At 37.8% G+C, this 102,554-nt stretch overlaps 3 protein-coding genes across 5 annotated transcripts; 1 reads left to right on the top strand and 2 right to left on the bottom strand.

The window, feature by feature from the left end:
• Window positions 1-4,013: 4,013 nt before the first annotated feature.
• On the bottom strand, window positions 4,014-11,504 carry NSA2 (NSA2 ribosome biogenesis factor). The gene is made up of 6 exons (XM_007486532.3): window positions 11,255-11,504; window positions 9,709-9,896; window positions 9,454-9,604; window positions 8,611-8,790; window positions 7,100-7,292; window positions 4,014-4,477 (listed from the first exon to the last, which is right to left on the bottom strand). Exons 1-6 carry the CDS (start codon window positions 11,255-11,257, stop codon window positions 4,410-4,412), a joined length of 783 nt encoding a protein of 260 aa, XP_007486594.1. The 5' UTR covers window positions 11,258-11,504; the 3' UTR covers window positions 4,014-4,409.
• Window positions 11,505-11,508: 4 nt separating this feature from the next.
• On the top strand, window positions 11,509-67,548 carry GFM2 (GTP dependent ribosome recycling factor mitochondrial 2). Of its 3 annotated transcripts, XM_007486529.3 has the most exons (21): window positions 11,509-11,663; window positions 15,418-15,507; window positions 17,717-17,801; window positions 23,827-23,875; window positions 24,339-24,436; window positions 25,951-26,076; window positions 26,188-26,276; window positions 32,676-32,764; window positions 36,938-36,998; window positions 37,133-37,318; window positions 39,524-39,604; window positions 42,101-42,249; window positions 43,050-43,190; window positions 43,269-43,368; window positions 46,278-46,467; window positions 48,492-48,568; window positions 50,337-50,475; window positions 50,830-51,015; window positions 51,238-51,353; window positions 52,814-52,996; window positions 66,341-67,548. In XM_007486529.3, the coding sequence occupies exons 2-21, from the start codon at window positions 15,442-15,444 to the stop codon at window positions 66,467-66,469; spliced, it is 2,340 nt and encodes a 779-aa protein (XP_007486591.2). In that variant the 5' UTR covers window positions 11,509-11,663; window positions 15,418-15,441; the 3' UTR covers window positions 66,470-67,548. The 3 variants fall into 3 exon arrangements, with proteins under 3 accessions (XP_007486591.2, XP_007486593.2, XP_056680733.1); XM_007486531.3 differs by lacking the exons at window positions 11,509-11,663; window positions 15,418-15,507; window positions 17,717-17,801 and adding an exon at window positions 17,860-18,045; XM_056824755.1 differs by lacking the exons at window positions 11,509-11,663; window positions 15,418-15,507; window positions 17,717-17,801 and adding an exon at window positions 21,953-22,297.
• A 1,558-nt stretch (window positions 67,549-69,106) lies between these two features.
• HEXB (hexosaminidase subunit beta) lies at window positions 69,107-102,141 on the bottom strand. The gene is made up of 14 exons (XM_001368205.4): window positions 99,244-102,141; window positions 95,034-95,182; window positions 88,331-88,396; window positions 86,847-86,893; window positions 85,814-85,924; window positions 83,418-83,519; window positions 81,600-81,729; window positions 79,615-79,795; window positions 77,910-77,996; window positions 76,159-76,231; window positions 73,003-73,180; window positions 70,457-70,547; window positions 70,096-70,200; window positions 69,107-69,285 (listed from the first exon to the last, which is right to left on the bottom strand). Exons 1-14 carry the CDS (start codon window positions 99,489-99,491, stop codon window positions 69,237-69,239), a joined length of 1,617 nt encoding a protein of 538 aa, XP_001368242.3. The 5' UTR covers window positions 99,492-102,141; the 3' UTR covers window positions 69,107-69,236.
• Between the last annotated feature and the right edge of the window lie 413 nt (window positions 102,142-102,554).

The raw sequence follows: 102,554 nt of genomic DNA, 5'->3' as shown, positions 1-102,554 counted from the left end.
TAATGCCTTTCATCATCTGATTCCAACCTACCTTCTTAGGTTAAGAGTTAGATAATTCTCTGGATGGGAGCTCTTCCCTTTGGGAGGATGCAGTATGACGTGAGCTATTTGTATGCAGAAACTGGCTCAGCCTGAAGAAAACACTAGACAAGATGTATAACAAGACCTTTTAGAAGAGAGTCCTTGAAAGCCCATTCAAATAAAATGGCCATACATCACTCCCTTTCATACATTTTAACAGTCCAGCCAAACTTGCCTTCTTATCCCTCTTCATATTTGCCATTTTATCTCCTACCACTGCCCCTTTGCACAGGTCTGGTCTCTTCCCCATGCTTGGGTGACCTGCCTTCCAAGGCTTGGCTCAACTGCTATGGGGTGTGTCCATGTCCCTGTTCCCCTGCCCCTGCTATTACTTCACTATATAATGGTCTAAGAAACTGCTGTGATTGTTTCATAGTGTATATGGTTCATAGAAACTATAATACTCTTCTATTTGGCGTATTAGGATTAGTATTTAGAACAGCGAGTCTCAGACTTTCTCAGTGAGGGAGCTGGTAATAATACTGACAATGCTTGCTATAAGACAAGAATTTATTTGATAATGTTCACTATAGGAGAGGTATATGCATCCACACATGGCTAATTAAGGCCTTTCTCCCCTTGTTAGGATCTTGAGGTATTGCAAATTTAATAGAGGTAACATTCATATCTAGAATATCAAGGGGAAAAGCCATAAACTATCCCAGAAGACCTTTCCAGTCTCTCCATCTGCTTCCTAGCTATTGCTAGATTGTCAGTGTGAACATTTACACCTCAGAAATGCTGCACATCAGGACTTGATTTATTGTTTTGTTGATTTCATAGGCTTAAGTGATGGAGAAAATGTTAATAGTGCATATTAAGGTGTATCAGACTAGTTTCCCTCCCTAGAGACCCTGTTAGTTAAAACATTTTATCAGCTAATAAGTATTTCTTTTTTTCCTGTCTCTAGTGTAGATACTGGGTTATCACATAATTGCTCATTTGGAGAGGTATTCCCTCCCAAATGGAGGCATTGAAATGGTAAGGATAAAACTTATCACACTTCATTTCAAAACTCAAACTCACAGAAAACTTTTATTCGAATTGTATAGTATAGCCATAATTTACCCTCTTTTCTCCAAATGACATTGTATTTCTCTTGCATATACCACTAGAGATTCTCAATCTGTTTTCTACTTGGTCTGGACTCTCATTTAATTTTTAACATGTTGGAGACATAAAGTGTGGTAGAATTTTATTCCTTAGTACCAGATTTTTTAAAACTCTTATCTTCTGTCTCAGAATTAGTTCTAAGACAGAAAAACAGAAAGGGCTTAGGTAATTTAGGTTAAGGAACTTGTTCAGGGTGACACAGCTAGAAAGTGACTGAGGCCATATTTGAACCCAGACCTCCCATCTCCAGGCCTGATCCTCTATTCACTGTGCTACCTAGCTGCCCCATTTAGCACATTTAAGACATCTGAAAAAAGGTATGTCATAGGACTAATATCTTCTAATTTTATCCTTTCTCCCTATTTTTTCCCTAAAAAGCCACAAAACCAAGGCTCAAGATTAAGTCAGTTGCATCTCCACACTCTGCCCTACTGACCAGATGTTTGGTCCTGTGAACTTTAGATTTACTCCACCCTTCTTAGTCTAACAAAACAGGAATATCTACACCCCTACTTAAGGATTAAGTATTGAGAAGGATGGCCTATGACAGATGTGCTAGCAAATGACAAAACAGAAACAACTGACAGACCCCCGGGCTGTCCTAAGTGTAAAAATGGAGATTTGAACCCCAGACTTCAATTCCCAGAAGTCCTTGGTAGTTCCCAGAATTACCTAAAATCTCACCTGAGGTCCTCACCTGGGCAGAGAACAAAATGGGTATCTAAACTGACTCTCCGTCTACTTTGGCTCTCTCTCTGCTACCACTTCTAGCACATGCTTCTCTCTACCTAGCAGGCAGGATGTTATGAGTAGGTTGCACATGCTTTTCTTACTCTGTTCTTTTAAAATTCTAATAATACTTAATAAACCTCATAAAATATAATACTTTTAGCAGAGAATCTAATTTAAATGTTACATAAGTCAAGCTTAAACTACCATTGGTACATGTGAGACGCAGGAAAAAGATGTAAAAACAGTTTATATGTTTCACATCACTTCCTCTTGGCCTCTTTTTGTGGAGAGGTGGCTCTGGCAGCAGTATGCTGAGCGTCTTGGCATCTTGGTGTGGCAGCAGCTATTGTCCAGGTTTGGCAGTGAGAGTCCTTGATACACTACTGGGGAAGCTTAGTAACCTAGTTCAGGTGAGGTGTCTTCTCCAAGCTCTCGCAGAGTTTTAGGTTGATTTTTTTCTTCTTTACCTTCCAAAATACTATCCTCTTAGGAAAGCCTCTAATCTTCTGAAAAGACCTCATGGTGGTCTTTGAACTCCCCCTGGCACAGGCCAAGCGGGAGAAATCCTATACTCTTTCCCTCTCTCTTCTCCTTAATTCCCTCCCTCTCTATTAATTAAACCACCATAAATTTCCAAAATGACTTGGGTATTTTATTTGGAATATTCCCTGACAACCAATTAAATTTAGATGAAGTCACAACCCTAAAATTTCCCCTTACAGTCCACCATAGCTAAATGTTACTGTATCTTTGTCAAAATACTCTTTTCTATTTTAGGACCAAGTAAATCTATTTTTAACTGTTGAATTAACTAGTTGTCTCATCTTGTTCGAACAGGAGCCTAAACTGAACCTGAGGAATGCTCTAATGGGGGAGGATATGAAATGTCTGGAATAAATCATGGTCATTTCTACTCAAAAAAGGGAACAAAATATCTCTTGCACATCTGTCCACTTTTCTCCTAAAAAGATTTACATACCTCTCAAGAGCCTCCTTATTAGAAGAGAATAAGCCAGCTTCCACAAATGTTATCTTACAACAGACCATATTTTTAAAAAAAACCCCAAACCCTTACCTTCCATCTTGGAGTCAATATTGTGTATTGGCTCCAAGGCAGAAGAGTGGTAAGGGCTAGGCAATGGGGGTTAAGTGACTTGCCCAGGGTCACATAGCTGGGAAGTGTCTGAGGCCAGATTTGAATCTAGGACCTCCCATCTCTAGACCTGGCTCTCAATCCACTCAGCTATCCAGCTGCCCCCCTCCCCCACCCCCCCATATTTTTATTCTCACGCAGCTGGCTAAAAGGTTCAGAGAATTCTGCTGTGCTTAAAGTATATGTTGACTTAATTAATTTGGAGGAAATCAACAAATTATAGAGTCCATTTCATTACCTCTTCATCTGCTACAAATGTTGATATAAAAGCTGTATTTAGTTAGTCTTTTGCAAGTACTCATTATAAGCTCTGCCATAAAGATTGACCAAGCAAGCATCCCATAAAATTTTTCTTGTTGCCATTGAATGGACACTATTCCCAATACTTCCTTTTGTACACTAGTTTCATTGAGAGCATGTTCATCTGTGAAGATGAACATGACTTGGGCCATCTATTTAGCATTTCAGAGTGGTCAATGGATGGTAATCTCATCCAACAGTTGTTTGTAGATGGTGTTTCTTTGCCTGTCACCCCTCCCCCCCTTCCAAACTGAGGGATTTTAATGTGTTGTCATAGGTAAATAATGCAATGAATAAAATGAAAAGAATTAGGAGTAGGTGCATTGTCTTTTGTCCTATGAGGCTTTTTCTTTGTAGCAGGGATGAATCTATACATCTTAACCCCTTTCCTGCCTCCTTAGCTTATACTTCATGATATGGTCTGCAAACCATGAAAAAAGAAAAAACTATCTGGTCACTTTTGATTTTTATCTTTTCAATTATCTTTTAAGACTTGCTTTAAGGAGCAAAAAAATAGTATCAATTTAATTTTAATTATCCATTCATTTAGACTGGCCTAAAGATTCCTTTTTTTCACTGGAGTCTTTAAGAGGTCAGAAAAACACTGACAAAATGAAGACAAATAACACGCTACTTCTGAGAGGATTTCACTGTATTCAACTGTGGTCAGTTTTACAAGCATTTTTTTTTAAATTACCAATCCAAAATGCAAAAAAGTCACATAAAAAATAGAAAAGGGTCTCATCTTTTTTCTAGAAATTGTGCTCAATTATCAATAAGAGTATTTAAACTTCAAATTAACCACCAATCAAAAAATCTAATGTGTAGAACTGGGTCTTTTTAATAGCCAATATACAATATAATAAATAGAATTTACTTAAGAGACAGTAGACCTCATTTATAATCAGGTTTGGTGGAATGTTATGTTCTCTGACTGTTCTCCATAGTAACAGACCTATTGTGATTTTCTTGATATACTGTAGAGTCTTGAATAATTAGCAAAAATGTAGAACTCCATTCGATCAGTCAATCAAACAAGCAGGACAGCATTTATGCATCCATCATTTTCTGGATTATTGGTAACCTGTGCGTACTTTCCTAAAAAAAAAAAAAGTGAGGAATAATTAGTAATATCTAATAAATCAATAAGGGCAGCTAGGTGGTACAGTGGAGAGTGTCCTGGGCCTAAAGTCAGAAAGGCTCATCTTCCTAAATTTAAATCTGACACAGACTAGCTATGACACCCTGGGCAAGTCACTTAAACCTTTTGCCTTAGTCTCCTCATTTATGAAATGAGCTGGAGAAGAAAATGGCAAACCATTCTAGTATCTCTGTTAAGAAAATCCTAAATGAGGTCACAAAGAGTCAGATACAACTTAAAATGACTGAATAATAACCAATAAATTACTAACTTTAGTCTGTAATATAAAAGGTTTTTTAGTTGTAGCTTAAGCATTCAAACACAGATATTACCAAATAAGGATGAACTTATATCTATTTCTTTAAAATAGCAGATACTTAAAAAATAAATTAGTAAGAGAGCATAAGTTAGTTTTAATGATTGAATTAACAGGGCTCAGACGTTTTAAAGAGAGATCCTTTTCTTTTCCAGCTTGTGGGAATTTGTTTGCTATCGCTGTGAGGGTCTTAATTTGGGGAGCACTTTAAAAAGAGAAATGTTTCTGGAAGGGAGCACTTTAAAAAGAGAAATGTTTCTGGAAGTTTGTTTTTTAAAGCAAATTTTAAGTCTTACAAATTGCATGGTATTTGAAACAAAGCCCTCATTTAAAAAAACTATCCAATGTTATATCATGTTTTGAATAATTAAAGGTTGTGAGTTAATCCAAAGAGGACTGGAGATCCCTCAGATTTCGACTCATTTAGTGTTATAAAGTATCAAGCACAAAGGAGGTAGGAAGAAAGAAAGTGGTTGGCTCATGTAGCAAGAACAAGGAGTAATGAATTGATAGCCTGTTTGTTCAGTTCAGACCCTCTGAAGTCAAGATCCAGAGGACAATTACCCACCCCTGAACTTCCTAGGATGTTGGAGAGCCTTTATAGCTAAAAGTACATTGACAAAAGCATTACAGAGGGAATATCATAATCTATCAAAATAATAGGTCTATCTAGATGTTAAGATTTAGAATGTCTACTTAAGTCACTTTTATGCTTTCTTCACAACAACTCTTTGAGGTATAAGGTAGAAATATCTCTCTTTTCCAGATTAAGGAAGTGAAGCTCAAAGAAGCTGACTATACCAGTCAGGATTCAAATCCAAGCCACCCAGAGTAATCATTACCAAACCGTCATGCCTTTTTTAGTTACAAAATATTTGAGCATAAAGCTATTTGTTATAATAGCTTCAGTAAGTGTAGAAAGAACATGCTTATCGGACTAACTTAAAAATAATCTGGGTGATGAGAGGAGGACAAAGTAGAAAGCTTAATTTTCCCTTCTAGGTCCAAGGTATTGTGAAGATTAAATTAACTCCCCTGCCCATTTTAAGATTTAATCACCAAAAGTAAAAACACCTCATTCAAATTTGAGTGGGGGAGGTCTATGACCCACATGTGCAATAGATGGGTGATGTATCAGAATCAAACTGACCACCCCATGGCAGTTCTAAGAAAAGCTTCAACTGTAATTGGTAGATGTAAAAGTGGAGGAAGGCACAGGAAGTGATGCAAGAGAAAGTGTCTTTAAAAGGGAGATACAACTTCCTTTGGGATCTTCGACTTCTTCTGGAGTTCTCAGTTTGAGTTGGAGGCTGGTGAAGAATCTGCTGATTGGACCTGAGACCTTTCCTGGTGAGACATTCTTAAATCTCTCCCTTTGGAGTGACATGTTGTGAGTGAAAAAGCTGACTCCTTTCCTGGATTTTCTGAAAAACTAACCTCAAGAGAGACCTATCCTCTTGAGAGAGGCTCCCTGCATTCCCAAGTCCTTGGCTACAAGGGCCAAGGGCCAAGGCCCCTCTGACTAAGGACTAATTAGTTCTGCCTGTTTTTGAGCCAGGGGTCAGAGCAAAATACTTAGTGCTTAGGCTAGATATCTTACCCTATCCTTTCTCTGATTTCTTATTTCACTCTTTCTATATTTTGTAAATAAATTGTTAAATAAAACTCGCTGGAATTAATTAAATTCCTGGAGACCCTATTCTTAAATAACCCAGTTCAACCTTTTATAAAAATCCCCCTTTCTTCCCCTAACAGTACCTTTCCTTTTGTTAATAAACAAAACAAGTACTGATCTAGATATTTCAAGTTTTCCTGCTGACTTCATAAAAAGTTTAGTTATATTTATAATTAGATGATTAAGTAACACTTGTTTCTTTCTAAAATATCTGTTTAAAAAGTAATCAAGTTTTTTTGAATTAAAGAAATGTCTTATTTTTGGCAATCATTTACTTTTGGTAAATAAATTCCAATGTAGCTATAATATTATTTAAAAAAAAATTAAGTCATTCCTTTCGAATAGTACCTTCTACCAAGAAACCTTTCTTTCTGAGCTGCTGAACTTAGAATATGAATATAATTTTTATAGAAAAGGAATTCATTAGTCTTCTTTGTGGATGTGATACAAATTTAATAAAAATCAAATCCACTCCAGTGAGCAATGAAAAAAAATACTAGTTGCTGCTTTTTTTAAATGTCAGATTTCATATGATTATATTCAAATTATAGATCACTAGGAAATATCAATATCACGAATCATACTTACCCCAGATAACTTTGCCTCCTTGTGTCACAAGGCCCAGCTCACTCACATTCACCTCAATGACAGTACCTTTGGTAATGACACCCAAAGTTGTATATAGTGGGGATGAGGGATTCTTCTTCACACCAAGTATGGGTAGGCAAAAAGTGGCTTTAAGTTCAGGGTGAGTTACATGAGCCTTTTTAAAGCGCAAACCCTGTTAAAAATAAAAGTGTTAGTTGCTAATTTCCAACTACCTAAATTATTTTTGCAATATTTGTATAGTCAAAAGATTGTGAAGGTAATAAAACTCAGTTAAATAAAGAACATATTCTCACAAAACTGCCCGCACCAAAAATGTGTATCTTTTGTCTCAGACACAGTAAACTATCAGAAATTTGCTAGAAAGCTATATCAAATGAAGGACTATCTATGAGAGAGTTTAGAAAGATATAAAAATCTATAATATCATTACCTGTAGTTACAATGTACTTTTCTCTCTTCTACATATAAAAAGGTATCAGCCAAATATTCTTTACATTACACTCAAAAGATAAGAATTATGTTTGACCTTTGCTTGTTGCTCTACAAATATGTTTGGAAGAGATAATAGCCTAGTGGGTATACATTAGCATAGAGTGAAATACTTTTGTCATCTCCACAGCTATTGATAGGTCATATAATTAGTTAATGTACCAAACTGGCTCTCTCCCATTATTTATGCTGGGGAAAATTAGGCTAAAAATGTTATTTCAAGTATTATAATTCATCAAACCACTTATTCGTTTATAGTAATCTTACATCTTTTCAAAAATTACATGTTAAAACTTAAAAGTTTTTTCTCTGGCATTTATATGAAATGTTTCTTCTGAAAGAGTGGTTTAAAATTTTTATAGTGAATAATTTCAGGAAAGTAATCTGCAATAAAGAAGCTAAAGCAGAAATAATACAGAGAAGCTAAACAGACTCCTGGAAAGGCTGAGTTACTAAGTCATTTATTTAAATTATAGAACTATGGCTTTTTTCTTATTAATTCAAACAAGATTTTTGCCTCCTAAGGGCCACTAAGGGCAAAGAAATTTAAACAGATATTGTAAAAAACCCATCCACCTCATTTATTATCTTCTTTACCTTAACAATCTTATTTTTCTGGGTTTGCATTACTTTACATTATAGTCCTGGAACAATGGCATCGATTTTCTTTTCTTTTTGTAAAGATATTTTTACCAATTATATGTAATGACAATTTTCCAAATAAGTTTTCTGAAGTTACGTTTCAAACTGTTTCCTTCCTTCCCTCCTTTCCCTCTTCTCAGAGCTGGTAAGCAATTTGACCTGGGTTATACATGTATTATCATCCAAAACATTTCCATGTTGTTCATTTTTGTAAGAGAATACTCACATAAAACCAAAACTCCAAAATAAAAAACCAAATAAACCTAAAGTAAAAAATTGTATGCTTTGATCTAAGGACTCCAACAGTTCTTTCTGATGGCATCAATCTTTAAGTCAGGAAATTCTTGCAAATGACTTACCATTGGTCTAATAAATCTTTCATATTTTGGTGGTTTTCGAGTAAAGCCATCCCCAACAAAGCAGACTTTAGTAACCATTCTCTTCCAAGCCTTCTTCTTCCTCTTTCCTGTACGAATAACCTTTAATACTTCTGTTTCTCCCTGGGCACGAACCTTTGGCAAGGGCACTTCCCATTTACCCTAAAAAAATGCATACAAACCACAGTTAACAAAATAGACTTTTGATCCAAATGCTAATTAAAATAATGAGTTTATACAGTTACTTGAAGTTTACTTTTTAAATAGAATTATTCGTTCACTCCTCAGTAATTTTTTGAAGATAAATGTATTATTCCCACTTTACAGATGAGGAAAGATTCAGAAAGATTAATGACTTGGACAAAAGTCACATGGTCAGTAAATCATAAAAGCAGGAGGCTAATCTTTTGCTTCTACACCTCACACCAACCCTACCAAAACACAACAATTCACTGGTTTCCCTGCCAATTTGTTCTTATCTCTCAAAAGCTACACATTTTTACCATAACAGAAAGGTCAATTGTAGTTCTATTAAGGGACTTTTATCTAAGCATTAGTCTGTCAAAGACCAAAGAAACTCATCACTAAGTTGGCCATACAAACTCTCAAAGACTATCCATTTGCACTGGCATATGAATATGAACAGAATCATGTATCTTTTAAGAAAGGATTGGGCCCTTCTAACTAACCATTTAATTTCAAATCAATTTGGAAAACTATAAAATATGCCTTATTAACTTTGACAAAACTAGCCAGGAATATTTCTCATAAAAGCATTTAAACAAAGGAAAAAAAAAGGATATCCTAAGAAATACCATTACTTACAGCTTTTTCTTTTCGTTTTTGTTTAATCATGTTGGAAAGGACTTTGGCTCGGGATTGTCCTTCTCTGTCCAGAAGATATGCAGGCACTGCTCCTTGGGGAGTTTTTTCATCATTCTTTTGCTTGGTATTTCTCTTTTCGTGCATCTTGATACTATATAAAAAGTCCAGAAAAAAAATCACCTTAAATTATTATCCTTCAAAAGTTAATCCAATACTTGGTAATTACAAATAGAGCAAATAAATGAATATACTCACGTCTTTTTCATTTGAATCTTCTCAGCATGACGTTGTTTATGGTAAAGTTTGGCCTTTAGACCTATCATTTTCTTTGCTTTCTTTGAACGTTCATGAGCCTCACGGCTTTCCTTCTTTCTCTTTTTCTCATGGTAATCCAAGCGGTAGCCATACCGCTTTCGGTGTAACTCTATGTATTCGTTCTGTGGCTATAAGACACAAAAGGTATAAAATACTTTAAAAAAGCATCTGTTTAAAGAATAACCTCCCAAATAAATGCTTTCTTTTATATAGACCATAAGCTGAGAAAAAAATCTACCCTAGCTGAAAGCTATTACTTATATTTGCAAATACTCATAGTATTTAAATCCACACATTCCTGCAAAAAGACAAAATTAGTTATTTTTTACATAGGATACTATCAGGAAATAGTTTGTCTTCTTTAGTCTCTCAACACATCATGTTTGATAAAAGTAATTAGCAAATACCATATTGATTCAGAGAGATTAAAATAAACTAATTTCATTTTATGGACAGGACAGATGCTCAAAACTTAAATTAATATGCTGTCATGAATCAAATGGGAAACTACAGCCAGAGAAATGTAACCTGATGGTTCCTTAATACCTTTTACTTTCCATTTAAGGAAGAAAATGAAGTTAGACGAATAATTCTGATGCAGTTATCAAAGCTTGTTTCACGAGAATGAAGTTATCTAGCTCAGGGAGTTTGAATGGAGGTTTGACACTAAGTAAGAATATCACTGGCCATCAGTCTCCTCATTTTTTTCCACCACAACCATTCTCACCTTTTCCCTGGACTGATTGTTCTCTATCCAGTCTTTTCCCTCTACCAGCCATCCTCCACACAGCTACCAAATTAATATTCCCAGAAGTCTGAACAAGGCTCATCTGCTCAAGAAGCTCCAGTGGCTTCTTGTCACCTCTTGGATAAAACATAAAACCCCTATTTGGCATTCAAACCCCATAACAATCCGGGTCCGGAAGATTTTTGCTGGCTGATCACACATTTTTCTGATTACTGCATATTCCAACCAACCTGTCCTACAAGACATTCAATGTCAAGCCTCCGAGTCTTTACAAAGGCTCAGGTTCTCCCTCCAGGGCTCAGCTCTGGTACCACATCCCAGAAGGCCCCTACTAAACAAATCTGTCTGTTTTATTGGGCTCAGATCATATATTGTATATCCCAGCCCTACCCTATGTAAAGCTTAAGCTCCGAAAGGGCAGGGATGATATCTTACGCCTCTCTTGATATTCACAGAGCCCAGCACCGTGCCAGAGACACAGGAAGCGTTTAATAAGGGTCTGTAATCTTAATCTTACTCTTCAATTCTAAGAACATTCAGGGAGGATCGGGTGGAAAGGAACCATAGCTCGCGCGGACCTCTCCCTTCCTCCCCCTTTCCGGATAAACACGGCTCGGTCAGACCTCACGCCTGGAGGTGGGGAGGAAGGGGTCTCTGCTCCTCACCACACTTTCCAGGCGACCGGTGCAAGGACTCTGCCCACTCCTTGAACTCTTCTAAGTGTCTCGACCCGCTTACCATGACGACAGCAGCGTGCCAGTCAAGAGGCCGCTGAAATTGCTCCCCAAATTAAGACCCTCCAACGATAGCAAACGAATTCCCACGAGTCGGAAAAGAAAAGGGTCTCTCTTTAAAAAGTCCGAACCCAACTCGAAGCCTCGGCACTTCGGTTCCGCTTCGCTCCGCCTTCCCTTCCCCAGGGCTTATCACTTCGCACTAGAGGGAGGCCTGGCGGAAGTCGCTGGTGGCCACATTTGGCTGTTGCGCCGCTGTGGCCGGAAATTAAGAGTACCGACTTCCGGCTTTTGACATGAGTAGAACCCGGGAAACATTTCCGGAACTGTTTAGCGGAGTGTCTGACACTAGTAGCGGCTGACTGATCCCCAGTCCTGCCGCATTTTGGCTCCAACGGGTGGCTGTCTTTCAGGTGGGTCCTGGGGTCTCTTTTCTCCCGAAGAGAACGTAGGACTTAGTGGTCGATTCACGGAGTCCACTTTTGTACCCGCTCTGATATCGTAAGCGCTCTGAGGGCAGGAACCCGGGTACCCCGGTCGGTTCTGTGCTTTGCATCTCCCCCAACACCCTATAAGGCCCTTAATAAATGTTTGTAGATTGACGTTGAATGAATGAAATTGAATAAGAGAGGTTGCTTTCTCTGAATCAACCAACTAGCAAATATTATGCTCTTTCTGTGTGCCAGGCATTGTGCTAGGTCAGTGAGGGAGACCACATGCACATGAAAGATGATATGCATCATTAATATAAAGTCACGAAATACATATATAAGCGAAGTGGTTATGCAAGATGGTTTGAGAGGAAGGGCACCAACTGTTGGACTCTAGGGGCAGAGTTTGGAAAGTTTTAATGCAGAAGGTGATGCCAAAATTTCATAAATCTTAAATAGAAGAACTCTGAGGTGAAGGGAGGGAGGGAGTGGATTCCAGGCATGGGACTCATCTAATGCAAAAACCTGGGGATGAGAGATAGACTGTTGTGGGTGAGGAGCAGAGAAAAGCCCAGTTTGGCCAAATCTGGGGAATAGTTTTCAGTGAGGTAGGAAGGATAGGTTATAACTTTCTTTACCTGTCAAATAATTTATATTTATTTCATTCTAGAGACAATAGGAAATCACTAGAGTTGACTTATCTCCCTTTAGATTGTGAGGTGCTTGGAAGCAAGGATTCTTTGCTTTTCTCTATCCAGTGTTTAGTTTAGCACAGTGCTAGGCACATAGGAGCTTAATAAATGCTTCTTGACCTGAGTAAGGAGTCACATACCCCATTTTTTTTTTTAACTCAAAAGGTGGTGACAGCAGCTAAAAGGTTGGTCAGAGATCAAAAATGTTTCAGGAGGGGATATTCTATTTAAAATTTTTTTTATTTAATTGATTAAGAAAATTTTTCCATGGTTACATGATTCATGTTCTTTCCCTCCCCTCACAGCAAATGCTCAATTCCACTATTTTGTGTGTGTGTGTGTGTGTGTGTGTGTGTGTGTGTGTGTGTTTTAATAAAACCTTACCTTCCGGCCAGGCAATGGGGGTCAAGTGACTTGCCCAGGGTCACAGAGCTAGGAAGTGTCTGAGGCCAAATTTGAACCTAGGACCTCCTGTCTCTTCTAGGAGGTCCACTAAATCTCAATCCACTGAGACACCCAACTGCCCCCTCCACTGGGCTTTACATGTGTCATTGATCAAGACCTATTTCCATATTATTGATATTTGCACTAGGTGATTGTTTAGGGTCAAATCCCCAATCATATCTCCATTGACTCATGCGATCAAGCAGTTGTTTTTCTTCTGTTTCTACTACAGTTTCTTCTCTGAATGTAGATAGCATCCCTTCTCATAAGTCCCTCAGAATTGTCCTGGATCAGTGCATTGCTGCTAGTAGAGAAGTACACTGCATTCGATTGTGTCACAGTGTATCTGTCTCTGTGTATAAGGTTCTTCAGGAACATGTTCTAGATGCAAAAGGCTGCTGACAGAGCTGGCAAACTCTGACATGGAAAATAATTCATTTCTCAATATATGCCGAGGGAATTCAGGCTCTAAACTGCTAAGATCACAGCATATCACTTAAATATATTTCTATTTTTATTGCTTTTAGAAAAGAGAACAGCATTCAGTTAGGATGGTGATAGCTGAAAATAAAGAAAAATAGATAATAGATTTGGTCCATAGTCAAGAAAGTAAATGTTTTTCAGGGCACATTGACTTTCAGACCATTTACAGTACTGGCTGTAATAAACTGCCTTCTAGTGGCCTAAAGTAAGCAGTGCACATCAGGGGGGAAAATGACAATCCCATCCAGGAGACCATTCATATTGGAAATGTTTCTGTTTTTATTATACCAATTCTTTTTTTTTAAAATTCAAAGATATTCTATTTTCCCAATTACATGTAATAACACTTTTCAGCATGCATTTTCCAAAATTATAAGATCCAAATTGTCTCCCTTTCTCCTTTTCCTCTCTCAGAGATCTTAAGCAATTTGATCTGCGTTGTACATGTATTATTATGCAAAATATAGTCCCATATAGGTCACTGTTGTAATAGAATACTCATATAAAAATCAAACCCCCAAAGAAAACTGTAAATAAACTAATTGAAAGATAGTATGCTTTGATCTGCATCTGACCCCAACAATTCTTTCTGTGGAAGTGGATAGCTTTCTTTGTCAAAATTCCCTCAGAATTTTTCCTGATCATTGTATTGCTGAGAGTAGCTAAGTTTTTCACAGTTGATCATTATGTAATATTGCTGTTACTATGTACTATTACACCAGTTCTTAACCTATACTCGAGCTTGTCTTATTCTTTCTCTTCAGATTTCAGAAGCTATGGTTTAATTAATTTATAGTATGTGATTTGAAGTATAATTCAATTAATTCTCTGTTCTAAATTCTATTCTAAATATGACACTGTGGATAAAAAGATAATTTTTTTTTAAAGAACCCACCACCACATTATCTACCCTCAGAGAATTTACCTTTTTTTTGAGGAATGCAATAATTTTGATCACTACAAAATACATCAATAGGCAAAGTAAATGCAAAGTAAGTTTGGGGAGATGGAGAGGCACCAAATTCTTGAAATTGGGAGAGGCCTCATGGTGTTTGAACTGCAGCTTAAAAGGAGCTAGGGATTCCACGAGAAAAAGATGAGAAAGCAGCACATACCAGGCATGGGGGACAACCCATACAGAGGAAAAGCCAATAATATTATATTAGTGGAACAGCTGGTAGATCAGTTTGACCCAACAGGGTATGGGAAGGGAAGTAATGTAAGTTCAGAACATGGGTTGGAATTAGAGTGTGAGGGACTTTAAATGCCAAATAAAAATTTGTATTTTGTTCTAGATGTAGTAGAGAGTTGCTGAACTTACATATTGAGCAGGGGAGTGGTATGGTTAGACCTGTGCTCTAAGAATACTAATTTGACAGATGTGTGGAACAGGGATTGTAGAAGGATGAAACTGGAGGCAGGAAGCACAATTAGAAAGCCATTATGAAAAGCAGAAGGGACTGATGGCTTTAGTGGATATATAACCAAAAAGGCTTGGTTTTTAACTGAATAAGGGAGGATAAAGAGAATGAAAAGTTGAATATGCCTCAGAACATAAGCTTAAATGACTAGAAGGATGGTTGTCCTCAAGAAAAGGAAAGAAATGTTAACACTTATATGAATTTTCTTCTATTTTTTTCATATTCATACAGAACAATTGAATCCTAATCATCAGTTTCTTATTTTATTTTACTATTTCAGCCAGAGATGGAGGAAGGAATTTGGTTATAAAAGATAGAAAGTAACTACTCACTCTGCTTTAGTGTATATGGTATTCTATATGTATTAGTTATTCTAACATTTTCATGAATATTTTGGCTATCATTTTTTCTTCAGCCTAAATTATTTTACTATGTTTTTAGTTAGAGCACAAACCTCTACTTTTAAGATTTTGTTTCAGATAAGGCATTTAGTTTTTGAGGATGAGGGGGGAGTGGTTAACTAAGAACTAAATATATGTTTTTTCATTTTTAGGTAGAAATTTGATTTCTAATTAAATTTTTGTTAAGAAAAACTATTTTCCTTATTCAGCAAAATACCTAAATATCACAATGTCTAAATTCCATAATTTAAGTATGAAAATTTTAAATCTATCATTGTGTTATTTTATTTTTCAGTGAATAACTATAGTTAATAGGACCATGATGTTGACAAAAATAAGGAAATTTATAGTGACTCATCAAAAAGTTTCCAGTTTGCATCTTGATGTAAGTTTTTACCATTCTAAATATTTGCTTTTAAATATTTACATAGCATCATAGAATTAAGGCTGGAAAGGGACCTTAGAGGCCATCCTCCTTTTTGTAAATGAAGAACTGAAGTCCAAAGAAGTTAAGTATTATTTATAAAACATTTAGTTTGTAATTCTTGTTCAGTCATCCGACTCTTTGGGTTCCCATTTGGGGTTTTCTTGGTAAAGATAATGGAGTGGTTTTTCCATTTTTCCTTCTCCAGCTTATTTTACAGAAGAAGAAACTGAGGCAAACAGTTAAGTGACTTGCCCTGGGTCACACAGGTTTGAGACCACATTTGAACTCAGGACTCCATGCTTGGCCACTCTATTCACTGTCCTACCTTGGTCCCTTATATACAATTTAGTACTTGAACCAAAATTACTTAATATAAAATGTTTTTACACACACAAACCAGCGTATCAAATTTACTGCCTAGATAGTGATGTCATCTTATTGTACACCAGAATACTTTAAGGACTATCGTATAAAAAAGTTTCAAAGCAAAGTTAATTATTAAAATTTATTGAAATAACTGAAAAAGACTTATGTAGCAAAATTGTATCTTTGTGGAACACAGAAAGAACAATTGTATGGACTGTATTCATATTGAGCTAGGATGCTGATTTAATTTGCTTCCCTTATTAGGATGTGAGGTTTTCCATATGTAAAAAAACTGTCTTATTTGAGAATAATTGGTGACTGTTGACTTGATGTATAGGCTGTGATAGCATTCAGTGAATATTTTAACTTTCTGCTAGTTGAAAAACTCAGAATCTAGTTATGCACTGACTGTTTCAAAATCTTCCCACTTTTCTTTTCTTCCCTCAAATCATTAGGACATGCTGAAAAAAGTTTATTTTTTCCTTAAGTTAATAATTAGTTAAAAGCTTGGTCAGAGTTTCCTTCTTAGATTAATTGTAGAATCATAAATTTAGAGTGAAAAGGAGATATTGGAAACCCCAAATCCTTCATTTTATAGAAAAGACAACTGAGAGATTAAATGACTTGCTCAAGATCACACTTCAAATAATGGTAGTTGTATTTGAACCCAGGTCTTCTGACTTCAAGTCCTGTATCCTCTGTTTTAATTGGCCTTGTGTTCAAATTTATCTCTGTGACTTACCACTATCGTGACCTGGAACAAGACTTCAGCTTCAGCTAGGTTTTACTTTCTTCCTGTCCTGAGGATGTTATTTTTGTGGTAACAATTGATTTCATAGAAGAAATTTCATCCTTTAATTCATTTTCAGACTATCTTTTTAGAATAATTTGCTAGCTTCAATGATACAGGAATTTTATTTATTTGCTTATTTTATAACAAATAGCTTTGGTCTTGATCCATTCACACACACAAAAAAAAATCCTTAGTTCCTTAACTTCTTTGATCTTTAGTTATCTGTTAACATGAAGGATTTGGACTAGCTGGACTCTGTGAGCCCTTCTTGCTCTATGATTTTATTACTTTAAATAGAAAAACTGTAGAAGATACAGAGATGTGTTCTAAGATATTAGAAAAGTGAGATTATGGCACAAATATGCCATTAAACATTAGTTAAAATTCAATAAAATATGCTAGCAAGCTTTAAATATGCATTGAGGAAGTCTTGGGACTGAAAAAAATGCAATAAATGTTGTAGAACAGTAGTTTCAAACTTAAAAACAGATCTTGAAGCTGACTGTTGACTTACAAAACCACAAATTAACACTACGTTGTCTTGAAAGAATTATTAAGCATTTCATAATTATGTTTTAATCTGGTTCAGAAGGAACTTGGCCAGTTTGGCACCTCTGTTATAGGTGACTGGGATGTTCTAGGCCCTAGACGAAGCTAGTGAAGATACTCAATAATTTGTTGACAGCTATAGTCATCCAATTCCCCTTCTTCCCCCCAAGCCTCCCAGAATGATCCTTCCTAGAACATATTTGGGTAAGAATACCTTCCTTTCTCTAAGTCATCTTAAAAGACAATATGAGGCTTGTCTTCTACCTCAGCTTCATTTGTAGTGATTTTATATTGTCAATTTCAGAAAAGTTAGGAGTCCTTTCTTATAGGATTTAACAGAAATGTGAAGGACTAGATTGTCCCCAGGCAAAACATGCAGAAAAAGAAAATATGAAGGAATGTTTGCTTTTTTAAAAGTGTGTTTCGATAAAACAAGCTTCTAATATTTTATTTCCTCAGCATATGTGTTCTTGTAGATCAAGAGTGCTTTTAAAGAGATTAATATCACGCGTTTTTCTTGGAAGAAATTATAATTCCTTACCAGGTATGGGTTTTGATTACATCTCACTTTGTATTAACTTTTTTTTTCTACTTTTTACATTTCTCTCTTACCTTTGTGAAGTCCTTGAGAGCAGGTACTATGTTTTATTTTACTCCTTGTATCTCCCTTACCCTGTAACATTGTGCTCTGTATATATATATTCCAGAAATGTTTGTTGACAATGAAGTATATAGCCCTGCTCGGGTTGAGGTTTAAGGTGACTTCTGAGGGCCTTTCAAACTTTGAGGTAATTATTCTTGCATTTATTACCAAAAATGAGCCCTTTATTTTTAGGAAAGATATTTTTCATTTATCCCATGCCTTGAGATCATAGAGATGGTAGCAGATAGAAAAGTCCTTAAGAAGAACAAGAAAAGGGATACTGCAGGGAGAAAGCTGTGATCTCCTTTGCCAGGGAATCTCAGAGAAATCAAAAAGAGTTAGGGAATATAAATATAACCAAATGAGACTTTGAGATCTGCTATAGATTTCTGTCTACCAGGAGGTTAGACATGCTGTAAAATATTAACTTCTTTTTCTTAAGACAAATAACCTTTATACTCTTTCTAACCTTTATACTCTTTCAGGCATATTGTGACTTAGCTAAAGAAATAGAGTAGAAATAGAGCTTCTGGTAGCTGGAGACTATACTAATATTAATGCAGTCTTAAGATTACATTAGGATTTCTGTTAACAAGTTGAGCTTATAGTCAGCAAAAATACCTTTTAATTTTTTTAAGTCTTTTTATGTTAAATCTTTTAAAAGTATTTTTAAAAATTCTTTTTATATGCCATATTACATATATCCCTTATACAGAACCCCCTTCTCCCAACTGATCAACAACAACAAAAAATCAAATTATATAATAAAACCCTCGTCCTAAATATACATAGTATAGCAAGGTCATGCCCCAAAATGTATGCCACTTCATGCATTTTTAAGTTCATTATCTCTCTGGCAGTAAGTAAATGATATAATTTCCCCTTCAGGCTTCTGGACTCCTGGTTTATCATTGCATTGATCAGAGTTCTAAAGTATTTTAGAGTGGATTTTCTAGATCATGTCTTCATATAAAAATTATTCTCCCATTTCTGATCACTTTACTCTGTTCATAGGTACCTTCCCTATTTCCTCTGAAATTGTCAATTTCATAATTTCTTTTTTTTTAAACATTATTTTATTTGGTCATTTTCAAACATTATTCATTGGAGACAGAGATCATTTTCTTCCCCTCCCCCCATCCCATAGCCGATGCACGATTCCACTGGGTATCACATGTGTTCATGATTCGAACCCATTTCCATGTTGTTGGTATTTGCATTAGAGTGTTCATTTAGAATCTCTCCTCAGACATGTCCCCTCAACCCTGTAGTCAAGCAGTTGCTTTTCCTTGGTGTTTTTACTCCCACAGTTTGTCCTCTGCTTGTGGATAGTGTTTTTTCTCCTAGATCCCTGCAGATTGTTCAGGGACATTGCATTGACACTAATGGAGAAATCCATTATGTTCAATTGTACCACAGTGTATCAGTCTCTGTGTACAATGTTTTCCTGGTTCTGCCCCTTTCGCTCTGCATCACTTTCTGGAGGTTATTCCAGACTCCATGGAATTCCTCCACTTCATTATTCCTTTGAGCACAATAGTATTCCATCACCAACATATACCACAATTTGTTCAGTCATTCTCCAATTGGAGAGCATCCCCTTGTTTTCCAATTTTTGGCCACCACAAAGAGTGCAGCTATGAATATTCTTGTACAAGTCTTTTTCCTTATTATCTCTTTGGAGTACAAACCCAGCAGTGCTATGGCTGGATCAAAGGGCAGACAGTCTTTTATCGCCCTTTGGGTATAGTTCCAAATTGCCCTCCAGAATGGTTGGATCAGTTCACAATACCACCAGCAGTGAATTAATGTCCCTACTTTGCCACATCCCCTCCAGCATTCATTACTTTCCTTTGCTGTCATGTTAGCCAGTCTGCTAGGTGTGAGGTGATACCTCAGAGTTGTTTTGATTTGTATCTCTCTGATTATAAGATATGTAGAACACTTTTTCATGTGCTTATTAATAGTTTTGATTTCTTTAGCTGAAAACTGCCTATTCATGTCCCTTGCCCATTTATCAATTGGAGAATGGCTTGATTTTTTGTACAATTGATCTAGCTCTTTGTAAATTTGAGTAATTAAACCTTTGTCAGAGGTTTTTATGAAGATTGTTTCCCAATTTGTTGCTTCCCTTCTGATTTTAGTTATATTGGTTTTGTTTATACAAAAACTTTTTAATTTGATGTAGTCAAAATTATTTATTTTACATTTTGTGACTTTTTCTAAGTCTTGCTTGGTTTTAAAATCTTTCCCTTCCCAAAGGTCTGACATGTATACTATTCTGTGTTCACCTAATTTACTTATAGTTTCCTTCTTTATGTTCAAGTCATTCACCCATTCTGAATTTATCTTGGTATAGGGTGTGAGGTGTTATTACCCCAAGTCTATTCCACTGATCATCCTTTTTGTCTCTTAGCCAGTACCAAATTGTTTTGATGTCCGCTGCTTTATAATATAGTTTGAGATCTGGGACTGCAAGGCCTCCTTCCTTTGTGTTTTTTTTTCATTATTTTCCTGGATATCCTTGATCCTTTGTTCTTCCAAATGAACTTTGTTATGGTTTTTTCTAAATCAGTAAAAAAATTTTTTGGAAGTTCAATGGGTATGGCAATAAATAAGTTTGGGTAGGATGGTCATTTTTATTATATTGGTTCGTCCTACCCATGAGCAGTTAATGTTTTTCCAATTGCTCAAGTCTAGTTTTAGTTGTGTGGAGAGTGTTTTGTAGTTCCTGTGTTTGTCTCAGGAGTTAGATTCCTAAGTATTTTATTTTGTCTAAGGTGATTTTGAATGGGATTTCTCTTTCTAATTAATTTCATAATTTCTTATTAAATAATATTTCATTTTGCTTATGCTACAATTTATCCATTTTCAAATACAAGGACAACTCCTTAGTTTAAATTTTTGGTTACCATTAAAAGAGTTGCTCTAAATATTTTTGTAGCGTGTAGACCTTTTCTTTCTTTTTTTGGTCTCATTGTGGTATGATTCTACTACTTGTATAGCTAGGTCAAAAGGTATGCACAATTTGGCAACTTTTGGAATGTAGTTCCAAACTGCTTTCCTGAACTAACTCCATTAACAATGAATTAATTGTATTTATCTTCCCAGTAGGTTTTCTCATTTGTCATCTGCCAATCTGATGGTTGTAAGGTGAAATCTCAAAGTTGCTTTAATTTGTAATTCCCTAATTATTAGTGATTTATAACTTTTAAAAATATGATTGTTGGACAGCTATATCTTGCATTACATAGAGCACCAGGTCTGGTGTTAGAAAGAAAACCTTATTTCAAACCCTGGACATTTATTAGCTGTGTGACCCAGGACAAGGCCTAACCCCTGTTTGCCTCCATTTTCTCATTTGTAAATTGGCGATAAAAATGGCACCTATAAATGAGATCATTGTAAAGCACTTAGCAAAGTGCCTGGCACATAGAAAGTACTATGTAAATTTAATTTTTTGATACTTTGGATTCTTAAGAAAACTTCTGTTCCTATTCTTTGGCCATTTATGTACTGGGGAATAAGTCTTAGTCTTGGAAATTTGATTCAATTCCTGATATTTCTTAGATTATGATCTTTTTCAGAGAAACTTTACAGTAAATATTTTCCCCATTTACCTCTTTTCCTTCTAATTTTAACAATATTAGATTTGTTTGTGAAAGAATTTAAAAAATTTTATATCATCGAAATCATCCCTCTTATCTTGTGTGATCCTGTCACTTGTTTTAACATGAGCTTTCTCCAATCCATAAAGAGAATTCCTTTCTTACTCCTCTGATTTGTTTTTGATAGAACCTTTTATATCTAGGTTGAATATCTATTGGAGCTTATCTTTGTATGCTTTTTGATTTTCACAGATAGGTCCATTTGTTCCTCTGCTTCCTAGTATTACTAATAAAAATGAATGTTTGGATCTTTTCCCATCTATTGATACGATCACATATTATTGATATAATTTGTTATTTATGATTTTTTCTTATATTATCTTATGTTAACTTTGATGTCTATAATAATAAAGGTTATTATGAGCACTGAATAAAGTTACTTTAGTTACTTTTTCTTTTTCTCTTAAACCCAACTGAACTTTTCAAGAAACAAATTATTACAGCTCTTTTTCTAATGATACCTTTAGCATTAACCTAGGAGGCAACATCTAAAGAATGAATGAATGGATTTCGATATAACAGAAGATATCATAAGCAAATTAGAAGAACAAGGAAAATATTACCTATCAGATTTATGGATTGGAGAGGAATTTATGAGTAAACAAGAGACAGAGAGCATTGTGAGATGTAAAATAGATATAATTTTGAGTACATTAGACTGAAAAGTTTTTGTACATAAATATTATACAACAAATGTTGCCAAGATTAGCAGGAAAGCAGAAAATTGAGGTGAGGAACTTTCTTAATAGACAATATCTCATATATAGGTATCATGTCAAAAACATGTAGTTAACTGTCAAATTTATGGGAATAAGAGTCATCCCCCAATTGATAAATGGACAAAAGAAATGAACAGACAGTGTTTGGATGGATAAATCAAAGTCATATATAGGTCCACAGGGATAAAAAGCTCTAAATTTCTACTGATTGGGGAAATGCAAATCAAAACAATTCTGAGGTATCATCTCATTTATCAGATTGGCTAAAATGACAATTGTTGGAGGAAATGTGGAAAAGTGGGGACAATAATACATTGTTGGTGGAACTGTAAACTGATACAGCCATTTTGGAGATTAATTTGGAATTACAATCAGAAAACTCTAAAACTGTATATCCTTAGACCCAGCAATACCATTGCTAGGTCTGTTTCCCAGGGAGATTAGGAAAAAATGGAAAATAATCTATATGTTCCAAAATATTTATAACAGATGTCTTTGTGATCGAATACTACTGCACTGTAAGAAACGATGAGCTGATTATTTTTTTTAAATTTGGAAAAAACTACATGAAATAATTAATAGTGAAATGAGTAGAACCAAAAAATCATTATATTCAGCTATTGATTTACTATTTGAAGAATAATTTGTGAATATTTGCCTCCAGAGAATGAATTGAGAAATGGAAACATAAAAGACAATCTATATAATTTGCTGGATGATGCCTTTTCTGATGTGGGGAAAAGGGGGAGGGTGGATTAAATAAATAAAATATTTCCCCAAAAAAGAATTAATGAATGAAATGTTTATTAAATTCTTATTATATACAGAATATTGGCCTAAGCCTTGTGGTTAGAAATAAAAAGCAGGACAGCTTCTGCCCTGAAGGACCTTGGCAGTTGCAGGGCCTGATGGTCAGTGGCGGGATTTGGGGTGGGGTGAGTGTGGTGATGGTGCTGCTATTTAACAAATCTGGAGCTCAGAAGGGAGGCAGTAACCCTGGCACAAATTATCTTTAGTTTTTCCTTCCTGGTGTCTTGATGGTTCAGCTAAACTTCCTCATCTGTCCTGTCAGTAGGGTTGGTTGACATGAAGATGCTGATTGCACACTAGGACCTTTCAGCTCTTCATTTTCAGTTTTCATTATAAATAATAGGACTGTGTCTAGAGTTTAGTGGAAACAGAGTACAAATATTAGTGAATCAATAGTTTCATGTTTAATTGCTTCAGTTCTGTAGATGCAAGATGTAAAAGTTGTAAGACCATAGGCTTAATATGTACTTGTTTTTTCACATAACTTTGATTTTTTTTAAAGAAATACTGAGATAAACATGTTTTGTTATTTGTTTTTTTCCTCTTTTTTGATTGCATGAGAAATTCTAGTTACTTGAAAGCTTGGGCTTAGTTGAGTTTTCCTTGTATTTAACTTTATTTGGAACTGACTAGACCTATTGCAGAGTAATTTTTTTGCAAATTTCTTATAGAAATCAAAATTCCTAATTTTATTTCTTTTGCCTTTTCTCCTCCTTTTTTGTATAATAGAAAATGATGTCAAATCTCTACGCTCCATCATCAACCCTCCTATATCTAAGTAAGTAATTTCATACATATCACCTGCTTTTTATGTTCATTTTAATTTGTGAAGCTTTTTCTACTCTGTTAATTTAGAGAATGCTATTTTTCTCTCAATACCTTAATTTTAATTATGAAGCACAAAATACATGATATTTTTTCAATATTTTAGCAGCTTTTTTATGATAGTTTTTATCTATCATTTTTATAGTTAGGAGTAATGTAAAAGTATAAAAAAGTTTCCTTTTTTATGCTAATTACTGTCACCCTGATTATACAAATAGTCCCAAATACTATAACATTTCATGATTAAATACACATCACTGCTATATCAAGCATGAAGCACTTTAGAAATATGTTTATTCCTTATTTGCAATTCCGCTAAAGGCATTCAAATCACTTATTTTAATTAATATGTTTACTCATTAAATTAATTCGTGTATTACCTAAAATATATATATGTATATTTTTCCTTTAAACAGAATTCGTAATATTGGAATTATGGCTCACATTGATGCAGGCAAAACCACAACTACAGAAAGAATATTGTATTATTCTGGATACATTAGATCTTTGGGAGGTGAGAATTGTTTTCCTATCACCATTAATTTATATAAAAAGAAAAGTAGTATTGAAAAACATTTTGATGAAGAAATGTAATAGATGGCCTTTCATCCTGCCATGAAAATATTAAGTATATGGTTGTTTCCCTGAGGTATTGATATGTTTTTATCCTTCCTCTAAGTTCCAGAACCTTGACATTGTATTGGACTTAAAGTAATATTTTTACAAAAGAAAAAAAAATCCAGAAATTAAAAATTGTGGTTTTTTTTCTTTACATTTCAGTATTTCCATTGCATTCAGCATCTCAAATGTATGCTTCAGTCATTTGAGTTTCTCACACAAATCTCCTACATAACATGTGGCACAGCTGACACTGTGTGCACTGCTATGCCTTTCTTCCCACTGAATAATTGGCTACAATCATCTTTACCCATTTGATGAATATGAGAGAAACATCAAAGTTGTTTTATTTTGTGTCTCTCCTTTTGCTGGTGATTTACAGCACTTTTTTTCACACAGTTGTTGATATTTTGCATTTCTTTTTTCTGAAAACATTTGTATCCTTTAACCACTTAGCTGCTGAGGAATAACTGGCTATATAGTCATATCAATTCCAATTACATTTATCATGGTTATCATGGGAAGAAAAGTGAACAAGCATTTATTAAGTGCCACCACTGTGCTAAACAAAGATGATCTCATTTGATCCTGGACAACAACCTACCTGGGAGATAGGTGCTGTTGTTAATCTTCATTTCACAGTTGAGGAAATTGAAGGAGATAGGTTAAATACCAGTTAGGAATTGTCTGATATTTGATTTGATCTCATTTTGTCCTTACTCCACACCATGTGTTATATCCACTGTGCCATCTAACTGCCTTGGATCAGATTTTTATCAGAATATTTGAGGCAATGATTTTTCCACTTGACAATTTAAAAGTCTGGCTGAATTTGATTTTGTTCACGGAAAGGTTTTTAAGTGTATGTGATTGAAATTATGTTTTCCTCCATTTAATTAATTAAACCAGGTTTTCATGGCTTGAAAATTATATTTATATAATCTTTTATTGATGCTGTTCTCTAAAGTAGCTTAAACTATAGGTATACCTTCCACATTACAGGGGTTAGTAGTGTAGTGCTGCCACAATCCAGAAAATCTTGAGCAAAATTTTTTGGCTCTCCCTTCATAGAAGAAATCTAATTTTTTTTCTTATATGAAGTATTTACAGTGAAAGAAAGTGTGTGTATTTATGATATTAAAAGATAAAATATGTTAACATTATGCAGTACTACACATGTATTTCATGCATTTCTGAGTTTCTAAACTTTTTCTTTGTCATCTGCTGGTCTTCGGATGTTATATGTGGCTTCTACAAAACTCGAAAAATTTCCATTTAATTTCTTGTACCTACTATGATATCAAAACTGAGATGGGGAAAAATCATGATGTGGAAGGGATATCTGTATTTTGTTATGAGAATGCAAAAAATTATTGACTAATTTGATATTTCTGTCTTTTTTTTGGGAAGATGTTGATGATGGGGACACAGTGACAGATTTTATGGCCCAAGAGCGAGAAAGAGGTATTACTATTCAGTCAGCTGCTGTCACATTTGATTGGAAGGGGTACAGAGTTAATCTCATTGATACACCAGGTATAGTACAATTGATACATTGATATGCCAGGTATAGCAGTTATAACAATGTATAGATATGTTACTAATTTCTGTTACACTTTAAAAATTTTATTTATAATTTTTCATTAGGTCATGTGGACTTCACTTTAGAAGTTGAACGCTGTCTAAGAGTATTGGATGGTGCAGTAGCTGTATTTGATGCTTCAGCAGGGGTAGAGGTAAAAAATATAACCAAAATAAATAGAGATTATTGCAATACTAAATAAATTAATGGCTCAGAAATGTTTAGTATTATTTTTTATTTGTGATAGCTCATGTAAATCAAAGTGTAGAATAATTTAATTCTTGTATTTAGTCTTAGATAGAATTTATTAATAATTTTTAAAATAAAATACCATTCTGTAGGAAATGTAAAGTTTAATTTAATGGAGCATGCTTGGCTATGTTAAATTATACATAATTATTTTAATTTATTATTTCTCACATTTAGATTTTAAAAATATACTCACTATGGATCCTCTTCTCCATTCTCTGTCTAAATAGTTCCTTTATTTATGTACAGTTTGAAAGCTACTTTATTTCTTCCTTCTTTGTTAATGTGACCTTTAACCTGTGAATGATTTAAGAGATACTATTGCCTTTAAGCTTCCAATAAAAACCTTCTGTGACATACATTGATTTTTACCTATCATTTAAAGTCCACTCCAGCTACTATCTCCCCAAGAAAGTTTTCCTGTTCTAGTCAGTGATGACCTTATTTGTTAAAGACTTCATACACGGAGAAAACTTGACTACTCTCAGCAATAAAGTGATCTGGGACAATCCTGAGAGACTAATAATGGGGAAGACTATCCACCTCCAAAGAAAGAACTGTTGGAGTTGTCTTTCACATTAGTGCATTTATGGTTTTATTTTGGGGGTTTGGTTATGTATGAATTGTGCTCTTTAGACAATGACCAATATAGAAGTATATTTTGCATGGCAATTAAAATAGAATTTAAAAAAATGTCATACATGGAGTAGTTAGGGAGCATTGTGGATTGAGAGCAGGCCTGGAATCAGGGGGATCTGGGTTTAAATTAGGCCTCAGACACTTCCTAGTTATGTGACCTTGGGCAAGTTACTTAATCCTCATTGCCTAGTTGTTACTGCTCTTCTTTCTTAGTATTAATACTTAGTATCTTACTTAGTACTGATTCTAAAACAGAAGGTAAATGTTTAAAAAAAAAAAGATTTCTTGCATCACTGTGCATTCCATTGAAAAGAAGACTGGACTTTTGAGTTTGAGTAGTGAGCCTTACTTTCCACATCTGTAAAATGAGGAAGTAAATCTTTCCCCTGCACATCTGACAGAGCTATTGAGAGGATGAGATGATACAGCATATGAAAAATACATTAAATGTAAACTGGGGATTTTTTGGTGCTCTTTTCTTCTCTGTATGACCTTATGTTTTGCCCCAAGATAGGCTTCGTGTTCCCCCAGTATGTAAAAATAGACTCGAATCCAGGACTTCAATCCCCAGAATCCTTGCTCCACTTCCTCAGAATGCTTTGTAATATCACTGAATTCTCACCTGGGCCAAGATCGAGAAGGGGTATTTAACCTGATTGGAAAGGCTCTTTGCTTCCCTGTTTTCCGCTTGCAAGCAGATGTGGCTCTTTTCATAATGTAGGTGAGGTTGTGTCTAGGCCTCTCTCTGGCCTAGTCATGTGCTTTCTTATCCTGTATTTTCTTTAATCCTTAATCTTTAATAAACCTCATAAAAATATAATACTCCTTACAGAGAGAAACTAATTTCTACCTGCCTCAGTTTCCTAAAATTTTAATCTTTAAAGTAGAATATAACATCTTTAACAGAAGTAATTATTTTTTCTTTTAAAAGAAAACCTCATTATAGCTTCATTTTCATAGTGCCTCCATTTCCAAATAAACACTCCTCTCATCTTCCCAGAGAGCCATCCTTTGTGACAAAGAAGGAAGAGGGAAAAACCATCCAATCAGAACATCCACCCAGTGTAGATAATATGTGCAGTGACCACCCTTGTCATCCCTACTTCCACAAACAAAGGAGCAGGTGTATTTTCTCTTTTTTTGGGAGGAGAGGCAACTTCCTTGTTTCTGTCTTTGTGATCCTGGCATACCCTGTGAACATGGTGGACACTTAACAATTAAAGTGAAAGTTGCCTGAAACTAGAAGAGAGTTGATTTACCAACTATTGACTTTTTTGGTGTTGTCTGAGGCATTTCACTTTAAAAATAAATAAAATATTATTGCTATCTTTTGCTTTCATATAACTTACATTTCCTCCATATATCTTTTCCTTCTGCTAGAGAGCCACAACTTAGCTGACTTTAGAGTTGGGAGGGACCTCTGAAGTCATCTCATCCAATCTGTTCATTTTACAGATGAGGAAACTGAGGCTCAGAAAGACAGAATAACTTGCTCAATGTCACACAGATAGTAAGAGGGAGAGGTAGAATTTGAACTCAGATCCTTTGATTCCAGAGACAGTGCTTTTTCCACTCTACTTCCAGTCTTCCTATCAGTTTTCCTTTGTCATCACTCTATATGTGCCCAATGTTTTCTTATTAAAGAGACCCATTTTATTGCCTACATGGTCTTTGCCTAGATTTTGTGATGTGCTTGAATAAGAGATATCTTGTTCTATGATGTATCCTATCTTAAGGTACTAATAGGGGAAGCATTCTCTGGATTTTTTTTTTCTGTATATATTTTAGTTGTCTCTATTATGCTTTTAGCACTAAAAGGAGTTGTTTATGTGTGGCTTCAGGCTTTAATGAACAACAATGGTTTAATGGTATCTGCAGCCCTAAAGCTTTATGATAATCCCACACCCAGTACTTTTTAGAGTGGAATTTAGTGTTCACACTAAAAGAGGAGAAAAACATAAGTGCTGATATTTGTAATATAGGTTTTATGTTGTACATTTTCTTTAAAAGAAAACAAAAATCATGCCAACTAAACTTGGTATGAAAATAAGATTTTTTTTAGAATCTGTAATTTCTATAGAGTATGTGAAAACTCCTTCATAAATGCAGGACTCTTATTTCTATGTACCTGAAAATCTCAGACAGTTGCTGAAGGTACTGAGAAGTTAAATAATGTGTCAGTTCTGAGACTTGAACCTAGGCCTTCCTCACTCAAAGCCGGACTGTCTTTTCCGAATACCACATTGACTGTCTTGAGAAAATATAATCTCTAATTCAACTTTCTGTTATTCATTCCATCTGGCACTCCAGATCCTATAAAAATCTTGCCATCAGGCAGTATGAGGAATACCTTTCCTTCAGGTACTAAACATGTGCTGGCCACAGAGCAAAGAGTAACCTACAAGAATATAATATAGCTTAATAGACAGAATAGTATTAGATTAGCAATCTAGTTCTAAATAGAGTGTTTAAGCCTATCCATATATTAACTTATCAGAAAATAGAAAACAAATTAGTCACCTTAGGAAAGCAATAGAACTCTTGGGAAAAGACTTGTGATTTTGCAAATATGGTATTTGAATATGGAAGAATAGATTCCTTCCCAAATGAATATCAGTTTACTCCTTTAGGAGCAATATAGTCTCTTAAATTTGAAAGTTAAGGTAAACTGAGAGACAGTGGTTAAAGCATGATCAGTCTATAGTTCGGCTAGCAGTAACCAATAAATTGGTTCTCTGGGCTCTCAAAGATCCTGAGGTAGGGCTTACTAGCTTTCATACAGATTTGAGAAATACCAAATTGGGTAGGTGAAGAAGACAGTGTGATTGGTTACAGGATAGCTAGCATCATAGGGGTGGGGAAGACACACAAGGAAAGAGGGCTAGCACCCACATGGTGCCAGTAACCACCTTTCTCCAACAGTTAAGAATTGTTAGTTGTTATATGGGATCCATCCTCATCTTGTAATCTTTGCTAGAGGACTAAAACTACCTGACTTGTTCTCTCCTTGAAAGAGTTAAAAACTTACCTAATTAAACAAAGACAGGCAAGCACTGGTGACATATATTTTGGGGATGGTAACAAGTTGAGCTTAACAAAAGTATCCCAGAAGTATCTTGGAGTACCAATATGGGAGACAACTTTTCTTTGAAACAAACTTTATTTTTTTCTTTTCTTTTTTTAATTTTTATTTGGTCATTTCCAAACATTATTCATTGGAAACAAAGATCATTTTCTTTTCTTCCCTCCCCCCTCCCACCACCTCTCCCACAGCCGACGCGCAATTCCACTGGGTATCACATGTGTTCTTGATTCAAACCCATTTCCATGTTGTTGGTATTTGCATTAGAGTGTTCATTTAGAGTCTCTCCTCAGTCATATTCCCTCCACCCCTGTAGTCAGGCAGTTGCTTTTCATCGGTGTTTTTACTTCCACGGTTTATCCTCTGCTTGTGGATAGTGTTTTTTAGATCCCTGCAGATTGTTCAGAGACATTACATTGCCACTAATGGAGAAGTCCATTACATTCGATTGTACCACAATGTATCCGCCTCTGTGTACAATGTTTCCCTGGTTCTGCTCCTTTCGCTCTGCATCACTTCCTGGAGGTTCCAGTCTACATGGAATTCCTCCACTTTATTATTCCTTTTAGCACAATAGTATTCCATCACCAACATACCACAATTTGTTCAGCCATTCCCTAATTGAAGGGCATCCCCTCATTTTCCAATTTTTGGCCACCACAAAGAATGCAGCTATGAATATTCTTGTACAAGTCTTTTTCCTTATTATCTCTTTGGGGTACAAGCCCAGCAGTGCTATGACTGGATCAAAGGGTAGACAGTCTTTTATTGCCCTTTGGGCATAGTTCCAAATTGCCCTCCAGAATGGCTGGATTAATTCACAACTCCACCAGCAATGAATTAGTGTCCCAACTTTGCCACACCCCCTCCAGCATTCATTACTTTCCATAGCTGTTATGTTAGCCAATCTGCTAGGTGTGAGGTGATAGCTCAGAGTTGTTTTGATTTGCATCTCTCTGATTATAAGAGATGTAGAACACTTCTTCATGTGCTTATTAATAGTTTTGATTTCTTTATCTGAGAACTGCCTATCCATTTCCCTTGCCCATTTATCAATTGGAGAATGGCTTGATTTTTTGTACAATTGATTTAGCTCTTTATAAATATGAGTAATTAAATCTTTGTCAGAGGTTTTTATGAAGATTGTTTCCCAATTTGTTGCTTCCCTTCTGATTTTAGTTATATTGGTTTTGTTTGTACAAAAACTTTTTAATTTGATGTAGTCAAAATTATTTATTTTACATTTTGTGTCTCTTTCTAAGTCTTGTTTGGTTTTAAAATCTTTCCCTTCCCAAAGGTCTGACATGTGTACTATTCTGTGTCCGCCTAATTTACTTATAGTTTCCTTCTTTATGTTCAAGTCATTCACCCATTCTGCATTTATCTTGGTGTAGGGTGTGAGGTGTTGATCCAAACCTCTCCCACACTGTCTTCCAATTTTCCCAGCAGTTTTTATCGAATAATGGATTTTTGTCCCAAAAGCTGGGATCTTTGGGTTTGTCATATACTGTCTTGCTGAGATATTTACGCCAAGTCTATTCCACTGATCCTCCTTTCTGTCTCTTAGCCAGTACCAAATTGTTTTGATAACCACTGCTTTATAGTAGAGTTTGAGATCTGGGACTGCAAGTCCTCCTTCCTTTGCATTTTTTTTCATGATTTCCCTGTATATCCTTGATCTTTTGTTCTTCCAAATGAACTTTGTTATGGTTTTTTCTAATTCAGTAAAGAAGTTTTTTGGTAGTTCAATGGATATGGCACTAAATAAGTAAATTAATTTGGGTAGGATTGTCATTTTTATTATGTTAGCTCATCCCACCCATGAGCAATCAATGTTTTTCCAATTGTTTAGATCTAGTTTTAGCTGTGTGGAAAGTGTTTTGTAGTTGTGTTCATATAGTTCCTGTGTTTGTCTCAGCAGATAGATTCCTAAGTATTTTATATTGTCTAGGGTGATTTTGAATGGTATTTCACTCTCTAATTCTTGCTGCTGAAATGGGTTAGAGATATATAGAAATGCTGATGACTTATGTGGGTTTATTTTGTATCCTGCAACTTTGCTAAAGTTGTTGATTATTTCGAGTAACTTTTTGGTTGATTCTCTAGGATTCCTTAAGTCTAACTTTATTTTTTAAACCCTTACCTTTCATCTTAGAATCAATTCTATGCATTGGTTCCAAAGCAGAACAAAAATAAAGACTAGGCAAAGAGGTTAAGTAATTTGTCCAGGGTTACACAGCTAAGAAGTTTCTAAGGCCATAGGGCTTCTTGTCTATAGGCCTTTAAATTAACCCAGAAAGTTAATTCCTGAGCTCAACTCAAGGATGGAGTAAGGTAACTAGATAGATACAGACTCAATTATAAAATTATTACAGCATAAAATCAGTTACATTGTACAATCAATACAGAAATCAATATGACAGAAACTTGAGATATTAATTTCGATCTTTTCAGTTCAGTGTAAGAAATGAGCTTAATTCTGTGTTAAAATTTATGATTACTATTGCATGATAAAGTGCATGTATAGTAACAAATGTTTATTGTTGTAAAATATGTTTACATTTTTTATTATCTTTGTCTTAGGCACAGACTCTAACAGTATGGAGACAAGCTGATAAACACTCTGTGCCCCGAATCTGTTTTTTAAATAAGATGGACAAAACTGGAGCAAGGTACTGGAAATGTTTGTATTTTGTTTGTTAAAAGGAGAAAATTATTTGGGCCTTTAATGAAGTAGAACTGAAAGTCATAATCTGAACTGTTTAACTGTTCTGGAGATCAAAATCTATATGCCTTCTGATAATATTTTTTATCTTGTCTCATAAGCAGTATTGCAAGCAATCCGAGACAAATAATATTTTTTTGTGAGTGAATAGCTTAATAGAGCTGTTGGTAGCAATCCCTGCTGATAGTGAAGTGGGTAGCTAGCCGACTTGCCAGTTTTTTTTTTTAATATAAACATTTGGTCCCTGCAGAATGATTGAAGACACTTTGGCTATCTTTGTTTCTGGAGGCAGAGAGTGAAATACTATTCCTTTTTCTGCCATCCTAATTAGCTGTGAGAGGAGTTAGATACTTCTGTTATTCCTCCTCTCGTTAGCTCTGATTGGTTAATATAAATATAGAGGAAATGAGCTGGTTTTGTATATAGATGTTAAGAAATGCACACAGAAAATCAATTGAGTTTAATGTCGGGACATAGCAATAAAACAGAGTAATAGTTGAAAGTCATTGCTTACAACTGTAAATTTCAAAGGAGAAAGAGAGAATAATTCTAGAAAAACCTAAAGATTTTAGAAAAACTGAGTTCAGGAGAGAACACTTTAGAATAAGAAGAGATGAAGGATTTAGAGGTTATAGATCAAAGAATGGAAGGCAGCAGTAGCTTAAGAGATTTGACCTAAAAGTCAAGGAAAAACGGAATATAGTTTAAGAAGATTATGCAGACAGAATTAAGGGAAATTTCTGAATGGGATTTAAGGTAGATGAAGAAAGCTGTTCCCCCTGTGAATCATGGAGCAAATCTGAGGCTTAGGCAGAAAGGACTTTATTTCCTTAGTGGCCAAAAAGAGCCAAAGTGAATATCAAACTTAGATCTCCTTGGATATAGTTTGTATACCAAATCATCTCTACTTTGTGTAGATGTAATAGGGAAGAAGAGGAGGGGAAAGGTCTTAGGGGTACATATGGAAGAAGGGGAACCTTCATCTCCCCTGCTTAGCAACTGCTTAAAACAGCAGCAAAACTATGACAAATCATCTTTCACAGACAGACCTCAGGAAAATCTTGACTTGAAAGTGGAAGGTGTGATAGTTGATTAGGAGTAATGTGTATAAAACTACATGTTAGAGATGCTTTAAGAAATTTATGACAGGGAGCAGCTAGGTGGCTCAGTGGATAGAGAATCAGGCTTGGAGCTGGGAGGACCTGGGTTCACATTTGGTTTCTGATACTTCCTAGTTATGTGGCAAGTCATTTAACTCCCATTGCCCAGCCCTTACCACTCTTCTGCCTTGGAACCAATACTTAGTATTGATTCTAAGACAGGAGGTAAAGGTTTAAGAAAGAAAAGAGAAGAAAAGACAAGGAAAGGAAAGAAATTTATGACATAAAGGAAGATCTAGAAATCCTTGCATTATATTACAAATATATATGTGGTTATTTAGTTACAGCCAAGTCAAATCAGGCACATTTATATGTTGTATTTCTGAATGATCTTTTCTACAATTAATAGATTTTCTCTCTCTTTTTTTTTCCTTTGTTTTTATTTAGAATATTTTTTCTTGGTTACATGATTCATGATCCCTCCCCTTGCCTTCCCCCTTCCAGAGCTGACAAGCAATTTCACTGGGTTATACATGTATCATTGTTCAACTTCTGTTTCTGTGTTACTCATATTTGCAGTAGAATGATTTTTTAGCATCAACACTTTAATCATATCCTATTGAACTACATGATTGATTATATGTTTTTCTTCTGCATTTCTATTCCCACTGTTCTTTCTCTGGATGAGGATAGCATTCTTTCTCATAAGTTCCTTTGGATTGTCCTGGGTCCTTACGTTGTTGCTAATAGAGAAGTCCATTACATTCGATTGTACAACAATGTGTCAGTCTCTGTGTACAATGTTCTCCTGGTTCTGTTCCTTTCACTCTGCATCACTTCCTGGAGGTTGTTCCAGTACACATGAAATTCCTCCAGTTCATCATTCCTTTCAGCTTAATAGTATTCCATCACCAACATATACCACAATTTGTTCAGCCATTCCCCTATCGATGGACACCCCCTTATTTTCCAATTTTTTGCCACCACAAAGAGCACAGCTATAAATATTTTTGTACAAGTCTTTTTCCTAATTATCTCTTTGGTAGCAGTGCTATGACTGGATCAAAGGGTAGGCATTCTTTTAAAGCCCTTTGGGCATAGTTCCAAATTGCCTTCTGTAATGGTTGGACTGAAATTGATAGATTTTTTAAAATAGTTTTTGTTTCTATTCATTAATCATATTAACATAAGAGTCTTTCTAAAAGGTTTATGCCAAAATTATTTTGGGATCCTGAGATGTTGATTCCACTGATTCCTAACTCCTAAGAAGAGGAGATCAAATGTCTACATCCCAGTAGGAGTTCGAGTGGGAGATGGAAGAGAGGTGACAGATGATATGGCAATAAAAATGGACCTAAATGCTAACATATCTATATGCCATAGGTTGCCAGTCTCTTACTAAGTGAAAATTGTGTTTGTCTGAGGCTGCTTTATAATAAAAGGTGTCTGAAATTAATAAATGCCAAGACAAAACTGATAGATATTACCTTTGTGTTCATGAAATTTGAGACTACTCTCTCACTTCTCTTTGACATTTATTGTATCTCCTCTTTAAAAGTCACAAGGCTACAAAAATAGAACAGAAAATTTCTAAAAAGAACCATACCTCTTTGTCATCATTGCAGACTAGAGGAGATCTGGACTGAGCAGCTATCATATGAGAGATGGCCTTTGAGTTAATTTTTGAAGAACCTCAGATTTCAACAGGCAGTTATAGAGAACAAGGACATTCCAGGCTTTGGGAATTGCTTGATCAAAGGCATGAAGATAAGAAATTATTTTGTCTGTACACATGGAACAAAGAAGTGTGAGATAAGGCTGGAAGGTAGGGTGTACTAAACTGGATAGAGCCTTGGATGCCAAGTTAAGGAGTTTAAACCTTATTGTTTATGCAGTCAGGAGCCATAGATGCATTTTGAGTAGAGAAGTATTAGGATCAATCTTTTGTAAATAAGAAACATTAATTCATCAGTGATGTGAAATAGAAATTAGAGGGAGGAAGACTGGTGAGGAGATTCTATAAGAAAACCATGAAGTTTCATTCTTTAGATGTCATCATTATGCTGAGGAAAGTGATGGTTTCTAGAGTCCAAAGATGTGGGCTTGAGTTTTAATTCTACTGGTTTTTTTATTTAAAATTTTATATTATTTTTATTCATACATCTTGTTATTATGTCACATTCATTTCTGAAAGTATCCTTTCCTCATCTACCAAAAGATGGTTCAGCTGGCTCTATTGTTTCTATGACCCTAGGCAAGCAACTTAACTTTTATTAACCTCAATTTTCTCATCTGTAAAATGAAGATTTGAGTATATGACCTCTTAGATCCTAAGTGGTGGTGATTGGGTATAGGAAGATTATTCAAAAGGATGTCCTTTTAAACCACACTGCCTCCCTTGAAAACTTAGATTTTGAGGTCATCTACTTCAGCCCCTGTTTTTTTATTTTAATTTTTAAAAAATCTCTTCCCTTGTTTCTTAGTATCAACTCTAAGACAGAAGAACAGCATGGGCTATGCAGTTGTAGTTAAATGACTTGCCCAAGGTCACACAGCAAGGAAGTGTCTGAGGCAGGATTTGAACCCAGGTCCTTCTGACTCCAGGCCTGGCACTCAATCCACTCTGCTTCTTAGTTGTCCCTCTAGTATTTTTTTGATTAAAAAAAAAAATACCCTTGCCTTATCTTAGAATCAATACTGTGTATTGGTTCCAAGGCAGAAGAGTGGTAAGGGCTAGGCAATGGGAGTCAAGTGACTTGCCCAGGGACACACAGCTAGGAAGTGTCTGAGGTCAGATTTGAATCTAGGACCTCCCATCTCTAGGCTGGCTCTGAATCCACAGAGCCACCCAGCTGCCCTTTTGTATGTTTTTTTTTTTAAAGGAAGTTAGGGAACATGGAACAGAAGCAGAAAATTATAGATTACTACAATTGTGGGTGAATGAAATTTTTAAAAATTAGTTTGAACTGAGTTTACAGATTATGTAACCTTTTTCTTTATGACTATTTTACCTCCTACAGTTTTAACTATGCTATTGAAAGCATCAGAGAAAAGCTGAAGACAAAACCTTTGCTTTTACAGGTAAATTGGTTGACTTAATAGCAACAGATTATTAAAATAACATTGGGGGCACATTTCTGTGGAAGCCCTGTGCTACACACCTCTGTAGTCCTAATTGAATGATAATTTAATTATGTTAATTTTCTTGCTTGCAGTTGCCAATTGGTGAAGCAAAAGCTTTCAAAGGACTAGTTGATGTAGTGACTAAGGAAAAAATTATTTGGAACCCTGTATCTAATTCCAATGATGGAAAACACTTTGTGAGAGAGCCTCTTACAGAAATAAATGATCCTGAATTGCTGAAGGAGGCCACGGAAGCAAGAAATGCCCTGATTGAACAAGTAAAGTAAATTAAGTTATAAGGAATATTCAGGAACTTTTAAAGCCTTTACTTCATAATTATGAGAGAGAAGAAATGCAGTTTAGGTTGTCTTCACTTGTAGAATTTAAATAAGCAGGATTGCTGATATTTATAGTGTCAGCATGCAAAGAGCAAAACATACTGCTCAAGCAAAGACTAGTTATATGTCTCATCAGTTTATTTAAGTTAGTGAGCCTGTACTTTCAACTCTCCAGCAAGGAAATAAGGTCTAGATCTATGCTTTGAACTTATTTTTTCATTAATTGTTTTTTTTGGTTAACTTCACAGCTATTGGTAAAATTTGTCATTTTCAAAGACGTTAATAGTAATCAAGACTCATGCTTTAAATATTTGAAGAGTAAATTTTGTATTTTTTTCTCTAACAAAATGTTTTTAATTGCAATGTGTAGAGAGATTAAAAAATATTTATTGATTATGTTTTATATATTGCCCTGATCTCCCAGAAGCTTATGGGGGAGCAATAAAATATTTATTGTGTGCTGCAGAAAACAAATACTTGAGAAGGAAAAGATCGAGTTAATTAACATTGACTAAATGTCAATTTTGATGCTAGCAGTGGTGTAGTAATAGAGATTAGTTCCTGTCATAGTTATCAGTGCTACAAAGACTCATACTCCCTCTCCACTCAAGCTATTTGATTGAGAATTTTTTAAGTTCACCCTTTGAACATCAGTTATTTTATCATACAGCTGAAGCATTTTCCTTCTATTTCACAGACTATATAAACCAATTAATTTTCATGTCTCTTTTATATTTATCAACAACCGTTTGCTAACCACTCACATCATCTGAAAGATTTTCCTTTAATTCAGATCATGGTGAGATATTTATGTTTTGTTTTATTGTTTCTTTTTTTTTAATGCAGTATAACTTTGCTTATTTAATTACCTGGGGAAATATGGGGAAATACCTGGGAAGACATTCAAAATATATTAGAATACATAAAAATTTTAAAACAAAACCCATCATTATAGCTTTTCACAAAAAAAAAATCCTTAAACAGTTCCCTTAACTTTTAATACTAAAGCTACCATTTGGAGTACCTTTTATTCTTCTCTTAAAAAAAAACCCAACAACCCGTATATTCCAACTTAGAATCAGTACTGTGTATTGGTTCCAAGGCAAAAGAGTGGTAAAGTCTAGGCAATGGGGGTTAAGTGATTTACCCAGGGTCCCACAGCTAGGAAGTATCTGAGGTCAAAATTTAATGTAGGACCTCCCATCTCTAGGCCTGGCTTACTGAGCTACCTAGCTGCCCCCACTTTTTATTTTCTAGGTTTTTGCAAATAACCTTTAGGTATCAGGATTTGGCTAACCATGAGCTCAGGAAATCAATAATAATGGATCTCAATTTTAATTCTCTTTGTTTTCCTGGTTTCTTATCCTTTTCCTTAATTAGTTTTGATATGAAGATGCATATCCATCTATAATAATTTTCATATATAAATAAACTAATAGACTAGCAAAGCTAAACAGCATTTGGGAACTATTACAAAGAAATTGTCAGGTACTAGAAACAACTATTTGCAATTTTGAGTGTAGTGGCTAGAACTTGGAATTTGGAATCAGAAGAGTTTGTTGTGAATATATGGCCTTGAACAACCAAGTGATTGAACTAATATTTCTCAGTTTTACTTATATATAAAATGAAGATGTAAGACAAACTGACTCCCACGGTCCTTTCTGTTGTTGTTGTTGAATTGTGTCCAACTCTTTGTAACCTGATGGACTTGTCCATGGGGTTTTCTTGGCAGTGATAATGAATTGATTTTCCATTTCCTTCTCTAGTGTATATTCCTTTTACAGATGAGGAACCCATGCAAACAAGAGTTAAACGACTTGCCCAGGGTCACACAATTATTAAGTGTCTAAGGCCAGATTTGGTCCAAGATCTTCCTGAGTCAAGGCCTGGTGCCCTTTTCTGTGTCACTGAGCTGTCCCTTCTAGTTCTGAGTTAATAATCCTATAACAGAGTTAATACACTAAAAGTTTATTATTCTGTTAAGTATCTAACATGGCTATTTACTGTTTTACTTTTATTGCATTGGAGCCTATATTTATTACAACAAATTTCTTTTCTCTCCTTGGTAATATTACATTTTTATTATATTTATATATAAGTAATATAACTTGATCACTGTATACCAATTCATTTCTTTTATAGATTGCAGATTTGGATGACGAGTTTGCTGACCTAGTTTTAGGAGAGTTCATTGAAAATTTTGATTTATTACCATCTGAAAAGGTAAAATACATCATTTATTTGTTGTGATTGATTAGACTTAGCTTTATTTCTTTGTGTGCTAATTTCTTGTATGTTGCATAATCACAACCAACATTTATCAACTGAACACTCAAAATGAAAGTACTGCTTATAAACTTAAAGGATGATGATGAACTACTGTAATATATGTGTGTGTGTGTATATATATATATATATATATGTATATATATATATATATATATATATGTTTTTTTTTTAAACCCTTAACCTTCCATCTTGGAATTAATACTATGTATACCAATCCAAGACAGAAGAGTGGTAAGGGCTAGGCAATGGGGATCAAGTGACTGGCCCAGGGTCACACAACTAGGAAGTGTCTGAGGTCACATTTGAACCCAAGACCTCCCATCTCTAGGCCTGACTCTCAATCCACTGAGCCACCCAGCTGCCCCCTGTACTTTATATATTGAATTGTTGAATTGTTGGATATTAGAAGTTGAGCTTTTAGGATCATGCAAGCTCTGAGGTAAGAGATAGTGTCTTATTCATTTTTCTCTTTTGCAAAACACCTGCACAGTGCATTGCACATAATAATTGTTAAATAAACATTTGTAAAGTACTAGGCCTAGAATCAAGAGACATGGGTTCTGATTCTAGTCCTGACTGGAAAGATATGTGTAACTATGATCCTTGTTTTCTTCGTCTATATAAAAAGGAGGATGATAATGCTTGTACTGATTACCTTATGCTGAGAAAAGCATTTTATAAACCTTAGAGGTCCATATGAGTGCAATTTTAATAAAAAATTTTAGATTAAATATTTTATGAAGCCTTTGCAACTTTTCCCTTTTGAAATCATTTAACTTTAAAGATTCAGGAAGAAATCTCAAAAATAAATTCATCCCAGTAAATTAATTACTGGGTTTTCAGGCTAATGTTATAATGATTTTTCATTTAATACTTATTCTGAAGATTTTAAAATCTAAATTTGTTGCTGCTTTATGTATTTTTTTAATTAGCTGAACACAAGGATAGAGAATCATGCTGTTTTAATCAGTAATGATGTGAACAAATTTCATTAAGTTTCCTCTTTGCTCTGCTTCATCAGGTGTTCTTCCTGTGAGTTTGGCATCCTTAGTGTTCCTTGCTCATAGTTTCCTAAAATCAGAAGTTGTCAAGAACTGTTTTTGAAATAGTAATTTGTAAAATGAGGAATCAAGATGAACTCATAATAGAATAATTGATTTATAGCTGAAAGGTATATGAAATAGGTCTAAAGATATCAAACATGCAGCCACAAATACTCCCAAGTATGGCTGAACCAAATTTAAAAGTATTTTTTTATTCAATTAAATTATTTTAAATTATTTAAGAAAATAAATAAAAATAAAATAAAACATAAAAGATGTTAATATGTGGTTTTCTTAGTCAATATGTGGCCCACAGGAATTTTTATGCGTGATTTAATAGCTCTCATTTCTGTTTGAGTTTGGTATCATTGACCTAGTCCATTTGTGTTTCAAAGATTGAATCTAGGTTTCCAGATGGGAAAGAATATCTTTAATTCAGTTTTGAATTATGAGAAATTGGAGGATTATAGAGAAAATGTTTTTATTATTTCTAAGTAATGTCACATGTAATGATTTATTTCTAGTATCTTTTAAATTCTTAAAGTTAGCTATATTTTTTTCTTCATTTTGGGTTGTTGTGGCTTTTAAAAAAATATGGGTAGTTACTTAGGTTAGGAGAAATAGAGTCTTTGTTCTGTTCATTTATTCTATATTTTATTTCAAAGAATTCCAATGATTTATATTTTATTCTTTTAAAAATTATGAAATAGAAAATCATGAACAAACAGGCTTATTTCCATGAACAGAGGAGGCCAGAAAATGGGAATTGTATGTGCTATGAATCCTCTGTGTACAACTTGCTTCTTTTACTAATATACATTAAACTTAACACATTCGAACAATATTTTCCTGCTTGTCTGAGTCCTCTCCAAATATCACTCTGGATTGTGTTTGGGTATTTTTAAATGTTTCATCAATATTCTTTTTTTTTTCCCCTCTCTTGAATTTTTTCTCTCACTTTCACTAATCCCCTGCTGTATCTTCCAACTGGCAAATTAAAGCCCATCCATTTCACAAAGTCAAGCAAAAGAAGAGGGAGCTAGATGGCACAGTGAATAGAGTGCCAAACCCAAAGTCAAGATGACTCTTGTTCCTGAGTTCAAATCCAGCCTCAAATATTCACTAGCTGTATAATCCAGAGCAAATTATTTCATCCTGTTTTACTCCGAGTGAAGATCCTCCAGAATCTGCCCCTAAAACCCGAAATGGGGTCATGCAGAATTGGACACAACTGCAAAATGATTCAACATTATCAAAATGAAGCAAGATATATTTATATTTGAATATTTTGTCTGGAAATGGTTCATTGTGAAAAGCATATGAATAAATCAAAACTAAGGCTTTGCTATTTTGAGAACAAACTGCTTGTTTTGTATAACCTTTGCAGTTATACCCTGCAATACGTAGAGTGACTGTGGCTCAGAAAGCTGTCCCTGTGCTCTGTGGAAGTGCCCTAAAGAATAAAGGAATTCAACCCTTATTAGATGCCATTACTATGTATTTGCCATCTCCTGATGAACGCAGTGATGAATTTCTGTAAGTAAAAATGAAAGTATATTTTAATTGTTTGACTTGGAAGAAACAAATGAAAAATGGTAGTTTATTTTGAACTTTAGTTAATAAAATTACTATTTCTAAGCTAAAAAAAATCAATATAGTCATAACATTTTAGAACTAGAAGGAATCATCCTATCTAATCACTATAATTCAAAGATGAGGAAAATAAAGAAACAATGAATATTGAAAGGAATAAGAGCAAGAATACATGCATGCTTTATCAACACTATTGATTGGTTGAAGTAGGTTACAAAGTATATTGTCAAAGATTAGTTGCTTGAGAAAAGTGGTATCTTAGACATTCTTAGGACATGTACAATTTGATAAAGAGATGAACTAGTAATGTATGGGAAAATATGGTAGCATCCATGAAATACCTAAATGCTTCCAGTGTGATACAAAGGAAGGGGCACTGACTGGAATCAAAAGAATCAAGTTCAAATCCCACTACTCATATCACCTTTTCCCATGCACCATTTCTTCATCTATAAAAAAAGAGGATTGAACTAGATGCCTCTGTGGTCCCATCCCACCCTTTGTAATTAATGGGAGGAGCATCATATTGGTAATAAATGGTAAAGAATCTTACATACATGTTAGGAAGAACAGCAATGAATAGTGCTCTTTATTATTTGCAACAAGAAGTCTTCGGTCATATTGATGAATAAAATAGAGGGGATAATGGTACAAATTGGAGAATATCTGTAAAATCTGACTGTTAGCAAACTTTAAGTCATATGGAGGATTTTTGAAGTCTGTTTATTGCTTTTATTTTATAGGCAGTGGTATAAGGATGATTTGTGTGCCTTGGCATTTAAAGTTCTCCATGACAAACAGCGTGGGCCTTTAGTTTTCGTGCGAGTTTATTCTGGGACGATGAAACCTCAATCAGCCGTCCATAACATTAATGGAAACTGCACGTGAGTGAAATCTCTGATTGCTTGCTAAAGCCATGTTGATTTTGAAGTATAATATTAACATAAATCATTTACTTACAGGGAGAGAATAAGTCGCTTACTCTTGCCTTTTGCTGACCAGCATATAGAAATTCCTTCTCTGACAGCAGGCAATATTGCACTAACTGTTGGACTTAAACAGGTAGGTAAATGAATAGTTCTTTCAGAAAAAAATGTCTTCCTACAGTAACTGTAAATATTTGATGAATTGTATTTACCTTGAATTTACATAAAATGTTAAAAACTAGTGTTTTTCATTCCTAAAATTTAGTTTCTAAAATTAAAATGTATAAGACCATATTGGTGAGCTGCTTTTAAAATAAAATTCGGGGCTGAAGAAATAGTGCACATTTTTATTGTTAATTTTGATTAGCTTTATTGCTTCATCTGTATGTTCTTTAAGTGAGATTTCCAGGTAAGCTAAATTTTAAAAAATTATAGTTATCTTTTTAGCTTTTAGCTGAACAACTATTCTGTATAATAGACAATAAAAGTGTATAACGTATGAATGACCATTTTTTGAGTACTTCACTAAAACATTTGTATAATCGTCCCTTGTCCCCAGTATTATTGATTTCAGGGAAATAAAAAGTTCATATTAAAAGACACTTCCGTAGCAGCCTTGGATAGGGTCCAATTTTAATACTGTTACAAAAAGGCATCAGTAATGGCATCCTTTTGTGGCATCCTGTACATATCACTAATACTACACAGTATTTAGTCTTTGATGAACCATTGAAATCTCTTGGCAGGGTGGTATAAATAAACATAAATGAGAGCTCTCACCTTTGAAATATAATTGGGGAAAAGCCATTCCATGCAGAATAGTAGCTGTTTCTGCTGATTCTGGGGACCAAAGTAATCCTCTACATAATAAAAACAGGTACATATTGTTAAAAGTTTTGTTGAAGTGATAAACATGAATTCTGATTTCAGCCTTCTCCATTCCCTATTGTCCCTGTATCTGTAAATGGCACCATTATCTTTAGTCACCTTTGCTGGCAGTCATGGAGCCTTTCTCCCATAGGACACTACAGTTCTGTCTCCCTGACTCATTACTTAACTACCTCCTCTTTACTATTCATCCCCCATTGCTACCACCCTACTTTATGCCCTTTGTTTACATTTATGGCCAATTGTTGTTGTTTAGTCATTAGGTTGTGTCTGTCTCTACATAACTCCCTGGACTTTTGTCCATGGGAATTTTTTGGCAAAGATACTGGAGTGATTTGACGTTTCCTTCCCCAATATACCCTCATTTTATGGATGAAGAACTGAGGCAAATAGGGTTTAAATAATTTACCCAGGGTCACACAGCTAGTAAGTGTTTAAGACCAGATTTTAAATCAGGTCTTCCTGACTCTAAGCCAGTAGACTACTTAGCTGCCTCTATGCCCTTATTACCTTTGCTCTAAATTTTTACAGTAATTTTTCACACTTTTAACTTGGTTTCCTATATCCAGCCTCTTTCTTTTGTCCATCCTACACACAGGGGCCTGATTAAGCTTTCTATTAGATAGATCTCTTCATTTTGTTCAGAATCTTTGTCTCTAAAGCATATTTTGCACATTCCCTTTTCTTATAACTCTAACTAGATTGGCATATTCTTTGAGGGCATGGATCAGGTGCTAATAAATATCTGTTGAAAGGATAAGTACTAAACTTTCTTTTTCATGTAAGTCAAGTTTTTACTGGCTTACTAGTGTAAGAGAAGGAAGTCATATTCAACATGCAAAAGAACAATCCAAGTGGGGGAGGAGCAAGAAAGAGAATTCTGGGAAAAAACAGAAGAGCTGAGAAGATTCAAATCAGTTACTTCACTTCTCTTTGGGAACTCCTAAAGGGTAGTTGGTCTTAGAGAAATCTCTAAGCAGAAGGACCTTCTGAGCACTGACTGCCCTCTCTGTGAACCCAAACCCCTTGGATCCAGCTGATGAGAAAAGGAGTGGATAGGACTTTTATTATAAAGCCATCCATCCAAAGAAGATCTTCCTCTCTATCCCCTAAAGTCTGTCCATGAAATTTATACTACAACCTGGGTAGATAGAAGTCAAGAGAGCTCTCACAACTGACTAGGAGGGTCAGGCAAGCAGCCTGACCCTTCAGGATTTGGAGAGGAGGTCAGTTTTTAGCCTTAGGGATCTCCTATTTCCTCTTCCTTACCCAATAATCCTATTTACCCTATCTTGTGTGTATCCCTTTAGAATAAATAGTTATTCCTTAGATCAAATGCCTGCCTTATAATACCTGGGGAGAGAGTCCTGAAGCTTGGGGGGGGGAGAACTATACTTTCTCCACAAGGAAGAAGAATCATTTTCAGTCCTTGACTACATTCAACCCAGTCTCTGAAGAGATACACTCTGTAATTCTGAAGACAACTAGTGCAGGTTTTACTAAGGAAAGAGAAGGGAGGAACAATCTCTCCACCTTCTTGCTGCATTCCATATCTCTCACTCTCTAGCTTCAAGTAAACGTAGTGGGTGGCTCCATTTCCCCATCTATTATGCTAGTTAGGGGCAGGATTTCAAGGAAGAGAGACAACATTCACATTCAAATATGACTCTGGGCTTTATTGATGATATACAAACCAATATTAGTAAATGTACTTGATCTGATAAGAAAACATATACCTTCCACTTTGTTACCACCCATTTGGTTTCTATCTTTGTCTAGTTCAGGGAACTGAAACTTCACATTTAATTGTTCCCAGGGAGTTAGAGCTGTCCTTAGATGGCCTTGACCACAAGATAGCCCACAGAGGTTAGAGATTGTGTAGTTTTCCAGTGAACTAGATAAAAGAATCTGGAACCTTTTGCAAATGTGCTAACCTAGAATATACTTCAAACATAGCAGTTGTGAATAGATCAGATGAAGCTAAACACAAGGATTAGCAGAAATTCTTTCACAGGCTATACTCATGAATGAATGTCAGTTAAACATTCTAGACATATGTATCTGCCTGTTGTTCTTCCCCATCTTTGGGTAAAGGTGCCTAATCCAGTAAGCCTACAGCATTAAGTCCTGCTACATTATATTTTGGTTATTTTACAGACTTCCACTGGAGATACCATTGTTTCATCCAAGGCCTCAGCATTGGCAGCAACCCGTCGAGCTGGAAAAAATGAAGGAAAGATGGACAGAAAAAACACAGAAACAGGGAGCTTTTTATTGGCAGGGGTAGAGATACCAGAACCCGTCTTCTTTTGTACCATAGAACCCCCTTCAGTAGCCAAACAGCCAGGTACAAAAGGAATGATAATTATTGTGAAACACAATTTCTTATATAGATTTAGATACGATGTGGCTGTAAATGTTTCCACATATAAAACAAATTTGCATCTGAATTTTCTTGGGATTAGTCTTTTTTATTTAAACTTGGCCAACTATTTTACTCATTTGATTATTTTGAACCTGTGTTTTAAAAAATCTTTATGGCTGGTTTTTCTATTTTTGCTTTTGTGTAGTATTCTCCATACAGTGATGGGCAGATGGGCCAAGACTTCTCTTTAAAGATAATGGCCTGGCAATTCCTGAAGCCCTGTTTATTTCACTGACCATTAAACAGTCCACAAAAATCCTACAAGTCTCATATTAGATTGGTTTGTAATTGTCTTGTTGATCCTTTTTCAGAATATAGTGCAAAATATTTTTTGCAGGGTCACTAGTACACCTTAATAGGCCATTAGAATAAGACTTGAGAAAATGCTGATGATGGAAATAATATATGACACCGGGGCAGTGGGTAATGAGCCAGGCCTGGAGCAGGAGGTCTTGTGTTCAAATGTTGCCTCAGATATTTCTTAGCTGTAAGACTCTGGGGAAAGTCAACTAACCACAGTTGCCTTTACTGCTCTTCTGCCTGGGAACCAATATTTAATATTGATTCTAAGACAGAAGGTAGAGGTTTATATATGTACATATATATGTATAATATATATGACACTTGGTGCTTTCAGGTTTACAAAGTGTATTAACATACATTATTTTATTTGAACTGCTTATGAACCCTACTAGATACTATAAGCAGTTTTAGTTTATTAATTTTATGATCTTTAATAATACTATTTAGCATCATTTGCTTGATTCAGAAAGCTAAATTTTATATACTAATGCATATCTACATTTTGCAACATATTTTCTTTACAAATGTTCACGTTTTGTATAATTATATTAGAATGTAAGTTCTCTGAGGGCAAAAACTATGCTTATTCAATCTTATATCCTCTGTAGCAGCTAGCACAGATTGTAGATTGTTAGAATTGGAAAAGGCTTTAGAGATCAGATTATCCAGTCTTTTTTAAAAAAATAGATGAGAAAACTGAGCCAAGAAACATGGTATCAGTGATAATAATTGGGTCTATGTATGTCTTTCAGAATAATCAAACTAAGTGACTGTATACTTACTCTGATTACAATACCACTGCTCAAAATATTTTAGAAACGTTTTTAATGGAACTGCCTAAAGAACTAGTATATAAACCATATATGAATCAGTCTTGATAATTTATATCAATTTATTTTATTTTCCCAGATGGTTAGGTCCAGATTCCAAGTTTTACATAAGCATTATTATTTGATATTTGTTAAGTACTTACAACATAATATAGAATTTAATTCAATAATTATTTGTGAAGTTTCTGTTAAATGCAAAGCCATGGGTTGGTTTTTAAGGAAGATACCTAGGTAAGATACACAGAAGCCTTTCATTTTTGCATCATTGAGGAACTACTTGAAAGAGCATTTGGTGAGGGGTACCTGGTAGCACAGTGGATTGAGAGCCAAGCCTGGAATCAGAAGGACCTGGGTTAAAATCTGACCTCATACCTCCTAGCTGTGTGTCCTTGGGCAAGTCACTTAACACCAGTTGACTAGTTCTTACTATTCTTCTTTCTTAGAATTGATACTAAGAGATGAGGGTTTAAAAAAAAAAAGTAATTGGTGAGGTTAGTTTAGTTCATTGTGAGTTAGTTATACAACTTCTACTTGAACCACACTATGAAAAGAGACACAGAAATTTTCCTTGTAAAGGTAAAAGGCATTTCTTATTAATTCCTTTGAAATATAATATCACTTCATTGTAGCATGCAAATTTGCTTTAAATAGTTTATATCCTACAACTACTGTCTCTTTCTAATTTAGCTTTGATCATTTTTACTCTTAGAACTTTTCTTTGACTCACTTTCACATTTTTTTGCATGTCTGTCTTGAATGAGTTATTTTTGTATATATCTCATGAAATGTTAATATTTACCTATCTGTACATAGAATTGGATCGAGCTTTGAACTGCCTTCAGCGTGAAGATCCTAGTTTAAAAGTGCGGTTAGATCCTGACTCTGGACAAGTAAGGATTTATAAGTTTCAATTTTTTAAAAATTCCACATAAATGATGATTTTTATAGATGTTTGCAAAAAAAAAAAGTGTATATGTGAAAAACATGTATGGCTCTGCCATACTGAAAGGTAAAAGGAGTTTTATTCCTTTGCCTTTTTTTTTAAACCCTTACCTTCCATCTTGGAATCAATACTGTGTATTAGTTCCAAGGCAGAAGAGTGGTAATGGTTAGGCAGTGGGGGTTAAGTGACTTGCTCAGGGTCACACAGCTAGGAAGTGTCTGAGGTCAGATTTGAACCCAGGATTTCTGTCTCTGGACCTGGCTCTCAATCCACTGAACCACCCAGCTGCTCCCATTCCTTTGCTTTTTAAATTGTAAATTCCTGCTTATTCTGTTTCTTGGTTAGGTATTAAAACATATTTTCTTAAATCTTTGGGAGAGCTAATTCTTCTCATCTGTACAGGATATTTTCCCAGTAGAACATAAACTTCTTGAAAACAGGGACTTATATTTTTGTCTTTTTTTTTTCACAGTGCCTACTTGGCACATAAACACTTAATATATGCTTGTCAATTGGGATTAAATGACTTGCCTAGGGTTACCCAGCTAGGAAGAGGCTGAGGCCAGATTTGAACAGGACCTCCTGTCTCTGGACCTGGTTCTCAATCCACTGAGCCACCTAGTTGCCCCTGGACTAATCAGTCTTGCTCATTTAGCATCACAGCTTGTTTTTGGTTTTGTTTGCTAAATAAAAATGATATTGTTCACCTTTGATCACTTATCTAATTCAACAGATATATCTCCAAATGACCTTTGGCTGTTGACAAAATCAAAGCCATCCTCCACAGTTGAAGATCCATCATTATTTTGAATAAGATAGTCAAAATAATATGCTGTAAACTCTGAAGGTAGTTTGAAAACAGGAGTTCCAAAATCATTTTGAATTGCATCCCAAGATTGCTCATTTTAAAGAAATAACACTTTCTTAGATATATCAGTTCTGTTTTGGGGTTTTTTGTGTTTTAAGAATAATCATACCTCATATTATAAACTTTCTTTTATTTGCATTATCTTTTTGGTATATATCTTCTTTTCCTTCTGGTTTTGTAATTTGGGGAAGCTTTGTATTATAGTTAAAAGTGGACTGGCCTTTAAAGTTAGTATTTTTGTGACCTGATAATTTCTTCTAGCCTTAGTTTCCTCACCATAAAAATGAGGAAAATACTGTCCCTACATAGCAGATTCGTTGTAAAAATTTTTTTGGTTAACCACGAAGCTCTATGTATGTGAGAAAGGAAAGAAGCTACGACTGTGCCAGCTTATGGAAACTCACTGCTCTAACAACATAGCTCAAACTTAAGTATAAGTCCTAGAGAGTCATCTGAGGAACACAGAACTTGTGTCTTGCCTAGTGTCACAGTGATAATTTTATCTGTTGAAGAAAATTCAAATTCAGCTAATGTTAAAAGCCATTTTAGTGTTAATTGGAATGCACATACACATATACACCTACATACTCTATTTTCATTTTCCAAGTTCTTGAAATGTATTTTAAAATTCTGTTTTATATTCAAAATTCTTGTTGCCATATTTGACAAAAGAGAACGGAGCTAATGAGATAGTGTTGTAAGTATCCCCGCCCTATTGTGCCTTTTCCAAATATTTCCCTCAGGACAGTGTAATAAAAGAAGCTAAGTCATTTCCCAAATAGTGTGGCATGTGTTCTCTGAAGCCATCATCCTGGTTCTTGAATCTTGGATTTTTTCTTTTAATCAGACTATTCTCTGTGGTATGGGGGAGCTGCATATTGAGATCATTAATGACCGCATCAAGAGGGAATATGGAGTTGAGACATTTCTCGGTCCTCTACAAATAGCATATAGAGAAACCATCCTAAACTCAAGCCGTGCCACAGGTACCAAAAAAAATTGTAACACATTGTTTCTTCTTGTATTTCCAGGAATGATGTCCAGATACTTTATAGTCACGTAGGCAGAATCTCTACTACAGACAAATTACACTTGAACCAGCCAGCCAGTAGATGTCTGTAGGTAGTCAAGTTTTAGAAAGTAGGCAACAGCTTTTTAAGGGGGGCTTACCTAGTGCAGCCCTTGTGACTTGTGGGAGTGATGTATGTGCTATTCTTTTGTCCCAACAAATGCTGTATGAAAGACAATGTCCAGTTTGAGGAACACTAATTTGTAAAATGGTAGCTTCCCTTAGGTTACATCTCTTCACTTCAGTAAGTATTTGCTCTGTTTGGTTACAGATACGTTGGATAGAACGCTAGGAGAAAAAAGACATTTAGTGACTGTGGAACTGGAAGTAAGGCCATTTATAAAAGAAAAATCCGAAGTAACCCCTATTATTGAATATGCTGAAAATATCAAGGAAGAACTTCTGCAAGAATTTCGAGAGGCCATTGAAAATGGAATTCATAGTGCATACCTGCAAGGTAGAGTTTGTAAATTAGAGTAGACATTAGCATCCCTCTTACTTTTTTTCATCTCTCTCCTCTGTCTCTGTCTCTCTTTCACTCTCTTCCCCTCGTGGAAATAAATTTCATTGTAGTCTCCATTTCAATGTTTTGCCTTTTGTGACTCGTTACTTCTCACATCCCAGGGATATAAAACAGAACAAATTAAAAGCTAAAATATTCCTGTTTTTCCCTGTCCAGGACCATTGCTTGGATTCCCAGTTCAAGATGTTGCAGTTACTCTCTGTTCATTGACACTTCACCCTGGCACCTCCACAACAATGGTTTCTGCCTGTGTCTCACGTTGTATGCAAAAGGTATAAAAATGTTGTCCTTGGCACTTGAAGGTGACCTTACTCAGTATTATTAATCAAGCGTTGCTAGACCTCTTAGACCCATCCCTCTTAAGCATCATATAAAGCACCTTAGGAATGTTTAACATCATTGGTGCTACTCCATAATTTCATTTTAAAAGGTATAGAATCTTGATGGAAGCTGTGAAGCAGATTGAACATGATATTTTTTTCAGACTGGAGCCAGAGAGCCAGGTTTCCATGTAAATATAGATAATGGATATTCTCCCAGAGATTCAGGACAGGATTGGTGGGATTGACATTCTGCTAGGCTTAGTCTCCCTAGTAGCAGGGACTATAAGTGCCCCACCAAGCCCAGTAGAATTTTGCTTTATTTTGCTTTTTGGACTTCTTTTGCTTATCAAAGAAAGCCATTAAATGAAAGAAAGTCATTAGATGACTTGGTATTGAAATGGAACCTATAAGAAGGATATATTTAAAGTAGTTTCTATGTGCAAAGCAAGCCTAAAAAGGCAAACTGCATATCTCTGGATAAAGTTGATTCTGCTGATAGGCTGCCTCTACAATTACCTCACCAGTTCATTTGATTTGAAGATAACATGTTGTCTTCAATGTTTACTTGGGCCCCAAAAGAAAATTTAATTCTTGCTAATGAACTTTAATTAGTTACCTTCAACTTCTTCCTTTACTTGTTGTGTCTCTTCATATGACCCCAGATCTTCTACCATCATCCATGCCTTTTTTTTTTAACTTTTACCTTCTGTCTTATGGGGGTTAAATGACTTGCCCAGGGTCAAATAGCTAGGAGACCAGCTTTGAACCCTGGACGTCCCATACCTAGGCTTGGTCTATGCCCCTGTATACTTCTTTTTTATGTTCTTCTGCTAGCCTCTTCAGAGCAATGGCATTGCTTAAGGAAGTTCTATATAGCTTGGCAATCAGGGCAAGATTTATTTGTAAATAAAAATCATTTTTCGCTACTATGAGCCTTTTCTATTTTAACCCTTCATTTCCTTCCATGCTTAAAGGCTGATGTTAGGCCTCTGATTGTACATATAACCATAATGGACAGTCTTCCTGGAAATGCAGGTCTTAAATTTGACAGTGGGACGGAAAATGTCTAATTGCCCTATGCCTTAGTTTTACCATTTGTTTAGGCTACCCCTTCTCATTATGATGTTGTGGAGATGAAATACAATAATGTATGAAAATACATTTTATTTTTGGAAGAAAGATTTCAACTTTGATTGAGCATGGTAATAAAAGTATTTCTTATTTGTAGACAAAGGAATCTTGTGCAAGAGGCATGAGCCCATGTGGTCTGTTAAGATAATTATGTTTGTGTTCAGATTTGTTGTTGTTCTTTGGATACCTTTATGAGAAATCAGTATTTAGTTTTGTTTAAATTCTATGCTTTAAAGAATTTTATTTCATTGGAATGTCTTTAATATCTTCATTCTTAGGCTTTAAAGAAAGCTGACAAACAGGTTTTAGAACCCCTAATGAACCTAGAAGTTACAGTGACCGGAGACTACCTCAGTTCTGTCTTGGCTGATCTTGCCCAGAGAAGAGGCAGCATTCAGGAAATCCAGAGTCGGCAAGATAACAGAGTTGTTGTTGGATCAGTGCCCTTAGCAGAAATGATGGTATGAACTGTTTTGTTATTGGAAATTTCATGTACTTTGGGTATCATTTAATCTGAGGAATGTGAATATATTCGAACAGAACAAGAAAAACTGTAATTGGAAGAAAAGTCAGAGTCTTTATTAAGAGAAAGCACACGAGTTTCAACAAGTAGAGAGCAGTAGTGTCACTTGGGTTTTAGTGATAGAGAAACTATAGATATAGCAACTGGGAGGCAACTATTAGATCCTATCTGAATATAAGGGAGGGCAAAATATATCTCAAAAGTGAAAGATGCCAGCTCAGGGAACTCTAAACTATTCACTGGTTCATAGATTTAAAGCAGGAAATAACTTTAAAGTATATTGTGCAGGGTCAGGTAGGTGGTTCAATAGATAGAGAGCCAGGCCTAGAGACAGGAAGTCCTAAGCTCAAAACTGGCGTCAGACACTTATTTGCTATGTGGCCTTGGGCCAGTCATTTAACCCCAGAATTCATTGGCCCTGGAACTGATACTTAGTATCAATTTTAAGATAGAAAATAAGAGTTAAAAAATAATCATCTAGTTCAGCTCTTTCAGTAAGTCAGCAAACATTTTTTAGTGTCCAACTATATGTCAGGCACAGTGCCCCAGGCATTAGAGATACAGACAAAAGTGGAAATGGTTCCTGTAAATGCAATATAATTTAGGGGGAAAGACCTAGCAGTTGAGAGGGGACAGGGATCAGGAAAGAGGGTGGTGCTTGAAGGGACAGCATCCCAGACATTGGGCTCTGGTTTGTGAGAAGGCTTGTCCCTCTTGAGCTTCAAAATCAGATGGTTTTTGTTTGTTTTTTTAATATGAAGCACCTCAGACTTTTTAAACATCATTGGTGCTACTCCAAGATTTCATTGTAAAAGGCATAAGAGCTTGATGGGTATTGTGAAACAGAACATGATATTTATTTTAAAGGGTAACCAACGGGTCCTGTGACTGTGACAAACACAGGTATTGGGCATTCTCCCAGAGATTTAGGACACATGGTGCTTAAAGTGAATGTTGAAGGAAAGTGAGGATTCTGAGAAGTGAAGGTAAGGAGGGAGTCCATTCAGGCCTGGGAGACAGCCAGTACAAAGACTCAGAGATAAGAGAGAAGGTGCTGTGATTGAGGAACAACACAAAGGACAATTTGACATGACTGTGAGATGCACAAAGGGGACTAATAAACAAGGTTGGAAAGGTAGGTTGGGGCCTGTTTGGGAAGAGCCTTAAATGAAAAATAGGGAGCCATTTTAATTTGTGTAGGGGAGTGACTTAGTCAGATTTGCACTCTGGGAATATCACCTTGGCATCTGTGTGAAGAATGGATTGAAGAGTAGAGAGACTTGAGGCAGAAATACAACTCTTAGGCTTTTGCAACATTCAAGACCAGAGATGGAGTCTGAACTTACATGATAGCTTTGTGAATGGAGAAAAGAGGGTGAATAGGTGAGAGAGAGGAGGTAGAAACAACAAAATTGGGCAACTGAGTGAATTAAAGTGGGTTGAGAGAATAAGGAATTGAAGGTGACCACCAGTATTATAAACCTGGGTGACTGGAATGATGGTGGAACCTCAACAGAAATAAGTTCAGAAAGTTTTAGTCATGTAGAGTTTGAGAGGTCTTTCTGAACATCCAATTTGAAATGACCAGCAGTCATTTGGTGATATGAGATGCTCTCAGGAGAGAGCACAAATCCAATCATGCTTCACCCCTACTCTGTAAACTCCCAATTGCCTCCAGGATCATATATAAAATTCTCTGCTTGGCATTCAAAGCCCTCATAATCTAACCCTCTCCTACCTTCTCATACCTTACTCCTACACACTGACAGTGACATTGACCTTCTGGGTGTTCCATGAACAAGACAATCCATATCTTAGCTCCAGACATTCTCTCTGCTTAGAATGCTCTCCCTTCTCTGCTCTGACTACCATGACTTCTGGCTTTCCAACTAAAATCCTACCTCTTGCATGTAGCCTTCCCCAACACCTTTTAATTCCAGTGACTTCCCTCTTGTTAATTATCCTATTTACCACATATATAGCCTGTTTGCACATATTTGTTTGCTTATTGTCTCTCCTGTTTCATATATTAGGAGCTCCTTGAGGGCAAGGACTGTCTTTTGCCTTTTTTGGATCCCAACTGCACAGAGTAGGTGCCTAATAAATGCATTTTTACTGATTGACAGTGTAGAGAGTGAAAAAAAGAAAGTCAATGAATATTGATAACTTTTTCCAAGGGTTTGGCTGAGGAAGAGATGGGAGATAGAAGACAATTAGCTTTTAGGGGTGGTCTAATGAAGATATTTTAAATTGGAATTTGGTCTACCAAATGAGAAAACAGAGGCCCAGAAAAGTGACTTGACCAAGAATCACACAGGTAGGAAGTAGTAAAATTTGGATTTGGGTCCAGGTGCTCTGACTCCCTGACTGCCTTCCTATGTTGTCATTGTTCTCTATGACCTCATTTGGAGGTTACTTTCTTAGCAAAGATATTGGAGTGGTTTGCTATTTCCTTCTTTATCTCATTTTAAAGATGAGGAAATGGAGGTAAATAGGATTAAGTGACTTGCCCTGGACCACATAGTTAGTAAATGTCTGAGATTGGATTTTTAGGTGAGTCCAAGCCCTATCCACTTTGTCACCTAACTTCCCCCATCTAAGGTTTTCCTGCCATCCTCTAGGACCGTGGTGGCAAACCTATGGCACACATGCCAGAGGGGACACTCAGAGCCCTCTCTGTGGGCATGTGTGCAGTTGTCCCAGCACAGAGTTCACCATAGTTTATTACTGGAAAGCTAGAGGGACCTGGGGCAGGCTGCTCCCCTCCCCCTCTCCATACCCACCTGAGGACATTCCTTACATTACCCACCCCTCTAAAAGTTACCATCACTGCCCTGGGGTTGCTCCATTGTCAGCATTTGAGAGACCCTCTTTTTTTCTGATTAGACTTTGACTTGGGGCTAGCACCACAGGCACATGGTCATTTCTTCCCCTCACTGAGCTATAGCTTTTCTTTATGTTGGTTGCTTTTACTTCCCTTGACTCCCTTCCCCTCGAGAGAATTCTTATTTGTCCTCCGAAGTACTAGTAGGCAAAAAACTGCACACACAGTCTGTCTGACAGTGTGTACCACCCTTTGAGGTTCTGAACTGTCTCTTCTGCCCCAAGAGGTAGGCATGCTTTAGTAGCCTAGTAGCTTTAGTAGCCCTCCAGAGACAAGATTGATCATTGTGTTAGGGAATATTCCAGTGGCTGTCTTGGGTTATTGTCAGTGGGTAGTTTGCCAGTTCTGCTACCATCACAGGACTTGACCCTCTGGCTCCCTCTTGTGGCATCTCCCTGCCACTATCTCTCTTCTCCAAAGTACCCTCCAAGAGAGTTTAGTTTACTGGAAAAGATCCATACTTTTCTGTCTTCCTCAACCTGCTTCTTCAGAATAACACAAGATGTTTTTGTAAAGTGTTCATAAATATTGACTATTAAACTAAAGCAAGTTACCTTGGGAGTTGAGGAGTCCCCTTTATATACTTTGGTTTCCTATGTGAGAAAGACTGTTTCATTGAATTTTCTCTTTCCTTTTTGTATGGCCTTACACTCACCTAATATACCCACCTAGGAGATCTTAATTGCTGTTTACTCAGTTTTGACCTAGTTGTAACAACTAGTTCTGCTCTTATTAGCAAAGTTAGTATTTCCATCTTAACATTCTAGACCTGTATCTGGCTTCATCTTTTTGGGAGGTCCTATGACTTCAAGATAGACTACTGTGACCCCTTTCTGAGGCTGGTATCCCCATGTCATAGGTTGGGCTCTCATTCCCAAATGATCTTTCCCTTCTAGTTCTAATTCTCATCCCCTTTTGACCTTTTTGGGCAGCTAAATGGTACAGTGGATAGAGTGCCAGCTCTGAAATCAAGAAGACTCATCTTCCTGAGATCAAATTTGGTCTCAGACATTTACTAGCTTTATGACCATGGACAATTTAGTTAACTCTGTTTATTTACCGTAGTTCCTCATCTATAAAAATGACCCAGAAAAGGAGATGGCAAACCATTCCAGTGTCTTTGCCAAGAAACTCCCAAATGGAGTCATGAAGACTCAGGAAAGTCTGAATAACAAACAATAAGAGCAGCAAAATGACCAAATTCCTGTTTTTAGGATTTCCTGGCTACCAGCTTAATGGGTAAAGTTTAGAGGTAAAATAATTCTGGTATTAGCAATGAGTAACTTCTGTTTTGTTTGAAGTTCTTTAGCTTATTTTACCTTTTTTCCTTTCTACACATTTCTGAGTTATGCTTTCTGCCCTTGTGGAGGCATATCAAGTTATTCTTTTGATTAATGAAAAATATTAATAAGTATTTCCCCAGTCAAAAGTATTTTCCAAACTTATGTGAATGAAAGAAACCTTATCAGTATTTAAAGTGCTAGAAAAACAATACCCTCTGTTAAATCCTTTTGCCCCCTTTTCAAAAGTCTAACCATTTTCTATTGGGAAATAATAAACAACCAAGTGACTACCATCTCAGAAAATGTGAGAGTAGTAATCAGAAATACCTCTAGGGCACCTAGGTAGAGTGGATAGAGCACTGGAGTCAAGAAGACTTGTATTCATATTTGGCTCCAGATACTTTCCAACTATGTGACTCTGGGCAAGTCATTTAACTTCAGTTGCCTAGTCCATACCTCTCTTCTGTCTTAGAATTAATATTAGACAGAAGGTAAGGGTATTTTTTTAAGAAAAGGAAAAGAAAAAAATACTTTAATCTTATTACTACCTGTCTCTACTATTGACTAGGTTGAATGGTGTAGGAAATTATTTTCTAGAATGCAGACATTTTAAGTACCTCTTGCTCTGTTTAAAGCAAACTTAAAATTTTTTTTCTTGTTTATTGATATTCCATTTACATATTCTTTTTCTTTTGCTAATAGACTTCTTTTATTTTTTTCAAGTTATATGTAGAAATAATTTTTTACAATTGTTTTCTCATATTTTGCTATTCAGATTCTCTCCCTCCCTCCCCAAGGCAATAAATGGTCTGTAATAGCTTATGCAAGGGCTTTCATGAGTATATATTTCCATATTTCCCATGCCATGACAAAAGACACAGATCACATATACATTGAAAAAAAACTCATGAAGGAAATAGTGAAAGATGGCATGCTTTGATCTGTAATCAGATTCCAACAGTTCTTTTGTGGCTTTGGACAGCATTTTTGGATGCCAAAGTCCTTTGTTTTGCTGATAATAGTTTAGTCTTTTATAGTTGAGCATTATACAATATTTCTGTTACTGTTCTCTTGGTTCTGCTCACTTCACTTTACATATAAATCTTTCTGAGTTTTTCTGAACTGTTTGTCATTTTTAATTGTGTAGTAGTATTCCATTGCAACCATATAACACAACTTGTTCAGCTTTTCCCCAAGTGATGGACAACCCCTCAGTTTCCAGTTCTTTGCCACTATGAAGAACTGCTAAAAATATTTTTGTACAAGTAAGTCCTTTCCCCCCATCTCTCATCTCTTTGTGATACAGACCCAGTAGTGGTATTGCTGGGTCAGAGGGTATGTATAGTTTTATGGCCCTGTGGTTATGGTTCAGTATTGCTCTAAAGTTCACTGTTTCTCCAACAGTGTATTAGAGTTTCAGTTTCCCCATATCCCCTCCAACATTTATCATTTTCCTTCTTGGTTATATTAATCTGATGAGTATGAGGTGGCCTCTCAGAGTTGTTTTAATTTGCATTTCTCTAATCAATAATGATTTGGAGCATTTCTTCATATGACTATTGAGTGTTTTAATTTCTTCCTCTGAGAATTGCCTGTTTATATACCCTTTGTCCATTTTGCAATTGGACAATGCTTTGTATTCTTTTTTTTTTTAAATAAAAACCCTTACCTTCCGTCTTGGAGTCAGTACTGTGTATTGGCTCCAAGGCAGAAGAGTGGTAAGGGCTAGGCAATGGGGGTCAAGTGACTTGCCCAGGGTCACACAGCTGGGAAGTACTTGTCTGAGGCCAGATTTGAACCTAGGACCTCCCATCTCTAGGGCTAGCTCTCAATCCACTGAGCTACCCAGCTGCCCCCATTGCTTTGTATTCTTAAAAATTTGACTCAGTTCTTCATATATTTGAGAAATGTTGCCTTTGTCAGAGATGCTTGCTATAAATTTTTTTCCCATTTTGTTCTTTTCTTTTCCTTCTAATCTTGACTGCATTGGTTTTGTTTGTACAAAACCTGTTTAATTTTATGTAATCATAATTATCTATTTCATTTTACATAATGTTCTGTCTTCTTTTATTTGATAATAAATTCTTCCCTCATCCATAAGCCTGACAGATAAACTTTTCCATTTTCTCATAATTTTTTATAGTATTACCTTTATTTCTAGAATGATAGTTGTTTCTTATTCCTTTTTCTAATTCCTTCAGTTTCTTTTTCTGTTCTTATTGCTATTGCTAACATTTCAAATACAATATTAAATAGTAGTGTGGATAATAAGCACACATCTTGCTTCACATCTGATCTTATTGGAAAAGACTATAGTTTGTCCCCATTACAAACAATCTTTGCTTTTGATTTGAGATAGATGCCCTTTAACACCTGAAGGAAAGCTCCTTTTATTCCAGTGTTTCCTAATTTTTTTTTAATAAGGAATGGATGTTTTCTTTTGTCAGATGCTTTTTCTACATCTATTGAGATAATCTTATGGTTTTTATTGATTTTGTTATTGATATGATCAATTATGCTGATAGTTTTCCTGATATTGAACCATCCATGCCTTCCTGGTATAAAACCTACCTGGTTATATAGTATATGATCTTTGTGAGATAATTCTGTAATCTCCTTGCTAGTATTTTATTTAAAAATTTTGGGGAGGGGGGCAGCTGGATTGAGAGCCAGGCCTAGAGACAAAAGGTCCTAGGTTCAAATCTGGCCTCAGACAAGTACTTCCCAGCTGTGTGACCCTGGGCAAGTCACTTCACCCCCATTGCCTAGCCCTTACCACTCTTCTGACTTGGAATCAATATGTAATATCAATTCTAAAGTAGAAGGTAAGGGTTATTTAATAAATAAATAAATCATAAAAATTTGGATCAGTATTCTTTAGGGTCAGTATTCATGTGTCTCTCTCCATCTTATTTTTCCCATTTAGCCTCTCTCTGTTCTTTTGGTCTTTCCGTTATCACATGTTTTGTTTCCAACCATTGCCTCCCCAGTTCACCTTCCTATTTTACCCATCTGCCCTTTTCTTATTCCCTTTTTCCTCCTACTTCCCTCTAGGATAAAGTAGATATCTATAGCTGGCTGAGTGTGGGGTTTATTCCCACTTTGAGCGAATTCTGATGAGAATATAATTCAAACATTGCCCACTATACCTCTCAACTTCTCTTCCACTGTATTGACCTTTAGGTATCTCTTTATGTGAGATAATTTATTCTCTTCTATCTCTCCTTTTCTCCCTGTGTGTTCCTCTTTCCTATTCCTTGATATATATGTGTGTGTGTGTGTGTATTTTTGGATATCCATCCTACTCTGCTTAAGTATCTTAAGTGCTTTAGGTATCTTGAATACTTTAAGTACTTTGTATATCTCAAGTATCTTGGTATCCCTAATGCTGGGGCTTTTAGTATTGCCTGTTTCAACTTTGACAAAAGCATGAAAGTGTTCTTTAGTTAATTGCAACAGTTCTTTTACCTCATTCTTTGTCAAGTCTGTTAAGTATTTTGATATATGGGAATACCCTATGATATATTGTCGAGAGAAACCTGCAGTCACCAGGCCCGTCAGTTAGCCATGCCACGTCACAGAGCAGCATGATTTTGTGAGCCCCTGTGACCTGTTGTTGTTTTGTCTTGTTTGCTAATTTCTTTAATACTGCCAGAAACATTGTCTACAACCATTGTGTCATTAGTATTGTCATTGCCTGGTTTTACTTTTGTCAACTTTTTCCTTATTTGGGTCAGCAGTCCCCATCTCACTAACATCTCACTATCCTTGTTTGCCAAATAGTCATCCACAAGGTCCTCAAGTTTGTTGTCTAGAATTAGGATTTGTGCTGGTTTTCTTGGTAAAAGCATCCTCAGAACAGATTTCATGTATGATAGGGTTTGGATGGTAGCCATAAGGATCACATACACTTGGGTCACTGCCTGCCATACTACTGAGTTAGTGAATGGCATCATAGTTAGAAAAGACGTAGTGTTTGTAATCATTTCCACTGTGCCTATCATCACTGATGTCACGGTGCTATATATGATACAGTAGGTCCAGTAAATCCCTAGTACCATTGGCACAGAAGCCCACAGAATTATCTGCCACATCTTGTCTCCCTTATATAAACTCCTCTATCCTTGAACCCCTCAAAATGTCAACCCCTTTCAGGTACCTAGGATGAATTCTGTCTTTACACTGGGATGCCAAAATTGTATTAGTGGGGAAATTGAGAAGGAACCAATGTTGCCAGATACTTGTGTGAATTTCAAAACTACTCAACCCTGTTCAAACCATTCTTTAGAGATTTGGCTATTTCCTCATCAATAACAATAGAGATACTTGGAATGACAGAATCAGGTCTTGGAAACTACAATCTCCACCCTAGTCAGGTAACAGGATTTAGGAAGGGCTGCAGCAAAGCTCAAGATTTAATTATTTGAGAATATGACCTTCAACAGACATGTGCAAAGGGGACAGACCTCTGGGCGGTCCTGGGTTAAGCTAGAGCCACCATTGGCCCAGGAGGAGTCTGGGGACTTCCTGTGTGGAGGAAAGGAGGTGGTTGGAGCCTGGTGCTTTGTGTGAAGGAGCCCTGAGACTGTTTCTCCATTTTGGTCACATGAGTGATAGGGACTGATCTCTTTTCTTTGTCTCGGCTATCCAAGGCCTTGGGCCTTTGGCCCAGCCTAAGCAGAGGGGGTATTTAAGCCCTATTCCCTTCTCTGTCCCTCTGTCTCTCTGTACCTCTGTCTCTGTCTCTGTCGCTGTCTCTCTCTCTCTCTCTCTCTCTCTCTCTCTCTCTCTCTCTCTCTCTCTCTCTCTCTCTCTGTCTCTCTGTCTCTCTCTCTGTCTCTCTCTCTCTCTGTCTCTCTCTCTCTCTCTCACCTTTCTTCCTCCTGTTAGTAATGAAAAACTCCATAAAAGGTTGACAACTGACTTGAGTTTTCATTTAGGAATTACATAGCTGAATTCCTTGAGGACCTTAAATTAATATATATTAGTCTTTTAATGTGATTTCCATATCACACTTGGGGGAATAAATATAAGGTAGCACCATTTTCTTCCTCCCCTTCCCCAAGCAGTGCTGTTAACAATGGAGTCAAGTCTGCCTGGAACTGAGAGGGTAAGTAAATCCCCTCAGCCCCTTCTTCTTTAGTTGATGTTCTTTGAAATTCCCTTCCTAACACATTGAATCTGATTGAGTCTCTAGTAAAATTCAAGTTGTTTATTTATTTGGGTAAAAAGGGTTGACATGTAATGAGGACAGAGGAAAAGAGGAAATCCCTGGTTATTTCCCTATACAGATGATCTTAGGGTTTTGAATCAGGAAGGCTTCTTTAGAATAAGCTTTGGGTTTCCCCTAAGGGAAAAATCTTTATCCTCAAGGTGTCACCAATGAAAGATAAGATCTTCTGTTGCTCAGGCAAAAGGATTAAAAGATGTATAACCTTCACAGCAAAGGGTTAGTTCCCTCTCCCTTCAGACCATGGAGGGAAAAAAAAAAAACCTTTAGCTTCCCAACTGCTGCCTTTTTGAGCTTGGCTGGAAAGTTCCATACCATTCCTCGATGGCAGCTGGGTTCCATCTCATCTTCTCCTGAGACAGTCTTCCTTCCTTCCTTCTTCCTTCCTTCCTTCCTTCCTTCCTTCCTTCCTTCCTTCCTTCCTTCCTCCCTTCTCCTTCTCCTTCTCCTTCTCCTTCTCCTTCTCCTTCTCCTTCTCCTTCTCCTTCTCCTTCTCCTTCTCCTTCTCCTTCTCCTTCTCCTTCTCCTTCTCCTTCTCCTTCTCCTTCTCCTTCTCCTTCTTCTTCTTCTTCTTCTTCTTCTTCTTCTTCTTCTTCTTCTTCTTCTTCTTCTTCCTTCTTCCTTCTTCCTTCTTCCTTCTTCCTTCTTCCTTCTTCCTTCTTCTCTTTCCCTCTTATACAAAATCAAGTATCTTAATTATCACCTTGAATGTACTCATTCAACCTTAAGCTTTCAGTTTTTTGTTTGCCTTTTTATGTTCCCTGTGAGTGGTGCATTTGCTCTTTGCATTTTCTCTTCAGTCCTGAGTTTTTTGTTTGTTTTGTTTTTTGTCAGGAACTGTGGAAGCCCTCTATTTCATTAAACATTACTTTTTCCCCCTGGAAGATTATGCTCAGTCTTGCTAGGTATGTGATTCTTGGTTGTAGGTCTAGTCTAGATTTTTTGCCTTTCAGAATATTATATTCCACACTTTTTGGTCCCTTAATATAGAAGCTGTTAGGCCTTGTGTAATCCTGACTATGATTCCAAATATTTGAATTGTTTCCTTTTGGCTACTTGTATTACTTTTTCCATGTCTTGGGAGTTTTTGAATTTTGTTATAATAGTTCTGGGATGTTTTATTTCAGGGGCTCATTCAGGGGGTGATTGGTAGATTCTTTCAACTTCTATTTTCCCCTCTTTTTTGAGGATATGAAGGCAGTTTTCCCTAATGATTCCTTGTAATATGGCCTCTAGGCTCTTTTTTTATCATAGGTTTCAGGTATGATTAAATGATCATATTTATGATTCTTAGATTATCTCTCCTAGATCTATTTTCCAGGTTAGTTTTTCCAGTGAGGTCTTTCAGAATTTCTTTTTTTTTTCACTCCTTTGATTTTATCTTATTTCCTGATGCCTCATGGAGTCATTAGCTTTCTTTTGCTCAATTCTAATTTTGGGGGGAGTTATTTTCTTCCTTGGACTTTTGTGTTTCATTTCCCAATTGACCCATTCTAGTATTTAGAAAGTGGTTTTCTTCAGTATTTAAAATTTTTTTTTACTTCTTTTCAAATTCTTCCAAGAATTCTTTTAGAGCCTGTTATCCTTTTTCTCTTTCCTTTGGGGCTTCACATGTTTCCTTTTTGCTCTTATAGTCTCCTTCTGAGTTTATATTTTTATGTTCCTTGTCACTAAAGTAATTTTCAAAGGTTAGGTTTTTTTTCCTTTGTCACTTGCTCATTTTTTCTATTTACTATTTTTTCTCCTTTGTTACCTTTTCTACCTATTGAGGTCTTGCTCTGCTTCTGGGGTAGAGGGAGTGCTTTTCTAAGCTTGCTTTTCTAAGCTAAGCCTTCTCTGGTGCTTGCAATAGGCGTGGTTGTTTTGGGGTTCCTCAGGATGCACTTCAAAGGGGTGGCCTATCTGGCTTCTTGTGGGGAATCTTGCAGCTGTTTTGTCCAGCTAGATTCTACTCCCCCTACTGTTGGGTTTTGTTACAGGTCATATGCGTGAGGCATGGCGATAAGTGATTGGATTTGAGGGCCATTGTAGCCATGGAGAGTTAGCCTGCTAGGGAAACTAGCAGTTAGTAAGAAAGAGTGAGATAGGAAGGAGGAGAACAGGAAAGATTAGGGCCAGCATGTCGGAGAAGGACCAAGCAGAAGAATCAGGGCACCATGACGGGGGGCTGTGATCTTCGTTTATTATGACAGAGACTTTTATAGTAAGTAAAATATTAAGCATTACAACGTTCTTGGGGGGGTGTTACTTTCCCACATGAACGTTATCAGGGTTGCTATTACAGATGTAAGCAAGTTTAGAAACAGTGATTACTAATCTGTTCTTAGGGAAAGGCAGGTTTGGAACCCTCAGTCGTGATGTGACAAGGACTTTTTTGCTCTTCAGACTGAGGGTTTCATGATGACCCTTGTCTGAGAGCAGCAGTGCCTTTGGGTGAGAGATTGGGACCTTGCCAGCAATCTCAGGCAAGCATGGCTGCTTTCCTCAGTGGGCCTCACAAGGCTGGGCAGTTCCCCACTCTGCCTTTAGTTGCTGCAGACCACATGGAAGCACGCAAACCTCCCAACTGGGCTGCTGGACCACTCTGTCTGAGGCCTTTGGCAGCAGGTTGGGCTGGTCCCCCTCTGCCCTTTCATCCCAGGCTATTTGGCATTAGCTGGGCTGCTCCCCTTCTGCCATTTCCTTGCCTTAGGCTGTTTGGTAGCAGTAGGACTGGTCTACTTTTTGCTGGTTTCCCCATGCTGAACTCTTGCCATTTTCCCTTCTTGCCCTGCTTCCCTTTGTTTTGAGGTACTTCATTTTCTATTTGTGTTTGGAGGGTTTGCTCAGGGTCAGTGTCCCTCACTGTGCCATCTTGGCTCCTGGCATACTCAAAGCAAACAGTTCACTGAAATAAGACCTACATTTTGTTCCGTACTCTTCCCTAGAGGTGAGTGGGTTTATTAGAATCCAGATCCCATGGTTTGTTTTTAAATCAACATTTGGTAAATACTATTAAAAAATGGCCAACCTACTTATCAGCTGCCCTGGGCAGGCCTACAGTAGACAACTATCAGGCTAAGTAAGCTTTGCCTGCCAGAAATTGGCACGTCTTTTTTATTGAAACATACCCTGGTCTAGACGGGTAGTGACAAACTCAGACATCTCAGCTGCAACATATTGACCGACTCGGCATCACAAACTGACATCTGTGTTGCACTGTACTTGTTTTGTTAAACATTTTTTTAAGCTCCTACCTTCTGTCTTAGTAACAATAACAATTCTAAGACAGAAGTACAAGGGCCAGGCAAACGGGGCTAAGTAACTCTCCCAGTCACACCGCTAGGAAGGGTCTGAAGACAGATTTGAACCCAGGCAGGTCCCGCGAGCTCCAGGCCAGGCTCTATCCACTGTGCATTCTTTTGGCACTGCCCCCTCCTCCCCCTTCCCATTACATTTTAATCTGGTTAGAGTTGCACTAGGCAGCTTGGCAGGAGTGGTTGTAAATTGGACACCTGGTTTGGACAAGAAAAGTGCTTGAGTTTTAGGTCCAGTTCTTATCGTTAATGTCATTAACTCCTTTTGCGTTAACCTGGTTTTCTCATCTGGAAAATGAGAGGACTGGACTAACCTTTAGCAGCTCTACGACATCCTATGGTTTTGACAAAAACAGTTCTAAATAAAGTAAAATCAGTGTGGAAACCATAGCTAAATAAACAGATTTTAAGAATAGCCCACAGTTTCATCCAAAATGAAAATCAGCTACAGTTTTAAGTCTTAACTTCATTATTTTTCTTTGCTTATTATCAATGAAATGGGTAAAAAAGAGTTGGAAAAAGAAATTGCGGGCACAGATATTTTAATCCCAGATGACTGACTCATTTTCTGTGAAATTACTCTGTTTAGGGTTATTCAACTGTGCTGCGGACTTTATCATCGGGCACGGCCACTTTTGCTCTGGAATTGTCTACTTATCAGGCTATGAACCTTCAGGACCAAAATGCTTTGCTTAATCAAAGGAGGGGATTGGCCTGATCACTTCACACTCTTGGAAAATGAAAAGAATTCCTGAACCCTGCTTTCTTTGTTTTCATTGGGAGTGGCTGAATTACATTCTCTCAGTTAAGTCCCTTCATTGTATGAAGGTCCACATGTGAATGACTTTCCTTGAGAAGGGAGTTACTAATTCTCATTTGTGATATAAAATGTGAGCTCTTGTGTTATACTTAGTACCTAACCTGTGTTTGTTGGCTACTTGGGGCCTTGCTAATTACTGATGATCATCTTATTTGTTTTAAAATAGCCCTAGCTAAGGGAGCTAGTCCTCAAAAGATAAGTGGTAAGAGCCTATGAACAGTTGCTATGAACAAAGCAAGAATTACCACTGTCAGCGACTATATGAAAACAGGTTTCAAATCACTAAGAAAAAGACACTTCGAATAAGGCTGACGGTTCACCTCACACCCCCAAAATAGCCAGATGTCCAAAAACCAAGATGCTTCTCCTTTGGAGAGCCTTTGGGATCCCAGGTGGCATACTGATACACTGTTGGTGAAGCTGTGAACTGCTCCAGCCCTTTTGGAAAACAATAGGAAATTGTATAAGAAGAGTGACTCAAGTGTTTGTAACCTTTGGCCCCGGGATAGCCGGAGGCCACGTGTTTCAGTATATAGCAAAGTATTTCAGGTGGAAGATTTATTGTAGCAAAGATCTCACACAAAGGCACCTGGCAGTCATGAAATTGCTGAACTCTAGGATGGGAATGGAATGGAGGTGCTACAGGAAATGACAGACGCGAAGAATTTGGAGACACGTGAGAAGATTTGATTGAACCAAAAGTAGGGAAGGAAATAAGAACTCCAAGCACCGTGACTGAGGAAGAAGCTCACTAAGAGGACACCAGACAACAGCTACTGAAACCTGCTCCCCGCCAAGGCAAGGAGGCTGAAAGGGGCAGATGGTCACATTCACTTAGGTGACTCATTCTCTTATGGGTACTTTATAGCAACTGTTCTTGCTTAGCTGTTTTGTTTCAAGGGAGGGTTCTGTTTCAGGATATCCAGGTAGACTAGTGATAAAGAAATCCTACAATAAAACTTATTTTGAAAAATAAAGTAATCTGGTATTCCATACTTAAAAAAAAAAAGGTTCCTTAAATATTAGATGCCCATTGTTGGGGGACCAGTAAAACGAATTGAAGTATATGGATAAAACGGAGTAATAGTGTGCTATAAGAAATGATGAATGTAGGGGAAGCCAGGTAGCTCAGTGGATTGAGAACCAGGCCTGGAGACAGGAGGTCCTGGGTTCAAATGTGACCTCGGACACGTCCCAGCTGTGTGACCCTGGGCAAGTCATTTAACCCCCATTGCCTAGCCCTTACCAATCTTCTGCCTTGGAACCAATACGTAGTATTGATTCTAAGAAATAAGGTAAAAGTTTTTTAAAAATGATGAATGTGGAGAATTCAGGTAATCAATTTGAATTGCTACAGAGTGAAGTAAACAATCAGGAAAATAGCATTTTCAGGGATTACAGTTTAAATGGAGAGAGAAAAAGTTAAGTTAAATGCTATGGACATATAATGAATGGCCCAGTTTGTCCCTGAAGCAGAAATAAGAAAAAAGTATCCCCTCTCCCTTTTTTGAAGAACTGAGATACCACGGATATGGAGTAATGCAAAGTCTAATTCTTGGTTAATGTGTTCGGCAGGTATTTTGCTAAACTGTACGTCCCCCCTTTTCCAGCCCCTCCCTCATCCTTAGTTATAAAGAGTAGTGCTCTAGGTAGGGGGTATATCTGGAAATGTAGGTAATTTAAAACAAAAGGGCAAAGACAAATGTCAACTGAATATTTCTGACAAAAGTTTCATTTATGGCAGGATATTTTATGCTGTTCTAGATGTGTCCTTCAAACGTATATTTATTCCCCTCATACAACTAATGTATAGTAGAAGCCTAAGTTTTGGTCATGCTGTGAAAGGGATTGTTTCTCCATCCTGTCCTAGGCTCAAGGCAACTAAGCAAAATTTTTGTTTGTCTTGATATCCTTTGACAAACTCCCCTGCCTGTCAAAGTGCTTCATGCTCCCAAATCCTCTGTATCCCATCAAAACTTCTCTTAGAAGAATTCTCTGGTGCATTTTTTTTTAAACCCTTACCTTCTGTTTTAGAATCATTACTGAATATTGGTTCCAAGGTAGAAAAGTGGTAAGGGCTAGGCAATGGGGGTTAAGTGACTTGCCCAGGGTCACACAACTAGGAAGTGTCTGTGGCCACATCTGAACCCAGGAAACTCTCATCTCTGGGCCTGGCTCTCCATCCACTGAGCTACCCAGCTGCCCCCTCCCTCTCAGGTGCATTTTAAAGTGGATTGGGTAATTTAGAAGGACATTTGAAGAACTGCTAGTCTCATGAGTTTCTTGTATTTTTGTGAGATGTTTGAGTCTGTATGCCAGTTGCGTAGCTACACCAGCTCTTTTTACTTTTCGGATCTTTTCTCCTTCCTCCGTTTCTGAATGTGAATCTCACTGAAACTTTCCAAGTTTTTCCCTTGCCCTCAGAGTCCTCTTCTGTGAGATAGAAAATACTACTATCATCATAAGAGGATAAGTAAGCCCTTCAGGTCCTTATAGCTTAGTCTTTATGAGAACTCAAAGATGAAGACTTTTAAGTATTTTACCAAAGATTTTATTTGCAAAAATTCATAGTTCAAATTTTAATTTACATATTGCTAATTAAGTTGATCAAAGTGCAAATATAAGCTATGAAGGTTTGTTTTCTATTTTGTTCCTTTTGGGCACTTCACAGTTCGCAATATCCGACATAAAGAGGTTCTGCTGGTATTCCACGTCTATTAAAAAAAAGAGAAAAGCATAAAAGAAGGAAACCTCTAAAAGATTATTTTTTAGAAATATAAAATCTGCCAATTGAGGCTGTTCCTAGAGAATAGCTTATGCCCTGGATGATTTTCTTTAGCAGAAGTTTTAGTTGTCACTGCATAAAAGGCATTAGGGAAAAAAAGAAAAAGGGAAAAGGCAATTATTTTAGTATTAACCCAAAATTCTTGAAGAACTGGTCATGAGATTGTTTAATTAAAAATCTGGAGCTAAAAGGGATCTCAGGCCATCCAGTATAACTCCCTTACTTGATGGCTAAGGAAATTGAAACCCAGGGAAGTTGAGTGATTTCAGATCATAGATTTAGAGACAGAAAGGATCTCTAGAGGTTACTGAGTCCAGCTCCCCAATTTTCCAGATGAAACTGAAGTGCAAAAAGTTAAGTGACTTGACCAAGGTCATACAAGGAGTAAGCATGAGCAGTGGGATTTGAACCCAGGTCTTCTGACTCAAAAATTATATTAACAACAACCTTAAAATAAAAACTGCTTAAAAATCAGATGGATTCTCTCTTCCTCCTTGCTTATGAATGATGCAATAATGCACTACAATATTTTAGACATTTAATCTATACTAACTGGTCTTAAAAGCAAAAAAGGCGATTTGTATTTTAATGTTCTGGGTTCTTTTCAGTAATGGAAAACAACTCCTTTAAATTAAAACCCCAACCTTTGAAGCGTCCTTCATTTGTCCTTCAAGCGTCAATTGTCTCCCTCTCTCCCACCCAACTTGAGCATCCCAATCGGGTAACCCCAGAGGCCTACCTGACCATACGGCAGCGATGTTCAGTCAGTCTGTTGTAAGCGTCGTTCTCATCTCTGACGTGTTTGCTGCTCCAAAGCCGCTCACCTACAGCACTAGCTCGAGGCCTGCAATGTACACCCCCCCCCCGCCCCCCCCAATCAGTCACTCGAAGCTTTGGAATAATCGGTAACGCAGAGGCAGTGCAGGCCTAGACAAGCCTCCCTCCTCATCCTCACATTGCTATCTTAGTAGCAGCGCTAGGATGGAAGGGCAAGGGCCAGGCTTGCCAAGGGTCGCCCCGCCAGAAGTGTCTGGAGCAGGCCTGACTCCTGGGCTTGTCACAGTGAAGCACTTAGCAAGGGCACTGAAGCGACACCGTACCAGAGTCTGGGCATGAGGTTCGTGGCATCTACGTACTCCCCCCACAGGGCAGCTGTTCCTCCGAGGACGAGTTCTTTCTGAGTGGAAGTCCCTGAAATGACAGGACACAAGTTGTAAGACGGCCTGAACTCCCAGCAGAGCGCCAGCTTGGGGCCGGTATTTGATCTGCTCTGCTTTCACTGTCGGAGGAGGAGAGAGAATTTGAACAGAGTAAACAGACGCTTTTTATGGGGTTTTCGTTTGCGTCTTGTCTGCATGGAGGAAAAGGCACGAATCCAATCTTAACCAAGAGGATTAGTGTCTGGCTCGGTGCAGGCGCGGGCACCCTGGTGGTCTGCTTGGGGGAGGGCTCACATCCATGGCACGAGGAATACCTGACGTTTGTAGGGTGCCTGCGGTGTGAATAAGAACCAAACCCGCCTTTAGTCTTTGTGCTGGGCAATTGGGGTTAAGTGGTTGGGGAGTCCCGAGGTCCCATTTGCACCCCAAACCTCCCATGTGCAGGCCACCTGGCTGCCCCGGCACAGCACTTTTCTACGCGATTTCTTTGGATCCTGACAAGCCTGTGGCGCAGGCGCTCGGGCCACCCTATTTCACAGGGACGGAGGGAGGAAGTGACTCGTCGGGGTCCCCCAGCGCCTCAGAAAGGGCGCAGGCCCACATGGTCCGACTCCCTAGCAGGATGCCACAGCCCTTCCTGCAAGCAGGCGGTGGCAGTCAGGCTTCTGTGTGGAGACTGGCCCAGGCTGGAAGGGCATCGGCCACTCACAGCCCAATCCCGCCGCTGATCAGAGAAGCTTGGGCTGCTCCGTTCCCGACCTAGGCCGCTTCCCTGCTCCCCTTCCCACGGCCTACCAGAGTAGTGCAGACCCCTGGCCAGCCTAGCTCTCGACAGCCCAAGGGAGCAGGAGCTGGGAGGGGAATGTGACCCAACACGCACAGCTCGTGTAACTTAGAAGAACTGCACGAGAAGCTATTTTCTTTGTAAATAATGATCACGTTCCACGGGGTCAAGTCTAGGATGGGAGGCAGCTGGGTGGCTCGTGGCTGGAGAGCCAGGCCTGGAGATGATGGAAGGTTCTGGGTTCTAATGTGACCTCAGACACTAACTAGCTGTGTGAGCCTTGACGAGTCACTTAACCCCCACTGCCTACCTCTTACCACTCTTCTGTTTTGGAACCAATACACACTATTAATTCTAAGTGGAAGGCAAAAAGAAAAAGAAAGCAGTGTACAAAACACTAGAAGCAATGGAGGAAAGGCAGGCTTTTAATGAGCACTGGCTCATTTGGGCACGTCCAAAATACCGAGGGCCAATGAAGGTGACAGTCAGTGCCAGTGGACAAGCTGTAGAAATCCATTTTTCCAGCCCCTTTGAAAAATCACTTTGTTAATCTGTAATTCTAAATCAAGCAGATTTATGATTTTTTCCTGTTAAGGCCTAAAATGTAAAACTTCAACGAGTATTTATTAAGCACCTGCTCCGTACGAGGTGCTGGGATTCAAAGACAAAAACTAGTTCTTGCAATCAGGCTTTTACTCTACCACTGGGAAAAAGGTAATAATAACGGCTAACGCCAGGCATCGTAGCCTCCCAACTCTGGTAAATGGGCTCAGTAACTTGCCCACAGACACACAGCTAGGAAATATCTGAAGTCCAATTTGAACTTGGGTCTTCCCTCCTCCAAGCCTGGTGCTCTATCCACTGCACCACGTAGCGCAGCGGTTTCTGGAAGGAGATGTAAAATGGAGATTTGAACCCTAGACTTCAATCCCCAGAAGTCCTTGGTATTTCCCATAATTCCCTGTAATCTCACCTGTTTCCAACTGGGTGAGATCACAATGAGTATTTAACTGGCCATAATGCCTACCTCTCTCTCCTCTATGCTTTTGCTCACTCTGCTTGGCAAGATGTAGTAAGTAAGCTTTACATGGGATAATCCGCCCATGGCACATAGTTTTCTTATTTTGTATTTTCTTTATTCCTTGATTTCCAATAATCTTTAATAAACCTCATAAAATATAATATTTCTATTACTAGAGACTAATTAAATTTTTACCGAGACCAGCTTTATCAGCACCTGAGCCTTTTGGGAGCTTAGATAAATGCTGCAAAGGGAGAGGGCCTGTCTTATCCAGGGAGCAGATGGAAGACCTATTTGGAACCAGAGTACGTGAAGACCAGAAAGGTGGCCGGGAGTCAGATTGTGAAGGGCTTTAAAAATACAAGGTTGAGGATTGTTTTACGCTGGAGGCCCAGGGAGCCATTGAAGACTGCTGGGTTACCGTGTGCCATGATCCATGTTTTAGGTCGAGTGCTTTGGCAACTTTGTGTGTGGCCACAGGAGGAGAGGCGCCAGATGTTGAGAGAGGCAGAGGTCTAAATGATGACTGCTAAACTGTTTTCTACTTCTTGTGTCTTAAAAGAAAATGCTCAAAAGTAAATCATCATCTGTTATAACGGAAAATAACGAGTTATGTCAATAAAATAGAGAAGTAGAATGAGTAGTAAAATACATTTTTTAAAGCATCTCGTACAGACTTACCACTAAACTGAAGGGGCTCCACATAATAGTATCTCCGCCAGTCTTGTCCATAGCTGATATAGTCCAGGTACCAAGGGGATAAAAGGACTGTTGCAAACCCAGCTGCTGTAACATCGGACAGCTCTTTTTCATAATAGGAACCTTTCCACACTTCAACAATAGTGGTTTGTGGATTAAGCTAGAAAGATGACAGCATTCATCAACGACGCAAGTAAATACAAAAGAATTAAAAATCACTGGCAGTAGCCAAAAATTCAAACACTAATAGGCTTGTTTTCCTTAAAATACAGGAAATCTGACTGCAGTTAAGCTTTTTTACAAAGCTGTAAAAGCTTAAAACTGCACTAAGACTTTTGGGATTCTGTGTGTGTGTGTGTGTGTGTACATACATGCGTGCTCACAGACACACACAGATAAAATTACTCTCATCAACCAATCAACTAGCATTAATCAAGCACCTACTATGTTCCCTGAACTATGCTTAGCTCAGAATATACAAAGACCAAAAAACAAAACAAAACACAGTCCCTGCCGTCACCCCCAAAGTCAGCATCCACTTTCCTACTTTAAGAAATCAGCATCAAGAGGTAGCTCAGGTGCCCCAGGGGATAAAGCCTCGGGCCTGGAGTCTAGAGGACCTGGATTCAAATCTGGCTTCAGACACTTCCTACCTCTGTGACCCTGGGCAAGTCACTTTTCACCTCAAATGCAAAGTCCTTACCACTCTTCTGTCTTGTATCAACTTTAAGTCAGAAGATAAGGGTTTATTTTAAAAAAAAAGGAAAGAAAGAAAGGAATCAGCATAAAAGACTGATAATATCTGTGCTTGACATGGGCATAAAGGATTCAGGGTTGGGTTCCCATTCCCCAGTCCTACCACTAACTTCCTGTGGGGACTGAAGACATCAAAAGCCAATGGCCTCTGGTGGAGGAGCACTAAAGAAAACTGATGTCCTTGGTCCCTGCTAAAAGGCACAGGTTTAAAGAAATTAAGTTTAAACGGGCAACTTTAAAAGAAACATTTCCTCATTAGGAAATATAAAATCAAGAAAAAGGCTCTAAATTTTCTCTGCAATGAGGAAATCGAGTATTTGCCCTTTCGCTGCATCTTCTTCCTCCCTAAGTCCCCCACCAGAGCAGAAAAAAAAAAAGGAGCTAGATACTGCCTATTTCGACTTGGTCAACCAACAGAGAGAGGGACAGGAAATGGAACCTGCTAATGCAACCCCTCGATGCCTTACTAGAGTGGCTGTAAGCAAAAACCATCATCACTCCACTGTCAACTTGATGACGACCCACAGATAAAATACAGGTTCCTCATCCTGGCATTTTGAGATCCTTTACACTCTGCTTCTTGCCTTTAGTCTTATTTCAGTCAAGCACCAAGCAATGGAGTGTCCACTCTTGCACAAGAGCAAAATAACGTTTGACATGATTCTACTCTCTTCCCACGCATGTGTTCTGGGATCTCATCCTGCCCTTGCCCACTTCTGGGCATTTGCTCAGACTGTCCCTCTCACCTGAAACACTCCCTCTTCATCTTTACCCTTTCAGGTCCAGTTTAGGAATGCCCCCCACTGCAAGTCATACAGAGTTCCTACAGTACTTTGTCTGGCCCCTTCCCTTTTGCCCTCATCGCTTGCTGCACAAACCATACACTTATCCCCGTTCTTGGATTGTAAGCTTCTGTGCTGTTCATCTTTGTATTCGCAGAGCTTTGTTAATAAAGTCAGCATCTCTGTCTTTCTCATTTCATTGCTAGTTTCCAGGTGGGGAAAACTTCCTTGGCAGGGCACGTGGGCCCTTTCTTTGCAACTCAGAGTCTTAGAGACTTGCCCCCAGCTCTAAGAGCTTAAATGACTTTTTTTTTAAACCCTTACCTTCTGTCTTGGAATCAGTTCTGTGTATTAGCTCCAAGGCAGAAGAGCAGTAAGGGCTAGGCAATGGTGGTTAAGTGACTTGCCCAGGGTCACACAGCTGGGACATGTCCAAGGCCAGATTTGAACCCAGGACCTCCCATCTCTAGGCCTGGCTCTCAATTCACTGAGCTACCCAGCTGCCCCCTTAAATGACTTTTTCAGACCCACAGAGGCAGCATTCTAACCCAGGGGTTCTTGGCTTTGAGGATGACTCTAGCCACTGGACCATGCTGCCTCTCTGGTTACAGTTGTTTGTTGTTCAGTTGTTTCAGACACGGCTGACTCTTCATGACTCCATGTGGAGTTTTCTTGCCAAAGACACTTGCTATTCCCTTCTCTTATTCATTTTACAGATGAGAAAACTGAGACCAAAAGGATTAAGTGACTTGCTCAGGGTCACAAATCTAAGAAGTATCTGAGGCTAAATTTGAACTCAGGTTTTACCCGGCACTATCCACTGTACCACCTAGCTGCCTGCTTATGCTTAATAAAAAACTGCAGTTATATATATAACAACAATATTTTTTGAAGAATAATAGTGAATAACTAAGCAATTCTGAGTATTAAGAATATTCAAATCAACTAGAAAAGGTCTATGAAGGAAGATGTCATCTACCTCCAGAGAAAGAACTGATAAACAGAAGTACACCCACCCACCCACCCATCCAAAATGGCATGCTTTTCTACTGTGGAGTGGAGAGGCAGGAAGACAGCTTGGGACTTAAAATGTACCAAAAAACTTTAAAAAAAATTTAACCCCTGACCTTCCGTCTTCGAATCAGTACAGAAGAGTGGTAAGGGCTAGGCAATGGGGGTGAAGTGACTTGCCCAGGGTCACCCAGCTGGGAAGTCTCTCAGGCCAAGTTAAATTAAATTTTTAAAAGTTTAGTGACATGAATACTATCATGACTTCCTTCAGTCCATCACAATGGACACACTGATTAGGGTAGGAGGAAGACTACTATTTCTTTGGTGTAGGGAGCTCCCTGTGAGGGACTAATTTCCCACTGTGGATTGGTACCTTCTCTACCACGCAGAAAAGCAATGACTTGAGGGCCCTGAGAAGGTTATGTGACAGTCACCGAAGAGCCAGCATTAAGAGGTAAAATCCAAGCCCGCATCCCTTGGAGGCCAGCTGTCTATCCACTCTCACAGTTTCTTAACAGCACATACTAAATACACACCTCATTAATAGAGAAGCTGTCAATGAAAATGACTTTTAATATGTGGGTCTTACCTTTACTTTGTTGTCAAAAACTTCTTGCCAGACCAGGTTTCCTTTGTTTGTAGATGAAACAATGTCTACGAGTCTGATGTTTAAAAAAATTAAAATTAAAAACTTAATTTATACACATAAATAATTTTTAAAAGAATCCCTTTCTCACTCTGGTCCGAGGTTCACCTGGTGGAGACCCCACCTTAATATGCCCTCAGTGTCTGCCATGAACTCATCATCACGTCGTCCATGATGCCCTTCAAAATAAGGGGCGCTGGCCCCCAAATCTCTATTTGGCTTTGCTCTTTTACCTTACTACATGCATCTACTCAGGTTCCAGAGGGGATAGATTTTTGCCTCTGTAATCACTCTTAAATTAGATGGTTGCATTGAAATGTGATGGTTCCTTTGTAGTCATTTATACATCTACATTATAGTAGTAGCCTCTCGGAAGCCAAGAATGACGATCAAAGATACTTGTGCGTGAAGGAGATTTAAGTGGAAAAATCGATGCAGAGAGACAGTCCCACTCTCTCGGCGTTGGAAGCCTGGGTCCAATGGCACAAAAAATTGTTACACCTGGAGACTTCCTCATATACATTATACATATACATATAAATACATATAATTACACCGGAAGCATCTGAGTCCTGATTTGAACCCAGGACCTCTTGTCTCCAGGCCTGGCTCCCAGTTGCCCTTCAGCATTCATTAAAAAAAAATGTTGAGCTCGAGGGGTGGTGGGAGGGGCGGAGGAAAAGTTTCCTTAAGTTTCCAATGAATCATGTTTGAAATGGACCAAATAAAATAATGTTTAAAAGTTTAAAAAAAAATGTTGAGCTCCAAATTCTTTCCCTTCCTCAAGAAGGCAAGCAAGTTGATATAGGTCATACGTGTGCAGTCCTGCCTTGTAGCAGTATTTCAATAAGAATATGATTCAGTAGGATGATCAACTGTGAATGACTCAGTTACTCAATGATCCAAGACAAAGGACTCATGATGAAAAAATGCAATCTACCTCCAGAAAGAACTAATGAGTTTGGATGCAGATTGAAACATGTCATTTTCCACTTTATTTACTCTTCATGGTTTTTTTAAAGTGTCTCCTTCCACAACATGACGAATATGGATATGTTTTGTATGAAAACACTGGTATTACCAGGATCAAATTGTTCACTATCTCAGCGAGGGGGAGAATTTGGAATTCAAAATGTTAAAAAAAATAAATAATAAAACATTATTAAAGAAAAAAAATAAAATGAGAGGATTTTGAAGAAAAAAAAAGATATGATTTAGGTACTCCTTGAAGCCTACACATACTACCAAAAATTGAATGAATATTCATAGATAATCTAGGAACCACATGATTCTTAGCAGCTTCTGTCTTCCCTTCATGCCTCCCTAAGGTGCAGTAGCAAAAAAGGGGAGAGACTGCGCTGGACTGGGGGCTCAAATTTTTACCTTTACCTTTTTAACTAATCTTGAAAAATTCTTCACACAGTAGTCAGCTTGGGGTAATAGGTCTTTCTGGACTTAGGTAAGCTGCTTTGAAGGAATAAGTAAAGTCACAAGAGTGAATGAGATCTTGGAGAGATCTTTTCAACTTTGAAATTCACCAACCTCAGATTTTCTCGTCATCCAGCAATAAATAAATGTTCTAACATGGAGTAAGACTAATGAACACAACCGGCACTCTCGAAGCATTAGGTACCAACCAAGAATTTTACAAAATGTACTGTTGAAATCAAGAAAGAGAATTTCAGATAACTTACTTCTGAATATAGTAAGATTCAAGTTTCTCATATGATTGACCAAAGCCTTGTTCTTCCATGAATTTTGTCACATCTGGGTTTGATTTCCTTTAAAAAAAAAAAAGGTTAATATAAAACACTGCAAATACATTCACAAATACCCATCATAACTGCTTCTTTTGATATCTGTAAAGATTTAAAACTGTATAAAAAAAAAAGAAAGAAAGAAAAAGTTGTACTAAAATTGCCCTAAAACTTTTCTTGGGCAGTTATTGCAGATTTTCAATGCAAAGAATGTTTTTAGTTCCTTGAAGATGACTCCCCTCTTCCTCCACAAATCCAAAGTGATTGCAAAATTTAAAAAAAAAACAAAAACAAAAAACCTCACAAAACTTTTATTTGTTTCACTGATATAACTCTATAATCTTCAGATTCAACAACAAAAATCTAATTAATAATAAGAAAATATACAGGAGAGAAAAGTTTGGAAGCAGACAACAAAACAAGTTCTATTAATTCATTGCTGGTGGAGCTGTGAATTGATCCAACCTTTCTGGAAGGCAATTTGGAACTATGCCCAAGGGCAATAAAAGACTGTCTGCCCTTTGATCCAGCCATAGCACTGCTGGGTTTGTACCCCAAAGAGATAATAAGGAAAAAGACTTGTACAAGAATATTCATAGCTGCGCTCTTTGTGGTGGCCAAAAATTGGAAAATGAGGGGATGCCCTTCAATTGGGGAATGGCTGAACAAATTGCAGTATATGTTGGTGAGGGAATACTATTGTGCTCAAAGGAATAATACAGTGAAGGAATTCCATGGAGACTGAAACAACCTCCAGGAAGTGATGCAGAATGAGAGGAGCAGAACCAGGAAAACATTGTACACAGAGACTGATACACTGTGGCACAATCGAATGTCACAGACTTCTCCATTAGTGGCAATGCAGTGATCCTGAACAACCTAGAGGGGTACAGGAGAAAAAACACTATCCACATCCAGAGGAAAAACTGTGGGAGTAAAAACACTAAAGAAAAACTACTACTTAATGACATGAGTCGAAGGGGATATGAATGGGGAAATAAGACTCCAAATGAACATCCTATTGCAAGTACCAACATGGAAAGAGGTTCTGATCAAGAACACAAGATACCCAGTCAAACCACACATCGGCTATGGGAGGGGTGAGGGAGGGGAGCGAGGGAAATAAAATGATTTTTGCAACCAAGGAACAATTTTTGAAATAAAAAAAAAAATTCTATTAACCAGTTTGTTAAATTTGATACATACTCTAAAATAAACTTTTAAATTAATGAATCTCAAAAAGATAATCCCTTTTCCCCTTGATTTTTAAAAACTTTTGTTTTTTCCTTTTGTTCATACTAAAAAAAAGAAAATTGCTTATTCAAAATTTCAACATAAAAACAATTCGTTGCCTCCCGTGATACTAAAACAAAGAAAAAATCACACACAGTCTCTTTACCTAAGGAGCTTAAAACCAATTTCTTAGCATCTTGATTCTGCTTTGTCACCTGCCCTATAGCACACAAAATCAGAATGCATATTCTAGAAGTTGTAACTTCTAGAATTGGGGTAGAGAGATTCTTTAGGGGCTTAGGACAAACAGAAACAAGATTACTCAAAAATGATCATTTCATAACAGCCTCTCATAACTATGTGAAGGATAGCAGTTTGGAAAAGAAAGTTCATTTTAAAGAAATCATACCAACAAGAGAAGTCTACTTCATCTCCTCCTAAATGGATGTAGTTATCTGGAAATACTTGGCTAACTTCTTTGAAAAATGTGGATAGGAAATCATAGGTTGTATTCAAAATTGGATTCACAGGTCCGAAAAAACCAGTCTTCTGTGATCCAGCATAACAAGCTGTCAAAAGGTTTTCCTGACCTGCAAAAAAAAAAAAATCAAGACTCTCTTAATGAAGGTTTCATCTAAAAGAAGAAGTTCTATTCTTTCTCTAAAAGTCTAATGGCTTCAATTTCTGGAGAATTTTGTTCGGTTCTAGGCCTCACAGTTTGAGAAAGCTATCAAGGAGCTGAAGCACAACCAGAAAGGGCAAGATGTGAAGGGGCTTCATAGAAAGAGGATTTAAAAGTGTTGTTGTTCAGTCATTTTTCAATCATGTCTGATTTTTCATTTGGGGTTTTCTTGGACAAGATACTGGAGTAGTTTTCTATTTCCTTCTCCAAGGAAACTGAGGCCAACAGTATTAAATGACTTGCCCAGGATCACAAAGTTAGTATCTAAGGGCAGATTTGAACTCGGGAAGATGAGTCTTCCTGACACCTGGACAGGCACTCTATCCACCATGTGGCACACCTCATTGTCCCACTGCCCTGAAGGCTTAAGCCCATGTCATATAAAGAGCATTTAAAAGTACTAGAGATAGAGAACAGCTAGGTGGCTCAGTGGATAGAGAGCCAAGGCCTGGAGAAGGGAGGTCTTGGGTTCAATCTGTCCTCAAACATTTCCTAGCTGTAGGACCCTGGTCAAGTCACTTAACCCCATTGTCTAGCCCTTACTGCTCTTCTTCCTTGGAAAACTAATATACAGTAGTAACTCTAAGATGGATGGTAAGGGTTTAAACTTTTTTTTTTCTTCAATAAAACAAAGGTACTAGAGGTAAAAGGAGAGCAGAGGAGAACCAGGAGCACTATAAGGTTCAAAGAGGAATCAGACTTGTTCTATTTGGCCTAAGTAGGCAAAACTTAAAATACTTTGTGTTTTCAGCCCTTCTTGGTCCCCATTCCACAGAACAAAATGCCTCTCTATAGGAGAAGCTGATCACCAGAAACCTCTTCATATGCTGTTTGACTCAACTCTGGATAAAGTCTCTATCCTACCACCTCCCATAGCCTTCTCTCCCATCTGCCTGGAAGGTCTCCAGTCAACTCCACCCAAAGCCTTCCTTTATAGAGAGCAGACCCTGGACTTCACAGCTCATCCCATCATGCATATGCAGCCCCATTAGTCTCAACTCCACAGAATGAGAGGTCCCTGCCCTAGTTACCTCCTGGTGCTCTTCCTACCTCCCCCAACCCATTTCCAGTTTCCTCTTATGTGTTGTGTCTCCCCATTAGATTGTAGATTTCTTGAAGCCTGTTTTTCTTTTTCTCATTTGATTTCCAGCACAGTGCCTGGCACAGAACAGGCACTTAACTGAGGTTTATCAAATGAACTGAAAGAACCAGGAATGGTTAGGAGGAAGTAAGTTGGCTTGATGTCAAGACAAACTTCCTGTCAATTAAAGCTGTCCAGAAGTGGACAGGGTTGCCTCAGGAAGTAGTGGGTTCATCCAAACTGGAGGACTTCAAGCACAGATTGGATGGACATTTTTTGGATCTGTTTTAGTGGAGGTTATTTTTGGGGGGGAGAGGTTGGATTTTAAAATTCTGTGAGCCTATGGAGAATGGCTAAGAAATTGTAGACCATTCAAGAAGTCAAGAGAAGGAAAGTTTGATCCAGCAGGTGCCCTAAGTGATGCTTTGGGAATCTGAGGTAACAGAAGAATAAGGGTGATTTCAACAGAGTTGGAACAAATATGGTTTTTCTAGGATCCATGTCTTATCAGAAATGAGTGTTGCCTCTGAACCAAGGCAGGAAAACAAAATTATTATAAATTGGAGAGCTATAACTTGAAAAAAGTCCAAATTGTAATTTCTCTGATACCATTAAAACACAAACTTCTTACCTTTTCCCCAAGCATTTGTATGGCCTGGAGAATCAAATTCTGGGATAACTCTGATTCCTCGTAATCGAGCATAGTCAAGCACATGTCTGATATCAGTATGGGTATAAACATGGGCATGAGAAAAGGCTCCCTGTAAAAGTTATATTTATTAAAGTTAAAACCACAGTTGATTCTAATGTCCTAATATTTTTTAGTAATTCAATTTTTACTTGGAAAATGTGACAAATAATTTGACTTTTTCTAGTAACTCAACAGGCTAGATGGTCCTATAACAATACTTGGGATTTTTTAAAGTAATTACAAAAACTGACAGAAATGAAAGCGTGCTATAAAAATTTAATCTAAGTCATATCTTTGCCTTTTCACTAAATTTTAGTCAAGCACAGTATTATTAAAATATCTTTCCATTCATAACAATTGTCTTTTGTTCTGTTATACTTTCCAGTTCATCTCTACTATATAGCAAACAAAGTGAGAGATTTAAATGTCATTGATCACAAATAACTGGCTTTTAAAACTCAATTCTTGGGGACAGTAGATTTGAGAGTCAAGCTCAGAGATGGGAGCTCCTGAGGTTCAAATCTGCCCTCAAGACACTTCCCAGCTGTCCTGGACAAGTCATTTGACCCCCTATTGCCTAGCTCTTACCACGAGTCTGCCTTGGGACCAATACACAGTGCTGATTCTAAGCAAGAAGGTAAGGTTTAAAAAAAATACAAAAACCTGATTCTGTAAAGATCATCCTTACCATACTTCTACAAGTTAATTCCCAATTAGAGGTCAATTTGGAACACTGCCAAAGAATTAACTTGTGTTCTATGAAAAAAATAAAATCAGTCAAAATTCACCTTCTCTTCCCTAATGAAGAATGGGACCTTGTCTTGTCCTGTGGTACAGCCTCTCTCTCTGCTGGAGTTGCACCATGCTGGACTCTCCTAGCTAGACCCAATCCTCAGTTGTGCAGACCTCTCCATCTGTCTCTTTAGACTAACCCAGGGGAGAAAAATGACTTGATTTTTGCTTGGATTTCCCCCATCAGGAGTTGAACTGGTACATTTTCTAGATCTGTTTTGAGGAGATTTAGCAGGGAACTGACTACATTTCTTTCTGATACTCTGCCATTTTGGTTCCACCTTCCTGAACACCTCTATACCCTCCTCTTGAGGGGGAAGTGGAATATATCTTAGGGGGACATCTTCGGTCCCAGCAATTCCTTACTTAAGACAGACAGTGCATCTTATGATGATGCATTTCAAAGCATGATCACTTGCTATTTCTTAAAGCAGCTGTGATTATTACATGGTCAAGGATTACCTATTGAGGGTAAATTATTCTATTTAAGAGTATGTAGCTGATTTCTGTTCTTCAAAAACAGCCCTGGTTAGTAATTTAATTACGTTTTACTTTATTTGTATTTTACCAGAATTTATTCAAAATAAAAGCAAATTCCATTAAGTGTCCAACAGTAAATACCTAAAGCTTCAATCTAATGAAAACAAATGCAAATTAGCTGTACTCTTTAAGTTGCAAATATATATATTCTTAAAAGGATCATTCAAGATGCCAATTCACAAGCATTCTCTGCTAAGGTTTTTTAGACAGAATAACTATAAATTGGGGCAGCTGTGTGGCTCAGTGGATTAAGAGCCAGGAAGTCCTACATTCAAAAATGGCCTCAGACACTTCCCAGGTGTGACCCTGGACAAGTCACTTCACCCCCACTGCTTAGCCCTTACCACTCTTCTGCCTTGGAATTAATACAGACAGAAGATAAGGATTTAAAAAAAAATAAAAGAAGAAGAACTATAAATTACTCACCTTGCCGCTTAACTCTGGAAAAGCCATACTCTGATATGGGAAGGAATTGTCATCCACTATATGCCAGTGCAGAACATTAAATTTATTAAATGCCATGGCATCCTGCAAAAGAACAGGCTTAAGATTATTCTCTGCACATGTCAGACAGCATCTAGAATGCATTATGGATTTCTCCGTGTGTTTCGGGAATTTCCATATGCACTTTTTTTTAAGGGAATAAAAGAGTAGAAAAGACAATACACTGCTCCCCCAATAGAGTTCACACAGATGGTATATCAAGTTGATTGATGATTACAAAATGATTTCGGTTCTCCACAACTCTACACAGATTTCAGCCCTTTGAAACACTTATGTAAACTTCAGTGTGCCTGGGAAGTAGAAGGAAGGGCTTGTGGGAAGACAGGAAAGCTCTCCTCTCAGTCTTTCAAAGTGCCATGTGGGGATGAGGCAAAGCCAAATATAACCTGGCAAAGACATGCAAACTCAGAGACATTTTAAAAGCAAATGTTGGACCAGCTGGGTGGCTCAGTGCATATAGAACTAGGCCTAGAGACAGGAAGTCCTGGGTTCAAATATGACCTTAGATGTTTCTTAGGTGTGTGACCCTGGGCAAGTCATTTAACCCCAATTGTCTAGCCCTTACTGCTCTTCTGCCTTGGAGCCAATACTTAGAATTGATTCTAAGAAGGAAGGTAAGGATTTAAAAGAAAGAAAGAAACCCTTAAAGGAAAAGAAATGTGAAAAATGCTCTTTGCAATCCTTTATACATAAAAATCTATCATGTATAACTTGGCTTGCTCATACAATTCTAATGAAAAAGAACAACAACAATAACAACAAAACTTTTAGTGAAAAATAACAACCTGAATTCCCAATTTCCTTCATGGGCACATTTTAAGGACACAACGGAAAAGGATAAAAAAAAAACACCCGCAAGAATTGTAAAGATCTCCTCTATCAGGATTTGCAGCACTGGAGTATGAGAACAGTAGTTCCATAGGCTAGAAAAGAATCATTCTCTCTTCAAGCTGGGCACGGATGCTCCTATCTGTCCCTTAATTTGCTGGAAGGTTACACCTCCACGGAGCCCACAAAGAACTGGGTAGCCCAGTGGAAGTGATAAAAATGGAGTAAGAGGATCCATGTTCAAATCTTAGCTCTGCTATTTACTACTTTCTTGGCTTCAGTTCCTTCTTTCTCTTCTGACAGTTGGACCAGATGGACCAGTTGGACCAGACCAGGAATCTGAGATTCCTTCCAGCTCTAAATCTATAAACTATGAAAATATTGTTCTAGTTAATCTATAGGAACATATGATAAATGGATGGCCTGTAGGCTAAAACTTTTCTTGGAAGGCAGTGTAGTATAGGAGATGTGAATTTTAAAACTACTCCACCCTACTCAAGTCATACTTTAGAAGATCTGATTTAGCTATTTCCTGATTTGTAACAATGGAGATGCTTGGTTTAACAGAATCAAGTCTTGGGAACTATACATATCTCCACCCTACTTAGTTTAACAAGGTCAGGATGCCTGCATCATACTCAAAGATTTAATTATCTGAGGAAATGGCCTTCAACAGACATGTGCAGAAAAAGCAGATAGACCCCTGGGCTGTCCTAAGTCAAGCTAAGCTATCATTGGTACAGATGAGATGCAGGAAAGTGACGTAAAACCGTCTATATAGGCGCATCACTTCCTCTCTCTCCCTCTTTCCCCAGAGAGGAGACTATGGCTGGCAGCATGCTAAGTGTTCTGACATCTTGGCATGGTGGCAGCTATTGTCTGGGTTCTTGGATGAGCCCTTTGGCGTTCAGGCTGATTCTTTCCTCCTTACTCTTCCAAAAAACCTTATCTTCCTAGAGCCTCTGGTCTTCCTCCTGGCATTAGCCAGGAGGGAGAAAATCCTACACCCTTTTTCCTTCTTCCTTCTTCTTAATTTCTTTCCACTATATCAATTAAATCACCATAAATTTTCCAGCTGACTTTGTTATATTTCTTTTATATTTGGGATATCCATGGCGACCAAATAATTAACATAGTTTAGGTTACAATGCTAAATTATCCTTTACAGTGAAAGAGCTCTGGATTTGGAGGTCAGAGACTTGTGCTTAAGTCTAGATTCTCACACTAGCTCTGTGATCACAGGCAAGTCCTTATAGTTTTCTAAGCTTTTAGTGTCATAATCTAAAAAATGGGCATCTTCACACAACCCAGCTCTCACAGGATTGGTATTAGGAAAAACACTTTGTAGACCTTGAAGAACTATAGAAATTTGAGCTTTTATAAATTTGAACTATACTACTTGGATATATTTTAAGAAGTAGAACAAAATGGAAATTTTTTATTACATGTAATTGGTTTTTTTTAAAAAGTAGAATAAAATAGTAACTTACCAGAGTCATAAGAATAGTCTTCAGTGGCAGGTAGTGTCTGGATGTGTCAATTAAAATTCCTCTAAAAGGAAATCTTGGAAAGTCAGTCACTTCTGTCTCATTGATCACATACTATGAATAAAAACAATAATAAATTCACAGAATTAACAAAAATTTCCCCCTTAACTTGAACTAAAAATTTTTCTCCCTATACTGGAAAATAGAAATGCTACCTGGATGAAGGTTAACTTGGGCCTAACATTGCCATCTTAGCAAAGTAAATCATTACTGCCAGTACTTTTATGTTACTTTTTCTTTTTTAATACTGAGAGTACTTTAGATTAATAGTTGGTCTAGTCTGAAGATCTCAGAAGTTCATCAAAACCCTTTCAAGAGTCTTGTGGGGTCAAAACTACTTTAAAAAAAATAATAATACTAAGACATTTCCACTTCTAAAGTGGTAAATACCAATAGAAGCTCCTTGGAGAGGTCCTCAATAATTGGCTAAGAGCATAAAAGAATTCTGAGACCAGAATGTGAGAACTGCTGAATTAGATAAATACTGGGAAAATGAGCCATCACATATGTCAATATCTAATATTCTTTTCAAGAATGTTCTTTTTTATTGACAATTTAAGTTATCCACAAACACTTCAATTTATAAGGAATAAGAAGGAAGGTTGTATAAGAAACAGTGAATCATTATGTGATTTTTTTTTTAAACCCTTACTTTCTGTCATACAATACAACCCAGGGTCACACAGCTGGGAAGTGTCTGAGGCCAGATTTGAACCTAGGACCTCCAATCTCTAGGTCTGGCGCTCAATCCACTGAGCTACCCAGCTGCCCCTCATTATGTGATTTTTAAAGAAATATATATCGAATATTAATCTAGAATACAATGTTATATAACCCATAACACATGTAATATATAACTTTTTGATGACTATCTTCCTCCTGGCTGTCCAGATCTAAAAGCAGCCCAATCCGCTAAGAGAGACATGGCTATTCATATTGCTTGCTAGTTCAACGTACATATTATAGTCATACTCACAGCCCCATAAGAATCTCTGTAAACTAGCTGACTGAAAGTCTCCAGACCTAGAAAAGGCAAATTGCATAGCTTAATGAGGATATAATTGCAACATATAATTGTTTAGCCAAGTTAAGCCACATGATTTTCATATTTAATCCTAAACCAGGCAATATAATTCTCTAAATACACAAAAATATGCCCACTAATATGCCTAGCTGGGTGGTGGTGGATGGAGCCCAGACCTAAAATCAAGGAGACTCATTTCCTGAGTTCAAATCTAGCCTGAGACACTTACTAGCTCTGTGACCCTGGTCAAGTCACTTAACCCTGTTCATCTCAATTTCCTTACCAGTAAATGAGCTGGAGGAGGAAATGGCAAACCACTCTAGTACCTTTGCCAAGAAAACCCCACATGGGGTCACAAAGAATCGACTAAAAAATGACTAAACAACAAAATGTAACTTATAATAGTAACTACTAAATAAATAACTCCTACTCACATAAATAGGAGTTATTATGGTATTTTTATTTCTATCCTTGGCTTGCTCTCCTTACACTGAACAGGCTCCTGTTTGTCTATGGTCTCAAATATTGAACCCAAAAGAAATGCAATCCTTTAGCTACGTTTTAACCAGGACATAGTAGAAGAGAGCTATGACATCCCCCTAATCATTATGCCTATATAGATAGAGATTCAGATCATATTCGATCTTTTGGTTGCTATGCCATACTGTTCATCTGAAACTTGTAGTCTATTATAATCCCCCCCTTACCTTCTGTCTTGGAATCAATGGGCAGAAGAGTGGTAAGGGCTAGGCAATGGGGATTCAGTGACTTGCCCAGGGTCACACAGCTAGGAAGTGTCCGAGGCCACATTTGAACCCAGGATCTTTCGTCTCTATGCCCAGCTCTCAATCCACCAACTCACCTAGCTGCTCCCTCCCTCCCCCCTTTTTTATTTTTTATTTAAAACCCTTACCTTCTGTCTTGGAGTCAATACTGTATATTGGCTCCAAGGCAGAAGAGTGGTAAGAGCTAGGCAATGGGGGTCAAGTGACTTGCCCAGGGTCACACAGCTAGGAAGTAGCTGAGGCCAGATCTGAACCTAGGACCTCCCATCTCTAGGCCTGGCTTTCAATCCACAGAGCTACCGAGCTGCCCTCCCCCCAACCCCCCTTTTTAAAGACTCATAGGATCATCGCTATGGAGTTGGAAGGGGACCTTAGCAATCCTCTCGTCCAACTCCCTCATTTTACAGGTGAGGAAACAGGTCCAGAGAAGTTAAACATCTTGACCAAAGCCACACAGTTAGTAAGTGGCACAGCTAGGATTTGAACACAAGTTCTCTGGCTCCTGAGATCACACTACCTAACCCTCCCGGGGTGTCTGTCACACAAACTCATAACATTCTGTGATCTCTCCAGGCATCACAGCAATTACATACTTGTCAAGAGTGTCTGGACGCTTCCAACTAAGGAAACGATAGAAACTAGTTTACTCACCACGTAAAGCACCCCAAACCTTCCGAGCTTCTAGCACTGCCACAGACGCCTGAACAACCAATTTATCTGCAATCCAGAAAGATAGATTGTTAGTCCTCCAGTAAAACAAGACAGATTATTATGGTGCGGATATTCAAAAATCTTCTTGAGGTTCAAAAATGAGGCAAGAATTCTTACTAACATTGAAGCAATTTTCAAAATAAAGAACCAGAAACTCGTGCTCAGGCTTCTTTGGTGGGCCTTCATTATGAGAAACTGAGAGTTCATTTCTTTGTCTTTCCTTTTTCAAACCTCTACCTTCTGTCTTAGAATTGATATTAAGTATTGGATCCAAGACAGAAGACTGGTAAGGACTAGGAAAGTGGGTTTAAGTGACTTGCCCAGGAAGTGTCTGAGACCAGATTTGAATCCAGGACCTCTCATTTCCTGGCCTGGCTCTCTATCCAGAGATACCTTGCTGTCCCTTAAGGTTTGTTTCTCACCAGAAGTGGCGGAGTATGACAGCGGGTACTATACTTACCAGCTGCACACACACTGCATTCATTCTTATGTGTGGTGGTTCACCATGACAAAAGAAAGTGAACCTCCCACTTCCTTATGCTTAGCTAGCCTAGCTGAGGCTTGCTGTCCCTGAAAACCTGGCTGCCTGGGGGACACTCTCCTCCCGTCCTGGTCCTGACTCATTGCTTCCCTTGGCTGTCCATCCCGCCCTCCCGGCAGCCGCTGCCTCTCTGGCTCTTCCAGGCACACAGCTGCTTGCACATTGGTCTCTTCAACAGTTTCAATTCATCCCCAGCCCTTCACATAGGACTTTGCACATAAACGTTTCTTAATGGATTGGGTCTTCTCAGTGGTCAAATGAGCAGGTTTGACTAACTGCTCCCCCCCTCTGACAGCTCACATTTTGCTGCTTCAACTCTTCCCATTCCCAGTGCTGCGTAAGTACGGGGAATGGCCACGTTTACTTTCCTGGCCTGAGAAAGAGGCACATAAGGACAAGAGGATGAACCTCCGGCCTGGCGCATGTGGTGGGGATGCTGTAAGAGAGTCTCGATAAGTAAGGAGCCAGGATGGAGCCTTCTCGTTTTTCAGATGGACTGTGTCTGTGTAAAGATGCTAACTAACTTTCTACACTGACTCACTTTGGCATCAAAGAAGTCATAACCCAAAAGGGAAACAAAGGTAGATGATTTTGTATAGAAATAATATTGGTCTTCCTAGCTGTGTGACCCTGGGCAAGTGCTTGAACTCTGCTGCCCAGCCCTTGCCATTTCTATCCTAAAACAGAATGTGAGTGTTAAAAAAGAAAAAAAGAAGTAATGCTGATTATAGGTCTGTTATCTACAGAACCTACTTATTATAGAAACCCAATTACCATAGAGCATATTAAAAATTAGTGTATGCCTCCAATTAGTCTCAAGTTAACTTCATTGTTAGTTTCACTTGTTTACCACATTGAAACCTGTAGCTCACATGGCACTGTTTTTGTAAGCAGCCAATGCCATTTTTTTTTAACTAAGGAAGCATGGCTGTTTACCTATTCGGCATTTCACAGAACATGATAGGGAGAAGGAAGCTCATCTAGAAGAAACCTTGGCACTGAGTTAGGAGAAACCTAATAAACACAGGGGAAGGCAAATATATAGCCTTAAAAACCCCTGGCAGCCGGGAGATGGTTGGGCCCCACTGTGGTCCTAATTTGTTGCTGCTGTTTTTTTAAATCCTTACATTCTCCCACTTTAGAATCAATACTGTGTATTGGTTCCAAGGCAGAAGAGCAGTAAAGGCTAGGAAATAGGGGTTAAGGGACTTGCTCAGGGTCACCCAGCTGGGAAGTGTCTGAGGCCACATTTGAACCCAGGACCTCCTGTCTCCAGGCCTGGCTCTCCATCCACTGAGCCACCCAGCTGCCCCCCTCTTCCCATCTGGGTTTATCAGAGGTTAAAGGACTAAGCACAGCCCGGTTTGTGAGGACTGAGTCATGTGGCAATTTCCTATCATCATGGATCAAAAGCAAATATTTATGGCATCTTTTATCTGTCAGAAGACAGCAATCATCAGTCATACTAATACATTGAGAAATGAAATGTTTTTAATGGTACAATCTTACATTTTTCTAGTTCTTAGCTAGAGCCTACAACTTATTAACCAGACACCAAATCTAGCAACTCAGGGCATCACAGATTGAGAGATGGCAGACCTTAGGGCTAACTTCTCACACTTTCTGCATTAACCAGTGTATTACTTAATCTCTGAATCTCAAGCAACATGTATCTAGCATAGAAAAAATGGGCTTGAAGTTATGAATACCTGAGCTCAAATCTTACCTCAAATAATTACTATTTGTATGACTCTAACAAGTCAACCTGACCTCTCAAAGCCTCGGTTTCCTTATTTGTAAAATGGAGATAAGGATGGTTTCCTCGTTTGTCAAAGGGAGATAATGATATTAACTACTTCATGGAGATTGCTAAAAGGATCAAATAAAAAGAGAGACAGATGTGGATATGGAGTTAAGGGTCCTGGGTTCAAATCCAGACTTTATTACTTCTTTCTTTATAGTTACGGGCAGGTCACTTAACCTTTATGGAGCTCAGTTCCTTCTCTGTAAAATGAAGCCTTTCCCAAACTTTACAACACTATATCAATACCAATTCTGACTGTTTCCATAAAATGCAGTCAAGGCAAGGGGTACGGGGTTATTGACTTTAGTGGTTTTAAAGTCTCATTTAGCTTTAATATTCTATGATGGCTTTTTCTTCAAAATAACAATGATGGCCACAAAAAAAGTAATTCAAGCAAGTAAGCAAGCAATCCTCTACCATGTGCCAGCATTCTGTTCAGTGCTCAATAAACAAAAAGTGTAAATAAGTAAAAAATAATAAATTAATAATAGTAATTATTTAAATGGTCTCAAACATATAAGATTGTGGATCATAGGTTTAGATCTGAAAGGGATCTTTTAGCATGTGATAAAATCTTTACACTCAGAGAGAGTCATATTTCATGATGAAGTTGAAGGCATATTACTGGTATTAGAAAAGGTCCTGAATTCTACTGGAAGCAAGTAAAGGGACTAAGTCAGTGATGGTGAACCTTTTAGAGACCAAATACCCAAATTGCACCTTTACACCACATGTGAGCCCCCCTTTCTTACCCCAGACAGGGGAGGGAGGAAGCGCTCCCACTGGCTGCTGGGCAGAGGGGTGGGTAATGGGAGAAATGTCCTCAGGTGTGTGTAGAGAGGGGGACACCCTCCGGCATGCTCTAGCATGCATGCCATAGGTTCACCAACACAGGACTAAGTCAGATATAGCAATAACTTCTAGTAAGACAAGTGTATGACCACCCACTTATCCAAAGAATCTTTCAATTAAAAAAATTCTAATAGGCTACTTCACAAAAACAGCTTACTCTTTAAGGATGAAATGGAGCAACTACTTCCTACCTAGCTTCAGGTCAGACTATAAATACATAATGAAAATCTGCATTGTGTGTATTACAAAATCTAACCAGTATGAGTGGAATCAGAATAAGTAAAGACTCAGTGTTATCTTAATGACCACCATTATCTCACATTCAGATCTTAAGACTCAGGAGAAGAGGACAACACTAATGATATAGGCAGACACCTCTGAACACTTCTCCTAAGCCCAGACTACAGAACAGAAAAGAAATAATTAGGAATCATTTGAATTTGGGGAGCTAATTGTTAATTCACAATGCTATCCTTGATGAATCTGGTCAATCTTGGAGGGCATGAAGCAGAGGAGTTTGAATCTGGACTGTGCCACCCACTGATATATGACCACGGGCAAGTGACTCTGGGCCTTAGTTTTGTTCTCTATAAAATGAGGGAATTGAGTTCCTTGAACTCTGATGGATCTTCCAATTCTAGATTTATGATTTAATAACACACTGCTATCAGATCATGAAATGGTGCAATCATTCTAGAAGGGAATTTGAAATTAAACCCAAAAAATCTAATTAAAATGTTCATAACCTTTGACCTAGAGATCCCCTTGATGTGTGAATATCCCCAGTGGTAGGAAAGGAAGATCCTATTTATACCAAAATATTCAGAGCAGTACTTGCCCCGGGACTGGGGAATGGCTACACAAACTGTGAAACAGGTACATAAAGAAATATTACTTTGTCATGAGAAATGTTGAATGTGAGGAGTAGGCAAGATATATAAACTGGGGCAAAGAGAAATATACAATGACTGTAGCAAAGTAAAATTAAAAAAAAACCTACACAAATTAAAGGAATAGACAAATAAATAAGTAAAAGGCTACAGAAGAGATAAGGAAATGCAGGAGCCTACTTTATCTGAAGAAGTTGGGTAGGAAAGGGAGAATACAGAGATGAGATGTTGCATATGCTATGAGACACCTTAATGTACTGGTTGGTTCTGATAAACTATTTGGGTTTGGGTTTGTTTTTAAAAACCCTGATCTTCTTAGTATCACTTCTAAGAAACAAGAGAGGGAAAGGATAGGCAATCAAGGGTAAGTGACTTGCATAGGGTCACACATCTAGGAAGTGTCTGAGGTCAGATGTGAACTCAGGACCTCTTGTCTCTAGGCCTGGCTGTCTCTCCACTGAGCCACTCAGTCCCTAAACTGTTTTTTAATCTTTGTTTAATAGGAAGGCTTACTGGAGATGGGAGGAAGGAGTATATCAGCAAATAAATGCCCTGGTAAAGCAAAAGGCATCAATAAAACTTTTGAAAAATCAACTGTTGCCAAGAGGGGAAAGTCTTCCTTTATGAGGAGTTGGCAAAAAGCCACCTCATTAGATTGTTTCCTTTCTAATCTGTCAAGTACTTTTTCCTTCTACTCTCTTTGTAATAAATTTCAATAACTCCCAATTTTGTTTCTCTTCATCACTGTCTATTATCCTCACCAGCTTAATCTTAATCTCCCTACTTTCTCATTCTTAATTTCTTACACTTTCTAGGATCCATCTATATTCATTTATTCCAACATACCTTGAGGAGGGGAAAAACCCCCACCTCCAAATCTTTTCCCTAATTTCATCTGCTCCTGTAGAACTAGATACAAGGATGACTTATTTTTTCCCATTCAGACTTGAGAATTCAACAGAATAGGAAACTGCCCATGGGGAAAATCCCTCCCACAGTGTACTATTCTGTAAGTCATAGCACTGCTTAAAATCAAGTGACCCTGGGAGTTCTGCCCAGAATCCCACAGACTATGTGTCAAAGGTAGGACCTAAGTTAGAGGCCTCTCTGACTACTAGTCAGGCTTTCCATCCATCATTATTTCATGTTGCTTCTCTAAATGAGGATGATAATACAGGGATAGGGAGAGACCCTAAATGGGTATAAGGAACTCCAAGATAAGGAAACTCCCTCACCTTTTCTGCAACTTTCAGCCTTAGAAATTGTCCAGGCCATTGAGCAGTTAAGTGACATGCCTAGGATCATATACAACCAGTATGTACCAGAGGTGAGAGGAGAAATCATAAAATTTAGGGGCTGGAATCTTCGAAGTCATCTAGGTGAAGACCCTTAGACAAAAGAACTAAGACTCAAAAGGAAATAAATTACTTGTCCAAGGTGACAAACACAGGACTATCTATATACCCACGTCTCCTGAATCCTCAATAACCCACACTGTCTCCCTTGATAAATTAGGACCACAGATTTAGATTCTGAGGTCATCTAATTCAATCCTTTCATATTTTGTTTTAATTTTTTAAACCCTTACCTTCTGTCTTAGTATCAACTTTAAAAAGATACGTATTTTATTGTCCCAATTACATGTAATAATAATTTTCAACATAAGCTTTCCAAAATTGTACAATCCAAATTGCCTCCCTCCCTCCCTCCCTTCTCTGTTCCCAGGGATGGTATGCAATTTGGTTATACATGTATTATGCAAAACATATTTTCACATTGGTCATTATTGTAAGAGCATCTTGGTGTCAGTTCCAGAGCAAGAGTCATAAGGGCTGGGCAATGGGTTAAGCCCAGAGTCACACTGCTAGGAAGTGCCTTGAGGCCAGATTCCAGGCATGGTGCTCCATCAGCTGTGCTACCTAGCTGACCTTCAATCCCTTTATTTTACAAAAGAAGAAATTAAGCCAGAAAGGACAGGTAAAATGGTGATCCTGTGATTGTTCTGTTCCTTGAGTAATATTTTTATTTCCATTGCTCAACATGTTATCTGGGACATGGCAAGGCCTTAAGAAATGCTCAGATTCTGAGAAATCTGCCCAAATGATTGCCAAACACTGTTCGGTGCGGAGAATGCCAACATAAAGAACAAAACAATGCCAACCTACAAGAAAACTGCGTTCTAAAGTAAATACAAATAGCAAATACACATGAAAGGGAGGACATAAAGGGAAGGAATACAAAGTCATTAAAAATAAGGTATTCTGGGAGATGGCACTAGCATTTGAAGGAAATCAGCCATGTAAAAAGTAGCAAGGAAAGGCAGGATTCAAGCCTGGTTCTTCCATGCCAAATGCCATGCCATGCTTATCTTTTGGAGAGTCACCGTTCTTCCTCTCTTTCCTTGAGGAAAGTTAGCAATATTTCACCTTTATTCACATGGCAACAGGCAAACTTTCTGGCATGGGAGGAGATAATGGGTAGCTCCATACACTGTACTTTAAGAGCCAAAGCCATCCCAAGGGAGCTCATAAAGCTAGCATCAAATAAGATACTCACAAGACTCATCGGAGGTGATGTTAGGGTAAGCATTACACTCTGAGTCAGAGGTAATTACGACAAGAAGTTTTTGTATCTCCGTCCCCACAGAAGAAGACATGCGGGAAACATCTGGATTCTCGGAATAGCCGAAAACGTACTGATGGTAGCTGTTGAGAGATAAAGTTTAACAAGCAGATGAAACAGCTTTGCAGGCATATTTTCAGTTTATAAACACATTAAGGCACCAGTACCTCTGGATTCACCCCAGCTGCATTCAAATTTGGACCACCTTTTACCATCAGGAACCAAAACACAGGGGAACAAGGTTTCACAAAAACATTATCAGATATTAAACACACACACAAAAAGGAATAGCTACAAGGATTAAAAGCATAAGCCCTTAGGCTGTAAAATCTGTAACCTCATTGATATTTTGTCATTATTTATGGGTCATAAAGCATATTTGAATAGTCAGATATTTGTCTAACATTAAAAAAGCCTGTGCTTTTTTATGTATGATGTAATATTATATATTAGCCTCTTTGTTATTTGTTATTCAGTCATTTCAAGTGTCTCTGATGTCTTGTGACCCATTTGAAATTTTCTCAACAAAGATATTGGAGTAGTTTGCCATTTTCTTCTCCAGTAGATTAATAAGGCAGGCAAAGTTAAGTCATTAAGTCTTCCTAACTCCAAGCACTCTACCTATTTCCCCATCTAGTTGCCTCTGTAAATAGTTTTAGATTGTCTTTTATTATTCAGTCATTTTTCATTCATGCCTTTTTATGGTCCCATCTGGTGTTTTGGCAAAGGTCCTGGAGTGGTTTGCCATTTCCTTCTCCAGGTCATTTTACAGATGAGGAAACTGAGGAAACATTGATTAAGTGACTTGCCCAGGGTCACTCAACTAGTAGGTGTGTGAGGCCAGATTTGAACTAAGGAAGATAAGTCTTCCTAACTCCAGGCCCAGCACTCTATCCATTGCCCCACCTAACTGCTTCTGAATACACGGGCTATAAATTAATTAAAACTTCATAAGTGGCATTATGATGTGAATTCTCTAGGTCAATACCTACATAGAATTCTGAAATATTGGCCTTCCTTTTTTTTCTCCCCTTTCTACTATCATAGTTTACATAGGTTCCAGGTCTTGGAACATTAATTTATAAATGGGAATCAGAGAAAAACCCAGAGGACATCTAGTCTAGCTAATCTCGGAAGCATAAACCTTTCTAGCATTCTTGAATCTGCCTTAGCCAGTTATCCTGAACACCCCCAGAAGGTCTCCAATGATAGTGTAAGAATTGAATATTTCTACCCAGATATATATTTTATAAAGTCTATTAGGAGGGCAGACAATCAACTTCCTTGACACAATAGGCATCTCCCAACCTTTCTAAGTAGCCAGCCCATTTCTATTTTGAATCAAGTCAGTGAAAAGGGAGTTTTCTCTGAGCCAAAATCTGCTTCCCACTAGTTGGTGCTACCTGTTGGAGCCAAATAAACTAAAGGTCATCCTACTTCCATGGGCCAGCTCTTCAACTCCTGAGGAGTCTTCTCCACTTCAATTTTCTTGTCTGTTACCATACCATTATTCTAGTATTCCACCAACTTAATGACTGTAAAGATGAATTTAGAGTTGTGACTTAAAATCTAGTTTTAATTGGTCACCAAATAAAATACCCAAGTCAGTCTGGAAATTTAATTAATATAGAGGGAAGGAATTAAGGAGAGGGAAGGAAGGGGATATAGGATTTCTCCTGCCTGGCCTGTGCCAGGGGGAATTTAAAATCCCTGCCTCTAGGTCTCTGAAGAAGATTAGGATAAAGTTGGAAAGTAAAGGAGGAAAACTCAGTCAGAAATTCACCACCAAACTGGACAATAGCTTGTAGCCACGCTAAGATGCTGAAAGGCTCAGCATGCTCCTCTCAGCTAACTCTCCACCGCCAATAAGGGAAAGAGAGTCCCTCCAATCAAGATTCTCTCGGAAACAGCAAGGGAGCCAAATATATAGACCTTTCACCCTTGTGTTTCCTCTAAATGCCCAATTCTAGTTCTCATCTTCTTTTGATTAGATTATATCTTTAGAGTTACTTCACACTTCTTTGTTAAGTTTACCTTTTGTTAGTTACTTGACCTTTCTGTGATTAATTTAACCTTTATAGTTACTTAACACCTTTTTGTAATAGGATACTAAAAACAGACTTAGCTTAAAGTTCTAGCTTCACTATAAGGTGAGAACTAGGTACCCTCATTATTCAATCAGGAGATTACAACTTTATCTTCCCCTAAAGTAAGGTTTAAGTAGGGTGGAGTAATTTAAAGTTTACATAACCCTCTTAGAGAAAGCAAAATGGCAAAGACAGGTAGTGGAAAGAACAAAGAAATCACAGTTATAAACCCAATGTCCTATGACCTGGGTTGGAGTATATATAAACAGTATACTGAGGCTTCTACTTAAATAAGATTATACATTTAATCTCTCTAAGCTTGTCTACACATTCCTACCTTCTTTGCAGATGTTTATGTAAAGAAAGCTCTTGGTGTCTTTATAGATATGGGCAGTAAGCATTTCAAGCCTATTTTGTTGTTGTTTTTTTAATAAAAATTCTCACCTCCTGGGGTAGCTAGGTGGCTCAGTGGATAGAGAGCTAGACCTGGAGAAGGTGAAGGTCCTGGGTTCAAATCTGGTCTCAGACATTTCCTAGTTTGGTATGACTCTGGGTATGTCTCAACTCCCATTGCTCAGCCCTTACCCACTTTTTTTGCTTTGGAACCAATACATAGTATTGATTCTAAGATGGGATGTGAGGGTTATTTTTTTTTTAAACCTTAAGAAAAAAGGCAATGGGGTATGTGTGGTAAGTGACTTGCCCAGAGTCACACATCTAGGAAGTATCTGAGGCCTCATTTGAACCTAGGACCTCTTAGTCTCTAGACCTGGTTCTCAATCAAGATAAGATTTGAACCCAGGACCTTCCCATCTCCAGGCCTGGCTCTCTATCCACTGAGTCACCTAACAGCCCCAAGAACTTATGTTTTTAAATAACCCTCCAAATCCAAAGGTAGTTGTGAACTAGTCAATCAATGTAACTTTTTCATTAATTTCACTTTTCATAAAACCTTATAGTTCTTCATATTTTGAGGCCCTGCAGCCCCCCCTCCTTCCCTGAGGAGAAATCTCTTTTGTCTTTCAAAACTCATAGATTAACATTAACTGGTATGTAGTAGTCATCTGACTGTCCCATGGAAGGAAACAAACTATTGGCCTGTCCCAAAACATACAAGCAGGAATGTCGTAACCCCAGCAGGGCCAACCTAAGCATTTTTCATAGGCATAATAAGAGATGAAGAACTGAAAGCAACCTCAGAAGTCATCAAAGCCACCTCCTTCCTTCCACAGGTGAGAAATGTGACTGGAGGAGGCTGCGTGACTGGTCCAAGATCACACAGGTTAGTAAGGAGTCCGGCTGGCCATTTGAACCAGTCCTCAGAGTCTAACTGGAGTCTCCACTCTTTTCACTATTCCCCAAATGTGGTGGGAATGAAGCTTTTTAATCATACTTTACTTATTCTGAAGGCCTTTCTCCCACTTGCCTCTTCTACTTATTGTGAAAAATCTTTCAGGTAAAATAAAATATCTTTATTTTTAAAAAGGAAAGAAAAAATTTTCAAAGATGTTACTGCTTATTCCATAGGCTGGGTAGAACCAATAGGCAACTGATCTGCAAGGGCAGTGCATTCAACCTAGCACCTCTCTCAGCAACCCCTGCCCCTAGGATGAATGGTTTCTGTTTTTAGGGCTCTTTCTCACCCTTCCCTCCCCACCCCTCCACACACTCCCTCCAAAGCCCAAACTGGGGAAAACAAAAAACAAAAAACAAAAAACTGTCTTCCTGGTTGAGCTGGAAGGGACTCCCGGGGAAACAGAGGCCAGGCAGGTTAAGTGCCTCGCCCGAGATAGCTCCCAGGGTACCCAAGAGGATGTAACTTGTAGAGACTGCGCACTCCGCTTACCCAGTCCCCACAACAAGCCCTTACTCTCCTCAATAGCTTTCTCTTTCGCTCCTAGCTCTGGACAGCAGCTGAGGGCTGAGTGGGAGGGAGATCCTGCAAACCTCAGCTTTCGGAGGAGGAGGCAAGAGCCTGGGAGGGTACCCCACCCCGCAAGGTGCCCTCCAGCAGCTCCGGGTCAAGGAATTCGGAATTTGGGGGGAGCGGTTCTCACCGACGGAACGCGTCCTGTAGGAGAAAGCAATCGGGGCCTGCGGAAGAGTCGAGGCCATGAGTGATCTCGAAGCTGACGGGGGAGAGATATAGCAGATTCGGGGTCTGCTGCACCGACACTGGCAAGGGCCACAGAGCCGGGCGCGTGGCGGCAGCGGCCAGCGGGACCCCGGCGAGCAGGAGCAAGGGCAACAGCAGCAGCAGCGCCGACGGCGACATCACGCGGGGACAGAACACCCGGAGCGCCATGGTCAAGCCCTACCTCGCCTTCCAGACCCCCGGCTTCTTATGCCGGGTCCGCGGGGAGGCCGAGGCTCGGGCACCGCCCCAAAGGCCACCCGCCCCACCTCCCCTGGCCCCGCCTTCCGCACGTGACCCTCCTCGCGGCTAAACCGGGAAGCCGACCTGGAGGGGAAAGGGGCTGTTTCCTCTAAGAGCTAGAGGAGATAAACGAGGTTGTATCTGCAACCGCTTTGGGCGAGGTCGGACCCCATCCCTCCTTCGGAGCGGGAGGTGGTGCTATTCGTGCTGGAGGATTGGATTAAATTCATTTAAACAATTCCCTGAGCAAGTTACGTAAGGAACCTCAGCTGAGTGGTTAATGAGTTTAGAGCCGTCGGAAATATCTAGCTACTCCTGTCATTTCCAAATGACTGGAATTTGGGCAAAATCACTCGACCTCTAAACCTATATTCCCCATATGGATAAGGTTACATGTCTGGACTGGAAAACAAACCAAAGGCAAGATGCTGGATTAGGCACCACAGATAGAAAGATCTATTTTAAAAACTCAGCTTGGAGCCAGTGCAAACTGATTTTTAAATTGCCAGTGGGATCATTTTTACTTGGGAAATTTGCAGATGCTACAAACCAGGGCTTGATTTATTGTTTAGTTGGTTGTCTAGAAAAGAAATGAAGGATGAACTTAAAAGTGAGTGGTGCTCACATTTTTCCCCCTCCTCAGTTGTGTTGTTAAATCATTTCCAACTCTGTGACTTTTCTTTGCAAAAGCTACTGGAATGGTTTGCCATTTCCTTCTTCATCTCATTTTACAGATGAGGAAACTGAGGCAAATAGGGTTAAGTGACTTGCCTGGGGTCACATAGCTAGTAATATCTGAGGCTAGATTTGAATTCAGGGAGATGAGTCTTCCTGACTCCAGACCTGGCACACTATCCACTGTGCCACCCAGGTGCCCCTCTTCCTGGTCAGAAAGTCTGTTAAACATTTACCTGCATACTTTTACTTATATTTTACCAGACTGAGCACATGGTCCTCCTGACTTTGCAGAAAAGAAAGCCAGCCATCTTCTGAGGCCAATCTTGATCTCTGCCTTTTGTGTCCCAGGATAGATGCCAGGGCATCCTTCTGTTTGTTGTTGGAATGATTATGGCCTTGATGTTTATCTCAGATTCTTGATAGCCCCTTTGAAGACTCAGTTCAAAATGCCACTCTCTCTATGAAGCCTTTCCAGATCCAGATTACTGGAGCTGGAAAAGTCCTTAGAAATACATATCTTTGAGATAGCTAGATAGCACAATTAATAGTGCACCAGGGTTGGAGTCTGAAGGTCTTGGTTTCAAATATGACCTCAGTCACTTATTAGTTGTGTGACCTTGGAGGAATCACTTAACTCTGCCTAGCCCTTGCCCTTCTGGCTTGGAGTTATTACTAAGCTAGAAAGTAAGGGTTAAATTAAAAAAAAAACACAAATATATAGAATCTAGTCCAGTCTTCTCATTTTTTTGATGACAAGATTGAAACCTAGAAGAGTAAAGTGATTTGTTCAAATTTAGAACAGAAATTCAAATCCAGGTCCTTGATTCCTAAGTCAGTGTTCAATGACAAGGTCAGATCTACATCTTAGGAAGATTGTTTTGACAGTTGTTTGAAATGGATTGGAATGGGAGGAAGTGGAAGCAAGTGAATCAATTAAGAGGCTATAGAAATGGCACAAGTCTTACCCTGGAAGTGTGAATGGAGAAAGAATGGACTTGAGTGATTTCATGAAGTAAAAATCAGCAAAACTTGGCAACTCATTGAATATGGAGGTTAAGGGCTATAAGGAAAAACTGAAAATGACTTGAAAGTTATAAACTTTGATGATTGGAAAGATGGTGTCTAGCACACAGAAAGCACTTAAGAAGAGCTTGACTGATTGGTGGTACCCTCAATTAAAACAGAAAAATCTGGAACAGGGTAGGTGTAGAGAGCTGAAAATGTTGAAATTTCTTTGGATGTATTGTTGAATTTGAGATTCCTATAGGATATTTAGGAGACTTCTAGCCAAAAGTTGATTATTTGAGACTGGCTTTCAGGAGATTAGGGCTTTTTATGTGGATTTGAGTTATCTGGGTAATTATAATTAAACCCAGGAGAACAGAGGAAATCATGCAGAGAGAAAAGGAGAACCAGGACAGAATGGTAGGAATACCCAAAAGAAGGGGGAAGTGAATAGTGGACCAGCAAAAAACACTGAGAAGCCACAGGAACAGAAAATATTTAGTAGGAAGCAGTGGTCAACAGTGCAAAAGGAACATTCTTTTTGACTTTATTTAACCTTTTAAAAGAACTTAAACACGAACACTTCCATATACAAAGAATGGGAAAAGAGGAGTGAAACTATGTGAAACTATGAATCTATTCTATATTTTGTCTTGTCTGACACTTTGTGAGGCCATGGCTTTATAGCTTACCAGATTTTTCTTTCCTCCGTTATTTCTCAGTCTGTCTATGCTCCAGATCATTATCTATCCATCTCATCCTGAGTTGTTCCCTTTTACTTCTGCTTTCCATCTTTCCCAACAGCAGGCTCCTTTTCATGAGTCCTGTCTTCTCATCATGTGGTCATAGCTTGTTTTTTTAAAGTATTTATTAAATTCAGCACAGTAGTATACACACTGATCTGCTTGTTTGTGTCTTTTTCTGAATTTCCTTCTCTTCTGTGTATTTAAAAATACTTATTTGAAACCTTTCTTTTTTTGAAGCTTTGGCTTTTCTTTTCTCAGCAAAGAAGATAGAGTGCCTGTTGAGGAAGGAGGGCAGAGGTAGGAATGGTGTTAGAACCATAAAGAAGATGGGGTGGGGATGGGAGGTACCAATACCAATATAAATTCTTTTTTTTTGTTAACTCTTTCCATCTTGGATTCAATACTGTGTACTGATTCCAAGAGGAGCAGTAAGGGCTAAGCAATGAGGGTTAAGTGACTTGCCCAGAGTCTCACAGCTAGGAAGGGTCTGAGGTCAGACTTGAACTAGGAACCTCCCATCTTTGAGCCTGGCTCTCCTGATCCACTAAGCCACCTAGCTGCC

Source organism: Monodelphis domestica, chromosome 3 (genome assembly GCF_027887165.1).
Source record: "Monodelphis domestica isolate mMonDom1 chromosome 3, mMonDom1.pri, whole genome shotgun sequence".
NCBI classification, from domain to species: domain Eukaryota; kingdom Metazoa; phylum Chordata; class Mammalia; order Didelphimorphia; family Didelphidae; genus Monodelphis; species Monodelphis domestica.
The sequence above is the reverse complement of the archived record's forward strand: the minus strand, read 5'-3'. Positions and strand labels throughout refer to the sequence as shown.

Bases quoted from the DNA above. Each gene is read 5' to 3' on its own strand.
- HEXB (XM_001368205.4), bottom strand. From the start codon at position 99,491: ATGGCGCTCCGGGTGTTCTGTCCCCGCGTGATGTCGCCGTCGGCGCTG. The intron at 95,183-99,243 runs GTGAGAACCGCT...ATCTCTCAACAG, and splicing joins CTACAGGACGCGTTCCGTCG to CTACCATCAGTACGTTTTCG. The intron at 86,894-88,330 runs GTGAGTAAACTA...TGCCTTTTCTAG, and splicing joins GGTTTGGGGTGCTTTACGTG to GTCTGGAGACTTTCAGTCAG.
- GFM2 (XM_007486529.3), top strand. From the start codon at position 15,442: ATGATGTTGACAAAAATAAGGAAATTTATAGTGACTCATCAAAAAGTT. The intron at 17,802-23,826 runs GTATGGGTTTTG...TTTGTATAATAG, and splicing joins AAATTATAATTCCTTACCAG to AAAATGATGTCAAATCTCTA. The intron at 39,605-42,100 runs GTAAAATACATC...TAACCTTTGCAG, and splicing joins ATTTATTACCATCTGAAAAG to TTATACCCTGCAATACGTAG.
- NSA2 (XM_007486532.3), bottom strand. The intron at 9,605-9,708 runs GTGAGTATATTC...CTTTTTATATAG, and splicing joins AAGATTCAAATGAAAAAGAC to TATCAAGATGCACGAAAAGA. The intron at 7,293-8,610 runs GTAAGTCATTTG...TATTTTTAACAG, and splicing joins AAAGATTTATTAGACCAATG to GGTTTGCGCTTTAAAAAGGC.